The 129,009-nt window shown below is 45.7% G+C and overlaps 1 protein-coding gene across 1 annotated transcript; it reads right to left on the reverse strand.

The window, feature by feature from the left end:
- Window positions 1-24,848: 24,848 nt before the first annotated feature.
- LOC111158624 (inter-alpha-trypsin inhibitor heavy chain family member 5) lies at window positions 24,849-96,885 on the reverse strand. Its single transcript, XM_022520770.1, has 14 exons — window positions 96,796-96,885; window positions 87,866-87,910; window positions 75,618-75,781; window positions 74,547-74,648; window positions 71,167-71,417; window positions 56,698-56,867; window positions 55,954-56,070; window positions 37,684-37,852; window positions 34,715-35,024; window positions 31,724-32,232; window positions 30,116-30,169; window positions 28,148-28,264; window positions 26,692-27,069; window positions 24,849-25,696 (listed from the first exon to the last, which is right to left on the reverse strand). The coding sequence occupies exons 1-14, from the start codon at window positions 96,883-96,885 to the stop codon at window positions 25,416-25,418; spliced, it is 2,757 nt and encodes a 918-aa protein (XP_022376478.1). The 3' UTR covers window positions 24,849-25,415.
- Between the last annotated feature and the right edge of the window lie 32,124 nt (window positions 96,886-129,009).

Raw genomic sequence — 129,009 nt, forward strand, 5'->3', positions numbered from 1 at the left:
GGATCCCAGGCCCTGGCATCATGACCTGAACCTCAGGCAGACCCTTAAGCAGCTGAGCCACCCAGGTGTCCCAATTCACCCGTATTTTTAAAGCAAAGACTGAAGTTCAAGGACACTTGATTTCATTTAAGTTCAATTTATTTCATCTTCTGCACTTTTGAGCTTAAACTCCTTGGGGACGGAGACCGTTTCTCAGGAGAACACCCCGGGATGCATCAAACAACACCATGAGAATAGCAAGCGTGTGGGTGCCTTGGGGTAAGAGCTCAAAAACATCATGTACCCAGAACAGGAGGAAGGTTTGCCATGACATGAGCTCTCCTCCCCATGTAAGGACAAACCTATATATTATGTTCCGGTGAAGTCTGAACTGAAAGAAACCAGAGCTCTTTCTCTTTTCTTTGTTTCCCATGACTCCATCTATAGGTATGGCCCTCGGGATCTGCAGTCATTGGCTGTGCAAAGGAAGTGAAGGCAGAATTCCTCTCCAAATCAGGTTGATTTTGAACGCGCCGGTCCTTTGCTGCCCTGTGGCAGACACACACCCTGTCCCAGGCGTGGGCAAGAGGGGCGGGGGTGGGACTCCCAGTGCTGTTGCCATGGCGCCCTGCAGTGTTTCCACAACACAGCCTTCCCACACTCTGGGCAAGCCCACTTGGACGGTTTGCTCTGCGTGATGCTAGTTGAGCTGGGAAATGATCAAGGACCCTTTGGGATTAATACTCTGGTTTTGCGTGTCCAAGTTTGACTCTGGCTGGAATGGGACAAGTACAGGAGCGCAGGCTCCGGATGGAAAGGGGATGGTCCCCCAGAGGTGCTCCCGGGAGCATTGCACGCACTCCCCCTCCTTTCCTTTCCGCTGGGGCTTGCTTGGTGGGCTTGTGTGTGGCTGAGAGTGTGCGTGGCAGGAAGTCTGTGAGACACAGGCAGCTGTACGGGGAGGGACCAGAGTGAGAGAAAGGGGAGGAGGCAGCAGAGCTAATGGCAGTGGCAGACTTTTGTGGGCTCAAGGTTTTAGCTTTTTCTACAAAAAGGGCCACGACAGGGGCACCTGGGTGGCTCAGTGGGTTAAGACTCTGCCTTCAGCTCAGGTCATGGTCCCAGGGTCCTGGGATCGAGCCCCGCATCGGGCTCCCTGCTTAGTGGGGAGCCTGCTTTCCCCCTCTCTCTGCCTGTCTCTCTGCCTAGTTATGATCTCTCTCTGTCAAATAAATAAATAAAATTAAAAAAAAAGGGGGGGCCATAACAGCTTCTCTCCTCCCTAAGCCCAACCATCTCAGGATTCCTCCCTCAGTCCCACTCACCCCATTGCCCACCTAATGATCAAAACGGACAGAGTATCTGAATATTTTCTCCAAGCTTTCCCAGCTGGTAAAGCATGAAATCATTATATATTTGCTTTTCTTCTCTTCCCTATTAAACAGCACCTTCACCGAGAACAGACATCATTCTTGCCCATGTTTGCATCCCCTAACGAACGGACCTGTCCTGTGTGTACATAATAAGCAAATATCTGTTTAGATAGCATATGTCAAACACCGTGATGTGTTTAGGAGTGGACATCTCCCCAAAATTATCAAGCACAAGACAATGGTGTGATTTTAGAGCCCCTTAATCCAGCAGGAAATTTTTGGTGACCATACAGATGATCCCCCCCTAACACCCCATTCTTCCCATAGAATATGTAAAACAATAATTTTGGAAATCCGTAAGCAATGTTCACTCCTTTCTTTCTAGACCCATCTTTACACGTGCACGGACATAGGGTACTCCCTGCACTGCTGTGTGGCAAATGCATTCTTTCACCGAAACAACCCAGTCTTGATTCACAACTTAGAAACATCTTTATTTTTTTTTTGAAAAGCCTACGACATGGGATCTACTCTTGACAGATTTTTTAATTGTACAATGCAGTTTTGTGAGCTATAGATACAATGTTGCACAGAAGATCGCTAGAACTTATGCACCTGGCAGAAGCGAAACTTTGTACCCATTGATTCCCAACTCCCCGCCTCCATTCTTCTCTCTGCTTCCCTGAGTGTGACCATTTGAGATTCCCCATATAAGCGAGTCGTGCAGTATTTGTCTCTCTGTGCCTGGCCTGTTTTAGTCAGCGCGATGTGAGAAGTTTCATCAATGTGGTCCGACAACACAGGATTTCTTTTCTTTTTGAAGGGTGAATAATACGCCATCCTATGGACGTGTGTGCCAAGTTTTCTTTATCCACGGCTCCATTCTTGCTTCCATGTCCAGGCTCTCGGGAATAATGCTGCAGTGAACACGGGAATGGGGGGGCTCTCTCCGAGATCCTGAATTCAGTTCCCTGGGATGTACCCCCAGAACTGGGATGGCTGGATCACATGATGGTTCCAGGTTTAATGTTTTTGAGGCAGCTCAGTACTGTTTTCCACGGATCCTGTACCATTCTGTGTTCGCACAACCAGGGATCAGATTTGCTTTTAAAGTTAGTTGATTGGGTTAGTAGTTTGACTCTAAAAGTTTATTTGCTCTGAGATCCCCTAAAACGCCCGACCTGTGGTCGGGGTTCAGTAAATTCTGGTGCCTGCCTCTCCTCTCCCTACTACCAAGAACCTAACAGTACACACAGGCAGAGATTAGACCCGGGAGTCCCCTGCGGGCTCCAGATTCTTCCACCTTGCTTCTGTGACCAGCAGGAAGTCATGTCAGTTTCTTCCGTCTGCCGAGAGGGAGCCGTGGCCGTTCTTGCATAGGAATAAGACACTACATTTAAAGCACTTGGTGCTTAAAGAAAAGAATGCTCAAGACCCCAGGTCCTTTCTCTACTGCTTTTCACAAGGGTCACGCGTGTCTGGTAACCAGTAAAATACTTGAGTGAAGGAAGAGGCAAAGCCTGGACTATCGGTGGAGTGATGTGTCAGTTTTTGGCCATCTCCTCCTCCGGGCACACGTCCAACTTCTGGGGAACTCCTCTGCTTTGAGCCCTGCCTCCCATGTGGGAGCCTTCAGAGGGCTTTCTATCGTGGGGCCAAGTTTCAAGTTGTACAGGAAAGCTCTGCACTCCACCCTCGTGCTCCTCTTTTCCCCAGGGGCTCGCTCCTAGCAGGAGCCTGCTGGGGGAGAGACGTTCTTAGCAGAGGAGTCCAGCTTTGATCTTTCTGGGTCTTTATGGGTCTAAAAAAGCTCAAATTCTGCAGTCCTGATTTTCAGAGGGAAGTAGAAGCTCGAGGGAGGGGGGGAAGAGGTGGAGACATCCACCAGCACGACTCCGTGCATAGTCCTAGGACAGCAGCCTGGGCCGCCCCTGGGAGCTGGCTGGGAACGGAGAATCTCGGGTCCATCCTCCCCTCTCCCAAAATCAGAATCTACCCCGTTCTGCAAATTCTCTGGGGTCACTCGTGAGCACTTTCAGGCTTGGGGGGACTGGTTTAGAGAAAAGCCCGAGCAGTGGTGTTCAGAACTGCAAAAGGGAATGTGTCCTCGACCGAGTCACAAACAGCCGGTGTCAGGACTGAGAAAGATGGAAAGTTCTAGAAGGATACAGAAAGAAGGGTGTAGTACTGAAGCAGACATTCCGTTGCAGAAGCTTCTGGGCTCCTTCAGCTGTGGATCACAGGCAGATTAAGGGTCTGAGCAGGCGCGGGTCGGGGAGGCTGCATGTGGCAGGAAGGCGGTGGTGGGCGGGAGAGAGAGGAGAGAGACCACATTATGCGTTTTAAAGAGATACACGCATGCGTACATCTTATTTGTTTTAAAGAGATACATGCCCATCATAAAAATTTTGAACACTACGTAAGAGCATCACGTAAAACTGGACATTAGAATTGTCTTCCTGGGCACGGGCTCTGGGACCAAGCTGCTAGAGCTTGAAACCCGACCCTGGCCCTTGTCATCTGTGTGATTTTGGGCAAATTATGAACTTCTCTGTGCCTTGGTTTCCTCTGGCGTAAAATGGTGACACCAGCAGATACTGTTCGCTGTGTAACATCCTTCAAAGCGTGCCTGCACGTAAGTCTTGGCCATTACGATTCTAATACTTCAAAGATATTTGGAACTTGATCCCTTGGAGGGGCACCTGGATGGCTCATTCAGTTAAGCAGCTGACTCTTGGTTTTGGCTCAGGTCATGATCTCCTGTGGGATCGAATCCCACGTCCAGCTCAGTGCTCAGTGAGGAGTCGGCCTCAGAGTCTCTCTACCTCTTCCTCTCACTCATGCTCTCTCTCTCAAATAAATAGATAAAACCTTTAAAAAAATTAAAAAATAAAACTTTGATCCTTTGGGGAAAAATAAGAAATAAAAAAATAAAACTTTGATCCCTTTGGTAAAAGGAATTCATTCGTCTCCCAAATGGTTAGCTCATTATCCACGCATCATTTACTGACTAATCTCTCTTCTCAGGTGTCTTCTGGGTGGAATTGTGTCCCCACAGCAGATGTGTTGATGTCCTAACCTCCAACACCTCAGAATGGGGCCTTATTTGGAAACAGGGTCACTGAAGATGTAATTAAGATGAGGTCTTGCTGGAGTGGGGAGTGGGGGTGGGGAAGCTTCATCCAATATGACTGTTGTCCTTATAAAAAGATGAAAAGGTCAGGCAGCAGCAGACAGAAGCAGGGACAGGAGTGACGGGGGCCCCGAGCCCTAACCCGGGGCTGCCAGAGCCTGGAAGATGTGAGGAGAGACACTCTGTTAGGGGCTTCAGAAAGAGCATGGCCCTGCCAGCACCCCGATTTCAGACCTCTTGCCTCCAGGACCATGGGACCTTAACTTTCTGCCATTTGAGCCACCTGGCGTGTGGTATTTGTTTCTGGCTGTCCCGGGAACTAAAACAATATATTTTTGTTCTCTTGGCCTTGTGGCTTTTCCCCATGCCTTAGTGATACGTTTTAATGAACGGTAAATCCAGTTTGGAAGAAAGAGATATTTAACATTCCCATTTTTTTTTTTTCCAATTCACAGTTTTTGAGGTAAAATTTAGTATCTTGATACGGAAAGGCCCAAATCAGCAACGAGTACGGACAGTTGTAAAAATTCTCCTAGTTTTCTGAGAGTCTGAGCTCCCATCGGTCCCACTGCCCAATGCAGGGCTCCTGGCACTCTGACCTCACCAATAAAGAATTTAAAGTCTCAGCCGCCATGCCTCCTCCTATTAATTGTGGAGAGTTCATGAAACCTAGTGGGGTGCCCTTGATGATTAGTAAACTCTATCCATGGAGGGCGCTGAAGACCGTACTGGTGTAAAATACATCTTCATTCCTCAGCTTATGACAACGTTAATTGTGTTAAGGACTCCCGGTGGAGCTGGAGAAAGAGAACGTCAAGGCCAAGTTCGATTTTGCTTGAGTCAAGAAAATCAGATTAAAATAATGAATGACATTCCGGGAATGCTGAGGTTTCCTGGGGGAGCTAATGAGTGTCCGTGGTCTTAGCATGAGACCCTCCTGTGGCATGAATAGGGATGCATTTCATAACAGCTAAGCGTTAGGAAATATGCTTTTAATTATCACTTAAGATGTAACCTGTCAGAGGTATTAGTCTCACTCGTATTTAAGGGGAATTGATTTTCAGATTGCATTACCTAGAAAACCGAGGATAATGGAAACCCTGGTACCTTCCTGAGACCTCAATCGCCCTGTGTATCTAAGCCCATGTTGTCCCTTATAGGCAGCTGCCAGATACACTATCTGTCCACAAGCAGCCCAGATGGAGACCTACTCATTAGCCTTGAAGCGATTCCCAATGAATGAGACCCCGCAAAGCTGAGCCTGGCTCACGAGCTTCACTGCAAAGTCGGGGAGCCCCAGGGAAGGTTCATTAGGGGCTGAACTGCTGGCCACGGTCACCGATGGGTCTGGCCCCCGCAAGGATACGGCGCAGAAACAAGGGCTCAAGGGAGAAGCACCCATGTGACCAGTGCCCACCTCTGGCTTAACCTTCCCTTGTTTTCCTTTCCTCATTCAAGCACGTCCTAGAGAGGCTGGCCAGGTGTTTTTCTGCCAGCAGGCAGCGAGAAGGAAGAAAAGATGTCTGGTTTTGCAAGTGTTTCCCCAATTTAACCCGTTCATGTATCATAGTCACCTTCTTGATTTTCTTGCTATAAACTTCTTCTGCTGTTGCAGCGACGTATCTCATATTGTGTAAGTTTGAGCTGTGCCCCTTGCTGGTTTGATACGTTTCAATGTTGCCCGTCATGTTAGTTAGCACCTGGATTGGGCCACATAAATACCATCTCTTTTTGTGGCGGTAGGAATAATGACGCTTATCCATTGTAGATGGATATTGTGATGGTCTGATGGTCTTGCCTGGGTTTCCTTCATTCAAATGCATGTTCAAGGGATGTTCTAGGCATAGCCACATTAGCTAGGACCTTCGATTCTTCCTTGGCAGAATCAGAAGGGTTGAATGAGAATTAGACAGGGAGTGAATTTTTCACTATGAGATCCCGCAGTGGTGATTTTTATGTCTGCGTAAAACCTAACAGAATGGTAATGTGTGTCCCTGTACTCGGGAAAGTGATAGGATCCGTGCATAATCCTGTGGGGCTGGTGGAGGGAGGTCAGAGGAAGGTGGAGGGAAGGAGACAAAGACAGATGACGGAAAAACTGCCTGCCCTAGTCCACGATCAAAGGACTGCTTTTCTCCAGTATGGAAGAAATAGAGCTCTGAAAAGAAAAACAGTCTGACCTGAAATCACCCCCACCTCAGCCTCTTGGTCCCTCCAAGCTACTCTTCCACTCTGTGAATATTAACGGCCTCCCTTGTATCCACACCATGAGACATCCTGGAGCCATGAGGACAAAGATAGCTTGTCTGGTTGATAGAGACAGAGAGGTTTGAGGACAGCTGGGGTGTCTACAAGGAAGTTCTCTGACTCAGATTCTGGGAGACGAGCAGCAGCAGAGGGGAGACCGTGGTTACTGGGGTATTACCCTAATGGAGTATTCTAACCTGGGGGGTGGAAAATCATCCCAATCAAACCAGCCCATTTTGGACAATATCACACACCACCCCGGCTGGTTCGGCCCCCTGACTTCTGGGCGAAGGGCAAGTGTTGTTCCCTACTTCACTGTTTGGCTGACTACAGAAGGAGAATACCAGTGCTCAACACCGGATGATGCTAATTAATAAAATTCTGAAGCCTGGAACCCTCACCATGTTGAAATTGAAAGTTGGCTCTGAACTCCTGAACAGTGTGGCTAAATGGTCTGATGTGACTCCTTTGGGTGTCCCCAGTGTGGGTATGACTCATTAGCTCCCACTGGGCTCATTCTGTCCTCGAAGGTGACCTTTCCCAGCCAGGCAGTGGATGGGGCAGTGTCTTCCAGAACTTGCTCACCTTAGTGCCTGAGAAGGTGGCCACTGGCTTTTTTTGGCTCAGCCTAGGCCAGACGGCGTTTAGAATCTGGGTGACGTCTCTGGTAGTTCTGTGGGTTGATGATCAAGAAAGTGGTGAGGTTCGAAGCCAGAGGACGATTGGATCTAGCCAACTCTTGCCTACTCAAGCACTGATGATAGGGATTCAGTCACTCATATTTGAACCATTTCTCTTATCCTCCGAGGGACCATAAACCACCCCATTTTACTCATCTTGAAACAGTTTTGGCAAAACACCTATCAGGGCAGAAAATGAAAATGAAACCTTTGTGGAGTTCCCCTGGGGCTGGGAGCATTTCTTAGTTCTGGACTTCTCTCTCTGCTTCCATTACCACAAATAACGGAGGGTTGCTTCTGCGTGATTTCAACTCACTGGCCCCAAGCATCACTGCCTCATTTGCTGTGTAATTGTGAGCTATATGCTTAATATCCATTTTCCTTCACATGACCTGATGATGAGGAGAAGTACAGGGGATTTTAGCTCTCCAGTGGGAGGTTGCCATGGTGTCCATGACTATGTCCCCAAGATGGACTCTTCTAGTGGTGTTACTATCCCGTCTAGGTCTAGAAGATTTTACTGCACAAATCCTAGACCCTCTGTGGGAGCTGGTCTTCATGATGCTTATTGTGCCTTTCGTTGTCATCATAAGTGGGTCCAGAAGGTTCTAGAATAGCTCAGCCAGGCTTGTGGGTCAGTACAGGAAACTGGCCTCTGAACCCCCTCTGCTCATCATGGAGCAGAAGCCAACAGAACCCCCACGTGTCTTCCTTGGCAGAGGACATTCTCTCAAGGATTGGGAAAATCCCCCCTGCGAAAAACCCATAAAGCAATTAAGCAATCTGTCCTTTGAGTGGACAGGAGCATCACATGTGTTCAGAGTATGCATTGCATGAGAGGCACATCTTGTAGGTTCCACACCAGGGTTTTGTTTTGTTTTCAAGTATTCTTCTTGGGACATCAATCTATCTTGGTTTTCTATGAACAGCCTGGAAACTCTAGTGATTTGAATTCTGTCCTGATGCTTCCTGTCCTTGAGATTGAGCCTCCAAATGAGGGAGGCATGATGGCAAGTTTAAACAAACATGATGGGTGGCTCTCATTGCCTCGGTTCAGTTGAAGGACAGGAAGTGGAAAATAATCTGTCTTTATTTCAACCCCAAGTGCATCTGTTATAAGAAGCAGAATGACCCCTTAGCTCCTTAGAGCTCCCAGGTATTTCTGGTTTATTCAGATCATTGTGGTTCTACACCATCACCCCCCTTCTCCCCAAGCATTTTTAATCATAAACATTCCTCCCACATTCTTTTCTTTCACTTCCTTAGCTTCTAGAATCTTCCTTCACCCAAGACACATCAGATGTCCAGGAACACTATTGTTGGGATGGCTGGAAGTGAGCGGAGTGTGAAGATTGAACTGGACACACACAGACAACAAATGGTAAATGCTTTCTGTCCTCATTCCCTCCCCTTCCTCCTAAGACCTTTATCATCTTCACAATCAACCATCAGGACTTTATTCGAATTCATTTCCCACCAACCGTAATAATTATTAAAATTCACCTATCTTATTTTCTTTTTGAGGACACATTTCCTGGGCATTGGACAACATGATCATGAGGAAGTACAAAAAAGAAGACAAATGGTGGAGACGATCTTTCATGCAGACGGGAAGTGGGCAGCCTACCAGTCACAAAGCAGGAGAGTATCAGGTTCAGAGTAATCCGTGCCACTTTAAACATGATCCTGTGGCTGAGTCAGGAGGCTTTAAGTCAGGCATCTGGGTGTAGAAAGGGTGCAATTATATTTGCAATGTTTGTTACGAAAGTTGGAGACACACACTCATGTAAATTCACTCAGAAAATTTACCTTTATTGTAGAAACTTTGGATACCTCCAAGTAAAAAAAAAAGGGAAATAATAATCATGTATAACCTTGCCACCCAAAGATAATCACTATTATTATTTTGGCATATTTCTTCCCGTTTTCTTTTCTATGACTTGTGTATGGCTTTCTTTTCCATGAATCTGGATGAACATTTTCCCATGTCAGGAACCACCCTTTGCCTCATGAGACTCTCTCACATTTGAACACTGTCACCAACCCTCTCTTGTTAGACATCTGAACTGCTTCTAGTTGGGCTATCTCATCGTCCATAGATCTCTGTCTTACATCGTGATGATGTTCATCGATGGCATGCCTGGAAGCAGGACCCTGAGTTGAGGAGTATGCATGTGCTTAAGATTACACTTGCTGCCAACTTGTCCCTAGACAGTTGGCACCGATCTTTCCTCCCACCCTCAGTGTACGAGGGGCTTGTTTTGCTGGGAATCATCCTGTCTCATGGACACTCATGCAGGGCTTCAATAGGGAATCCAGAGTGAGTAAGAGAAAACTCGATAATGAAGAGGCAGGCATGGTTGCTCATAAAAGATGAATTAGATTCTCCAAAATTAAATGAGGTTTGGAGTCCTGAGTTTGAGTGTGACCGTGACAAGCTGGGTGACCAGCTTGCACGATTTTCCTTCTCGGGGTCTCAGTTTCCTTTCCTAAAAAGTGAAGTGGTGATGGAAGCAATCAGCAATCAGCAAAAGGGGGGAAAAAAGGTCAGGACATTAGGCTTCTTGCTTCCAACTGGGCCCCGAGTGTGGGGCAGTTACCAGAGATGCATCCGTGGGTCTGCGGGATCAACCTGTCACGGTGACAGTCATTCCCCATGAGAAGGAAGCTCTGTTCTTGGCCAAGGCATGCACAGAGCCTTCTTCTCCTCGTAACTAGTGGGGTCAGAGGTCAGTTGAGATAGCCGACTTGAAGGCCTCTTAAAACATTTATGGCTGCTCCAGTAATCTCCTTCCAGAGTTGAAGGAACCAAGTGGACCCTGTGCTTGGGACCTATCTGAAGGTTTTCTAGCTTTGGCGGACAAGACAGGAGTTCAAACCTCCTCATTCCTCCCTGAATGCTTTCGTCCCAGGGGTGGCTGCCTTACCTGCCATCAGCTCACCCGTTCTGTGAATGACATGGATTTAGGAAGGTACAGATGAAGTTATCACCACACACTATGGACCGAATGTTGGATCTCTCACCCCCAATGTCATGGCAGTTGGAGTAAAGGGAGAATGAAGGATAAATGAGGTGATGAGGGTAGAGCTGTGATCCAGTAGGATTTGTGGCCTCACAAGGAGAGACACAGGAGCTCTAGCGCTATCTCTCTACCCTTCATAGGAGGACACAACAAGATGGCGGCCATCCACAAGCCAGGAAGTTCTCACCCAATGGGCTAGCATCTTGCTGGAGGGCTGGCAGCCTCCAGAACTGTGGGAGGTGAATGTGGTTTAGCCCCTCAGGCCACTATTTTGGTCTGACAGCCCCAGCAGCAGACGAAGACACCACACAACAGAATCTGGAAGAATCTATGAGAAACAAGCATGGCTTTCACCACGGCGTGACTCTTGCCAGACGAACACAACTGAGCCTTCATGGAGCCTTCAGCGTCTCCATGGAGGCCCCAGAGAAGGTGAGAGTGGGGGGGGGGGGCCCAGGCCAGGCACCAGTCTAGGGGATCCTTGTGGCCACCCCACTCTGGGCAGTTACTGTGTTGGCCTGGGCACTGTCCGGCAAACAAGGGGTGGCTCCAGCACGGCAGTGGGTCCCCTCTGCTCCTGCTGGCCTGCCCACACTTCTGGAACACCACAGGGTAGGGGATCAAGTGTCTCCCGTAGACCTCAGGCTCCATCCCCAGCACAGACGCTGTCTCTGGCCTGTGGTCCGGGGAGTCACACCACTTCTCACTTGCAGCAAAGCCGGAAGACAGAAACACGATGAGGCTATCCCCCACCCAGCCTGGCGCCCGCTCCCCAATCCCGAGAATCTGATAGCACCCCGCAGGCTCAGGACATCACAAGCCAAGTCCAAAAAAAAAGACCACTCCTTGGAGACACACACGTCTGTTGTCTTATTCAGCAAGGCTTCCTGCCTGGAGATACTCATGGTGACTCAAGGCATGTTGTCTTGTAGAGAAATCCAAAGTCTGGGCTAGTTACAGGCTCGTCAGCTACCCCCTTCTTTTTGGATACTGAGTGCATGCCCTGCACGGCACCAGGCTCTGGACATTAGCTCACCAGCCCCTGTCAACAACCGGGAGGGCATCACCGAAATTTCCAGATTGCAGGTGGGGAAAGAGTCGGGTCACCATGTGCTCACTTGCTGCCCAGGGGGGCACTGGGACCCTTTCCCGTTCACGAGGTGCCCTTCTCCGCGGGCCCAGTGACTTTCTCGAGGGTCAGGCAGACATTCACTGGCAAGGGACAGGAAATCTAATTATACAAAACTACCAGGACCCGATCTATTTCTCAGTGTTAGCTAAATACTCTGAATCTCTCTTCTGAAAACACATTTCTTGCTGTTCCCTGACCTGGCATACTCAGACTGTCGGAATAGGGGTTTTAGTCCTCCCAGATCATCTCCTGGAAGTAGGTCTCTCTTGAAAACAGTCTTTCCCCCAAACAGGACCAAAGAAGATACAACAATCAAGTTAAAATGGAATTGGTTCATTGGGATCTCCTGTACTTTGCAAGGTTTTATTATTTAGATGGTGCTTATGCATTGTTTGGAACCAGATAACAATTGTCCTTTGTCCACGAATGCAAATGGAAGGCCATCAGCCCAATGGAAGGCCATCGGCCCAGCGGGAAGTGGGAGCACAGAGCACCATTTTGCAACGTATGTCCCCCCTTCACCCCCACACTGATGTGGGGTTTTGGCTTCATGGAATGTTCTTTCCACTGCTCTCCTAGTGAGGGAGGCTAACGCGACATCTTCCAATCCTGGAACAAACCACTTACACACACAGTATCCCTTGTCAGACACTCATGAGTGAAGCAAATTCTTTTTTTCAACAGTTGATACTTTATATACGAGACTAGAAAACTGAATATATTTTGCAATCATTTCAGAAGAAATTTTGGAAGTAGGGGCATCTACTACTCATCTCACAGACCCTCGTCAATGTAGTATCTCCCTCTTTCTTTAAAAAAAAAGATGTAAAATTGCTGAAACTGTGCTCTGATTGAATGATGGTCCATTTGGAATTAATTTTGAATTATGACACTGCTACTCATTTAAAAGGTTTTTTTCTTCAAGGTTTAGCTTCTTGCCATGAGAGGTTGGTCACGGTGTTCTGGGTGTGCAGATGGGAAAAGGGGGTGTCAGGGACTCCATGTTTGCTCAGCTCAGCATGGCCAAGTGGGGACATTCAACATCAGCGCGTTGTGATCTAAGCACATGGCTTCAGGTCACATCAGAAAAGTGGGTTATGTGTAAGGGTGACTTATTAAGAAATGTAAGAGCAGATGTAAGGATGTGATATGGAGAATGGAGAGGAGGAAGAGGGAGAGGAGGAGGAAGAGGAAGAAGGATGAGGACGAGAGGAAGAGGAAAGAAAGAAGGAAGGAAAGGAGGGGGAGGGGAAGAGAGGTGGAGAAGGGGGGAGGGAAGCCCAGGGAGGAGGGGGGAGGAAAAGGAGGAGTTACTCCATCTCATCCTACAGAGAAGCTAGATATTTTCCTTTTAGATTTTTAAAAAAATTTTAAATTTAAATCCAATTAATTAACATATAGTGTATTATTAGTTTCAGGGGTAGAATTCAGTGATGCATCAGTTGCAGAGAACACCCCATGCTCATTCCATCACGCACCCTCCTTCATGCCCATCACCCAGTTACCACATCCCTCTGTCCACCACCCCTCCAGCAACCCTCAGTTTTTTTTTCCTAGGATTAAGAGTTTCTTATGGTTTGTCTCCCTCTCTGATTTCAACTTTCATCTTATTTTATTTTTTTCCTTTAAGAATTTAAAAACTATTTCTTGATCTATCATCTACTTGTGCTTTTTTCTGCTTCCTCCCTCTCAAGGAAACTTGTCTTTAAAAAAAAAAAAAAGATTTAATGAAGCAAGATGGGATTGGGAGGGAGACAAACCATAAGTGACTCTTAATCTCACAAAAGAAACTTAGGGTTGCTGGGGGGAGGGGGGTTGGGAGAATGGGGGTGGGGTTATGGACATTGGGGAGGGTATGTGCTATGGTGAGTGCTGTGAAGTGTGTAAACCTGGCGATTCACAGACCTGTACCCCTGGGGATAAAAATATGTTATATGTTTATAAAAAATAAAATAAAATTTAAAAAAAAAGATTTTATTTATTTACTTGACAGAGAGATAGAGAGAGAGGGGTGGGGGAGGGAACACAAGCACCGGGAGTGGGAGAGGGAGAAGCAGGCTTCCTGCTTGATCACAGCACCCTGGGATCATGACCTGAGCCCAAGGCAGATGCCCAACTACTGAGCCACCCAGGCGCCCCTAAAGTCTAATTTTTGAAAATAACATAAAACATACCATTGGAACCACTATTAAGCATACAATTCTGCAGCCTTAAGTTGTAAATCAGATCTCCTGAACTTTTTTCACCTTGCAGATCTGGAGCTCTGAATACATCCAGCCACTCCCCTCATCCCCTGTCCTCCAGCCGCCTGGAACCACCATTGTATTTTCTCCATGACACTATTTTCAGTATCTCATAGAAGTGGAATCTACGGAGATTGTTTTGTTTTTGTGGCTGGTTTGTTTCCCTTAGCACGACGGCCTCAAGGCACACCCATGTTGCCGCGTGGGACAGGATTTCTTCCTCTTTGATGCTGCGTTTGATTCCACTGTGTGGAGACACGGCATTTTGCTCACCCATTTACCCGTCGATGGACCCTTGGGTTGCTTCTGGATCTTGGATTTTGTAAATAATTTAGCTGCTATCAACACCAGTGTGCCAATAGATCTTCAAAACCCTGTTTGGGCCATTTTTTGTAAGACTGAAGTTTCACTCTCTGCGCACATTTCTAGTCTATGATCCAGTATTACCCTCTGTAGTTGCCGCGTTATACGTGAGACCCTTGGATCTTCTTCATCCTAGAACCGGAAGTTTGTGCCCTTTGACTAACACGGCCGCCCCCCCAGCCCCTAGAAACCACTGCTCTGCTCCCTGTTCCCATGAGCTCAACTGTTGTGTTGTTGTTTGTTTTCTGGTTGTTTTTTTTTTTTCTTTTTTTACGATTCCACAGACAAGTGATGCCATGAAGTGTTTGTCTTTTTCTGTCCGGCTTATTTCACTTAGGAGAATTCCCTCCAGATTCCAGATTCAGCCATGTTGTTGCAAATTGTTTTTCTTTTCTTTTCTTTTCTTTTTTTTAAGATTTTATTTATTTATTTGAGAGAGAGCATGAAAGGGGAGAAGGTCAGAGGGAGAAGCAGACTCCCCATGGAACTGGGAGCCCGAAGTGGGTCTCGATCCCGGGACTCCGGGATCATGACCCGAGATGAAGGCAGTTGCTTAACCAACTGAGCCACCCAAGTGCCCTGCAAATTGTTTTTCAAGGCTGAGTAATATTCCATTTTCTTTTTTTATTTAAGATTTTTATTCATTTATTTGAGAGAGAGAGGCAGAGCACAAGATTTGGGAGGGTCAGAGGGAGAAGCAGACTCCCCGCCGAGCAGGGAGCCCAAGGTGGGACTCAATCCCAGGATTCCAGGATCATGACCTGAGCCCAAGGCAGTCGCCCAACCAACGGAGCCACCCAGGCTCCCAATATTCCATTTTCTTTATCCATTTGTCCATTGAAAGATGCCTTGCTTCTTCTGTCTGTACCTTGGCTATTGTGAATAACACAAGCTAGCGGACACGGGTATCTCAGAGACCATTTCATCTCCTGCAGGAGCATTGCCACGGCAAGGTCCCGGGATCCCATGGCAGATCTATCTTTGACCCTTTTATGAGGCTGATTTTGAGAGTAGGCATACAAATTCAGATCCCCCAAGAGAAGTCACCCCAATCTCCAGGCTGGAAAGGGAAATGTGGGGTGTTGCTCTCCCGAAGGGGAAGCCTTCTCACCAGCTTGTCTAGAGGCTGTGGCAAGGGACCCTTTGCCAGGAGGAGCCCCCATCCCCGGCTTGGCTCACCACCAGAGTCTGATCCAAGCGTGGGGTCCTTCTTGCTGCCCACTCCCTCCCTCCTCCTCCTCGCACCCCTGCCCAGGCCCCAGGCAGGGCCCCCTCCCAGCTGTGCCCCTGCTCCCGCTGCAGACCCAATATGTCACCAGACCAGTAGCTGAATGGCCCGACCTGAACAAATCCCTGCCTGCCCCTCTGGAAATGCAGAAAGCCCCCTCCCTGGCCTTCCCAGCCCATCTCCCCACACCCCTCCCAGCCACCCCTGCTCCCCTCTGTGGGCGGCTAGAGTTTCCAGGCGGGTGTGGGGAAAGTGCCTCGGGTTTATCAGAGTTCATCGGACTGTCTAACAGCAGGCGCCGTGCTGCCAGCATCCCTGCGACTAGAATTTCAACCATTTTCACTGCTTAACACCTCGCTGTCCCCTCCCCACCCCCAACCCCACATAATAAGCTCCATTCTTTTCCAGCAGCAGTTGGCCAGCAGCAGGGGCAGCCCGGGACCTCCCGCGTGGGGACACAGGCTTCCCTGAGCCTGCCGGAGAGTCTCCCCTTTCGGCCAACACATTCGGCTGTAACCCTAGCAGGCCGGGGGAGAGGGGCGCCAGGGCCGAGCCATGGTGGATGTGCGCTTATCCGGGGGTCGCTGGCACTCAGCTTCCACCGTGACCCTGGGAACCAGCAAGAATAGGCTTGGCCCTCCCTGACCTTGCAGGGAGGTCTGGGAGCTGCTTTGGTCTCCCTGTGGGGACAGGAGAGGGATTTTAGGGAGCGAGACAGACCAGAAACAGGGTCAGGTATCATCTGGAGAATTAGGCTCCGTTCCCTCCAAGAGATGGGCCCCTGGGTGACTCGGGGCTGGTGAGGGTCATTCGAGGACCCGGACCAGATGAATTCGGCTCAGATCGTCGCCCAGGCCCTTAGCTGGGACCGTGGGCGATGGCCGCCTGAATATGGCAGGGAGATGCGCTTGGATGGCTTTTAGTAGGAGTCAGTTGTGCTTAGCTTTCATTTTGGGGTTTTTTTGAGAGAGAGAGAGAGAGAGAGATTTCATATTTTAGCTTTTGTGTTTTGGCCTGTGCTCACAAGTGTCTGTGACCGAAGTGATGTCGAGCCCCAGGACGTCAGGATCTGGTAGGTTTGTCCTACATGCAGACGCCGTGATCTGTGCTTCACGGGTGTCCACTTTCTACAGCAACAGGAGCAGCTCCACCAGCCCCGGACTGGTGTTCCCCCGGTGACCGGACGCTGCCACCTTCTGGGGGCCAACTACACCATTTCTCAGTCTCTGTGCACTTGTTTTTAATATGGTTAAAAATCAGCCAGGAATATCCTTGGCCCGTAACTTTGCAACTTTACATGAGCTTCTGAAGTAAATGCATAAAAGTCAACTGAAAAAAATGAGGCTGTGTGATGGGTCAAGGCCCTTGGGTCCCTGATGTGGGCAAAGATGCTCATCTCTCCCTGTCCCCCCCTCTTTGCTGCAAGCAGCTGGGGGAGGGCCCCACAGCAGGGACGGGGCCCACAGTGCCTTGCGGGTCTCAGGTGGGGGTGAGGTGCCCCAGATGGAGGGAGGCAGAGGATGCGGGAGCAGGGGACACACAGGGGGCCGTCCCGCATGGGCCAAGGCAGCAAGGGCCATCACAGCAGAACCCGGCATAACCACAGGAATCCGTCGTCGGTTCCAGACCCCACAGGTTGTCCCCCCGTTTGCTTCCCCCATCGCCATGCGACGATGGAGGGTGTGCCAGCAAGGTTTGGGGACACAGGAGACCTCCAGGTGCTGTACCTCCGGGCACCTTCCTGCCCTCCTGCCATCCTTACCCGTGGCCCCAGAGCCAAGTCCATGCGGGCTCCTTCCTTGCTCCCTACCTGCGTAGAGCTCTGTGGGGGCTCGCCTGTCCCCTCCGCAGAGACTAGGACACATCACCTGCACACTGCAGCGGCCATGTGACAGCAGGAAGGGGAAACAGCCTGAGCACCAGCCCCTCAGCTGGAGCCCCTGCCCACGGGGCCCACGACTCATTAATCACATCCACAGCCGCTTGGTCTGCGTCTCCCCAAGGAGGGCGAGTGACATTTAAAAGCCACTGAGTGTGCACGGGAGTCCCGTGGCTCTCCGCCTCTGCCGTGTGACGGTTGTGGGCTGGGACCCCCTGCCCCAGCCGCTTGCCGTACCGGAGCTCCCAGGCCTGCTTCTGTGTCCCTCCGGCCCACAGCGCTGTGCCTCAGAGAGCGGGAAAGTGGAGAGAGACGTGCCTGGTGCGATCCTGTGGCCTCCAGCCCAGCACAGCCCCTAGCCCTTGGCGCCTGCACAGAGTTAGAAAGCAGCCCAGCCTTCCTGCCGCGGACCCCTGCTCTCAGAGGCTGTTGCTGGGGTCACCGCTCAGGCTGCCCTGCGGCCTCCCTTCTTCTGTCCTTGCCCTGTGACACACAGCTGACCCGCTAAGGCAGGTCCTGGACGCGGGCTCCAGAGATCCACCCAGAGTCGCAGCAGACGCCGCCTTCGTGCAATCCAGAGTGTCCCGGGTCACCAGACAAGCAAAGGCACTGTGGCCAGACTGGCCTGTGCTCCAACAGCAGCTATGTCACGAGGGCGAGGCATTCGATGTCCCTGGAATTTTAGTTTTTTGGCACAACTTATTTTCCTTCCTTTTAGTGTTTTTATGAAGAATAAATAAGTTCCCGGAGTGGGGTGGCGGGGGAGCCCAGGGGGCACTGTCGGTTGAGCGTCCGATCCTTGGTTTCAGCAGGTCATGATCTCAGAGCCGTGAAATCTAGCCCCGCATTGCGTCAGGCTCTGTGCGCAGCGTGGAGTCTGCTTGAGAGTCTCTCCCTCTCCCTCAGTCTCTCCCCAGCTCATGCGTGCGCGCGCTCTCTCTCTCCAACAAATAAACAATCTATTAAAAAAAAGAATAGCGAGTTCTGGGGGGGCACCTGGGTGGTACAGTCTGTTAAGCATCCAACACTGGGTTTCAGCTCAGGTCGTGATCCGGGGTCCTGGGATAGAGCCCCAAGTTGCATCACTGGGCTCGCTGCTCAGCAGGGAGTCGGCTCCTCCCTCTCCCTCCGCTCCTCCCCCTATTCACGCTCTCATTTTCTAAAATAGATGGGTAAATCTTTTTCAGAAAGATACCTAAGTTCTCACATAAAATACTCCTACTTTTCCCCTCCAAGCTTCCCCAGTTCCGTAAGGCTAGACCCTGTGCCTGTGCCCCTTCCCCCAGCAGACAGAAAACAGGCCCTTCCTCTTCAAACCTGCATACATTTTATCTGGACCTTTGTGTGGGCACACAGCTGTCTTTTACAACTAATTGCATGAAATGTTATCTCCAGGGATGCCCTCCACATAGTTAGTGCCCACTAAATATTGGGTAAATGAAAGAAGAGGTGAACGTGTTAGTCTTGAAACATTTTGGCTTCTGGGAAGGTTGCATGAACAGTTAAAAAATGTTATGGCCCATCAGTAGTACACAAAATTTTATATTATGTTTTCATCACAAGTTCTCAGAAGGCTCAGTTTTAGTCTTCCAGGCAGGCTCAAAAGGCTGAAGAGGTTGAAAAAAATAAAGAGTTGCCCCCGGATTGCCAAGGAGAACTTTCAGTTTCTAGAATATTCCTGGGCTCCAGCCTTCTTCAAAAGCAAATACACTTGGCTTCTGAGCTGAGCCATCAGACTTTGAACTGGTTCCGCCTTCCCCGTGGAAAGGTCTGTTTTTTCCATAGCATCCATGTGAACGCGTGGGCTAGAAGCTGGCTTTCAGCATCCTATGGCATTTACAGAGCTGGAAAATTCCAGCAATGTCAGGCGGACTTCTAGTTGGAAATTTAACAGGATATGCATGTGTACTACACAAACATTCGTTCCACTCAAATACTGGGACTACTGTCTTTTCTACATTGCCCTCATACGTTCCAAATAGTATTTATTTTTAAAGAGCATACGAAAATGTATTTATAAATAATTTGGTACTGATTGCGCAATGAAATTATTGAAGCGACATATCAATAAGCTTTGCACGTGTTTCATCTTATATAACCAGAAATTCCCCATGAGCAATCAGGACATTGGGCTTTCTCTTACACAAACACAGCTGTTGTTTTGAGAAAATAATATCATTAACAGAGAATTTTTAGAAAGAATGCTGTGTCAATAAAAATTGATTTTAAATTGGACTCCTATGAAATGTATCCAACACACACACACGCACACACACACACACACACACACACACACACTTTAACCTTTATTAGCAACGATTCAAATAGAAAGGACTGTTGCTAGAACTTCTCTTCTTCCCAGGTCCCAAATACTTATAACAAAAACAGACACTTTGAAGGTAGAAAGTCCACTTCTATTCCTGAGTTTGAGCCGATGCCAAAATAACAGAAGGGAAGTGTCCCCAGACGAGCAGTCAAGGCTGTAAATCTCTTTTCGGGCACCCTCTATGCAGAGCCAGAGGCTGAAGCAAGGAATGAACTAGATCCCTAGGGATGAGCCTGGAGAGGACCGACGGGGAGCCTGAGGGCAAGTCCATGGGTTGGTAGGAGGAGAGAAATCCAGCAAAAGAGACTAAAAAAAAAATTGTTTTAATCACACAAAAGAAGCAAAGTGATCCAGAATTCCAGAGAGAGGACGAGGCTGACATAGTCACGCGGTAGAGGTTTGAAGACCCTAACGGCTGGGAGTGGGCTGACATCAGGAAAGGGAGCATGACGTCTGACATAGGCTCCGGTCAACGTAGTGGGGGCAGAAGCTGAACGAGTCAAGCACTTACGAGGTAAAAAGAAAAAAAAAAGACGTTTGAACACCTCTCTCTGTAGCACGCCTGAGGCAGACACGAAAGAAAGCTAGCAGCTCAAGGCAAGCAGATCAGGGACAAGTTTCAGACCAGAGGACACTTCCAGAGTGACATTTGGAACCTAGAGGACAGAATCTGGTGGGAACCAAGAATCTGGAGATTCGAGAAAGAAAGAAAATCCCCAAAGCCCCCACCCAGGGGACGTGAGAGTGGAGGTGGGCAGTGACGGCTGGCAGGGGGGCGTGAAGACGAGCGAGCCGCTTTGCTACGAGCCCAAGCCGAGGGGGGAGCCCCTCCTACAGTATTCTCCCGCAACGGGGGGCCAGTGAGGGGGCAGCTGGGGGGTCAGGGGGCCCAGAAGGTGGAGCGGAACATGGCGTGTTGTGGAAAACACAATGCCAGCAGAAGCCCCGGGGACGGGATGGGGCACGGGGAGCGGTGGCTTTCCCTGGGTGTCCTCGGCAGCCCAGAGCGCAGGGCTGGGGACGGAACCGGCCCCTGAGTCCGGCGGAAGGCGGGTAGAGTAAGAAGGCTGCTGCCTCTCGGAAGATGCTCCCGGCCTCCTGACTTAGAGGAGGACGTTCTGTGGCTGCCTCTGCACACGCTCTGCCTGCTCGTGGGCAGCTCTGTCCGTCTCTCTGTCCGTCTGTCCCCACTGCCTTCCTGCCCTCACAGCGTGCTTCCTCTGCACACGGGGCGCAGCCCACGGCCACGTTCGCGGACGGCATTTCCGGCGCTGTTCCCATCCTTGCATTCGTTCTACCTCCCACTCCAAACTGCCACCTCCCTGGAGGCAGGGGCTCTGTTTTCCTCTGGATCCCTGGGTCTGGAACACTGGATCGCCAAACCCACTGGGCCACCCAGTGAATCAGGTTGCACTGAGTACTTGGAAGTCCGGGAAGTATCTTCATCGGCCAGCAGCAGATAAAGATCCTGGGGTCTTAGTGCAGCCCCTTCGTGTTACAGATGAAGAAGCCAAAGTCCGGAGGGGCTGACTTGACGCCCCGGCTCTCGGGTGTCTGCTGGTATTCTCTTTCACGTGGCTTTCCAGTGCCGTCATTCACGTTCTGTGGCTGTGCTGGCTCTGACCCGGGGGTGCTCCATTCGGAATTTAACGGAGCTCAGTAGGGATCGGCAGGGCCCCTCAGCCCCAGAGGGGCAAGGTCTCGACCACGGGCTAGAAAGGCTCCTGGAGGAGGGAAGGCGCCCTGGGGGCAAATGGAAGCAGCAGCAGCAAACAGTGGGGGTCAGGGTGTGGGAATGAGGGACCAGAAAAAGAGGTGACAGAAGTTCTGGGAAGTCGGAATCTCAGGAGATAAGGGACAGAGAGGTTTCAGGCGCGCCTCTCTGCGTTTGACAGGCATGTAAGGCCGGTCCGGAATGGCCGCCGTGCATCTCCTTTTCTGCACCTTGTGCTGTTTTAACGTCCTTCTTCCCATGTCACTCACTCCTCCATTTACATATATTTACATGTTGTTCAGAAATGTCTATAAGCAAACAGCACAGTTGGAATCACCGGGCTCTACTTCTGCAGCCCTAACTCAAACAGAAACGGACCGATATGCTGTCTGTCTTTAGACAATTTCTTTGTTTAAAAAAAAAGAAATAAGGCTCTTAAATGTGAAGTATCTCCTACCCTCCTTATTAAACGGCCTAAAATAAATATTTAATGTTACATTTCTAAGTCTTGGCTTAGCTAGGTTGCTTTATTTGCTGTTTATTTTAGCTGGACCGTGTTCTCGGGGTCCAGGAGCCCCTCCGACAGAGGAGCAGTACTGTGTACATTCTGGGGAGTTAACCCAGGGGACAGAATTCATATTTTGGCCTCAGCAGCTTAGTCAGCTCAGGCTGCTGTTCCAAGAATACCACAGATCGGGTGACTTGGTGCACCTTTCTTGCTCACAGCTCTGGAGGCTGGAGGTCCGGGATCGGGGAGCCCGAAGATGGGGTGTCTGGTGAGAGCCTTCTTCCTCGCTCACAGACAGCTGACTTCTTGCTGTCCTCGCACGACGGAGAGCAGAAAGATCCACTCTCCAGTGTCTCCTCCCAGGAGGGCACTAATCCCACCAGGGGCCCCACCCTCTGGACTGCGTCTCCTTCCAGAGGACCTGCCTCCAAACACCATGACACTTGGGGTTTAGGCTGCAGCCCGTGAATTCTGGGAGGACACAGACATTCATTCCATTCGCTGTAGCCAAGAGGTACATGTAAAGACGTGAATCCCGTCCCTCATCTATTTATGAGGGTACACGATTCAGTGGAAGACTTTGTGTCATGCCCGACAAAGTCAAGGAGGAGATCTTGCTGGCTCCCAGCACCCAAGCCTCACCCTGTGGCTTATCCTCCAGGTCCCACTCCCTCTGGCTGGAAGTGGCAAATCCTGGAAAAGTCGGAATGAAGAAGAGAAACACCCAGCATGGGAACATCCCATCCATTTTATTTGGGAATGTGACGCTTTAAATTTGAAAACCCTTAGAGGGACCCCACTCAGATGTTTCTCTTCTTCAGATGAGGGGGGGGATAGGGACCCAGGAAGACACCTGCTAAGACCCCACTCAGTTAACTTTTTGGACGTGCTAACACCGGCTGTGGTGAGAACACGAGATTTACCCTTCAATCTCTCACTTAGCACCCTGCCCCCGTTTACAGGTGCTCAAGGGAGAGAAATGACGGACCACAAGGTGAAATAGAAGCAAAGCTAACAAAACGAATTCTGGGCGTTCATCGTGGCCCTGTTCTACTGTCACGTAACGTGGGAAAAGGCACTCAACTGGACTCTGCCTCAGTTTCCCCACCGGAAAAAGGAATTCTTCCTTTCCTCTGCGTTTGATTTTAAGTTTTTAATTTATTCCTTAATTTTTTTTTTTTTAAGCAGAGGATGAGAGAGAATGTGTGCCCAAGTTGGGGGAAGGGCAGAAGGAGAGGGAGAGAATCTCAAGCAGACTCCATCCCGAGTGGGGAGCCCGACATGGGGCTCGATCCTATGACCCTGAGACCACGACCCGAGCTGAAATCAGAAGTCGTATGCTCAACTGACTGAGTCACTCAGGAGCCCCTGCGTTTACTTTTTAAAAAGCTTGCTACCCACAACACACATGACCAGCGGAAAATACTCTGTTTTCCACTCAAATTACAAGGTCCTAAGTGTAACACGGCTGCGGAGTTTTTTGGAGATATCGCCATCTCAGGCCGAAACAGATCATTTGATGGTAAATAAGTTTTGCAGTAAAAAGAGACGACGAAGAGGAGGAAAAAGAAAAGTGGGATTTGTCTGAAGTAAAAACATTAGAACAAAAGCTCAACCGTGATACTCAAAAACCATTTCTTCCCCTAGAGGAGGAGGGGGAGGGGTACCTCACAGGAATATCCTCTGCTCTCAGGAAGCAGCGGTAACTGGTGCTGTGTAGTAAGCGTCCTCCCTACAGTCTTTTCTTCTTTCTTCTTTTTCGAGGAAACTCCATGCCCAGCATGGGGCTTGAACTCACAACCTTGAGATCAAGTGCGGCAGGCTCTCTCCTGGCAGCCCTGGGGCCCAGGCTGGACTGTGGGTCCCCCCTGAGGCCACCGGACGGGCTGGGCCATCTGGGCTGGTGCCTTCGCCGCGCTGGCACGAGGACAGGCCGCTGAGTCTGGGGAGACGGGAGCCCCAGGACCCAGAGCGGGCTGGGTCGGACCCGTTGGGGGCCCGAAGCGGGGCGAGAGCAGGTCTCTGAGACAGAACCGAAAAGCTGCCCCCGCCCCCACGACCTCCCGAAGCCGCCTGGTCCGCCAGGAACATGTGGATGTCATTTTGCTGCTCAAATGCTCCCCTTGGGAGGGCGAACATGATAAACCACTTTCCTAGCTCCGAGTTCTCTCCCAGGGCTAAGGAGGCGGCCACATCGCGTGAGAAGCGCGCTCTGGAGTCGCCCGCGACGGGAAGAAACCCCTGCGAAGCCGGCACGACAGCTTTGATTCAAACCAGCCTCGCGTTCCCATAGTCGTTTCTCTGACCCCAATCTTTCTCGCAGTGTGCGTCCCGACTGTGCGCCTCACCCAGCAAGGACCAGGCTCTGCTGAACCTTGGGGGCCCGAAACAACCCAACAGCAAGAGCAAGAACTGGCGAGGAGGACAGGGCAGTGGGGGCCCCCAACGCCACCCTCAGCCCCGCTTCCCCTGGGTAGGGTGACAGGCTGGGCATAGGGCCCCGCTGGAAGAAGGGTGTTGCTCCCTGACCTCTGCAGTCCTGGCCACGGATTTTAACCTTTGCCTGGTGGCAGCAGATGGCCCATCCGAGTTCTGGAACCAAAGTGCCCCCTCTCGCATGGTCCACGGGCTTTCCTCTGGGCCATGAGTCCACCCCGCCTTCTGGAAGCCCGTTCCTGGGAGGAGGCTGACGCCACACTCCGTACTGCCTCCACCTCCCATTCCCAGCCTGTGAGAGCCCATCTGTCACCTCCCCGAGGACCGCTAGCAAGCAAGACCAGAACTATGACAACGAGGGGAGGGCGCCAAGTCGGACGCGGGCTAGCTCTCCAACCCAGACAGGCCAGTGAAAAACAGCCACGCGGGTAGTCCTGTTTATTAGCTTTACTGGAATAAATAGAAGCATGCCCATCCGCACCGCCCGGTGGTTTACAAAGCCCGTCAGACATCGGTATCTCGGATGCAGATCTTCTATCTCCAACCAATTTTTCTTTTTAAATGAAAACTCACTTTCAAGGGCAAGATATCACAGCAGGAGAAAATCCTCTCCAAAGAAAAGGCTTAATTGTTTACAGTGATCAAATCTATGAGCTATTTGCCTGCCCATGGCCGGGGCCCCATGAGCGGTCCCCCTGAGGCTACACATCTGGAGAAGACAGTGATTCTAAGAGGAGGGATTCCTAAGCACCGGCACACAGCGAGAAGCAGAGTGCCCAGCCCTGGCCAGCTCCACGGGGAAAGGGAGCTTTGTGGCAGATGTGCCGTCATCAGTTACGAGAGGCGACGAGACAGACAAGCCGGCTGGTATGAGACGCAGTGTGACCTTTTCCCCTTGGGGCCACCATCTTTCTCTGTGGGATGGAGGGAAGGTGGAGGCAGGAGGAGGAAGTAGGAGGAAATGACGGTTCCGCTTCCAAGGCCTGACTCTACCCTTCTCTCAAGCAGACCGCAGGCCTCAAGCCACTCGCGGAAGGTCACGGGTGGCAGCTAACTGCCAAGACACGAGGATGCGCAAGCGACAGGAAGCGCGCCGCGGGTCCCCGAAGACCACTTCCCTGTCACGCACTCATGCATCCTGGCCGCTGGCGTCAGAGTCCGCTGGAGGGTCTCGGGCCAAAGGACGTCTGTGCGTCAAAAGGATGGCTTGCCAGGTAGTCTCGGTACTCCCCGTCGATCAGTTTGGCCGCGTTACTCCTGGCAAACCAGCAGTCCACCTGCTCCTCCCCGTTGTAGATTTTCCGCTGTTTCCAGACCACCGGGACTTGGTGTCCTTTCACCTTCAGGATGGTCTCCGCCGGCTCGCCTGCCTTCGGGAACGGAGGGTGGGAGGGCTCCTCCGTGAGTCTGGCGTCCTGGTTCAGGAACTGACCTGGGAGGACACAAAAGACCATCGGGTCTAAGTCAAGCGCGGGCAGCCCTGCGGCGAAAGAGCTCACGTCAGTTTCGGGCCCTGGTGACCAGCCAGTGCACGGGGCGACCTGCGGGCGGGGGACGGATGCGCTCAGAGGCGGGTGTACCTGACTGCCCCTAACAGGCTGCGCTCTCCCAGCAGACTCACACCTGTCCGCCTGTTTGCGGGGTGCGGACGGGGGAGTCCTAGGTTGGGTTCACCGTGGCCTCCCCTTCTGGAAGCCGGCTGCTGACGCTGGAAAGCTGCCTAATGACTCATCCGGACAGATAACCACTGTCTCCGCGTGAGCTGGGAACGAGCACGGGCCGGACAGGGAAGGAGGCTGGGGTCTTCCCTCTCCTCCAGGCCACAGCCCCGCTCCCAGACTGTGTCTCCGGTGGGTGTGGAAAGCGTCAGTTAGGCCGTTCCTGATCCGCACCCCCAGAATTCTGTGCGTCAAGTGAGGGCACGGCTAAGGCTGCAGGAATCCCGGCCCACGTCTGGGCGAGGCGGCTCCTGCTTGGCAGTCCAGTGGGACAGAAACACGTCCCGCTCTAGTGCCAGGAAATCCTGCTTTCTAAACTGGGCCCTGGCGGCAGCTCACCCTTTACTTTTGGGCAAGGGCCCACATGGGCCCGCACGTCAAAAACAGCCAGAGAGGACTGCCCGCTGCTCAGGGCGGGGTGGGGGACTCGCGCCCGGGGCCGGGCTGGGGACTGCCCTTGATGGCATCTCCTTCCCAGAGTCAGGAGCCAGACCTCAAGAGGATGACCCCCGAAGTCTTTGCTCACGTTTCCAGAAGGCCAGTGAGAATCAGCGGATGCAGCCCCTTCCCATTCTAGAAAGTCACCAGGGAGCGAGGTCTGGAATTTCATGACCGCACTACTCAGGCAAGCTAACCGTGCTGGCAGCAGCAGCCTCACGCTGGGAAGCTGACTTCTGGGCTCTGAGCCAGCGTGAGAGCAGCCGCCTACCTAACAGTCCGTGGCAGTTGCCAGAGAGGCCTTTGCTGTTGGCGATGTAGAAACCCAGGTGGTTTCGCTGGTAGGGAGCCGGCTTTTTGTACAGGTGAATGAGGATGACGAAGGCAATGGTGCTCTGGATGGTGACGGTGACGTTGGCGTTAGCGGACACAGACACCTCCAGCCCCCGGCTCCCCGCCACCGCGCTCTGGTTGCAGGGGAGGAGCAGCCTCTCCCCGCTGTCCAAGATGACCCTGCTGGGTGTGATCTCCAGGTAAGACCTCTCCGGCTTGTTGACCAGGATGGTGATGGTGCGGAAGTAGGTGCGCTGCTTCTTGTGGCCGCTTGGGGGCGCCGGGGCCCCAATCAGCTCTCCGTTCACTGTCACACCTGGAAGGCAGAGGGGACACGGCAGTGGTTAGGGCACCGTCTGACCCGTGGGAAGGGGCCACTTGGTCCTGCTGGATGAGTGAAGGCACGCACGCGTGAAGGTGTGAGAGACGCCGTCCCCTTGTTATCAATACGTTGTACCCGGGGAAGCAAGGTGTAGGCTTGTCCTCCCTGGGGCAAGGGGAACGGGGCAGGGAGGAGAAATCCTAGCCTGAGCAGAAGCCAGGTACAGCAGCCTCAGGACTCCAGGATTCTCTGGCTGTTTCCATCCTGATCACAGAGACGCCAGGAACAGCCCCTAGGAAGGTGGGTGGCTCCGGCGGTGGGGGGAGGGGTACAGTCAGGCCCCCATCTCCCTGCTGAGCCTGAGTTAGGACAAGTTGAGATTTAGGTCGAAAGCTAGGAGGAAGCCTTGCAAGAGAACAAGGTAGGACAGGAGCCCCAGGACCACACCTTCTATAACTGCGTCACATGTCACCTGGCCTTCAAGAAAGGCCTCCTCCTGGAACCGAGAACAGCCACACGGCCTTCCCTCAGGCACTGCTACCTGCGTGTGGCTTGAGGGCTGTGCGCATACTGACCCCTTTCAGCCAGCCCCTCCCCAGAATGCAGGGGATCAGAGCCCTGTTCACCTCCGAGTTCCGTGCACACAGAGCTGGGGGCTTCACGTCTGCACTACAGAGGAAGCACGAGGGCTGGTTTTAGGGCTCCAGCCGTCCCACTGTGACGGTTTTGGAATGGAGAGATGTGGTAACAATAACAGATCCTGAATCTCTACAGCCCCTGTGCATTTACAAAATGACTTCGCATCTGTTACGGAATTTAGCCTTGGCAATAGCCTGGTGAGACTGGCAGAGCAAATACCACGGCCTCTGGGTTACAAAGCTCAAGTCAGAGCAGGGCTTCCCATGTTTGTCTTCCTGACTCCAAGCCCCACAGTCGACTTCCTTTAATGAAGCACTCACAGTCCTCAGTGAGTGTCTGTGATGTACCCCCTTATCTCCGTGGCCGTCCGTCTCAAGAACAGAGGGGGGCAGTCCTACCTACATTACCCTTGCCCAGAGGTCACAGAACGTACCAGAGTCTGCGTGATCAGAGACGAGCCTCAGGATGTCCCCCGGCTGCCCATCGATGTTGAAGCAGACAGTGAGCTTGCTCAGGGGGAAATCCACGACAAAATGGGGATCTCCATCCACTGCCAGACCACCAGGCAAAACCAGGAGAGAGCGAGAGAGACAAGACATTTATGTGGTGCCTTCTGTGTGTACACACTCCCTTCTCCTGGCTCATACACTGTTTATTTCACCCGTCACTGATCCTCGACGTCCAAGTGAGGAAGGTGCCCGGGGGTGAAGCGACACACCAGCGTTACATGGTGTGCGAGGTGCGTCCATGAACTCAGGTCCCCTACACCCAGACGTGATGATCCTGTCACCACACTTCAGCCACCAAAAATCATTTCCTGTCTCCTCCGGCCACCCCAGGCGGGAGACGTGGATGCGAACCCTCCCTCTCCTGTCACCGGAGCGCCATGGGGTCAGACATCCACAGTCCCTGTGTGACAGCGGCCACCAGCAAACCCGACCAAGGGCGGTGACCACGAGGGGTTCAGAGACACTGGGAGTTAGGGAGGATGGTCGGCGATGGCCGTGAATGTCTCGCCTCTGGGGCACTTGGACCTCAACGCTCTCAGAGTTTTGTCCACAGAGGAGACCACAGCCCGTGGCCTGTCTCTGGTGCTTGTGTGTTCCCTTCATTTTCACCTCTAGTCAGCACGAACAGCCTTGCCTCTTACTGCACGGACAAAATAGTTCCCGACCGTCTACATCAACTCTCTCCCCTCCCAAGACTGGAGAGTTAGCTTCTTTCTAATTTTTATGCCAAACACGGCATGTTTCTGAATTCCTTTCTGTGTTCCGCGCACACGCACGTACCCAAGCCTGGATAGGGTCAGTCTTTTCAAGTCACAAGCAAATTAATGTCCTCAGTGCAACTGCTAAAAAAACAAAACCCCTTCCTGTTCCTAGCATGACTCAGAAAGGCCCAGGAAAGAAGCCGGCTGATCTCTCTGGGACGCGCCTCCAGCACCCCATGATAGACAAATACAAGATACCAGTCTTTTGTAGATGAGGGAAAAGCAAAAAAAGACACCCATAGGAGACCAAAGTCCTGGTCCATGATTTTGGTACCCTGTAGGTATGACTGTAACCACGTGACAGTTCTCTCAGAGTTTCTTGTGGTCACACCACATCATTTCTACTCAAATCATCCAAACCCTTCCACCAGGAAGGGTGCTGCTTGCTTCAAACAGGGGAGGAGATGTCTGGAGCTCCTTACTCCACGCGGCATCCAAAAGGAAAGTTTCCTCGAATTCCACAAAGCATGTGCGTGTTCAAAAGAGCTGTGCTTGCCCCGTCAGAGACCGCGTGTGTCCTCCCCGCCTGGCTGTCTCCAGAACGCTCCTGGCACGTCGAGCACATCAGCAGCTAGGCAGTGAGAGACTTACAGAGGAAGATGTATGCATTTCAAGACTAAAACCCCACCTTTGTGTTGCTGTTCCATCTGGATGCTTATTATAATCCCAGGAAGCTGGCCAAAGGAAATTTTATGGTGTTTCTATTTGTCTTTCCCTTCTAAAGCCAATGCTCAACATAATAATAATAATAATAACAACCTCACATCACAGAAACTCGTTCCACTGTGAGCTGAAGCACGTATACGTCACGTCTCTGAAAAAAGTAACTTCTAAACTCAGTCAAGATGCAAATGGGCCTCTGCTGCCCGTCTGTCCTGCTGTCAGCCCTGCCAGGCTCCTTGGGGAGGCAGCCACGGTGTTTACGGTTTCCTGACCGCCCTGGTTCTCAGAACAGCCTCTCGCCACTGCCTTTTGCTGAACGACCGTGGGTCCTGTATTTTAATGCCAGTTAAATATTTGTCTGTACAGTAAGAGGCAAGGCTGGGCATTTTAATGCCAGGGAACTCTGGGCCCTCCATCTGGAAAACACCTCAGCCCTCAAGTGACACACAACCACATTCTTTTCTTTACCTGAGGTTTTGGAGACTTTAATTCTTGGGCTGTATGGTTTTTGGAGAGCAGGTCCTAGAAAGAGAAGAACCCCCACTGTTATCATTAAGGAGGATGAGATGAGAGGCACAGGCAAGAGGTTTGGGGGTCAGTAAAATACAACTTTCAAATGCAGTTGTGCTCATTTAAAAACATCTCCTGTTTAAAGAAGGAGCTTGGCCTCACAATACACAAGCGAAGGGGTACCATGTGAAGACTTGGTTATTTTACTCTTCTATAAATCAGATTGTATTCTTCTGGTCTAGGGTTTCTGCTTGTACAGGAAGGGAAGGCGCCTGTCATACATAACGAACAGTTATGGAATCTAGGGTCAGGGCAGAGTTGTTTAATGGGTACGGAGTCTCATGTTTGCAAGATGAAAAAAGTTCTGAAAGATCTGTGAATATACTTCATAATACTGAACTGTACACTCAAAAATGGTTAAGATCGTAAATTTTATGTTATTTTTCACAGTTTAAAAAATATAAAAATATTTTTTAAAAGACAGCTATAATCCAGATATAGTTATAATCTGAACCTAAATGTCTAGTTCTACATCCCTCGCGGCAGAGGGATCTAACATTTCCAAACCTCTAGTTTTGTACCAAAGACTTTAACATACTGAACCCTTGTAATGGCCCTTCAGAGAAATCGTTAGTATCCACGTTTTATACACCAGGAAACAGAAGCCCAGAGACATTCCGATACCTGCCCCGAGCCACACAGCGGAAACAGCGGAAACAGCTATGCCTACATCCTACCCTTATGCTCGCTCTACCACCCCCAGGGACTGCTCAGAGTTTAGAGTGGGAGGGATAAAAGAGACAGCGTTTGTAGGCTCTGGGTTCATGTCCTTTCCCTTTCTTTAGAAGATATGACCTTGGCAGGAATTTAATAAAAATGTCAAAATGTAAAAAACACGCTGTTTCCCACAAGCAGTTATTACTGAGGTTATAAGGCTCTGCTTGGGCGGACGCCTTGTGCTCTCCTTTTCCTCTGCTTGTGGCTACTGATTCCCCCCGACAAAACAGCACGAGACTGGAAAGGACGGTTTCTGCCTAGATTCTGCGTAATAAGCATGAAAAGGATGAAGTCTGTCGAGAATCTGCCACTTCAATGTTCATATACGTGTTCATATACAGGTCAGCATCGGAGAGGAAGACCTTCTCCTCTTCCAGGAGGCAGGGGTGCATGGGAAGAAGGCAGGACCCCCTTGGGGGCTGTGTGTTTGCCAGGGGCGCGGCTCATCTCTAGATGCCCCCCACACCCCGCCCCCCACCGCCCCAGCTGTGGGAGCCTGCGCCCAGCTGGTACAAGGCAGAGCTCTGAGGGACTCACCGAGGCCGGAGGACACTGAAACGCTGGGCTTTGTTCTTGCCCGGAGCCTCCAGTACTGCCTCCCATGGGGTAGGCCCCCGACCCTGGCGATTTACCCATAAACTGACCTCCCCGAGGACATTTCTAGGAGGAATGTCCTGTTTCCGACTTTCTTCAGAGCTCTGACCCTTGCAGCCCCACAAACACAGCAGTGTCGCCCTCCCTCAGGGGACAGCGGCTGGGGCTGGCGGGGGGGCCCCCACCCCTGCTCACCTGGCTCCGGGGGGGCGCCCCGCAGGCTCTGCATCACGGTCTCGGGGCCCACGGCGGCCTCCGGCGCCTCGGCGGGCAGCGCCGACCTCCGCAAGTTCAAGGTGGTGAGCGGGGTGAGGAAGCGGTAGGCCAGGGCCAGGGCCTGCACCTGCTGCCTCAGGCGCTCCTTCTCCCTCGCGTCGCGGCTGTGGCGCCAGGAGCTCAGCAGCTCCTTCACCGTCAGGTAGCTCCAGAGCCGCTCCACGTGGTTGGGGTCCCCCGCGCCGCCCTCCACCCTCCGAGGCTCCACGGGCACGTCCGACTTCAGGATGACGAACTTCTTGCTGTTGCTGGCCGTGACCTCCACGTGCAGCTGACCCGCCTTGCTGTCGGCCAGCTTCCCCGCGATGACGATCTCCGAGCCGTTGAAGTAGTTGGGGAACAGGGTCCTGGTGGCCCGCTCCACCATGGCCGGCGGATAATCCACGCGGATGTCAGAGAGGAGAGGCGTCCTGATCTCATCGTAGAACCTGTGGCGGAAGGACAGAGGGACAGAGTCAGGGCCCGTGGTGGCTGCGGCAGGACGGGTCCCATCTGCCAGGGACCAAGTTCTTAGAGGCCCCTCATGTCAACACTGCCCAGCAGAACACTTCTGCCGTGAGACGGCACAGCAGAGGCTTGAACACCACTGGTGACAGAGAACTCACTACCACACAGGCTTCCCTCCTCCTTTCAGCAGCTCCCACGAGAAGGGGGAGCCCCCGGGAGTAGATCACACCTTCCTTCCTCCAGTTTCCATGCACTGAACTCTTCTGCTTCTGGAGCAACGCTGCGTGAGGAGTCTAATCTACCCTCAATGTTCAGATGCTTGAAAAACACCGGCATTTAAATGTCTCGGACACTGCTGTGTGCTCCTGAAATCTGTGTGCTGCCCGGCTGACCCCGCCCACTCCGCTTCCTGAACTATTCTTCATATGACACGGACTCAAGCATCCCCAGCTGAGCGGTCTCTAGGTCACTTTCCTATGTACATAACCACGTTTCTCAAAGGGCCTCATAAAACACGTTCCTTCGAACCAAACACAAGTTCCAGGTACGCTTAAGCCCATTACCCTTGAGGAATCTCATCTTAACCCACTGAGCCACCCAGGCGCCCCGAGGAATCTCATCTTGACGCTGAGGTTAGGCTTGTGTGTAATGCCTCATTTGCTCACTTTAGCTTTTCTCCTGGTTGTTCCAAGGTTGCTTTTTGCTGAGTAAGGGGACCATCAAAATCCCCCTTCCAAAGATGTAGACAGCACAGGCTGTGGAAAACAGCTTAGCCCCTTCCTGGCTGTGTCTTGGGCCGTGTAACGTAGCCTCTCTGAACTTCGGGTTCCTCCTCTCTAAAGTTGGAATGTTGAAGCAACTACTCATTCTTCCCTTCTTTCCTGAGTTCTACCCACTCAGCTGTCAACTACATCTCTTAGCCTCTACTCTGGCCAAATATGGCCACATTCTCACCAACGGAGTATGAGTAGAAGTGCGATGGACAACTTCTGCAATGCTTGCTTGAAAAAAAAAATGGCTTCTTAATCTGTTTCTTCTTTCCCCCTCTTTGGGGCTAGAATTTACAAATGATAGGGACCTAATTTCAACCCTGCAGCTAAAGATGACACCTGAGGGGCACAGAGCCATCAAAGGGAAGGAACAGGACTCTCTGAGCGACTTCCTGGAGCAGAATCCAGTGTGTCCAGATAATACGGGAGAGGGTCATCTGGTGGCAACTTTGCTTGGACGCTAGGCTGTGAGGCTTGCCTGAGATAACAGATGTAGGAAAGCCTGATGCATCGTGAGTTCTCGCTGGCTGTTGGGTGTCGATGATGGTTTTGGAAATATGACGGGGCAGCTGGTATGTTTCACGGTCATTGCTTCTGTTTTTGAGAGCATTATTAAATCTTAATATACAATGCACTATGTTCTCCCTCTTTATATATAGTTTTGAGTAATTTTGAAAATGTGGGAAGCAAATCTTTTTATTTAGATCTCTGACCGTGGGGCGCCTGGGTGGCTCAGTCAGCTAGCATCTGCCTTTAGCTCAGGTCATGATCCCAGGGTCCTGGGATGGAGTCCCACATCGGGCTCCCTGCTCAGTGGGGAGTCTGCTTTTCCCTCTCCCTTTCCCCCTGTTCATGCTGTCTCTCTCTCTCTTTCAAATAAATAAATAAAACCTTAAAAAAAAAAAAAGAAATCTTTGACCAAAATGCTGCGGGAGGGGGGAGAATGGTGACGAGCCTCATACCAAGGACCCACCTTTACTGCCCACTTCGGAGGCCTCTAATTAGGTTTATCGTTAATGAATATTCCTTGAATATGGCTACCGGACAGCTGCGAATCTACCCAAACCTCACTTTTCCTTTTAAATATCTACCGTATCTGCTGTAAAGAAGACCCAAGCTCATCACGTGGAACAGACAGTCAGCACGTGCTCGAATCAGCAGCGAGGTCATACTTGTTTTTGGCAAATGACAGCTGCGGGAAGGCTCCAAATGGAGACAGAAAACCTAAGAACTAGTTTCTTCTCCACCTCAAAACAGTAAGAGAATCAGCGGCCAGTGTTACCCAGACACAAAATGGAGACAGCGCCTCTTCTCCTACGTACGCCTCAGGGGGAATTAGAGCAAACACTAGACAACATGCCAGTAAATACACTAGATGTGTCGAGAAGACAGTTACGACCATAGGAGCTAGTGGACCCTACCATGCAGCAGCCGTCCTGCCAATACTTCACACCAGTTTTCTCATTCAGTTCTGTGGACCAACCACAATCCTCGCTTTACAGAAGACGATACCAAGCAAGACTGGCTTCCACCTTGCCTAAAGTCACAGAGCAGGGCCCAGAATCTGAGCCCAATGAACCTAGGTTAAGCATCCCTTAGGACATCTCCCAGTGTAGTGAGTTATGACCCCACAACCGTCCTCCCCCTCCTGAGAGCCCGAGTCCCCCTGCATGGAGAAGACGGACGTACGGACCCGATGAGCTGTGAGCCCGCGTCGTCCTCCTCAAGGACACGCCGTGTGAGGCCACAGTTCTCCAGCGACAGTTTCTCCAGCAGCATGAAGTCCACGTCATTCCCGATGCCGATGGTGAAGATGCAGACTTGGCCTCGGGCCGCCTCCTTGGTGTTGTTGAGAATCTTGAGGGTGTGGGTCTCCCCGACGGTGGGTTTCCCATCGGTCAGGAAGACAATGAGGGACACGCTGCGGTCTTCGATGTCATTGTGGGCCACATAGTCGTTGAGCAGCTTGATGCCCCTCTGCAGGGCCCCATTGATGTCTGTGCCTGGGGGACACCACAAGGTGCCCGCTCAAGCCCGTGTGCCCATATTCTTCACCTGGGCGCATGCGCTTGGCCGTGTGTCACCCGCCACCATTCGAGCAGGAGGACGTGAGTGGGGAAGGAAGCCGCCTGCACCTACGGGGTGACACCAGCCTAGCAGACACTTCCAAGGGTTTGCTAAATGAATGGGAATGGCCCGGAATTATCCCAAGATACGCCCCTTCTCCTGAACAAACCCCTTCACTTAGACGTCTTCGATACCTTTTGCAACAGTGGTTCCTACGCCTTTTCTGGGAATAGCTTTGCAAAGGGCAGGAAGGTACAGGTACAGGAATCTGGAGGGAGTGCAAGTCCCAGAGGGAAAGAAAAGGCACTCACTTTAGGTACACGCTTACTTTTAGTAAGTTTATAAAGCTGTATACCCATCACCACCATCCATCACCCTGTCCGGAGTGATTTTTAACTAGCCGCGAAATGTACCGTGTCTGAGTGAACCAGGTAATTTCTCCCCATTGTTTCACATTCTCCAGAATTTCTGGCTAAAAAACTAAAAATACATGGCTAGGTCTGTGCGAACACACTGATAATTCTGAGATGCACTGAGTTTGAACGTCAGGAAAAGTTACAGCTGAAACAGTATTTAACGTTTCTTTGGGCTCATTAACTTGCCTTTCTGAATGTCCAGCCTAGAAGCACACGACCTCTGGATGTGTGAGCCTGGACAAAAAGGCAGGCCTTTATTTTCCCTTTAAATGAGAACTTGGCAGTGGTGCCAAATCTTTTATTTTACTTTAAGGCCAGGGAAAGCCCAGGGGAAGGGACCGACTTAGCTTTCCTAGTTCCAGACACCGAGGCACAGCCGGGTGTGGATCACACCTATGCAAAGCCAGGACGTGTCCCAAGCTCTTAAGAACAGGAAAGTGCCCTCCACAGGGAGACGCCCCACAGAGCCGCCAGGCCACCCTGCAGAGAGTCCCCCCCTACCCCTAGTCAACATAGGACCCAAATGCACCAGCAAGAGGGACTGCTTGGGTGAAGAGGGTCACGTCTCACTCTGAAAGAGAACTGCCCATGTGCCGGCCACTGTTTTAAGCACTTCAGGTATTTTAACTGATTTTATCCTCATCACAGCCCCATTATTGTCTACAACTGAGATGTGTAAACTTGGGTACAGACACAGCCAATGGCTCATAGATGGTGGGGCTGGCTTCAGATCCAGACAGTCTGGCTTCAGAACCTATGTGCCAACCCTACCGTTCCACTTCTCTGAGAGGAATGAACAGACTGACTTTCTGTTCACCTGGAGAGCTTGGGGTGCTGAAATGCGGAGATGAAAATAAAGGAAACTAATAAGGTTTCTAAGGTGTGGATTCCAAAATGACATAATACACCTCAGCTGTTTCCTAAAGCTTTATCCCCACGCCCTCTGCCAACACACACACGCGCGCACACACACACACACGCACGCACACACACACGCACACACCCTGTTACTAATAGTGAGGAGTGCTGTTGAAATGCATTCAGTTCAACAAATACTCGTTGAGCACGAGCTATACATGTCAGGACCTGTGCTGGGAACCATGGGCCATACAAACATGAAGAGTTTCCTCCCTCAAGGACCTGTCTTATTCCTACTTCCTCCCGTATTATTACATCCAATCTTCTATCTCTCTAATCACCCAGTAAATCGGTTCCTAGACCACACCGTTGTGAAGACCGGTAGGAAATGCCATGGCAGTCAGAGTTCCATCCAAGCACGATCAAGTTCTAAATGAAGTTCATTTGGGAAATCAGAGCTTCATCGTGGGGAGAAAAGAATACACAGACGAAAGATGAAAAATGCAGGAAGAAAACCGAACTGGATTTTTCTATGTTCCCCAATAACCAAATTAGAATTGACCGAGACAGCAGCCCCAGGAGACGGCGTCTCTGTAAAGGCCCTTGCAGAAAGGGCGGAGGGAGCCTGGACGAGCTTCCATACACGCTCCAGTGCTGAACACGGGGCCACTGTACTGGAGACGGAGAGAGCAGCGAGAGGGACCCCCACGTCCGGCGCGGAAGCACGGCTGGGTAACACCCTGTTCCGGTTCTCTCCTCTCCCCGCATCCTGGAGGACCTGTTCCATCCTCCACACTCTTCCCCGGGCAACATACCCAACCCAAGTGTGCCAAGACTCAGAGCCCAGAACTCTCCCTGTGCGCTGCATCTCCCTGGCCACCTGGGATGCGTGCTCTGCTCGCTGGCACAGCCCTGCTGAGAGGCGAACAGCTCAGCAGCTCTGTCCCACCCGCTGCCTCCCAAGGTGCCAGCGCCCAAGCTCCTGAAACATCGAAACATCTCTTTGGCTTTGATTCCTCACTGAAGAGCAGCTTCCAAAAACTGCTTCATTGTTTGGATCCATGAGATAAACCAGGAAAGTCTCCAAAACCTATCAGGTGTTTTCCCCCTAACTTAACCTGACCATCATCAGTTCAGGGCCTGGAAGATGAGAATTTCCAGACTCGGTGTTCAGAGAAACATAAGCTTCTGGGAAAGCTCTCACCCTTATCTGCTTTCCTGTGATCGGCTTCAGCTTTCAAATCCTCGTCTCCTGGCAGAAAATTGGCTACTCGCTTACTATCACGTCAAAGGCAACAAGAAAACAAGGTCTCGTATTTACCTCCGGTGGGCGACATATGGTGAATGTAGATTTTGCCGTCTCTCACGTTGTCGGGAGTCACCGACACCAAATGGTCCTTCCACACTTTGATGCGGTTGGAAAATCCGATGATACTGAAGTGATCCTGGGGTCGCAGGTCGTGGAGAATCGTGAACAGGGCATCCTTGGTCTAAAGCAACACAGGAGTAAAAGGGGTCACAGCTGATCACCTCCATCTTCGCGTCCCCTGGCCTGGAAACTGCGCGCCGGGAACAAGGCCGGGGTTAAAATCCAGTGCCTGAGATGTACAGGGACTTGGATAAACGTCCAAGGAGCTCTGTCACCTTGCTGGAAGAACACTGGCATGAACATGTTATAACCACGAACGGGATTTTAATTATTTTTAAAGGTTTTATTTATTTGACAGAGAAAGAGACAGCTAGAGAGGGAACACAAGCAGGGGGAGTGGGAGAGGGAGAAACAGACTCCCCGCGGAGCAGGGAGCCTGATGCGGCGCTCGATCCCACGGTCCTGGGATCATAATCACGCTCACCGACTGAGCCCCCCAGGTGCCCCACGAATGGACATTTAACATCTGAGCTGTCACAGGCCACTGCAAGTCGTGCTGTCTCAGGCCTCTACCATCACAGCGTCAACGGAAGGTTCTTCAACTCTGCCTGACACCCGTGTGTCACCTGATAAGCTCCCAGTCACTCTTCAAAACCCAGCTGATGTGCCCTACCCTCCACGTGAAACATTTCCTAACTCCTCCAAAGAGAGCTGATCCTCTCCCTTCTAGGCTAGCACGGCCCTCAAAATACTCGTGTTATAAAGTGCATCACGACCCAGTCGTGATTATTTGCTTTTTATCTTTGTCCCTGGCCGTGCTGTGCGCTCTAGGTCGGCAGCTCCCACGCGTCCTCCTGTGGGCCCGTGCGCGCGAGAGCTCCTGACACGCGGGGTGGGGGGCACGTAGATGGAAACTCAGTGAACGATCCGGGTACCTGCTTTACGAATTGTAAGACTAAAGGCAGAAATAATAAACAGGCTAAGAATTTAAAAGAGAATGAAAACACGGGTGGGGGCTGCTGCAGCCGCAGGGAAAGACCTCACAGGGAAGCAGGAATAGGGGGTAAAAGGAACTGGATCGCTTGAAAGACTAGGAAGGGCGTTCTGGAAAGCAGCCAGGACAAGTGTGTTGAATGAGTAAATGAGAGAGAGAGACAGAGAGAGAGAGAGAGATGGAGGGAAGCAGAGGGATGGTGAGAGGTGTGTGGAATGCCAAATACTTCCTGAACACAGAGGAAGTCAGAGAGACACCTGCCCCCATCCTTGAGAACCATGGGAAGACAATACTGAGAAGGCTGCGTAGGGAGCACAGAAGTGACCGCCAGACCACGTCCGTGTGAAAGCGCATCAGATAACTGCACCAAACAGGCGTGGGCAGAGCGCGCTGAGTGCTGACACGCTGTCAGCCAGGACGCTGGCGGGACTTCCACTCCGCACCCTTCCTTCCACCCACAGGCGATACAAGCCAGGCCCCACTCCCAGCCCCACAGCCTAGACCTCTGGGAGGCCTGAAGGGCTGCAGGGCCGAGGGGACAGGACAACAGGGAGCAGCGGCCGTCCCCGAGACAGCACCGCTGGGAGCCCAGGTCTGAGGCAGGCGCCTGGAAAGGCTCGCGTGGCTCGGAGCACCGAGCTGGCAGCCACCACCGGCGGAGGGCTCGAGGGCTCAGGCAGGGGAAGCCTGGGGTTTGTTCAGCTGCTGGCATCCTTCAGGATCCTTAAATAGTGTGCTAAGGACCTGGAGAAGGGCCGCCTACTCCTCTGCGGCTATTTCCCTCCCATTGTGATGGATATCCTGCTTTAGGAAGAGTCCTTTCCCGCTTCTCCACCCTCCTCCCCTCAGCTCAGCAACACCAGGTTCCTTGTGACCTTGTAAGGCCACAGCTGCCACGTATCCTCATATGCACCGAGGGACGGCAGGCCAGCGGGCTTGCGCGGCTCCGTTTCCAGTTGCATCGGGACCTTTCGGACAGCCTCCCAGCCCTCATCCCCGGGGGCCTGGGGAGAAGCTGCTGCAGTGGCCTGCCGCCAGTGCCCTCCATGAACGGCCTGCGGGCTCTTACTCTCTCCTTAGATGGGCTGGCAGCCCTGGGTGCTCCGCATTCTTGGAAGGCGTAAAAGGCAAGCAGAAAGTGAGCGTCCAGACAGGAGAGTGAATGCCAGGGGACTTCAGCTGGTGTTTCTGCACGCTATGTTTACACACTGAAGATGAATACCGACCCTGCCAGACTTTCCAAGAGTCCAATCCAGAAAACAGGGTAAGCGCATTCCAGAAAGATCAGAGGAAGCTCAGAGAGGAAGAGAATGTGCAGTCCAAGCCTGTCTGAAGGCCTGAACGACCCTGGAGGCAAAGAGGCGGCACAGGAGAGGGGTCGGTCCAAACCCTTAAGGGCCTGAAGGATGACAACGGAGAAAACCCATGGAAGCTTCCAGTGCAAGCGCACGGACAGATGAGGATGGTTACCAGTTCTCCCCCAGGCCCTCTCCAATGAACGTCACCTAAAGGGAAAGACCCTGGATGTCCCAGCAAGCAATGTTCCTTAGCTTTCTTTATCACCCCCAAAGCTCCACTAACTGCCCTTGCACACTAGGAAGGACCTGCCCGCTTGAGACAAGTAACTCCAAGACACGCCCCCTGGGGTGAGGCTGCCCTGAAATTAACTTGTTACCAGGCGACCACTGGACACGTGCAAATGTCCTCCCTGGAGACCTTTTAAAATAGGCATCTACAACATACGATTGTATACTTGGCATAGAGTTTCTGCGCAGATGAATACCACTGGGGTCAGGGGGTGACTAGTGAGCGTGGCTGGTTGTCCAGCATCGCCAAACCACCCTCAGCCTCCAGGTCACCGGAACACCTCCAGCGTGTCACCACTGTTCATGTTTATTCTTGGGGACAAGGACGGGGCTTTATTGAGGGCTTTCTTGGGGTTTTCTTCGGGGTATGGTATCCACTATCAGGTGGTCCGCCTGCTGGGGAGGAATCAGGGAGTCTTGGGGGAAAAGGGCGATTGGGAAGAGGCAGGAAAACCATGCCCTGTGCAGAGGTAGAGAAGTAAGTAAGGAGCACAGGGGGCCGTGGCGGAGGAGGAGCGTTCTTAGAGACTGGCCAGCCCCAGAGCTACGCATCTCCTCTGCGGATGGGGAGCAGTTGCTGGAGGCGCCGGTCCACAGACACGGGCACCCATAAGCTTCCTGGTGATCAGAGAGCATAATCTGCAGATACCAGCCTGCATAGGGACAGGAACCTTCCAGATGGTGTGTGGACGGAAGATGAAAGGTACACAGATATAACTGATAACACATAAGGACATATTCCTTACAGTTCAGGTCGTGAGGAAGCCCTTGGCCTGCCCGGTCATTAAAGATGCCTTTTAGCCCTACCTATCTAGAACAGCCAAGAAAGGATCCTGTTCCCTCTTGAAACTATTTTATGGTGACGAATTCCTCTTCTCATGTGTACTCTCATGTGTACTCTCCTTAGGTTAGAAGGAGGAAGCATGTCCTTTGAAAACAATGCCTTAGAAGTTCATTCCAGCTCTGCCGTGGGGTTATTACTAAGTAAGTCTTTTCATCTCTGTCCTTAAATTGAAGTACCTTCAGGAACAAGGTAGATATAAGTAACTACAAATAAACTCTGTTTCAGATTATACATTCATTCAGTGTGGTTGGCTACAGTCCCCGTGTTGTAGTGGATCTTCATGACAGAGACGTATATGGTGTCCTCTGATGGTGTCCTCTGATGTGTCCGTTGAAAGGGCAGAACAGGGTCCCTGCAGCTAATGCATGACTCCCCCTTGGCAGTGCCACAACCAGGGAAGGGAGTGTCCAGGAGGCAGTTCTGGCCGTGCACTTTGGGTCCCTGCATTAAACTAGGGTAAGGGATGGAAACTTCCTCTCCGCCTTCCCTACAAAACGGAACCCTCTCAGCTACAGGCTCTTGGCACAGCCCTCAAGGGGGTGAGCATTCCGCTTTGCTAACCCAGGTCGTGAATGACCATTCAACACTTCACAAGCAGGGAAGCATTGCGTAAAAAGACCCTCAGAGTGAAATGTCAGTGGAACCCATGACAGACCCAGCTGCCTGGCCGTCCTGGGGACCACCTTCATCAGGGTTCCCGATGACGCAGCTTTTCCCAAACATTTCTGTGTCTGAACGAAACCACACTCACGGGAAATATCTCTGACACAAAAGGCCTTTTGTACCACAAAGTCTGGATTCTTGGGCATCATACAAGGGGAGCCATGACATCATAGATGAAATCCAAGTTCAAGGGTAGTAGATATTAGCCATTCTGTGTTCTCAGCAGAATAGCCGTGCTGTTCTCCTAAGCAGCGCTATCACTTGCCACAGTCTAAAATGTTTTCCAAGTGCACATTTTCCCTTTCATTTTCCCACATGGTCCTTTTGAATGAACCCAAGAGAAAAAGAACCCATGATAAACAGCTTTTTAAAAAATCCCACAAAGAAACTTAAGCCCTTCTCACGTCTGAGCTGGGCCACAAACAAGAATTGTGATCAACAGATACACATCATGAAAACAGCCCTAAATTTCTGAGAAGCACACCCAGAAATGGACCATGTCCACTATAAACTCTGCCTACGGGCCAGCCTTTGCCCTTCCCTAGGTGGGTACAGGTAATGGGGGAAGGGGGAAGCATATTTATACTGTCCTCCTGTTAGCCTGAAGGGAGAAGCCCTTGCTGTCTAGGGAGTATAGTCATTCTATACAAAGGGACACACACAAATAAAAGTCTGTGACTCAGGGGCACCTGTGTGGCTCAGTGGGTTAAGCATCTGACTCTTGCTTTCAGCTAAGGTCATAATCTTGGGGTCGTGGGATCGAGCCCCGTGTCAGGCTCCACGCTCAGCAGGGATTCTGTCTGGGAGTCTATACCTCTCCCTCTGCCTCCTACTCTTTTCTCTCTCTCTCTCTCTCTCTCTCTTTCTTAAAAAAAAAAAGAGAGAGAGAGAGAGAGAGAGTCTGGGACTCCATGAAAGTGGGCAGCATCAGATCCCTGCAACCTTAAGGGGCCTAAGCCCGCAGCAGGAGCCCTGATGCGCCGGCCATCCCAGCATCTGTCTGCACACCCCACAGGCTTCCACGTGTGGCGCTGTCCCAAGTCTCCCTGGAGTCAGGGTTATGGTCAAGACCACAGCTGCCACAGTTGCCAGTAGAAGCTGCGTCCCCGGGTACTGGTTATGCTTCGGGGGTGGGTATTTTAAGGCCATGGGATTTCAAGATCACAGAAAATCCCTAAGAGGCAAGAGAACCTCATATCTATATACTACAAGTCTTTCCCTGATTCGAAGGAACGGTTTCTGAAATCTTCCTGTGACTGACCCTAAATCATCAGATTTTTTTTTTAAATCCTAACTTTAGGAGCAAGGCATAAATTGAGTGAGAAGGACTATTTCTCTGTAACATATTCATGTCTATATCATTGTTACACTTAAAAAACCAAACAAACAACCTAGCTACAGACTGGTTTCAGAGAGCAAACTGAAACATTAAAAAATTATATTACTCCACTGATTACAGTATAAGGACACCTGAGGAGGTTCTGTGAAGTCACAAAGGAAATCAGTGATCACACAGTGCCTCTTGTTGCCTCTGCCACACATATTCCCTAAAACCAACCCCATTATGTAATTTACATTAAAAATAAAAATTCCAAACTACAATATAAGAAAGAAAATATAAAAAAAAGTGTCTCGGTCAGATTTGAGGCATTTTGTTGAAAGAAACCAAAACCCTTTTTCTACCGGCCAATGTGTTCTCTACAAAAAGAGTAGAGACTAGGAGGTTTCCATAAAAATGGAAAATTCGGACTAGAAGTCATCACATCTTCTAACGCTTTCCAAGTTTAGTAGTTGCTAAATAGTAACTTGAAATTTCACCAAGTAAACATAGAAAACACTACTTCTTTGGTCTCTACATCTTAATGCTCATACTATTATGAAGGGAATATTGAAATTAAGCAAAACTGTAAGGTTCCTGTATTTAAAACTGTTATGATTTCATGCTGTAATTTCCTTGACTGTTTGAATTCTAATTTCAAAAGCTTTTTCAGCACAGTACTGTGCTAGGCTATCCTATGAATCTGTTCTGATACCTAATTACTTATGTGCTTACACAATCCATGTAAAAATATAAAGTGGTGGTTATTTCATAGAGAAAAGCAACTTCTTAGCCTAAATATAGGTGTTACCTCAGGACTGGATCTGAAAGAAACTAACTGTTGAATACTAAATTCTGGCTAAATTCAGCTTTAAGAACAACAAAAACAGCAAAAAGGTCTGACTAGGTTCAGATATTAGAACGTCCTTTGCAATATAAACATAACCACATTCACAAGTCTTCAGTTTGAAAATAACATTAATCTCACTTGAGAAGCAAATTCATGTTAATGCTCTGGCTAATGTTAAGATTCATTACCTAATGTTTTGACTTTTTTTTGACAAATGTATGAAACATTTGCCTAATAATGTCATTTGTGCATTTTTCTAAAAGGCTCTCTACCAATAACATTAACATCTTTGATTCTTTAGAGATTAAGCACACCCATCTTTCATGCTTTATGTGTAAACAACTCAAGGCTCAAAACGTTATTTTTTCACTTCTCTTCTTAAGGAAGGTTGATACTCCTCGGGATTTTCTCTCAGTGTTGATCCCACACTTCTCACCCTGGCCAAAGACGCGGCCCTACCTCTTCTATGTGCAGGCTGCCGGCGGCCATCCGCAGGGGCGGCTTCCGGTTCTAACAGGAAGTGAATAAGAGGATGCTGACCAAGACATTTCACCCATGTTCACACAGCTCCTTTGTAACTGGTGTCCTTCATCCGTGTTCTGACACACCTACTGACCGACCTGACCAGGTCCTCAGTCCCCTGCGCCTGGTCTAAATTAACTTTATATTGCCCAACAGCGTGTTGGATTCTGAAGCCCTGCCTCTTTCATTCTACAGATGTGTGTGTGTGTGTGTGTGTGTGTGTGTGTGTGTGTGTGTGTGTGTCTGACTGATTCTTTGCCCTTTGACTCATTCAACTTTCCCCTACGTGCGAGTTCTCATGATTCCTGTTTCCCTGGCGTGGGTCCACCCTATGCCACTCACTATAAATCTCCGGGGATGTGCCTTGACAAACATTAAGAACATGAGAGAAAGATTGGGGAGGCTGAGAAAAAGCAACGCCCAGTACGAAACAGTGGAACAGCTAATAAATAAACACGGCATATCCGCACATGTGGACAGTATCCACAAGAAACTATGTAGAGGAAGCAGAGTCATCCCTCACCACGCAGGGAGAGCAAAGACATCCCTGTGTCTCCTTCATCGTCCCATACTCTTAAAGACGCTGTGAGACTGGAAAGTGAAATTCTGGTAGCAGGAGGGAAGAGATTCTAAAATTAGGTGAACTTCATTCTTGAGGATTGGTTACTTTTTCTTCTGAATTTTGGTAACACTCAACCCTATTTGTATTAGGGGACTGATTCTGGAGAGCTAGGTCAGGAACAGAGAAGGCAGGAGTTTTTCTCTGCCCAATGTTCCGCCGGCGGTGCTGTCCTTCAAAGGAAGCAGCTTTATGCAAGATTCTCAGGCTCAAGGGCCCACTTTCCAGCAATGGCATCTTCACTCCTGCTTCATGACTTTTTTCAGGTTTTTCCTCAACCAAGAATTCACTCCTACCTTTCCTGTCAAGAAAATTGTCCTAGGGGTGCCTGGTTGCCCAGTTGGTTAAGCACCTGCCTTTGGTTCAGGTCATGATCCTGGGGTCCTGGGATCAAGCCCTGCATGGGGCTCCCTGCTCAGCAGGAAGTCTGCTTCTCCCTCTTTCCCTCCCCCTCACCCCCACTCATGCTCTCTCTCTCTCTCTTTCAAATAAAAAAAAAAAAATTAAAAAAAGAAAAAGAAAACTGGGTCCCATCTTCAAGGACTAGTTCCTACGTCATCTCTGTCATTAATCTTTTGTTGAGTACCTCAAGCTCTTTATCGTTCCTAAAATTCTTTCTACTGTCTATGTTGGTTTGATGAACATGTGATTGTTCCATATTTCTCTTCTCCAGCAAAATTCTAATGTCCTTTTTAAAAATTTTTTTTTAGGGAGCCTGGGTGGCTCAGTGGGTTAAGCCGCTGCCCTCAGCTCAGGTCATGATCTCAGGGTCCTGGGATGGAATCCCGCTTCGGGCTCTCTGCTCAGCAGGGAGACTGCTTCCCTCTCTCTCTGACTGCCTCTCCGTCTACTTGTGATCTCTCTCTGTCAAATAAATAAATAAAATCTTTAAAAATTTTTTTTAATTTAAATTCAATTTAATTAACATATGGTGTATCATTAGTTTCAGAGTGACTCATCACTTGCACAGAACACCCAATGCTCATTCCATCTCGTGCCCTCCATAATGTCCAGCACCCCACTTACTTCCCCTCCAGCAACCCTCAGTTTGTTTCCTATAGCTAGGAGTCTCTTAATGATTTGCGTCCCTGTTTTCTTCTTATTTTTTCTAAGGCCCTTAATTAGAGTGACTTAAATAGACTTCGCTGGTACACACGTTTTCTCTTGCTTCCATGCTTTGCTCATGCTATCCGTCTCCCTCTGTTTGGCTCCTCTATCCTTTCCCACCCCACCAACTTGACTAACTTCTAAAGACCTTGAAGACTCAATTACACCCTGGCTCTGAGAAGTCCATGATCCCCTTCTCCACTCCTACAAAGAACTGATTGGCTCCCGCTCTGTGCCATGACCAGACCATACACACACCTTGACCACAAGAGCGCTCTGCAAACAACTGTCACATGACTTTGCTTCTCCTCTGGACCCCTCAAGAGAAAAGGTTCTGTCGTATTTATCTTTGTATCCCCTATATCTAGTGCCTCTCCCACTGCATATGATCAGTATTTGTCTCATTCCTTGAGAATCTGGAGTCTGGAGCCAAAGCCAAGGTGGGATCAGGAGGCAGAGTTGGGAGTCCCAAAGGAGGGAGGGAGCAGCTGTACTATGGGGCAGGGCAGCGCTGAAGAATTCCACCCAGGAGCCCGTTCCCCAGCCAGCAGGGGGCAGGCAGTCCCTGATAAGACCCCCATATTTCTTATCTCATTCAGTCCGCTTGAATTGACAGAATTGATCTCCTTGTTACTTGCAGCAAGTTTCCTCTTGGGCCCTCCCCAGCCCTTTATGGAGAAAGTCTGATGACCTGACTGGCAAGTCTTGAGTACAAAGTTAGGACACCAGAAAGGAGAAGCCAGGCTTCTAGGACACCAGGACCGTGCTGTCAGATGCTGACTAGGAGGCTGACCACCTGAGCAGATCATGCGGGAGAACTCAGACCTCTAGTGTGTTCACTTTTTCCTTGTAGGAGAGCCACGTGGTGCCTTCATTTAGGGAGCCACAGAACTTCTTAAATGTGGCCTCATCTGGGTAAATCTTCACTGCCCAACAAAACGTTTCTTAAATGGGATCCTCCGACTTATAATTATACCATCATTGTGGAGGGGAGAATCTTTTTGAAACAAAAAATCCAAGTTTTCAGCAGTGACCCGGGGGGAAAGAATACTGTGCCCTCTGTCCATCATTTGTTTCCTCATATTCTGAGTCAGAGTCAAAAACACATTTTCCCCATTGCCTTCTGTCCCCTGCCCGAAGCCCCAGATCTTTGTTTTGCAATGTATTTCTAACCCATGCAACTACTGGTGGCCATGTCTGGACAAGAGCAGCCCAGTCAGCGAGAATGAATACTACCAACTGAAACGATCGCTAGTCTGCCCATTAGTCACCCCCGCCGACCAGGGTCAGCGGAAGATGGCCTGGGGAACAAATCCAGCCTGCTGGCTGTTGTTCCATAAACACAGCTTCTGTGCAGATGGCCTGTGGCTGCCTCTGCGCCACGTGGCACACTTGACGAGTAGGACAGAGACCATCTTGTCTGTCCCCATCGATAAAGTTTCTTGACCTTTGTTCTAGAAAACCAGAAAAGGGGGAGCTAGACATTTTTTTTTTTTTTATTAACTGAAGCCATGCTTTCAGATGTTTACAACAAGGCCTGTAGCCTGAAAAGGTAAGCAGGAGTATCTCAACCTTCCATCATCCATCTTTATTCATTTGAGAGCCATATAGTGCCTATCTCTGACATCTTCCAAATTTCCAAGACGTGACCTCATTTGGCCTTCCTCCATCTTTCTTTCCTGAGTTCCTTCACTTGTTCAGGGAGCTTTCTCCTCTAACCAGGTCACTACTCCCCTGACCCCCTCGGGGTTCTCCTGGCCTTATCTGGCAGTCTTCCTGGCCATTCAGTGACCCTCAGGCTGCCCTTCCTTTGATCCCCACCACATAAAACAACCCAATGTTTTTCCAACAGCTTCCCTTTCAAAATGTGGCAGATCCACAAGTTCTTGAAGAGGACAGCTGGAATGAAGGTCACGACATCACTGGACCTCACAGTCACCAACCTTGTCCTTCTCACCCCACCTCTGTTGTCTCCATGCCAGCACTCAGGCTGTCCAACCCGACTCATAAAAGGAAAGAAGTCTGCCTCCCCGTCCATGCCCACTGTGTGTTCACAGTTAAATAAGAAATTTCTGATGGTTAATTCCATGCGTCAGAGCAGAATAGCTCCCTTCAGGAAGGACACCCGCTGGTGGCTGAAGCCTCTTACCCTCTCAGGGCAGCTGACATCGGTGTGCACTCACCCCATCATGTCACTTGAAGGTAGAGCCTGTCCTTGAGAGTGGTCTGATTGTAGGATCTACATCTATCGGTCCGACAAAGAATGGTATAGAGAAGAGCTGGGGGACACTGGGCTTGATGCTGAGTTTTTCTACTTACAGCACAAGTAAATACTTAGAGCATTTCAGCAGAGTGATGTCACTTCCCTGCCCCTCACCTTCTCATTTATAAAAAGGGGTAGCATTGTCTATTTCACTGGATTGCCGAAAGAGTCAATGAAAAAGTATGTAAAATGCTTACAGTGCTTGGTATGTACTGGCCACTCCATGGTACTTACTGTGACTCCAAAGTGTGTGCCGCATTTAATGTTTAGGTGCTGGCGTGTATTTCAGCAAGAATCATTACCTACTCTGTGTTGGGCACTATGCTGGGCACTGGGAATGTGCCCTAATGATCAAAACCAGCTGCTCCCCAAATCTGTGGAGCTTACAAATAGGCTATTTGCCTACAGGGTTGCACGTAAAATGCCCAAACGGCTGGAGGAAGCTGAATTTTGGATGTGAAGATGAAACTGATGACCTAGAGCATGAAGTAAGCCAATGAATGACACACAAGCAATGTTCATGATTCCCCTTGTTTTAATCTGGCAATGACAGATAAGAAACAGCCTGTTTGTTCTCTACTCTCCAAAACGCATGACTAAATTCAATGGAGAAAAGAAGACAGACTTCCAAAAGTTCCATGGGAATCTAGGATTGGCCCAGAATGGCACAGATGATGGGAATGAATCTGTAGAAAGTTCTACCATTAAAGACATCTGGTAAATGATTCATTAGCCTCTGCTTGGTTGCCAGAAAGAGTCCGTCAGCCAAGTTCCTTAATATGAAGGCAGAAGTAGATCTACTTACATAGATTAGGGAAAGGGAAGAGAAGAACATGTAAACCTTGGGCAAGAAAAAAATGTATTTTACAAACATAAATCTATTGTATTTTGTAATGTATTATGTATTTTGAAAATACATAAATGTATTTTCTCCTTACTGTTCCCGAGGATACGTATTTGCCAGTTCCAGGGCTTTAAGCATGAAACTAATCAAAAATCAAAGGGCTATGCTGATCACATTTTCTGTGGCTCTTCTCAGCTCCTCCTCCCACTGAGAGGTTTTCCAAACTGGAATCAGGAGGCAGAAATCTTGCCTGATCGAGCATGAGGCCTCTAGCTCAACGGAGTCACCAACAAAGGCACGTGGGATAGAAAACAGAGCCAAGTCATGTGCCAGGAACCGGCGGGAGGCTCTGTAGCTGTTCCTAAGCCGGTAGAGCCCTGGGTTCCAGGCTCTCAGTCCTGCTGGGACTAGGACCGGAACCAGAAAGTGCCCAGGCACTGACATACCCTTTCGGGAGAACACATTCTAAGGATCTCACAATTCTTTACACATCAGTTGTTCAGATTAGTCAACACCAACTTTGTGCCCCTCACTGTGATGAGCAGAGTGAAGTACTTTGGGCCCATCAATGAAGAGGGGAGCCAAGAATCCCCAGGGAGACAGTGAATGATTCTTCATAGGACCCCAGGGGACCTGTGACAAATGTCCTATGTTGCCAAGCCTGTGGACACATCGTGAAAGCTCCATGCTCCAGAGCCATCTTCCTCTTCACCAGCGGGCACGACACTGTGTACAAGGCTCCGGTGCCAACCAAGCTTTTCACTTGGTGCCCTGGCCCTGCGGCAGCTGAGAGCTGCTAAAACAGGCAGTGGTTTTCCAAACACTCCAAGGCAGCGACAGGCTTTAGAAATGGCCTAGAGGCTTCTGACAGGTCTTTGCCCGCTCCAGGGTGGTTCTCCGGGAAAGAGGCCAGGCTGTCGCTCAGAAGCCGGCAGAGTGCAAGCCCGACTTCCAATGCCCAGTAATGGCATTTTCATACCAGGAAGGAGGGAGGAGGGGAGAAGAGCAACCAGGGTGACGTCTTTCGCTACACTGCTCTTGCACCATGCGTGGAAATCCCTCCCGAAATGCAGGGGTTTAGTAAGAAGATTCCTGATGCTTCTCCCCCCGGAAGTAGAAGATCCTGGGCCCTAGAGCGGATTGGGTTTGAAGTTAAGGCCTGATGTGACTCAGGCGGGTGAAGATATGAGTCACTCGAGCTGCTGCAGCCTTTGGGTTATTTAATGACCTTTGTGTGAAGGTGCAGAACGGACCATGCATTTTACACTTTTGGGTGTTTCTTAATATTTACTGGGAAATAATTTAAATATTATAATTTTGTTGAATTCTACAAATGCATACTACAGAAGCTGTCATTATAAGTAATTTACATTATTTGAGGTTTGACAATATGAAGATATAAATAGCATTTTTTTAAAGATTTTATTTATTTATTTGACAGAGAGAGATCACAAGAAGGCAGAGAGGCAGGCAGAGAGAGAGGGGGAAGCAGGCTCCCTGCTGAGCAGAGAGCCTAATGTGGGGCTTGATCCCAGGACCCTGGCTGGGATCATGACCTGAGCCGAAGGCAGAGGCTTAAATAGTATTTTTTAATTTGCATTTTTTAGTCACTAGTACATTTGACTCTTTCATAATCTTATTGAATCTTATTTCCTTTTGTAAATTATTTCATATTGTTTGCCCATTTCTTATATAAGATTACTATTAATTGATCTGGAATAGCTCTTTATCTATTAAAGATAAATCCTTGGCTGCATAAATTTTCCAGTCTTCTGTTCACTTCTACTCTGTTTTTACTTAAAAGTTTTAATGTTTTTGTATAGCTACAGTTACTGATTTTTTTTCCCCTTTAAAATTCCTTTTCACAGCTTTTAGGCTTAAAAAGTCTTTCCCTACTTCAAAATTAATTAAATAGACATATTTTCATACTTATTTTGGGGTGTGGTTCATTGATTACATTTCACTGCTTAATCCATGTGGAATTCATACTCCGGTAACAGTTTTACATGTTAATAAATTGGTATAGCCTTCTAGAAAACGTGGTTTTAATATCTGTAAAAGGCACAAATTAGTTAGCAGTCCTTGCCCCAGTAATCCTGCTTCTAAGAATCTAACTTAAGAAAATGATTGACATGTGGTCAAAGATTTATACATGAAGACAGTTATCCCAATGCTGTTTATAATTAGTGAAAAAGGAGATAACTTCAACTCTCTCACTGGTGGCAGAGTGAGTCAGTTTTTCAGCTGCACTATCCAATACAGGAACCACTAGTCACACAGGGCTACTTAAATTTAAATGTATTAAAATTAAATAGGATTTTTAAAATGTCAGGTCCTCAGCGGCATTAGTCTCATTTGGAATGCTAATAGCCACCTGTGGCTAGTGGTTGCCACACGGGATACCATAGGTAGAGAACATCCCTATTCTCATAGGAATTTCTATGGAACAGTACTGGCTTATGGCCATTAAGCTCAGTTTTTAAAGAATATTTAATAATATTATATATACTCATAATATAAGGGTAAGTAAAAATATCAAAATACAAGACATTTGGTGGTGACACAAATTCATATTGGTTGCAGGAATTTTAATTATCGATATTTTCATCAAGTTATGTTTCCTCTCCTCACTGTAAATCCAAACCCTGGCCTCACGAAGGTCATTGCCTTAAAGAAAAGCAAAAATAAAACGAAAAAAGAAAGAAAATATGAGGATTTATAGGTGCGTAGACATTTCATGACACACACGGAGAACCTAGCATGCAGCACCTACTCAGTAACTGCTAATTGATTCAAAATCCAAATGGGAATGACCATGCTGGCTCAGATGCAAGACCTAATTAACACTATGTCTGTGGCCAACATGTCTCCAAAGAAGCCATGATTCTCCTGTCAGCTTGTTATCCAGCCAACAGAGTCACAAAAACTACTTGCAGTGCCTAAAGCAAAGAATTTTCAGAATATTCAGCAAATAGGACAAGGCTGTGATGCCTCTCAAACATCAGCAGAAAATCAACCACTACAAAAGAATGTTTCACGTGTGTGTGATTAATCACTTTGGGAAACATTGTCTATAAAGAAAACCTCCAGGTAATTTGTACCCAACCTTCCCACTGTTAATAACCTAAAGTTTTTTTTTTTTAAAGATTTTATTTATTTATTTGACAGACAGAGATCACAAGTAGTCAGAGAGGCAGGCAGAGAGAGACACTCCCTGCTGAGCAGAAAGCCCGATGTGGGGCTCAATCCCAGGACCCTGGGATCATGACCTGAGCCGAAGGCAGAGGCTTTAACCCACTGGGCCACCCAGGTGCTCCCCCACTGTGAATAACTTAAAAAGCAATATACAAAATGTATATTTTTCTTAAATCTTGAGAGTATCAAAATAGTGCGAAAAAATATCCAGGAAAAGATGAAAACTTAAAGAGGCAGGCTCAACGTTGGGATCACGTTTATCAAAGATGTTTATCAAGGCCAAGGAAGCATCTGAGAAGCTGCACATCACTTGAGTAGCTGAGGGGGTCAAAAGTTGAAGTCTGGAGCCCACCAGGGAGGGTGGTGTAGGTGAACCTCTACATCTTGTGCTCTACAGAAATAAACCAGTCTTGAAAGGACTGCAATCCAGCTTTGAGCCATCTGGGCTTCCCAGAAAAATCTCAAGCCCTGAAAATGGACTAAAATAATCCCTGATTAGGCATCTGGGTGGCTCACTTGGTTAAATGGCTGATTCTTGATTTCAGCTCAGGCAGTAATCTCAGGGTCATTGGATCAAGCCTTGCATCAGGCTCTGCACTTAGCGATGAGTCTACATCAGGATTCTCTTTCCCTCTGTCCCCCTCCCCACTTGCACACGCTCTCTCTCTTAAAATAAGTAAATAAATCTTTTAAAAAATGATCCCAGATTGTAATCTCCCAGGTACCTGACAGAAACACCCCAAACTTTCTTTAGCGGAAAAGATCATCACCATAGGTCGTCAATTATTTCTACAAACAAATGTTTGAATATAACGTTCATCATGCAATCAAAAATGACCAGTCACACAAGGAGAGAAGAAAAAAACAATAAAAACAGATCCAAAAGCTCAAGTTTGGAAAGATCAGATACATATTTTATTTATTTAAATTTTAAAATAATCCTTTTATTTTTTAATTTTATTTTTTCAGTGTTCCAAGATTCATTGTTTATGCACCACATCCAGTGCTCTGTGCAATACATGCCCTCTTTAATACCCACTTTAAAATAACTATGTTTATGATGCTTGAGAAAATAAAAAGTGTATTACAAACTGTGTTGTAACTGAAGCTTCTAAAAAGTGACAGAGCAGATTTGAAAAGAACAAAATGGAAATTTTAGAACTTAAAAATGCAATAACTGAAAGAACGCAATGGATGAGTTTGAGAGCAGACTGAACATATCTGAAAAGATAACTTGTGAACTGTCAGATAGGTTTGGAATGAAGTATGGAAAGGCAAAATTTGGAATTAATAGAAGAGAGCAAGGGAAACAGGATACAGAGGAAGTTTTCTAACACTGGAATCTCAGAAGGAAAAGTGAGCCAAAGTGATTTCAGAAATAATGGCTAAGGATTTTCCCATGAATTCATAAATTCATGAAGTCCTAGGAATCTCAGGCAGAAAAAAAAAAAAAAAAAAAAGACATCCACATCTGAGACCATCATATTAAAACTACAGAAAACTTAAGAAGAAAATCTTAAAAGCAGTCAACAATAAAAGATTACCTTTAGAGGAACAACAGTTAATATAATTACTGACTTATCAACGGCAACAATGGAAGCCCAGAGACAATGGGATCTATCTTCAAAGGAAAGAAAAAACACTATCAATGCAAATTTCTATTCCCAGTAAAAATATCCTGCAAGAATGAGAAAGAAATAAAGCATCTTTAGACAAACAGAAACTAAGAGAATTCTTTACTAGCAGATCCACATCTAAGAAGATACCGATGAGTATTCTTTAGGCAAAAGAAAAGTAATCCCAGATGGAAGGTCCGAGATGCAAGAGGAAAGGAAAGGAATCAAAGTGGAGAAGTCAGCAGGAAGAATTCTGTACAAGGACGTGCTGTGGAAGAGCTACATGGAATTGACTGACAGGGCGAAGATATCTTGCCCCAATACAAGTCAGAAAATATATCTGGCAATCTTCTGAAAGAAAATAGTTAAATCCTATTTTTGCCCAGAATATATTTTTTACTATTTGGGGGTAGAGGAAAATAAGATGCCATGAAGAAAAAAATCAACAGATTCTACATGATTTTTTAAATACAAATGGCCAAAGCTACTTAAAAAGTAGTAGCTGAGAAAATATTTACAATAGTTCATCAGCTATGATCAGGTTTAACTACATGTGGAATGTGATCTAGGGGTAGAAAGAGATAGGGTAGAGGGTTCTTTTGAGGTATGGGGTATTATTAAACCACATACTTATTATTAATTGATAAAAATAGATAATTAAGAAAGAAAAGCAAGAGAACTAAGTGTTTGATGAATACAGAGTTATAATTTGGTCTGGCAGTCAGTAGCTTTTTCTGTTATGTGAGGTGAAACTATATTAAAAAAGCAAAGTTGTGGGGCGCCTGGGTGGCTCAGTGTGTTGAATCCTCTGCCTTCGGCTCAGGTCATGATCCCAGGGTCCTGGGATCGAGCCCCACATCTGGCTCTCCGCTTGGTGGGGAGTCTGCTTCCCCCTCTCTCTCTCTGCCTGCCTCTCTGCCTACTTGTGATCTCTCTCTCTGTCAAATAAATAATAAAATCTTAAAAAAAAAAAAAAGCAAAGTTGTGATATTTATGATACCAGAGTAAGATAAGGAATAGCTCATTCCAGTGGCTTGCTAAAAAATTTTTAATAGGGGCACCTGGGTGGCTCAGTCAGTTAAGCATCTGCCTTTGGCTCAGGTCATGATCTTGGGGTCCCGGGATTGTGTCCCACGTTGGACTCTCTGTTCAGCGGCGATTTTGCTTCTCCCTCTTCCTCTTACCTCTTACCTCTTACCTCTGTGCTCTCGCTCTCTCTCTCTCACTTGCTCTCTCACTCTCTCTCTAATATATAAATAAAATCTTTTAAAAATTTTTAATACTTGTATTTTCTGTATAGTTCAATATTTCAGCATAGACTATATGTCCCCTAATGTTCCTCCTAACCCTAAAATTTTAACATTTATCCTAAATGCAGCAAGAATATCCTGAATTATTGAGATAGAAGTTCTCTGTCCTAAGGGTAGACCAACAGGGCTGCCAATGACTCTGTTGCATTGCTCTGAAAGGTCATCATTACAGAACAGAATTATTCCATCAACAGTAGTGCTGCTGACTGTTCCTCTCAGTGTATTCCTGCCTCACATTATCTACTCTGCCAGCCCCCTTTATTTCCAAGTGCTCCTACAGCATTAGCCTCTGCTCTTGTAAAACCACCATCCTGAAATGATAGCTTATGTCAATGGCTGAACTGGATTATCCACTCTGGAAGGTTCTGTGTAAGCAGAACAGCTGGGTGGTAAAGCAGACATTTGGCATCAACTGAATTTTATTCCCACGGTGCATCATGGCTCCAGACAAAAGTGAGAAAGAACAAAATTGGCAGTTGGCCTTCACTCACCTGCCGGAGCTTGGTTCCTACCATAGAGGCACTGCTGTCGAGCACAAATACCACATTCTTGGGCAAAGGGGGTAGGTCTTTGGGGGCAAAGTAGTGCACAAAGTAGCCATTTAGAACCTGGTGGAGGGAAGAGAAAGTAAAAACGGTAGTGCCTGGAATAGGCAGAAAAACTACCCAAGATGGACAGTCTGTACAACTTCCACAATTCAGAGCTCGAAGCACATGAAACAGACTTCATAAAGATAAAATCATCCCTTTAAAATTTATCGCCTATGCTGACTAATTCGATTTTAATTATCCACCCGCTATGGCCCTTGTCACTTGGAATTCCTTCTTCCTTCAATATGTGGTTTTAACAAGTTGAGATGTCAAAGCCGTCTACATTCTGGGTGCATGCTAATGCATTTTAATATTCCCACCCTGTCTCTGGAGCAATAAAACCTAAAGGGAAATGAGCCATGGACCAGGCTCTCTTAATTAAAATTGAAGATGAACTAAAACTCTAACTTCATCTAAAACACCACAGGGAAAATTACATTACAGATTTCATTTGCTCTCCAGATTACTGAAGCAGGAAATAGGAAGGGAACACCCTAGTCCCCTTGGAGACATATTTTAAGTTAAAATAAATTTCTAGGAACCAGAATGTTCTCCCTCCCTCAGATAAGAACTAGACTCCCTCATTCTGAGTCTAACTAAAAGTATCAAGCAACTGACCCAAAGTGGCAACAACAAGCCTATTACCTGAATGTCCCCAATGCTCTGCTCTCTGTTGACATCGTATCTAATGATGAAATCTCCCAAAACGCCATTTTGAGCAATCCGGGCTTGCTGGACCACACTAGGCTTAAAAGTCACTTTGGCAAAAGTGTCATTTTGGTTGATAACAGTAGAAGGAGGTGGCCCAGAATCATCTGCAAGCAAGATATAAACAGAATTCATATTGACATTTTCTGGGAAAGAAGCAGGGATGTTTTGCATGGACACAGGGCTAGATTTGACTTTATTGCAGGTTTATACGCAGATGAACTTCACAGACTTCACACTGATAGTACATCCCAGCACAAGAGATGTTACAGATTTCACCTTTATACCTTCTTTTTCACCTCTCATGTAACTTTTTTAAACACACAAAAGTAGAGAGAATAGTAAAATGAACCTCCATGTACATCTCACTCAACTGAACGATTATCAATCTCTTACAACCTTCTGTATCTGTTTTTATGAATCCCCTCACGGTATCCTGCTAGAGTGTTTGAGAGCAAATCCCAGATCTCGTATTTCATCCATAGATACTTCAGTAGGTATCTCCAACTGTAAGAACTTTTTTCCACATAAGCACAAAACCATCATCACAAGTTACAAAACCAAGGCTCGGTGCCATCTTATCCCCAAATATACTCAGTCTGCATTGAAATTCCCCCGATTCTTTAGAATGTGTCTCAATATGACTGATTCCTTCAAATCCAGATCAAAAAAGACCACACAGCACATCAGGTTTATGTTTCTTAAATCTCTTTTAATCTACAGGTGTTTCTTCTAATGTTACATAAACATGTTGTAAAACTCTGGCTATTTGTCCTATGGAATTTCTTACATGTTGCATTTTGTGACTGTTTTGTCTTATCTTTTAACTTGCTCCTCAATTCCCCTGGTTTCCAACCTTGGCTCAAACTGTAACATCTGGGGGAACTAGAAAAAAAATAGCGATATCCAGGCAAGAGCTCATTTAATTGGTCTGGGGGAGAGCCTGGGCATCAAAGCTTTAAAAATCCCCCATGTGAATCTAATGTGCAGTCGATGTTGGGAAACACATCTCCATCTTCTCTACTTCCCTGTGTTCTGGGGGGAAAGTTAGATGCTTGCTTAGACACAGGTCCATACCACTGACAAGAACACTTCACAGGTGATGAATGATGCTGACTGCTTACCACTTTTCCACGTCAGAAGCACACAGTGTCTACTTGTCTGTTTCAGCTGTAGTAAAAAAAAGATAGCGGGCTCCCATGTTGTCAATCCAATCACCCATTATAAAGCTCCTCATCGATCTTTCACTTCATTGTTTTACCAGACACCGATGATGTTTGTCTGGATCTACTAATTCATTAGAGTTGCGAAAGTGCAGTGTCTAATTCTTGTCACCCTTTCCTGTGGAAATCTTCCAGAAGAAACACCTCCCACCACCAAGCATTTGGTTGCCCTAGCATCCTGTTTGTCCAGAAAGGTTATGGCTCTTTAAATAAATAAACAAACAAACAAACAAATAAACTGCTCCCAAAGTTTCTCCCAGCATAAATCCTCAAATGCAAATTAGAATTACAGAAAGATAAATCCATAAATGGATTTTATATGATTTAAGAAAAACTAGTGGGATGAAAGATTCAGTGCAGCATAGCCCATGTTTTACTCCTGACCTTCATTTCCTGTTAGGATACACAATTACCTCACAGACTACCCACCTTTACAAATCCAAACACCACCATGTCTACATACTCAACAACAGAAATTCAAATTTTTTAGCTCTGCATGCACCAAGAAGAATATAAAAATGGAATGGAGTATACATAAATATCAGTATATGTGGAAACTTTATCCAGATACTGAATCAAAGCCAGGCTTAAAACTGCTGCAAAGCATCTGACCATTTTTTTAAATCTCTTCAAGTTGACACCATACAAAGAGTGAGCTGACCAACAATCTTCCATACCTAATTAGCAAAATAAAATAGGAAACAAGGCATAATTTGCCTGTGGTAATTTGTACGTAAGAATAAACTTTATCTCGCTAAGGGTTTATTAGACATTAAAATCAAAGGAAGTTTAAACATTTCCTTCAACAGAACAGACAATTATTTTTCAAAGACAATTTAGGTGTAACCTTAACAGGAACCACAGGGCAGAGCTGATTCTATTATTTTCACCCATGGAGGGCAGAGGTTTCAGGAGCGAAGAGAAAGCCAGCAATTAGGAAATCTTATTTTTACTGAAGACAGTTGTATGAAAGATAACATGTTTCCAACAGATCTGCCCATCTGAAGAAGGAGCTGGAAAATCTCAATGGCACGGTGACAAATGCCGCCCTCCAGCTCACCAGCATGGTCGACTGCGCCGAAGAACCACTACAGAGAGGAAGGGTGAAAGGCTGAAAATGGAAGTCTTTGAAATAGAAGGACCATGTGTGCTCTTCAGGGTCAACCTCTCCTTGGTGATTACTGGTAAACATGGCTGAGAACTTGGAATCATGAATGAACAGAAGGACCTAAGTTCAATACTGTCTCAACCACTCTTTACCTGTGAGACTTTGGGCAAGTTATCAAGCTTTGGTTATCTCATCTGCAAAATGGGCTAATGGTCTACCAAACTCGTGCTATTGAAAAGATCAAGTGATGTCATGGACCAAAGTCCCTCCTTATCCCCACACCTTTATCCCCACCCTTATCCCTAGATACACTATGCATTTTTTAATACATACACGTGTATTCAAAGCTTAAATATAAGTTAGACACAGTAAGTGATTAACAATACTAATAATAAAATACAATGATCAGAACATACTACAATAGGAGTCATATGAATGTGGTCTCTCTCTCAAACCATCTTCCTACGCCATCCTCACCCTTCTTGGGATGACGTGAGAGGATAAAATGGTTACATGCTGGATGAAGCAAGTTAAGGGAGGTAGGTGCTGTGACATAGCGTGAAGCTACAACTGCCTCCAGAGCGGGCAACATCTGCTTCCAGGACAGTGGGTGACTGGGGATAACGGTGACTGAGGGACATGAGACCATATATAGGTAAGGGGGAACGACTGTACTTAAGCCATTCTGATTCATGCCAGCGGATGTTACTATAAACCTTAAAAATATACAAAATAGTAAAAGGGCCAGGGAATTAAATATAAGACAATACAACAGATCCAAATTGGGATACTACGTACAGTGAAAAGGAAAGAATTCCTGCTATTTAGACAGCGTCTCACAGTCATTTTGAGCGGGCACACAGATACAGAAGAGAATACTCTCTATGCTTCCATTTACATACAGCTCACCAGCAAGCACGACTGGTCCACGCAGAATAATGGTGAAGAATGGTAGCCACCACTAGGGGGGTGAGTACCTACTGGGAAAGAGTATGGGAGTCCTTTGGGTTTGTGAAAATACTCTTTATCTTGGCCTGGAAGTAGTTGTCTGGGTTAACACACAGGTGAAAATTCATCAAGCTGTAAAAATGAGATTTATACACTTTATTCACATGTACCCCAATTTTTAAAAAAATCTAAACTTGCTGGGATCTGGATGGAGAACAAAACGAGCAGGCATCCCCTAGCATGTAACGGACATTACTTGCCAGAGAGAGTCTATCTTTTCTTTTCCTTAGGATATGTCTCTTAGTGTGGGCATTTATATGGGGATTAGGTGTATTCAGAGTAATTCCAGCTGGCAGAATTAGGACCAGGGTAAGGTTACTGGGAAGCACTCTTTGTTCAGCCTCAGTAAGCTCTAGGAAAGATGTGCTGTGGGCACAGGTGGCAGTCACAACCCATTTCACTGGAAGTGTTCAAGCAAACCCTGGATGCTTCGATCACCTGTGGGGGTGGAGCAGAGCACCCCTCGTGCCATGGTCTGGGACCTGTGTCCCAGATGTCCTGTGGGCACATGGAGCAGCAGCATCTGTGAACTTGCTAGAAACACAAATTCTTGGGCCCACTCACAAACTCTGGAAGGGGGGATCCAGAAAGCTATATTTTAATAAGCCTTCCATATCACTAGGTTATCTCCAACTTTCAAAGTCTACATTAGATTGACCCTCTTCATACTATCAGCATGTACCTACTCTTCCTTGTTCCAGATCTCTCTCATTGAAATGCTCTTTACGACTCCCCTGAATTAATACCATTCATGGTTGAGTGAAAGCACTGAGAATTAAAAAGTATAATTTCTCTCTTCATAATTCATTTGACTGGGCTCTTTGATATAAGCCATGAGAAAGATAGTGTATTATTATTTTGGTTTCCTGTTGACCTCTGATGTTTGCTAGTTCATGATGAAAATTCATGAGATTCCTCTAAATGGGCTTATTTTCTAAGCCCAAAGAGTGGGTTGATTCCCACTTTGGTTAAACAGCAAGAAGCCTAACTCCTGGGCTGACTTCCACCCATTAAGTATCACACTGTCAATGTGACCCAATGAATTTTCCACTGACTATCACAAAAAAAAAAAAAAAAAAAAAAAAAAAAAGTTTGCTGGGAAAAATTCCAGAGCAATAACTCTAGAAAATAAAATCCTCTTTTTACTAGAGAAGGAAAAAAATCTTTTCGTCTACGAGGTTAATCTAGGCTGCCCCAGAGTTGCTGACCAACATCCCAAACCAGAATAATACTGTTTAGTTTTTCCTTATATGAATCGTGGCTCATACAGCTGACAGCCACAAAACAGCCCATGAGCACAATGAACTCGATTCGCAGGCCCTCCACTGTCACAGCATGTGTTCTAAACATAATGAAGAGGGCAAGCGAAGAGGCTGGGAGCAGACCGAAAGAGTGAGACTCTGACCTACTTTTCTAATGAGAGCACACATGTCTCTTCCTGCTCTTGGCTTGCTCTTGTCCATGCCCGCTTGGTTAGGGAAAGGAGTGCAGTGCCGTGATTGCTCTGAATTGGAGGTGCAAATCTCATGTTATCTCCCCGTTTTGATGCAAACATCCACGCTCATGTTCAAGATAACCTTCTGTGGTCCATCAGGGCCTCAAGTGCGTCCCTCGGAAGGTTCGCTAACCTCTCCTTCTCCACCCACTCTTCCCTGCTCCTCAGGTCACCAGCATCCTCCGGATATGCTCTCTCTGTCTAGAGTCCAGTATTTTTGAACAAGAAGATATGAGTTATTTTAGAAGGTGCATAATACCAAAGAAAGTGGGCTCTAAGATTTGGCAGACTCAAAATGACCAACTTAATATCTCTAAGCCTCAGTTCCATATCTATTCGACTGGAGTAAATCCACGTCAGACAGAGAATCACTGTCTGAGCGTAGTGAGATCACGTACATAAGGCATTGAACATGGTGCGGGCACGTGGAAAGTGCTCAAGACTTATGAGCCCCCGCCTCTGTTCCTTCTGAAGGAGCTTCTTATTCTCTTTGTCTTGGGTGAAGCGCAACTCATGAGGGAAAAAAATACTCTCTGATAACATACAGTTTACATTTTTGCCGTAACAGTTTCCTCCATACAACTGAGAGCTTAGTGAAAACAAAATAATCATTATTTGGAGGAAAAAAGATAAATCATAATAAACATTCATAACAGGGAGTTCAAGAATATTTATAGCAAGAACAATCTTTAAAAAGTATCATGGAGTTGGTAGCTTTCCAAGAGGCCCCTGAAATTATATACAGAATTTTGCATAAAAGTATACATGGTGTATTTTTCCTGGACAGAAGGCCCATAGCTTTCCCTAGACTCTCCAAGGAGCCTACATAAGGTTACGAAGCATGCACACAAATGCTATTAAATATTCCTCCCACTGATTCTTCTCATAATGACAAAGCCCTTCATATATTTTAGAGAACACGTAGGTCCTTAGTTTTGTCCCAGAACATGGATGTTATTCACAAATAAACATTCTTCTCCTAGACAACTACATGGGGAAAAAAGGAAGTCAATTGCTATGTAACGTGTCTAAAGGTGAAAATATTTAGAAGCAAAGAACCACAGTCAAGGGCATCATCTGGAAGCTATGCCCTTTGGGGTCAACTGACTCCTTCCTGTCTCCTTCCTGTGGACCCTGGGTTTGCCGACTGTCAGAGGAAGGAGGCCAACACCTGGTGCTTTTACAAAAGGGTTTCCAAACAAACTCTGCCATGTCATTTCCCTTGGAAAAGGGTCTAAACTGTCCACGTTTGTTTACATAACCTGCTCGCCTGGACCCCAGTGGGGAGATTTCTTCAATATGGGACAATCAAAAGTATTGTGAATAATGGGGCAACTACCCTTTGACAGGAGCAATACAGACAAAATTCTGCTGCTCCCCCTGCTTGTGTGCTCACTCTCTCTCTCTCAAATAAATAAATAAAATCTTTAAAGAGAGAGAGAGAGAGAATAAATCTTAAAAGTTCTCATCACAACAAAAAAAAAAATCTCCATAACTGTGTGGTGATGAATGTTAACTAGATTTAGTATGGTGATCGTTGTGCAGCATATATAAATATAGAATCATCACTCTGTACAACTGAAACTAAGATAATGCTGTGCATGAATCACACGTCAATAAAAAATGTATAACTGGAGAGGTCTCAGGGGAAAACGTGGTAAAGTTGGGCAATAAAGATGAGAAGGAATTCGGTTAAATACCTTCATAAGCCCCCGAGTATCCTTTTCTTATGGGAAAGGTGTTTTGTCCCCTAGATTGATAATAGGTGTTTGGAATCTTTTTGGAAAAGAGCATCATATAGATAGGATGGCAACAACTTAGCAGAGAATACTAATGCAGATTGACAGCTGAAAGGGTTCTGATTCAACTCTGTCACTTTATAAAGTAGTACTTGTCCAAATTTCTTAGAAAGTTTGCCTTCTTCACTAGTTACTCACTGCTCTTTCTTCCTAAAATACTACCTTCCTGAGCCTCTGTTTTCCGTGTGACTGACGTTCCAGAGAAACTACACATGAACCAAGTCAACTCTCACACATTCTACACACAGTTACGCCCTAAAAGCATGTGCTATATCCCTTCCTCGTATTGTTTTGAGTCCACAGAAAACCTTAAAATACTAGCTCTTTAAGTATCTGAGACTGAACCAAAGGGAAACCTGCCAAAAATGGTGCCAGAGCAGCAGAGGAGTCTAAGATCGAGAGATTTTTGTTATATGCCTCTACACTGCCCACCTGCATGAAGTTGGAACATTGCTCAGTCACTGGGAAAATCTTCACAGCATTTCACAGATTCAACCAGACAAAGGGTTTTCTTTTATCATTCAAAACTGCCAACTCTACATACCCACCAGGATGACTACGATCAATAAGATAGAAAATAACTAGTGTTGGAGAGGATGTGGGAAAACCGGAGCTCTTGAGCCCTGTAAGTGGGATTGTAAAATGGCACAGCACTATGGAAGACAGTATGGAGGTTCCTCCACAGATTAAAAACAGAACTACCAGATGATCCAGTAATTCCACTTTGGGGTATACGCCCAATAAAATTGAAAGCAGGATCTTGAAGATCATGTACACCATGTTTATTATAAGCAGCACTATTCACAGTAGCAAAGAGCGGAAGACACCCAAGTGTCCTTCAACGAACGTGGTCTATGCATACAACGGACTATTTTTCAGCCATGGAAAAGAAGGAAATTCAGCCACAATATGGCTGACCCTGTGGGGCATTACACTAAGTGAAATAAGCCAGTCACACAAAGACAAATACTGTGGAACATGAGGAACCTAGAGTAGTCAAACTCACCGAGACAGAAAGGGAATTGGTAGTTGTGAGGGGCTGAGGGGTGGGGTGGGGTGGCGGTGAACGGTAACAAGGAGCTGTTGTTGAACGAATACAGAATCTCAGTTTAGAAAGTTGAAAAAGTTCTGGAGATTGGTTGCCCGACAGTGTAAATAAACTCAGCACTATTCAGCTGTACTTAGAACGGGTTAATTAGGGGCGCCTGGGTGGCTCAGTGGGTTAAGCCTCTGCCTTCGGCTCGGGTCATGATCTCAGGGTCCTGGGATCGAGCCCCGCATTGGGTTCTCTGCTCAGCAGGGATCCTGCTTCCCGCTCTCTCTGCCTGCCTCTCTGCCTACTTGTGATCTTTCTCTCTGTCAAATAAATAAATAAAATTAAAAAAAAAAAAAGAACTGGTTAATTAAGATGGTTAAGTTAATGTTATGTGTTTTTTACCACAATTAAAGACTTTTTTAATTCTTAAGAATTGCTGACTAGAAGTTCTCCAATGGCAGTGACAATGTCTTGGACACCTCTAGGTTCCAGGCATCTAGCACAGCTGCCAGGAATGTGGAGAGAACTCAAGACAAGCTTGTTGAATGGTTAGCATGGAGATGACTCAACACATTGGCCCATAGTTGGGCAGATGAAGGGGGGAGTCTTTCAAGAGAATCCATCTTGAAAGTGTTGGTGGCCATGGCAGGTGCTCTCAGTAACCCACGTCACATGCCATGGGCACATCTCTGGCTTCAGCCACAGCTATGGTGGACAGTGCCACATGCCCGACAAAAATCCACCTCATACACCAAACAGGCAACAGGGAAAGGGAAGAGATAGAGTGCAGTCTCCCCAAGAAGACTAGGTTGCTCACCAACGTCAAGTTCCAGAGAGAAGGCCACCCTCCTGGGTCTCTCGGAGCCATCCTGCTCACAGCTGGCCCTGACTGAACTACAACCCACGTCAGAACGAACAACAGGGTTCTCATATCAGCATTAAAAACAAAACAAAACAAAACCAACTATGGAGCCAAATGATTCATACCTGAATAATTTCTGCACTGAACAATGCTGGAAACCCTCACATAACAACCAGATTATTATTTCCTGGCAAATGCACAGAGGCCAAACGGGGCCATTCCCTTCCAACTACAGAGTGGAGACTGGATCAGGGGGAAGAATACAGAGCAGCAGGGAGCTGGGACCAGGGGTGAACCATCAGTCACAATGCAGTCCTTCAACAGAGCAGAGCTGCCAGATTCAGCAAATAAAAACACAGGATGCCCAGTTAAATCTGAATTTCAGATAAACAACAAAAGATTTTTTTAGTGTAAATACGTCCCAGAGATTGTACAGGATATAACTGTCTATCTGAAATTCAAGCTTAACTGAGCATCCTATATTTTATCTGGTAACTCAGGAAAAGGAGATCTATGTATTTGTAACCTGTCTTCTGGAAACAAATTCTGCCTCTTAATCCCCCCTTCACAACAAAATAAGAGCTGTACCCAAGATCTGGCAAAATTAACCAACTTAAACCAGGGAAGTGTTGAAAACCTAGTTGCATTCTTTTATTTTTTTCAAGTCTTTTGCCCATGTATTACTTGGACTGTTTATCTTTTCTTGGTTGAGTTGTAAGAATTGTTTATATATTCTGAACACCCGATGCTTTGACATAGGGTTTGCAAATATTTTCCCCATTCTGAAGGTTGTCTTTTTAGAATGTATTTTAAGAGCACAAAGTGATTCTCTTTAGCTGTCTTCTGTGTTCTTTAGTATGGGACCCCCTCAAAGATGAACCAGATACTGGGAGAAAATGAAGACAGTTATGATAGTCTCCTAGCCCCTGAAACTAAAATTTCCTTTTAATGTCAGATTAGGGTGATTTCACATGAGTCCATTGGTTTTGACAAAGATGAGGAGTTGAGATCATTTAGGAACTCCAGCTGGGAAACTTGGAAACAGTGAGCAGCCCAGGACTAGAGTTTTAGGGAACGAAGAGGTAGGAATGGAGTCAAGTAACACTTGAAAACAAGAAGACAATCCTCTGGTTTCCATCCCTGTGGACTCTAATTTAACTGGCATAGCTAATAGATCTCCAAAAGCTCCTGGCTGATCGTAACATGCACTGATGATCAGCACCCTCTGAGCCAAAGGAGCTGTGTGCAGCTGGCATGTCCACACATGAAGGTGGACAGTAAGCCAGGCTCCGAAAGGTAGGAGCCTCAGCTCTCACTGTGGTCTGGGGAAAAGTGGGGAAGAGCAGGAGAGGTCCAGAAAGCCATGGTGGGAATCAAGGTAAAGAGAGAAGCTCTTCTGACCCCAAAAATGTCCTGAATGATTGTATTTATCTTTTCCAAGAGAAGATGGGATACCTTATTTAAGGAGCTCAAGACTATACTAGGAAGACTGCACCAACCCCACTGGGATGGCCTCTTGGCACTTTTCCATTTCACATTCCATCTCTGTTGATGAACAGAAGAAGCTGCATATGGGAAGAGGTTATTTTCCACCAACTGTGTGAGTAATTCTATGTTGGCCTGTATCCAATTGTAAAAACATGTAGGTGGAAAAGAAGAACGATACACATTTAACAAGGATCGAAAGTATTCTGTAGGTTCAGATCTTGACATAGTTATTAATGCCCCTAAAGTCTGCTAGTAAGTTCAAAGTAAGGGTTCCCAACCTTTGTAGGGCATCAGAATCACCTGGGGTGCTTTAAAAAAATACAGCTCTCTGAAGAGACACAGCACAGGGATTAGTCACTGCCTAGGGCTGGGGTGGGAACAGGGAGTGGCTGCAGAGATACAAGGATCTTTTGGGGTGATAGAAATGTTCTAAAACTGGATTGTGGTGATGGTTGCACAACTCTGCAAATTGACTAAAAATCAACGAATTATACACTTAAAACGAACAAATTTTATCCTGTGTAAACTAAACCTCAATAAAACTGTTTTGAAAACTGAGGAATATAAAGGGGAAACTATGAAAGCCACAGAACCATACCTATTTAGTGGTAGAAAAATATGCAGCTTTATTCTTTAGTTTTACAACTACATGAACATGTCAGAAGCACTCATGTATTTTTTGGTTTCTCGTATAAATTCGTAAGAGTATCACACCCCAAAATATAGCTCCCTAGGCCTCACCTTGAGAAATTCCCATTCATGTGTTTGAGGTGGGACTCAGGCATCTGTATCTTTTTTTAAACCACTCCAGATGACTAAAGGGTATAACCAGGTTTGAGTGTCATTGATGTAAAGCAAAAGGGAAAAAAACAGGCAAGGCACCTTATTTCTTTATCTCACTCGATTTTACTCTCAGCTGTCAGGTATCTTATCATAAATAAAAATTTTCTGCCAAAAACAATTTGGAATCATGGAGAGCGTAGTGATTTAGGTGCCCTGGAACAACAAGAAGTTCAAGATTTTGACACAGAATGTGAAACAACCAGCCTTGAACCAGCCGCATGCATGGAATAGCTATCTTGGCACACACCTTCAGAAGCCCACACATCCCATGATGTTCCAGGAAAGTCTTGGTTTCAGAGACTCTGTCCCACTGAGCTCACAAATCACCAAAACATTTTAGGAAGGAGAGGAACTGAGAGTGGGCAGGCATAAGAGAGAGGAAGTCTTGTGTTTCACTAGACACCAATTTATAGTTTTTTAGATTTTGAACCATGTTTTAATAATCCAGTAAGTATAAAGCTTTGGCTTCCAAATTACATCTCACAGAAGTAGCTTGTACACTGAATAGGAGCTCATGAATTTACAGCGCGATGGCTCTGGCCCTGATCCTGATATAGCAGATAACTAAACTGTTAAAGGCACATTCTATTGCTTTGAGCATTTCTTTTCATTCTTACACAACTAGGGAGAGATGCAGAATGAGATCTCACACCCTCAGGATTTTATAATCTTCTATGTACTCAGTTCAGTGGGTGAGGGCATGAATTTGGAGTCAGACAGCTTTATGCTCAGATTCTGTTTCTAACAATAATTAAATATGAGTCCTTGTTCTTGTACTTAAACTCTGTAAACCTTAGCTTGTTCACAAATAAAATGGGGATAAAAAGTACAACCCAAGAGGGCTGTTATAAAGAATGAATGAGATATAATACAGCAAGTACTGAGTCCAGTACCAAGCACACAGTAATTCTAATCCAGATGTGCATCCCTAAGGATGCAATGGGTCCAGTGGTCAGAGATTTGCTTTGAGAAATTCCAGAAGTCTGATCGCTCAGTAGTAGCCAGATCTAGGAGAGGAATGTACTGGCATGGGTCCACATTCACACAATTACAGCTCATGTTCTGGTGCAAGCCCAATTCTAGTTTGATCTCTACCCTGGATTTCTTTTGGTAGCACGCAATACTGTCCAGACAGAAATCACAACAACCTGTGCCTCTCTGTGCTGGGGCTGCCATTTTGCAGGGACAGTTAACAGCTGAGTGCTGAAGGACAGGAAGGAGCAGCCAACAGGGAACCGGTCCACTGCACCTGGCTTGGATACATACTTGTGAGATCTCCATGCTTTGGAAGGCAGTATATCCGCTTTGGTACAAAAAGCTAGGAAAACAACTTTCTTAAAAATAAACAGATTCCCAAGAGATCAATGGTCTGGAAAAATTCTCTGAGATTCTCACAGGCGCAGGATATAAACAGTAAGCAACTTTACAGCTAACAATCGCTAATTCACAGGGCCTCCAAATATAACACATGCACATACACCACAACTCATACACATCCCTGAAGAGTTGCAGTGGTTCTGAAAATGAGGCAAAGCACACACATTTCATTACTACAGCAGGACCACCTGAGTAGTCTCCCACCACTGAGTCCTCCACACGTGGCTGAGCCCTGGGCCCTGTCCCAGACACGTCGGCCACAGCAACCCTGCCCTCTCAGAGATCCCAGGAACTCATGGAGAATCTTCTTCCTCCTAAAAACATCCCTCTTTCACATGGCTGAACATAGGAGAATTTCCCTATAGATTATGATTAGGAAGAAATGGAATTTTAAAACATCCTTCATTATTAGTTTGGGTGTTTATTTCTTTTTCTTTCCTAATTTGCAAGCATGTAATTAGCTATCTACTGTTTGGGTGAAAGGCATTGAGCTAAATACTGTAAGGAAACAAAGTAACCGGACACAGAAGTGTTTTCCCAACCATTATGCTCTAATAGGGGAGATAAAATTTGCACAGAAAAAGTCAATATAAGGTGATAATGGTAATAATAATAATAATACTTCGTTATTAAGTCCTTACTCTGGGCCGGGCACTTTACATGCACACACACTTCCTAATAACCTTGTGAAAGAGTTACTGTCCCTGCTTTACAGGGCAAACAGAGTCTTCCAAGACCTAGATAATTTTTGTCAGGGTTCTAGTTAACAGCTGAACTAAAGTCCATTAACCACACACATGGTGGCCTCGAGGACATAAGAATGGTGTATTATATTTCACACCGTTTCTCAAAGTCAGATATCGACAATATTTTTAATTTTTTAAGGTAATCTAGATTAAGAGTATCCCACTCAGTCTTGGGAATGGACACATAACAAAAGACCCGAGTCCCCCACAGAACCAGGACATTCTCCAGTCTCTGAGACAAAACTCGTTGTCCCGTGGACAGTCATGAAGGGAACTTCGTGCAGGCAAGAGTAAAGCGCATCTTCTGCACAGTTCATTCTTCCGCACACCAGCCCTGGGTCTTGACTATTTTCACATTATGTTAAATAACAACATTCTCCCCCTCCCCCTTCAAGTCATGTTCCTACTCTCCTCTCAATCTCATTCCTAAATATTCTTGACCAAGCAGCTTTCTTTCTCCTTGTGGCCACAGGGGCTGAGTTCAGATTCTGCCTATTCACTTACTGCTCAGCCATTCCCAGACCTCAATGTCACAGATACCCGTAATTGAGAGATTCTAATCCTGGTGCAACTTTCCAACACATCGGTCTCGTTATTGGATTTGACATGAAGCCTGACTGGTTTACTGAGGATAAGGCCCAACACCCACGAACATTTCATATAAACCATCAGTTGAAATTAATATAGTAATTAAGATTACATTGTACGGAATTCGTCATTATCATTTCAACAAATGGAGTACAATTTTAAAAATCAAAATTTGAGAAGAACCTAAATGGTGGTCCTGGTAATGAACCAAAACGTTCCTGCACTCAATCAAATGTAGAGTACACAGTTTTCACTATTTAATTTTAGAATGAGTCTCATACATCATTGAAATGTGTATGTTAGTGTTTTAAAAATGGATTCTTAGAAAAATAACCCTGTAATCCCTCACTCCCTAGTATAAAAGGATTATTTTATAGAACTTTCTAGACATTTGTCAACTTCACATTTAATAAACTTAACATATTTAACATTACAGAGTGTGTACAAGTGTGTCTCTTTCCCCCCATCGCATGTCGCACTGTCTCCATAACCTACTTTACCAACCGTGCTTGTCCCGCATATTTAGGATGACTGAGAACTTCTGCTAGTGCAAATGTTACCAAACCGGGCTGCGCGTATAACATTCCCACTATTTTAGATGCCTCACCTGGTTTAGATGCTCGGAAAAGAGATTACTCTGTCAGATGACTTAAACACCTTTAAATCTCCGATGGAACCAGCTTATAAAGGAATTGCCTTTGTTGTGTTGCTATCTTTCAGAGTCTCGCAAATTCTCAGAGGCTTTGTTGCAGGGGTGCCATGTGTTTTATAGATGCCTCTAAAGCCAACGCCCTGCTCTGAGTCAGCACAGGAGATCTGGCAATCGCACTCACCTTCCCCTCTCCCGCTGCCCTTCTGCCTGCTGTGCTGTAAGGGAAGCACCTCCAGTGACTCGAAGCCGGACTTCTCCAGAATGTTCACTTCCACCATCAGCCTCCCCACCAGCTGCTGGGGACGCACGCTGATGACGTGCTCGTACTTCCCCAGCCGCCGCTGCAAGAGCTCTTCGTAACTGAGGAGGAAGGCCGCTTTGTCTTTGCTGGGAATCACAACAGAGGCTCTGAACATATCAGTCCCCTTCTCCCTATAAGGAAAATAAAAAGGAACACTGGGTCGGTCACAGAAAGCCAGGTTCCCTCAAATCCCCTCAGGGTCCTGGCCACTCTCTCAAGAGGGTCCTTAGAGGAAAAACTAATGTTGGGAAGAGAACCAAAGGCCTGAACTAAAGGAAGGTTACAAAGTTTCAAGGAATACTGAAGAGTACAGAATTCAACTGTTCTTTCCTACCTCTCCTATAGTCAGGCTTGAGGGAGCCAAGGGGGAAAGGGAATATTGAAATAGGTGAACTGCTGGAAAAGAGAGTTTTGGGGTCAAGATATGAATTGCATTATTCTTTTTACAGGAATGGCCAAGTGAGCCTGACATCTGATGTCATTTTAAAATAGCTAAAATCGTAAGTTTTTATAGGTAGTAAAGTTTGGTGGATGTGGCTAGGGATAAGAATAAAGAATAAAGGATTGCAAAGCATATACAAATATAAGCCATTCCAAACGTTTTCAGTGCTTGGAACGAAGGTTCTCTGATTCAAGATGGCAGACTGACCATAAAAGGAAAGGGATAGTAAAGGATTAAACCCAGACAATGAGTGGTAGGGGCAACCATCAGTGCGTACAGCACTTCAAAACATTTTTGGAAGATGGGGAATAGAGCAAGAACTCTACAGCTCAGACTATGGATCAAGATACAAACCATCTACAGAACATCAGAGAGATGGAAAGCTCGGGCTCAGCATAAGATGTGAGTGGGAAGGGCACCAACACAGGAAGGAGACATCCAAGTCCATATATGAATGAGTGACTAAAATGACAGGCTTCCTACACTACTCCTTCCCAGTGCTAAAAAGAGACACAACTATTAAGATGGAAAAGCTTCACTGAGAGCTGAGGAGAATGACTGAAGAAAGACTGACACTTGAACCCATTATTGTAAACTCTCAAAACATCAGGTAGAGGACACATAGAAAAAGAATGGTATTAGACAACATTAGATGTACCATTAGCAACACTGGATGTTATGACACTAGGGGCAATGTCTTCAAAGTTGAGATGAAAAATTATTCTCAATCTTAAACTCCATATGCTGTCAAAATATTAGTCAAGGTCTCAGAAAGTTTGCCTCTCATACATCCATTCTGGGGAAGTTACTTCAGAATATACTCCAGCAAAGTTAAAGTGAAAAAAGAAAGAGGAAGATATGGAATATAAGGAATAATAAAAGCAACCCAGAAGAAAATGAAAAGAAATCCCAGGGTAAACATTGATGACAAGGGTGCAAAGTAACGACAGTATTCCATGGACTTGGAGACATCATTCTTCCATAACTGACAGCTCCGAAATCAGGATGTGCCTCCCGATCCATGATGCCTTCCAACTGCTGTTGGCAATAACATGGATGTCACTGCTTATAGAACTGTCATAGTAATTCATTTAGTCACCATTTCAAGAGAGTTATGTGTCTTGTTAGATGTTAATAGTGACAAATTAAGTTTTTTTTAAGATTTTATTTATTTGACAGACAGAGATCACAAGTAGGCAGAGAGGCAGGCAGAGAGAGAGGAGGAAGCAGGCTCCCCACTGAGCAGAGAGCCTGATGCGGGGCTCGATCCCAGGACCCTGGGATCATGACCTGAGCTGAAGGCAGAGACTTAACCCACTGAGCCACCCAGGCGCCCCGACAAATTAAGTTTTACCTCATTAAAAAAAAGAAAGATAACTAAAAAGTCCAGGAAAAACAAATGCATATGTTGTGATCCAACTGAACTAAACTGTGGCATAATTATGAATGACTTATGAATTGTAATGAAACATAATCCTCATAAGACTCATCTGATAAAGACCAATTGGGACCCACCTGCCATCCAACAAAGCTAGGTTTCAATAAACTGCTGCAGTAAGGGAAATTACACACCAAAGGCATCATGGAGAGAGAATCTGGCCAAACAAAGGTATATAGGATTGGGAGAAAAATGGAGTGCAGATAAAGTTAAATGAAGCAATGATTGGCGGCTTGAAACAAAGCAGGGCTGTGTGTAAAGTGGTTAGTATCACCCTGGACTGAGAAGCAAAGTCAAGGTTCTGTCCTTAGGAACTACAAAGTTAAGATAAATGTGGACTTTTGTGGCCAACGATGCCTTATCTGAAGCTGTGGACCTTGGCTGCTTTTTGTATCAAAGTAAACCCATGACTCACATCTTCCAGGCAAGAGTGAGATATTCCATTCTTGCTAATAAGATTTCCAACAGCAAAGTTTCTGATAGTCTATGTTTTTAAAGAACAAACTTTCTCAAAACTACATCCTTTTATTAACGAACAAAAACAGGTTCACATGTTCACACCAACTTATCTGGATAACAGGATCATTTTTCTTCAAAGGAAACAGATCACTTTACTTCAAATGGGCTGACAGAGAGGGAAATAGAATCTTAGTATACCAAGTGGCTCTACAGTTAACGACTTTCATGTAATCATTAAAACTCAAATACTAGTCACTGGTTTCCAATGTTTAGATTCAAGTTACAGACAAAACAAAGAAAATATACACCATTAGAGATCAAAATTTAAATGTTGGTAATTCTGATAGTGCAAAAGTAAATGATCATGTAGAAAAAGATGGGTACTGGAAATGGAAAAGGAAACGTAGGGTTTCAGTGAAGGAGTGGAAATTTAAGATAGGTCTAGTCTAAGATGGTGTAACACGGCTTACACTGACGAAAGAAGAGAAAAGAATGTGAAAATGTGGAACGCAGACAGAAGGTGGGAGTGTCCTACATATGCTAAATCCTCTTCCTTCCTGGCAGAAAATCAACAGATAATGTCTGATGTTTATCAAGAATTTTTTTTTTTTTTAAATGAGACTACCATAAGCTTTAGAGTTAGGGAAGTCGCTACAAAAAGAAATTACAGAAATATTAGAAGTGGATGTTTCTAGGAAGTGAGATCTGGGGATTCAGAGTGATAAAATGTTCCTTTTCACTATAAACCTTTTCCTGCTATATTGTTAACTGTATATATTTAATTACCGACTCTAAGGTAATAATAAAAAGCAGATAAATCCTTGAAGGAAGGGAAGAAAAGAAAAAAAAAGTTGGCAAAGGATTAAGAAATAAGGCCCTTTGCTCAAGTGGATTTTAATTCCTTAACTCAATGGTACTTACCCATTATCTTCTGATGTTTTATTCCTTTTCTCTTTCACCTTATCACCATTTTTCTTTTCTCTCCCTGTAATTTCTCCCTGATACACCTTGTCTCCTATGAGCCTGAAACACAAGAGACAGCTATGTTACCAACTTGCAGTTCCAAGACCAATTCAAACGTGGATCTCATAACCATGACAACCCTAGAAAATATTTTTATGTGACCCTTGGATGTCCAGAAAGAATGCATTCCAGACCACGGCACTACCCTTGAATCATTCATTTCATTCTAGGACAATTTTAAAACAGGTCCAAATAGTCAGGCTTGACCCGTGGTGCCTCTGGGATTCTCCAGGAGGACATCAGATCTGTTCGAATTTCCATGAAGATTCACCAGCTTGAATCTTGCCCAGACCCAAAATGAAACCCCCAAATCCACCCTACTTTGCATGTCTTTACCTCCTAGTTCAGAAGAAAAGGAGAAATAGTTTATTTTGTATCTCATATGGATCATGCTATCTCATCATTCAGACCTCAACTTAAACACTGCCCCTTCTGAGCTACCTCCCTGATTTCTCCCTGTCTAGACAAGCTCCTCTCGGTGATACTTGCCATCTTTAAGCACTTGCTACAGTCTGAAATTATCTCATCTATTGATTTGTTTACTTACTTATTATTTTTCCCCACTGCAATTTCTGTAGCCGAGCAACACTGTCTTTTTCATAGAAATATACCGATCATTTTGAAGAGCTCCTGGCTCAGAGTGGGCACTCATTTGTTGGATGGAAGAAGAGAAAGACAGAGGAAAAGAAGAGGAATGGAAGATGGGAAGAAGACAGGAGCAGAACCAAAGAAGAGACTGTGGAAAGGAAGGAAGGAGGAAGAAGGGATGAAAGGGAGAGAGAAAGGGAAGAAGGTAGGTAGAGAAGGAAGGAGAGAGGGAAGGAGGGAGTCGACCTTCTGAGCCCCATGCCATCTGCTGGGAGGAATTCTCACGCCCCAAGGCTGTGGAGCTCACGTCCTCTCAGGCTCACCCTGGCTACCCCACACCGACATCTCCATTGCAGGGTCTCTGACCAGAGTGTCGCTTACGTAGTGAAGTTGGTGATGAAAGCTGCGGCTGGGATCTGCAACTGAAACTCAATTTCCTGGTCCTCGGAAGCTCTATTCAGCATTCTACAGGACACAGTAGTGAAGGCGTAACGAGAAATAATGGTAGATTTCACTGAGAATTCCGTCATCAAGGGTTTGGTTTTCTGTTGGAATGAAAACACGCGGTACTTTCAGTGACTTGTGAAAGTGCAAATCAACCGCTCTGGGGTAGGTGTGAAGCTCTGTTTTCATCAGAGAAATCATCTTCAACTTGGCAACCTGTGGCAAATGATTCCTTTCTTCTTTGTCTTGCCCTCACTTTTCCCCTCACCACTCTCTCCACTCATACAACAACTGTGGTTAGACAACCAGCTCATGAGAGAGAAGCGTATCTTTTAAGTTAACTTAAACAAAGGGACACAGTGAAGATTTCCTATTTAACAGAGAATACACACTGTTGAAGTAGTTTAATGAAGTATTGGAATTTTAGAAGTATGTGAAGTATGTAATGCTTTTCTGTTATAAAATTTTAGATCACATTTACAGGATCATGAAATTGATGAACACATCAGGGCACACCTATTTCCAAATCAAATTCAATACCCACTTAGAGAAACTAGATTCCAGAGCTTTCCCATGGAGACCACAATCACATTACTGGAAAGTGGGAATCGATACTGAGCTCAAGACAGTATTTGAGGTATTAGAAGCCAGAAAAGGGAAAGTGTATGCTAATTAAATTTATCCCGAAGCCTCTGATAAGAGCAGTTGCTACATGGAGCAGATTTAAAAGCAGGTTAAAACTTTTCAGTGTATTTCTAGCCTTCACAACAGCGCTCCATCCGAGGGCATCTGAAAGCAGACGCTGAAGAAGGAAGGAAGCATTAATGAGTAAAGCAACCAAAGCAGTTCTCCAACTCCAAGAACTGGCTGAACAAGTTACAGGCACAGACTGAACATTTGTGTCCCTCGTCCTCCCCCCCAACACCACCAACAAATTCATGTGGTAAAGCCCTAACCGCCCCCCACCATGTGATGGTACTTGGGGATGGGCCTTTGGCGGTTGAGTAGGGTTTGATGAGGTCACGAGGGTCTTCCTGATGGGGTGAGTGTCCCACAAGAGGAGACACGAAAGAGCTTGCTCTTGTTCTCCATGAGGACACGGAGAAAAGGCCACACAAGTGAGAATGTGGGCTTCTATAAGCTAGGAAGAGTCTGCATCAGAAAATGAACACTGCCAGATACTGACCTTGGACTCTGCAGTTTCCAGAACAGTGAGAAATTAAATTTCTGCTGTTTATGTCTATGGTATTTTGTTATGGCAGCCCAAGCAGATTAAGACGAGGCATTATCTCTTTATGGACTTGGACACACATTCAGGGTACGTGTTCTTTATTCCCATTTCAAACATGAGAAGAAGTCAAGCTTGCAAGTTTACATATTGGCCCATTAACAGTAATGGAGAAGAGACTTGAACTCGATCCCACCTGTTCCAGAGTCCACACTCACCACCATGAGGCTAGCTGCCTCAGCGGATACGTCTTTCTATCTCTGGGTCCTCCAACCCCCGCACGGTCTTCAGCACACCACAGGCTCTCAATAAATGCTGGAGAGAGCCACGTTACTCCGATAGGATTCTACTTTCCTTATGGGAAGTGACCTGCCTAGTCAACGTTTCTCTTGACTTGCGTCTGCTCTCTGAATTTCTTTCCAGCCCTAAGCTAGTTTTCAAAATAAATATAAGATGATGCCCTGCTGGTATCAGGGCATATTGCTTCTGTGACACACAGAGGGAATCTAACACCCCATTTTAAGAGTTTCACAGTGTGTCGTTCTATTTAAACGTATTGAAATGTTGGAGTCAAACCATACCTTTCACAGCAAACCACTGAAAGCTGGACAGATACTTTATACAACATGTTAGAGAGGTAGGGTTGAGTCCCCTTCAGTACAAAGCACATCTGAGAACACACGTGAACAGACTCAAGATGGGAAACTGCACAGAGCAAGGCCAGAATGGGCGAGCGCTGGACACAGAAGTCATGGGATTATTTATCTTTGTGGCTGAACTTTTGGTCTTGGTGACTCGAAAGGATAAAAACAAATGGTAACAGGCTCAAGAAAAATGTTAAGAGAATGTGTATCTTTCTTGGAAAGTTGGAAAAAGATAAGCACAAAGGTTCCGTAAAGTGGTGATCAAGTAGGACAAAAAAAATCTAAACATATTTGAAAGATTTCTTCACCTGCAAGAGGAAAAGAGGTTCTCCAATTTGGACTGAGAAGGAATTACATCAAAGCAGCGGTTCTCAAGGATGGTCCCAAGACTGGCAACATGAGCATCACCTGGAAATCTGTTAAAAATGCAGAATTTCAAACTCCATCCCAGACTTGCAGAATTAGAAACTCAGGGGGTGGGGCCAGAAATCTGTATTTTAATAAGGGATCCTGATGCTCAAGTCTGAGAACCACTGTTTTAAAGTAACATAAGGAGGTGGCCCTCTTCATATTTCTTCATCTCTAAGTTAAGAGGGCTTGAATAAATCAATAAAATTATGTCCGCCTTTAGACCCAAGAATCTAAGGTAAAGCCTAAAGTAAGGAATGAAATGGGCTTTTAGGAAACTATTCTGGAATTTAGAAATTGATAGTAAATAGTCTCCACAGAAATCTAGTCTCCTTGGGACAATATCTGTCTCTCCAGAAGTGACTCAGATTAAAAAGAGATTCTAGATGTGGTTTAACCAAAGGCTTCTGTTAAATGATCTCATTAAAAATATATATACCACATTTCAGGGTGCCTGGGTGGCTCAGCTGGTTAAGCGTCTGACTCTTGATTTCAGCTCGGGTCATGACCTAAGTCCAATCTGTGGGATCAAGCCCCTCATCAGGCTCTGCGTTGAGCCTGGAGCCTATTTAAGATTCTCTCTCTCTCCCTCTGCCTCACCCCCTACTTGGGCACATGCTCAAGCTTTCTCTAATATAAATAAATAAACCTTTAATATATATAGATTTTATATATATATAGATAGATAGATATATTTGTACACACACACACACACACACACCACATTCCAGTAAAGACAATGAAGATAAGGCTGGGGAAGGTGGTAATGATAACGACCTTAAGAGCACAATAACCCACTGGGGTTTTTTTTAATTAAAATTTGTGTCTCCTCATCTTTCCAAAATGGAACCTTAGATAAATTAAAGCATAAATTGAGATGCAGTGTTTTACTTTTATTCAGGTTTCCCTGGAAGCAGGTTTTCTTCCTAAATTATCTATGTTTCAACATATTCTTTTATCTCCAATATCCTTATATTCTTAAATACGTGAATTTGTGAAGGGTTTCAATACCACAGCACACAACTCTAATTTCTATAGATGCACTGGGTAAAAAGGAGCTAATGCTAAAAAAAAAAGAAAAGAAAAGAAAAAAAATCCCTTGAACTGAGAAAATTTTAATTACCATCTACCACTTTATTTAAAACGTAAACCAATTTTTAAAAAACATCAAGTAAAATATGCACATGGTAAAAACTTCAAATTACACGAAAACAAAAGGAAACACAATGCTCTCCCTCCTGCCCTAGATCTACAGTTCTGTTCCCCAGAGGCAATACTTAAACTAACAGGTTTTGGTATTACCCTCCCATAAATACGTGCTGTGTTGATTTGCTCTAATTTCATCTAATGATACAGTGTGTCATCGTTTTGTATCTGTGCACATTCCAATCACCTCATGCTGCATAACCACTCTAAAACTTAGTGCTCTAACAACAGCAATCATGGCGTTTTCTCTTGTGGCTTCTGTGGTCAGGAATTCTAGAAAGACTTGGCTTGGGAGGGGGTGTGCAGTCAGGAGGTGGCTGAGCTGGAAGAGTGAGCTGCTGAGGCATCTCAACGCTGGCTGACATTTCTCTATCTCTTGTTGTCCCAGGACCCCTCTACATGGTCCTTCCACATGGTCACGTTCAGACTAACTCACAGCATGGACTACCTCACACATTAGTCCAACTGATGACTGGAGGCTAGAGGCTTCATGTGTGCACATTTCCCAACATCGAGGCGGAAGCTCTATCCCCTTTCATGCCCTAACCTTGAAAGTCACATAGCATCATTGCCACCATACTCTCCTGGGCAGGAGAGTCACAAAAGTACATTCAATTTCAAAGGCAGAGGGTCCAGACCCTATCTCAATGGGAGGAGTGGAATATCAAAATGCCACTATCTTTGAAAAATGCAATCTGCCACCGTACAAACAAATCCCTCTCATTCGTCTTTTAATAGATGCACAGTACTTTCTTTTTATAGATGCTCTATATTTTAATTAACCAGTCCCCTATCATCCATAAAACCTTTGTAATTATTATTATTATTATTATTATTAATTATTTATAATTATTTTGCCCCTGTCCTCTGATTCAGCTACAACAGGGGTTGACAAACTATCCACAGGATTTTGTAAATAAAGTTTTACTAGAACATAAATTCATTTATACCCATTCATCTGCATATTGTCTGTGGCGACTTCCATGCTACAAAATAGAGCAGTTGAGTAGTTTTGTAATTGTGACAGCCTATACAGCCTTGCAAAGCTTGAAGTACTTACTATCTACCCCTTTAAGTAAAAGTTTGCTAATCCCTGCACAATTTAAGCAGATAAAGCCCTGGTATCATTTACATAGCTTTACTGATTGGTGTATTTTAGGAGGAAATCTCAAATTATAGAGACCGCAGACATTTTTATTTGACTTGCACAATCTTTTAAAATTTTTCATCTAGGGGACAACATTTAAAAGTTGAAAAATTCAAATGAAAGTCCATAATGACCATTCATCTTGGAACGGATAGTGGGGGCAACCCCGGATGCCCATTCCCACATGACCATGAGCTGCTGGCACTAATTAATGATGGCTGCCACTCTAGATCAGACCCATGTCCTATGCTCCCAGCCCCTCACACCTGCCAATCCCAACTACCTCATCGACATGAGGGCTGAGAGTGAGCAGCCATTTTCACTGTTTTTACTAGATTTTTTTCCTTATTCCAATCCTATTCTGCTCATCGATGTCTTCTGTTCTACTAGATTAGAAGTGGTCTCAATCTATACACCTATGTTCAGAGCAGCATTATTCACAGTAGCCAAAATATAGAAGCAACCTGTATCCATTGACAGATGGAGGGATAAACAAAATGTGGCTTATACGTATAATGGAATATTGCTCAAAAACAGGAAGGAAATTCTGACACATGCTACAACATGGATGAATTTTTTAAAGATTTATTTATTTTAGAGAGAGCTGGCACAAGTAGGGGGAGGACAGAGAGAGAGGGAGAGAGAGAGAATCTCAAGCAGATTCTGCACTGACTGCAGAGCCCAGCGCAGGGCTTGATCCCACAACCAGTAGATCATGACCTGAGCTGAGACCGAGTCAGATGCTTAACTGACTGAGCCACTGAGGTGCCCCAACATGGATGAATTTTGAAGACATTAAGCTAAGTGAAATAAATCAGTCACCAAAGGACAAATACTATATGGCTCCGTTTTTATGAAATAGCTATTGGGTAATCAAATTCATTGAGATGGAAAGGGGAATGGTGGTTGACAGGGGCTGGGAGTAGGAGGAATGGGCGTTTAGTGTTTAATGGGTACAGAGTTTCAGTTTTGCAAAATGAAGACAGTTCTGGAGATGGATGGTGGTGATGTTTGTATCCGGTGTGAACGTACTTAATACCGCTACACAGGACACTTTACAGTGGTTTAAAAGGTAATTTTTATGTTGTGTGTATTTTAATACAATCACGAAAAAATCGAACAAAATTTTCTTGGTGACCACAAATTCTTTGCTTTTCTTGTCGCTGAGAGGTGGAGTTGAATTCATTAATCTTTGACTCTGGGCCACAGTGACCTACTGCTTTCTTCTTTACATAAGTTCTTTTTGGGAAAAGAACTTAGCAAGTCCTCAGCTCAGAGAAGCAGAGGGCACAACTCCACCTGCCTGCCACTCCAAATGAAATCTAGCTCACTCAGTAGATGATCCTTGCCCAGCCCTGTTCTGACAGCAATTTAAAATTTTCTTCACTTGGTGAAGAATCAAGAGTGGTGAAGAATCATCACTTTGTGACATCATGCTGACTTGTCCTTACTCATGACATAATTGTCAATTATCATTTCATTAAACTTAAAATTAAAACACTGTTAAGCTGAAAAGAAATTTTTAAAAAAGAAATTGAAAAAAAAATTAAAATGCGAAATGAGAAGACACCTGACAAAAGCACTAAGATGAACCACTATGGTAATTTTTTTTTTGGCCTCAAATTAAGATTATGGATATGGTTGAAATGTTCCACAGTATTACATCAAAAATAGGACACATAGTTTATGGGCCCAAGAGACAGACTGAGAAAAGTTTCAAGAAACTATTTGGGTTTTATTGCTTCTGCCCAGTTACTGTTTTCCCACAGGAGCCCCCACTGTTCCTTAAGCCTTGTAGCCCTTGCCCTACTGGATAGCGCTCTCAGCCTACAATCTACTAAAGCCACTTATGTGCACAGCTACCCCACACCCAAGATGCTCATCCCTTCCCCTGCCCCTCTGAGACCGTACACAAGAGCAGGGGCCATGAATTATACCTTTTATTTATTTATTTTTTGCCCATGGCTGTCAGCATAGAGTAAAACTCGAAACCATTTATGGAATTGAATTTTAGAATCTTGAACAATGAAAGAAAAATACACATTCCCCCAACAGAAATGGTAATTAACTCGAATTTATTAGCCACTACTCTAGATTAAATCCCATGGAGGACTGGGAATACTACATGTGGATCCTTCTCTCAAGGCACTTATGATCACCATGGGAAGAAAGGGCAAAAAGTAGAAAGCAACATGGGAAGATATAGAGAGATGTACATATTCACTCACTGCCTGGAAGACCTTCCAGAATTCAGAAGAAAGAGAAATCAGTGAGGTCTGTAAAAGTAAGAAAAGTTTCTTTTTTTTAAAGATTTTATTTATTTATTTGACAGAGATCACAAGCAGGCAGAGAAGCAGGTAGAGAGAGAGAGAGAGGGAAGCAGGCTCCCCGCTGAGCAGAGAGCCCGATGGGGGCTCGATCCCAGGACCCTGAGATCATGACCCGAGCCGAAGGCAGAGGCTCAACCCACTGAGCCACCCAGGCGCCCCCTAAGAAAAGGTTTTAAAATAGACGTAGAATTTGTTTGTGGTGAAGGAGTACAAAAAGAACATTCTAAAAACACAAAAGGCATAGAAGCAGGAATGAGCCTTACTTAGCACATTCCTGGAACAAAGAATCGAACAGTTTAATTAGAAAGACGGGTGCATTGTGAGAACACTGGACAGGTACACAAGACCGTCAGGAAAGCGACATGCCCAAGCCAGGGCAAGAACCCAGAATGGCAGAGGTTCGTGAAAATGTCATAAAAACAAGGATATAAAATAGTTGCTTCAGTTTTTCCCAATGCACAGTTCTTAAAAATCCAACATGCTTTCCATATTTATAGTTAACTCATTATTTCATTTGGGGATGTCAACTGGAAAATCGGAGGCAAAATCAAGTCTTCCTGTGACAAAACAGTTTCTTCATTATTTTTCCTACAAAGGCTCAACAGATGGAAAAGCAGTTTGAGGCAGGGAGTGTTTTAATTAGCTGCTCAAGGGACCAAAGCCTTCTGTGTGACTCATGCGAGTCACTTAAAATCAAGCCACCCAGAGGATGTCCTGAATTACCCAAGATGCCATCTGGAAATTAACTGAGCAATGTTTGGTCAGAACCAGGACTCTTCCCAGAAGATTAACCTTTTGTTGTCTTATTCTGGTCTAACGATTCTCTAGTGACCATTAGAAGAAATCACTTTGGAGATGGCAGAGACCCTTAGAAACCTCATAACTCAGCATCCCCTCACTTTATAACGGAGAAGGCTGGCACTGGGCTGTTGGTGGACCCTGGGTCCAGAGACCTTCACTGCACCTGCATGTCTCTCGTTTTTGAGAAAAGCAACCCAGCCCATGTTGATGCTACACGATGCAGAAGACTTTCAGACAAGGCACCTCCCTAGGGACTGTGTTTGCCACCTGGGTGACACAATTTCACTTCCTCGTAGACAGAGGGTGGCATTAGGTCTGAATTGCCATTTGTGCTAATACATTCTACTGAGCAACCTTTCATTATGATCAGAGGAAAGGAAACAAAATAAAATTATCACCTTTACATAGAGAAAGAAACCCTACTCTATACACCTCGTAACAAGAGAGAAACCATGATGGCTGGAGTCGCAACAAAGGCGACAGACACATACGTAGCCCCCAGTCAGGTAACAACACCCAGCACTGTGCGGGCTGACTGTATTTTCTATCTTCTTGTCGCTCTGGCGTTTGGGGCCTTGCTCTTCAAGAGACTGTTCTTCCCAGGGCAAGCTAATCCTTAAAGACAGCAAACTCCTCCTGTGTGAGCCCACCGTCGACACACAGCCCACCTGTCCAGAGCCCACACTCCCAGCTGCCTCCTTGGTCAACCTCCCACACACCAAGCCAAGGATCCCCTTTCCCCAAGTCACCCCAGAGCTAGATCCCAGACAACCAGAAACCAGCATGGTGCTGACTATTCCTAGGGACCTATGAGTATAAAGTTCCTCCTTTGTGATGATCAGTTCCAGGTCTCCATGTCTTATCAAAACTACTTAAAACATACTCCAAGTACAGATTTTAGAACACCTCCTATGAAGAAGATGCCAAGACCTGCTCCTGCCCCTGAGAGGTTAAGTGATGACAGTGAAAACCGGGTCACTCTCTGTTAAGGACCACGATACTCAGATACAAAGATACCCCCTTCTTCTTAAAATACAAATTTTCTTTGTGTCTGTGTTGCCAAAGAGTGTCATAAAAAGGGTATCCAGTTAATTCAAAAGAAAACCAAGCAATCCCTGTGGTTCATGAGTTGGCAGTGATAGGAGAGGAACAGCTGTTGCCGTCCACATTCTATTCATTAGTTAGAGAACATCTGGAGACCTTCAAGTAGTGTGGACAGCTAGAGCATAAAACATAAGGAGACTCCCAGGATAAACTGAAGCTACAGAGGCTGACCACTGTCAGATCACACAAGGCCTTACATGTCCTTGGAGTCTATCCTATATGTAACGTGGAGGCACCAAAGACATGTGCAAAAGGGAAGGAATCATCGGGTCTACTGCCGGGAAGATCATTCTTGTACCAGCTGGATGTATAAACAAGGTTCATGGTTAAAAAAGCATAATGCATGTGAAAGTAAGACTTTTAAAAATCTTAGAGATGTCTGAGAAAATCTAAGTGATTATATAAATCATGTAATTTTATACTTACATAAATATATAATTATATATAAATTACATATAAATTATACTATATGTTATATATAATATATATTAAATTATATAGAAATTATAATAAAATATATAAATTATAAAAATTATATAAATATTCTAAGGGTCAAGAAAATCTTTGGGCGCCTGGGTGGCTCAGTGGGTTAAGCCGCTGCCTTCGGCTCAGGTCATGATCTCAGGGTCCTGGGATCGAGTCCCGCGTCGGGCTCTCTGCTCGGCAGGGAGCCTGCTTCCCTCTCTCTCTCTCTCTCTCTCTCTGCCTGCCTCTCTGTCTACTTGTGATCTCTCTCTGTCAAATAAATAAATAAAATCTTAAAAAAAAAAAAAACTTTGAAACCAAAAACAAAAACTCAAAGGCTAGAAAGAGAAGATGAACTCATTTATTACTAAGGAACTTAAAACTTCTACATGAAAACATACCATAAACAAAGTTAATCAATAAATGAGACATCAGGGTTGGGGGGACTCTTCCAATTCAGAAGACAGTAGCTCTCCATACAAAGATCTCTAACATACTGACCACTGGGGGATTAAAGACACAATAGAAAGATGGGTACAGGACACACAAACACACACACACACACACACACACACATAATTCACAGAAGAACCACTGTAAATAGCCAATAAATGTATAAGAAGAAAAAGTCTAAATTCCTAAGTAGTCAGGCAAATGTCAGTTAAAGGAACAATGAGACAACACTTTCTATCTAAGAGACTGACAAGCCAAAAGGAGTGATTATATGTTTGGTGGCAGAAATGTGCATATTTATCATTGCTCATAGAAATGAAATTAATAAAGACAGTATTAAGAGCAGTGGTACTCGAAAGCAATCTGACAGCTATCGAAATGTAAAATGCCATGCACCTCTGATCCAGCAATCTTTCTACTGAAAATCTAGGTCATAGACTAAAAAGCACCCACATAACAGAATAAACAAAAAACCCTCCTGCAGCATTTTTTACAGGGGTCAGAAAATGGAAGACAAATCGAAAGCTTGTCCACAGCCGAATGCTTAACAAATTATGGTGCGTCGACTACGGAGAATGTTTTTCACCGCCTAAAAGAATGGATACAGTTAGGCCAAGTGACATATGATTGATTGAAAATAATAAGAAATGGACCAGAAGATCTGTCCTTGACAAGGCAGTGTGTGTGTTACGAGCACACACAGAAGCCGGATTCAAATCTTGGTTCTGCCACCTCTTCCCAAACGTGTAGTCTTGGGTGAGTTAGTCAATGCTCTGAGCCTCTGCCTTCTCATTTCTAACACCTCCAAGAATGGTACAGAAGTGACTGAGTATGACATGGGCGCACTTAGAACAACGCCAGGCACCCAGCAAACCCTCGGCCAGCCTCAGCTATCATTGTATGATCCCACTGGCAGCGATGATCAGAAATCTCATATATGCGAATGTCTCTGTTCCCGCCATCTTCTGGCATGTTCTTTTTCTCAGTGGCACCGTCATCTTCTCTGTTACTAAGACACTTACGATTTATTTATTCACGTTGTCTTTTTCGTCTATTTCTGCCCCACTTCAGAATTCAAGGTCTATGAAAGACAGGGTCTTTGGTCTGTCTTGATCATTACTGTCTTCCCAGTGCCTACCGTGGTGCAGGGGAGATCATAAGCATTCAAAAAATATCAGTCGGGATGAAGGCATGCATGAACAAAAGAAAACGTGTACAGGTCTTTCCGGGAGACTACTCTCCAGGAGTCCCTGGTATTTCTGCACACTTTTCTGAGCAGAGGCTCTAACTACCTTTGCTCTGAATTGTCTTTTCAAGGATGTTTGAATAGTGAACAGCTCTGGAAGAGGTGGGATCTCCCTCCAGAGCAAAGGGGAAGCTGGTTTAATATCTAGAATGATGATGAGAACGTGCCCATCAGGTCCCAGGAATGATACAAACACTGGCTCTCCCGCGCGGCTATTCTGCGAGCAGTGATCACCCTCTGCTCTGACCCAGGAGTCTCCTGTGCTCTGCTGGCATCCAGGCAATGGCAACAAACCCTGTCCTTGGCTTGCAAGTTGGGGGAAGTCCAGATTCTTCGCAATTCTTGACATGTTTATGTTTGTGTATGGCTGTCTGTGATTATGTGAACGTGGAGACAAACACCAAAGAATGATTATGAGATTAACAAACCTGGGAGGATCGGGAGAAGAAAGGAGAAGGGAGAACCAAGCAGAGAATAACAAGAATACAACTTTGCAGCCAGACAAAGACGGTAATGATCGTGACATGGGTCACGGTAAAGCTAGAACCGACTCAGACACTGCCCAGGTGTAGAGAGGCCCTGGAGGGGTGCCCAGCCCCTGAGAACTGCTGCCAAATCCACATCCCAGGCCCGAAGGCGCGTTCCCACATTCTGATCGGTCTCTGCATACACAGGGCTAAGGAAGAACGGAGACTGGGTCAAATAAGCTCTTCAACTTCCTGAACGCTCGCCCAAATTCCAATCTGATAGCCTCCAACACACACCGAGAGCCTTGCCCAACTCCATTCCTTGGAGCTGGAGACGACCAACGCGAATTCTTTGCTTACTTCAGTTGTTTACTTCACTACAAAGCCTTTATTTCTCGTGTAAGAATGCCATAAAAAGTACAGGTTATTTAAGCTTTTTCATTTTTTGGAAAGGCTCTGAAACTCCATCCTTTGTCCTTAGAGCCCTACTGAAATAATCAGGTCTCTTTCCGGAAAGAAAATCCAGTTCAAGCAAGCCTTATAAAAGCTATGCTGTTTAATGTCAGCATTCTTCTGCGAGCAGCTTTGCAAGCTTTGGAGGAGCCGCAAGCGAAGGTAGGGCCTGGTTCAAAATATACAGAGTAGTGAGGGCGCAGACGCGGAAGCTGTCCCGGGAATATACATACCAGCCTTTGCAACAGCCGGGCTTGCCTTGGCACCCTGAGTCCAACCTACAAGGAGAGAAGAGTCATGAAATAGGATTGGGAGGTCATTGTGAAATGCGTTACACGAGGGGGTTAAAATCAATTCAAATTCACAGAAGAGACAGTCCACCCTGAAAAGTAGATTGGACCTTTGACGAAGGAGCAGTGGGCCCAGCGGTGGAACCCACCCCCCTCCACCCTGGTTAACTGCTTCGACCGTGATTGCGCTACCTCGTCACCTGCGTGTTCTTCCACCTGTCAGAGGAGCACGAAATGACGAGAGCAAAGAATTCATCATAATATCTGTACTTCATTTTATTCTATTTCTGCCTTGAAGCTCTTTGCTATTGTGTCTCTTACAGTGAGGAGATGTATTCAGTTCTACTCTGAGGGGCTTGGTTATTCAACTCAAAACTTTTGGAAACTCTGCAAGCAAAACTGAACTTACCTTGAATTTTCTCACTGTGTTTTTTCTGGTTATTTAAACTGTACTTTCCCACATGGGGAGGAGGGCTATGGGAAGGTGATAAAAATCCTTATTTTAAAAAACTTGTATTAATGGATCAGCCACTCTGGACTAAAGTAAAAGTCCTAGCTGGTGGTTGAACATTATTCATAGAAAATCACTGTTCAAATATTGCTGAGTAATAAACCATCCTTTCTGGAGGCCAATTTGATAATGTTGATCAAAAACTTGAAAAATATGGTCTTTATGCGGATCTTTTCTTTTTTAACAGCTCAAGGTTGTGTAACTTACAGACAATATAATCATTCACTTAAAGTGCAGAATAATGTTTTGTAGTATAGTCAGAGTTGTGTACCCATCACCACCATCAATTTAGAACATTTTTACTAGATCAAAATGAAACCCCACACCCTTTACCTGTCACCTGTCAACCACTAATCTACTTTGTCCCTGTGGATATGCCCATTCTGGACATTTCAAGAATGGAATCACATGATATATAGTCTTTTATGACTGGCTTTTTTCACTTAACATAACCTTTTCAAGTTTGTCCCTGTTGTAGCATTTATCAGTATTTTGTTCCTTTTCATGTCTAAATAATACTTCATTGTACAGATATAACACATTGTGTTTATCCATTCGCCAGGTGATGTTCAGGTTTTTTCCAGTTTTTGGCTATTATGAATAACATGAAACTTATATAAACATTCACATGCAAGTCTCTGTGTTGGACATAGATATCCAGGAGCAGATTATCTGGGTCATATGGTAAATTTAAGTTTCACTTTCTAAGAAATTGCCAAACTGATTTCCAAAGTGGCTGCAACATTTTTCCACTCCCATCGGTATGCTTGCCTTTTAATTTAGAAATTCTACTTACAGAAGACTACTGTAAGAGGGAAAAAGTAAGAAAATTCTTTGGAACTTTTAAAACAATTGTTAATAATTAGAAATAGCCTAAAATATCTTTAAAAAGAGGTTTGGTTCAGTATATTATTCAGCATAATCAGTATATTATGATACACGGATTAATTACATGGCTATAGAAAATAATGATGTATGGGGCACCTGGGTGGCACAGTTAGTTAAGCATAAGGCTCTTGATTTTGGCTCAGGTCATTATCTCATGGTTGTAGGATCGAGCCCTGCATCAGGCTCCCCACTCAGTCTGGAGTCTGCTTGGGATTCTCTCTCCCTCTCCCTCTGCTCCTCCTGCTCGTGCTCTCTCTCTCTCCCTCAAATAAATAAATAAATCTTTAAAAAGAAAAGAAAAGAATGGTGTTCTCTGTATTTACTGGCATCAGCAAACATTCACTTTACTGGACTTCAGTGCTGTCCACCAAATATTTCTCTGGCTGTGTGCCAGAAATATTGCATTATCTGGGCCCGTTGTGGGAAGGCAGACAGCCACGCAACTAGCTCCGCCAGTAAGTTAGGAATGTAAGTGGCATTCGTCACTCCTGGATCAAGTGATGTCATTACGGATGTATGATCCTACAGAACTGTTTTCGCTCTCTGGTACAGTAATCAGCAACGTGTGACACGGCAGCTGCGCATGAAGCCCGACTTCCGAAGTGACAGCCATCAACCCAAGACGGACGGTTGTATAAGCAAGAAGTCAATGTGTGGTATTTGAGAAACTGAGGTTTTTAAGACCTTGTCACCACAGAGTCACCTAGCCTATCCTGATTAATATATCCATGACACATTTCAAGTGACTATATCTGGTAACAAAACCTTACAGTTAATATGATCTAATTTTTGTAAGCGTAAGTGTTTGTATGTGTAGAATGTACACCACAGTGCTAATGGCTGCCACCTCCGGGTGGCTTAATTATTCTTCTTTAAACTTTCCCGTATTATCTGAGTTTTTCACTAATGAACACATTTTACTTCCACAACAGAAAAGGAAACAATAAAGCTATCTCCATTTGGTAAACTAAAGTCATAACAGTAACTGTTTTAATCTCTATCCTCCCTTGATCTCTCCTGGGCAGGGGGGTGGAATACATACACACACACACACACACACACACACACACACACACACACACTATGGTATATATACTATTGTAAACTATTGTTATAAGCCATTACAGAGCCTCCTATTTTATAGAACATGGAACAGGAGAGATAGTACAAGATTTAAAACCCGCCACCTTGAGTCCGAATGAGAACCAACTAGTAGAATGATACTGGTTTCTCTCTCTCAGACGAGGTGTTCTGCCTGAGATTCTGTCCACGTAAAGCCAGAATAGGCATTCTGGGCAAGGTCTTTGCCAGCTCTGCCGGTTCACATCGGGCCTTTCCCTTCCTCAAATTGTGGAATAGGCTGGGGACCGCTTAACAGCTAAGGTCAGAAAGAAAGCCCAACCTCTCTCAGGTATTAAGATCTGCGATTGATCTCAAGTATTTTCTTTGAAGTTTCCTCCTCTGTAAAATAGCTTTTCCAAGAAAATAAACAAGCTTTAAGGAGAACAAGAGAAGTTCGTTTTTCATTTTTGAGATGACTATCTGATGTCTCAGGGGACCACTATGGCAATGCTTCAGTCCAAGTTTAAAAGAGCCTGAACCAGAATCAAAGCTTCCCAGTACAGAGAGACTCCTGGTGCCAGCTAGGACTGGAACTGGAAATGACACCGATGTTGTCATCTTTGGTTTTAGTTAGGAATTCCTGATCCTTTTTATTGTTCGAATGTTTCCCAAAGCCTCACAAGAATTTGGGAGTAGGGTTTCAGGACATATATGGAACTGACTCCCGTCCATTGTCAAGGGTGCCGTGAGTAGTAATGTCAGGAGCTCGAGGCTCCAAATCACGGACTTCAGAGAGGGCCCAAATAAAGTTCTTTTCTACTACTGAGCCGAGCTTATTTCTTCAGCATTGGAACAGAAGATGTCCAGGCCACAATTTTAACTGAGAAATGTAAGCCATGACCCTTGCTGTCGAGAACCATACTATATGACTTGAAAGAAAGAAACGTACTCATGAAAACTTAATAGAAAGGATAGTTTTCATAAGTTACAAAGGAAATGGAAAAAAGGAGAGTTCTCTATGCCCCTGAGTAACTGTGAGAGGCTCTACATTGGAGGTACGGTTAAACCAGTGGCGCAGGCATTGCTGGAGTGGGATGAAAGGGTAGGAGAGGGGTGCCTGTGTGGCTCAGTGGGTTAAAGCCTCTGCCTTTGGTTCACGTCGTGGTCCTGGGGTCCTGGGATTGAGCCCCAAGTTGGGCTCTCTGCGAGGCAAGGAGCCTGCTTCCCCCCTCTCTCTACCTGCCTCTCCGCCTACTTGTAATCTCTCTGTCAAATAAATAAAATAAATCTTTTAAAAAAGTGGGGGGGCAGGAGAAACTGACAAAGCATCAGGTTCAATACAGGAACTACGCTGAGAAATAGCTTCAGAGGTCTACCACCGCCTCTCCAACTTGTATGGACTAAGCAGCATTCACTACCAGAAGGGAGAGGGTTGGTGAAGATTTTATTTGCACAGAAAATGTAGCAATACCACTGTCGGGGATGTGGAGTCTAGAATCTCCCATCTACATTATCAGTTAGCCCAGCTCTGGGCGAAAGATGGTGTAGGCATTGCTTAAATATTCATAATTTGAATAACAGGGACTGTATTTTCCCCCCAGATTTATCACAGTGTCGGATCACGATTAGAGGAGAAGAGAAACACTCTTAGAACATTCCAAAAAGTCCATAAATGGGAAAGAGCATGGGAAGAGAGGAAAAGAGTGAAACCTAATTCTAACCCAGGTGGAAGAAACTCAGAATATGCAGAACACAGACATTCCCTCCTGGCATGGATGCGGTAATGACCCAGGCTGATTGAACAGGGATGTCTGGGTCTCGTAACAGATCCAAGGGATGCTGCGTTTGGGCCAGCCTTAGCCACACCCCCATCTAGGGACAGAAGTGAGGAGTTCCTAAAGGGCTCTGTACTGGGAACCTACCCACCAGTTGGCCCCCATTCCCCTGGGGGTGTTCTGATCTCGAAACCAAGAGCCAGGAACTCAGGAGCCAGGGTCTCCGAGATCTGCTAGAGGGCCTAACACAAAATCTAGGGCCATGGGTTGGAACATCACTGCAGTCACTGCCTGTCACCTGGGCTGAGAACAATTCATCTGGGAAGATTCCTGTTTGGTAACTCGACATACCTCGCACAAAAGTTTTATTCCTTCGGAGTAATGCTGACGCAGGATGTTTAGCTAATGACCATTTGCAATACGGGGTGCCCATAACTTCAGCCATGGAAGAAGAAACTTCACTTTTGGGCTACAATTCCCAACAATTTCCAGGCAGGTTTATAAGAAAAAAAAAAAAAAAAAAAAAAAAGGCAACTGGACTTAGGGAAGTCACTTTCTTTACCTGAGAAAAACAAGGGAATTGGACTTTACCTCTAGGAAAATAAGGAGGAGATTTAGGAACCCTGCCCCCCAAAAAAGCTTAGGTCTCCCTCTCATGATGCCATCTTCCTAAATGGAACCAGCCAACCAGTCATTAGCTACAGAGAGCCAGCTGGGGTCTCTGACAGGAACCTCACAGCAAAAAGGCAAGAATGCTTTCAACAGAGCATCCGAGGTGTGGGGGAAATTGCTGGGTAGGAAAATGAAGTCACATACAGATCACAGACCCAGTTCTCAATACGCCCTCTCCTTCCTCCTCCTTGTACTCAATGAAATAGAAGATGGCTGGTTGGGGAGTGAGTAGATCTCTGGACTGTCTCCCACAATATCCTCCTTCCCATTCATCGGATGGCTCCTTTTTAACAATCACACCCAGGCCCATCAAAGGAGACAGTCCTGAGTGGTCTGGAGCTCACAAAATCTTTTAGTGACTTTACTTTTTAAAGAGTTAAGAACAAAAACAAAAACAAAAAAATTGTTGTCTTGATTCTTGATTTGTGTTTCCAAATGCAGAGGTCTGGTTCTGAGTGGCGGATTATAAAAAAACTAAAATTCCAGAAATTCTCAATTCAGGTTATCAGAAACGTATCCCCACAATCAATGCAGTATCCCAGGCATATATTGAACACTACCCATATGCCAGGAGCCGCAAATGAAAAGCACATTGCAACAAATTCTATTATGTTATAAATACAAAAGTGGCTTGGTCTTTGGAGGAGTCTGTAAAGCCCAGCCTTGGCATTCAGCACACCTGGGTTCTAATCCAGGCTCTGCACGTGTCACTCTGGTGTCACTCCCCCTAGGAGAACTTCCCTGCTTCTCCGGGGAAGGAAGCACACTGAGACTCTCCTTGCGGTGGTCATCAGAGATTTAAGCAAGCGGTCCTTAAACAATGAAAATAGCTAATATCACTTTAGTGCTTACTGAATGCATGTATTTCATGAGAATTACCCTACTAAATCTTCATAGCAACTGTAAGAGCAATAGTGGATTTATTATTTTATTATTATTTAGAAGCTAATAAAATGTAAGCGTCAGGATTCCTCCCTTGCACAGTCCCTCAACAACGGCTGATGTCTGTGGTGTCTGTCAGCCTGTAAACAGGTGGCCTGTGTTGTGATCTCTTTATCGTCTTAAATACATGTTCACTTTAGCACCTAAATTTTGTAGTCCTAATCGGATATTCTTTTTCTTCAAATAGGCCCTACCAACGATGTAAACTTTACTTGCCTCTAAAAACCTAGATCCACCCCTGCCAATCAGAGTAATAATTCTGTCTTGTAGACAATGAAACGGAGACCCAGAGAGGTTAAGTTACTTGCCCAGGTACACACAGTCAGTGCTGGAATGCAGATTTGAACCCGGGCAGTCTGGCTCCCCCTGGCTCCCACCATATTCTCCATTGCTTCTCACTATTTTTACACAGAGCCGCTAGCGAACTCTCCGGGACATTAGGAACACTCAGTCTATTAGTGGTTATCGCTATTCTGTAAATTAAAAACTGTTTTTGTAGTAATAGGAATACAGCCCTATCCCAATTTAAGGAAACAATATCAATCTGAAATTAGGAAAGAGATAAATCTGTGACAGGCTGATTTTATACAAGAGACTTCCTTTTTAATATTAGTTTCCTGAAAGATTCTTTTAAAGCAGTATTATTCTATGTGGTCACTGGGTCATCTATTTCAGAATCACCCAGCCCCCCCCCAAACCTAATGGATCTAAACTGATGGGAGTCTGTGTATTTTTTTAAAGATTTTATTCACTTGACAGAGAGAGGGAAAGAGAACACAAGCAAGGTGGGGGAGGGGGGAGTGGCAAGGAGAGGGAGAGGGAGAAGAAAGCTCCCCACTGAGCAGCGCTCGATATGGGGCTCAATCCCAGGACCCTGGGATCATGACCTGAGCCTAAGGCAGATGCTTAACTTACTGAGCCACCCAGGGTATTTGATGAGCTCCCTGAGTATCATTTTGCATACCAAAGTTCAAAGACCACTACTGAGAGCAGTCCCTTGCTATGGGTAATAATGTCTACAAATGGGGTGAAGGGCCAGAGGGGAGAAAGGAACTTGAATTTAAGGTGTTATTAGTAATACTGCCAATTGAAGGTAAGCAACAAGTAAGTGACAATGCAAGCTAATAGGCATGTTCATGGGCATTAAAATTTATATGAAATTGACATACTCATTTACATTTATAAATTAAGTTTACATATAATTCTGAAGACCGTAATTATGGAGAGTCAGCACTAAGGCCATCGCCACATACTGTTCAAAGTTTCAATCTTCAAGATTCTTTTAATTGAGTAATTTCACCATCCCCATTCTACAGATGAGCGAACAGAAACTCGCAGACAGTAAGTAACTCTCCGGGGAGTGTAGGGCCACGGTTTGGACCCAGGAGGTCTTGTTCTGGAGCCTGTGTTCGTAAATCCTACATTATTCATTCTCTCTCTCTCTCTCTCTCTCTCTTACACACACACACACACACACACACACACACACACGTTGTTGCTTTTTGTTTCTTCTTTTAATAGAGATAAAAAGGTAAAATTTGCTAACTTTCATAGAACTTCATATCTTGGGAATTTTTGTCTGAGTCATTTTCGGGACGCATAAATAGCGCTATGGTTTGAAGGCAGCATGAAATCGCTAAAATGGGCTAAAGCCATGTTATTCCATGCAGGAAAAGTTTAGTGTGAAGCATACTCGCACTGGCAGATGTTGGAGCTTTCATCCCTCTTCCTAGCTCATAAACAGAATCCTTGTTTCGGTTCCTCCCACACTTTCCTCCCTCCACCCCCCCCAAAACTTTCAAGCTCTTTACCCCAAATTCCTTCCCTCTGTGCTTCAGCAGCCCAAGCCTCATGGCAAGAGCGAACGTAAGTGTTGCCACTGTACCAAGCGCTTTAGGACTGTTAACTCTTCAATCCTTAAAACCCTATTATTTCCCACAGTTTCTGGACCCAACGCGGGCCCTTTCCCCCCCTCTACCTTTCACCCTCCTCGAATCTGTCCTGGTTATTCCTCCTGACGACCCTATGTGAAAAGGACCCTTTCTTTCATTGTGCAGAAAGCACATCCCTGTGCAGAGTCAACGAGAGAGTAACCATCTTCCAGATGTGCTCTTCAAAGCGAGCTGCTGGAGAAAGGGGAGGAAAAGTACGCCTACTTATCTCTTGTTCCCATCATCTGAAACATGCTCTAAGCTAAACGATTCTATGATGCGTGGAAACAGTACCAGGAGATGCCTACTTTAACTGGGACACAGCCGCCCCCCCCATTGATATTTTGGTCAGTTTTATATTTTTTTAAAATATATATTTTAAAAATATATAAAATATATTAAAAAATATATTTTTATATTTTTCAAAAAGCTTTTCTGCTCCTCGGGCACGGCAGTGAGATATCACACTTGTGGGTTTATCCACCTGTGAGCTGAACCCTTCAAAACACAAACTCCGGCAGATGCACAGGCTGCTAACTCCGGTAAGTGGGCACTGGGTTTTTGGTCCTCCTGGACCATCAGGCCACCTTTGAACTGCTAACCCACTGTTAAGAGCCTGATGGGTAAGTCAAGTCCCCCTGGTTTTCAGATGGGGAAAGTGGAGGAGAGTCTGCAACTTTTGGATGGTGTTTTTCTCTGAACTGCTAGGAACAACAGCAACACCACACCACCCCATGTGTGCATCTTAAAGGAGAAACTTTGTAACTAGCTTGGGCTCGCTCTCAAAACTGAACACCATCAACAACAGGAACCAAGATTTGGTTCTGCGGGGCTTTCAAATCCCAGACACAATTCTGCGGAAAGTTCACCATCCAAACTCTGCCAAGAGTGACCAACAGATGGGGACGCTTGCGAGCAGAAGGTTGGGGAACGGAGAGAAGGGGTGACGATATGACGGGAGGTGGGGGTGATCTCTCCCTTCCCTGCGTCCAGGAGCCATTCAAGGGCAACAGCCACGCGCCCGAAGAAGGCGGCGGGAAGGGTGGCAGCCCGCGCCCGGGGCCATCTCTAGGTCCTCCCACTTCTACTTACTCGGTCCAAAGTGTCATCCCGGGTCCGCGCGTCTTCCAGAGACCCCGCGCAGAGCGGCAGCCCCAGGCACAGCCCCAGGAGCAGGAGCATGGCGGGGGCGAGAGCGCCGCGGTGCACTGGGACCAGGCGGGACGCGCGCGGGGGACAGCTCCGCGGCCCCGCGGCTGCAGACATGCTCCGCCCCGCCGCCCTCCGGGCCCCGCCCCCTGCGCGCCCCGCCCCCGGCCCGCCCCGCGTCGACCCAGGTTCCATTCCGGTCCCAGTCGGGTCCCTACTGCCCCAGAGAGAGGCTGCCCCTACTCGCCAAGGGCTCTCCTCCGCAGCCCGCCCTTCAGCTCTGCCTTGTGCAGCCACCTTCAGGGCTTGGGACACCTGCCACCGGACCCCCAAATCTTTCTCCCCTGCAAGGTGTGAAATGCTTTCTACGGGACTGGCTTAAATTCCTGCGGCAGGATACGGGAGTAGCCGGCTTGACCCTCAGTACACAGCCCACCCCCGCTCACCTGCTCTATATACCGCCCCCCAACACACCTGCTGTGTATACCACCGCATTCTCCTCACCTGCTACAAATACTACCCCTTCCCTGCTTTATATACCAATACCCCGCATCCGTTCTACATACAACCCCGACCCACTCTATATACCACCTGCCCTCACCTGCTAGCATAAAGCCAACATGAGACCCGCTTACTTCTGCCCAGAGAGCAGCACATGCCTCCTGGCATCCTGCCTTCATGCTCAGAAGCCAAATCAAGGGACGCAAATTACTAGTCTCCTGCAGAAAGTACCAGCAATGTTGTCCCCTTTTATGCAGTTCGGGCCCAAGGGGGCAGAAAAGGAGAGGCTAGAACGGCACCGTGTAGCAGTATTTCTAAGGCTTTGGTTATTAATCATGGAAATGAATATCACTGTGTATGTTAGTTACAAACTATTGGTGATATTTTGTCCAGCCATAAGAATTATTGTCTGCCAACCATCCACACGCCGCTTTTACACCCTCACTGCCTTTTTATCTGCTGGACACACAGTGTTGCTAGAGCCACTTGCTTATTTCCAGTTTCAAAAGCCAATCGCTTCAAAGACATATTCTGTCTCTCTGGAAACTGCATCTAAATCCATGAGCTGAACGAGAGTGAGAAACTGACCAAAACCAGGATGGCCAAGAACAGAAAAATGGCTAACTCAAATAATGGCACATCCGTCCTCTGGAATATTATGCAGCCATTAGATAAGAATCACAAGGTCTGTGGAAACGTGAAAAATGTCTACAGTGTAATCTAGAGCAAAAAACCAGATTCCATAACCCTCTCAACAGTATCATTACGATCAGATAAAAATACAGATGCACGGACATCAGAACTAGGGAAAGAAAACATGAAAAACAAAAAGAATTGGTGTTTATGGTGACAGCTCTTCTTAAAATATTTTGCTTACTCTTATTGAAATGCTGTTTGTTGAACAAAGACATTAGGAGAGGAGGGAGAAACAGGTTGCCATTGTAAAAGAAAGGAAAGAAAACCCTTGTCTTTAGCAGTTAATCATTTCCACCCCTAACCACTAAGTGAAACACACTCAACCAGTAGGAAGCAACAGTAGCCGGTCCAGCGAGATTTTACAACCAAATCCCTAATAAGGGAAAACTCGCAGGTTAAACAATTATTTTTAGTTCTTCGACATAAATTCACCATGAGGTTGCCAATGTACCCCACACCGAGGCTGACGCAGGAACATGGCAGCACAGGAATCATGTGCACACCCTCCCCTCTTTCTAACTAAGGAGGACAGTCCTCAGTCTTCTGGAATCAGAGCTTGCCATCTCCCCACCCCGCTGAAGGAAATACCTACTTGTGAATGGAAAGTTGAATTGGAACAAAGCCCAGTTCTTTGAAAGGGGACAACAGCAACTATGATCTCAATCCTACAAGAGAGCTGGGACCGCGTCTTTGTCTTCCCCTTCCTACTGCTTCCCTCAGTGTCTCAACTCTCTTTTTTGGCCTTCTATCTGCTCTTTTCCCAAATCTGTCACAACTGGCTTCTGCAGAGATCCAATGTCAAGGAACAGTTTTCCTTCTTCATCTTGTAGGATTCTTCAATTCTACTGTACGCCATGGGGCTGGGGCTTATGATGTTCGATTTAAGGCCAGCTTTACCAGTGGGATCAGAAATTCCTTGCAGAAAAGCATCTCCCACAAGTTCTAGTGCTGTACTAAATGTATGTTTAGCACCTAATGAACATTTGATGAAGGAAATTAGGAGACACGAGGCCTGGGGGTAGGATCCTGCGCCGGGCTGTGCCAGGGATGAGGAAGGCTGGGCTATAGTCCCAACTTGGCCACTATCTAGCTACAGGACTTGGGAGAGTTTCCGAAATTCCCAGTATTTGCAAATGATAATAGCCTAGGTTTCTTTGTGACTTGTGAACATCTGCAGGACTGAATAGGGACAGTCTTTAAAAGCTAGGTAGGTGTAATAAAATTAAGACCCAGTGAAAGTTTTCCAAAACTGTTCACAAACATAGGCCCTGATTTATATTTACCTCATAAATAAGGATAAAAAAAATTGTGTCCCCCCCAAAAAAGGGTGGAAAATTAATATAACAAAATTACTTTAAAATTTTAAAAATAAACAAATTAACTGTCCCCACAAACATTTGTCTTTTGAAATGATGTTTCTCACTTCACCTCGAGGGGAGCTGGTTTTCTACTTTGAGGCTACCAAGCTTTTAGAACCCCAGAGCTCAAAGCTCAAAGCTCAAAAGACCGCAAAAGACATCTAGCGCACTCCGGATTTTTCCACCAAGACACCTCACAGTCTTGCCCAGGACCTCACTCCGTTAGAGACAAGTCTCTGGCAAGGCCCCAGGTGTTCGCTGACAGAATCTAGCGTGGGGCTCGGCAGCAAGGGCTTCACAGAGCGGGACGAAGAAGAGCTGCCTCGCCCTGGTCAGAGAGGGCCTCTGTGCCAGCCTTTGCTAGGAAATGGCTCCCTGAGTAACTGAGGGTTGGCTGAGGGTCCCAAAATTTTAGCATCAGACTCATTAGAATTAGGAGCTTTATCCTGCTCTTCCACTTGAGACCGTCCACTGAAGGCTAAGCCTGCCCCGGCAGAGACTGAAGAGGAAAGGGTGGGTTGTTGTCCATTTGTTCGCTTTTCCTCTACCTTTAATGTGTACCCTGAAGCCCCAGGTGCCTCTGTCTAGCTGTTCGGAGATTCAAGCCCTCCCCAAGTCCTGCGCTCCCCCTTCGGTCCCTCCTTTGCCCTATGCTCCTTTTTGAGTGTTTATGAGGCCATTGTTCTAATCTGGGCCAGCTATTTCTCCCCCACCCACCCCCGCCCCGGTCTCACCTTTTTATCTACTTATATGGCCTTGTGGTTCTCTTGGACCCCTGACAACTTTGCATAGTTCCTACAGTTTCTTACAACCTTGGCTTTTTTTTTTTCCTTAATCAAAAAGCCTAGGGAGGAAATGGATTCCCTTCAACGTTGGCTCCATATTTCTCGGGATATCTTGGGAGTCTAGTTACATCCACTTTTTACCCATTTTACCAACCACTGAGTTTTACCCAAGGAGAAGATCTGGGGAAGCAGAAACAGAGAATGCAGTTTTCTAATTTCTTCTGATGATGACTTGCTGAATTTATCAACTAATCACAAAGTGTAACACATCATATTTTATTTTAATATGGTTTCCTAAACAGCCTCTAGCCCTCTCTTGACCCTTGCTATTCATGGATTCTTCTCCTTTCCAGAATGCCTCCCAGTGGCTTCCACCCAATCCTGCAAATGTCACTTCCTCCACAGTCCTGGTCAAGTAGACAGGGGCTAGTCATACCGCTGATGGAGCCCCCATCTCTGTGTTTACATGTCTTTCTCACTCAACCAAGACCCAGTAAAGGGTAAGCTCTGCATTTTATTCATCTTTATATGCTTTAATGAATAAGTAAAGAAGACTCAGTTAGAATGGTATGCTTTCCATATTGTGCATTTCACAGAGAATTTGTGTAACACCAGCCTGCGTGGCCAGTGACCAGACACAAGACCAGAGACAGAGTATTGACCTCTCTGGAGATATATATTTTCAAAGAAAACATAATATTGACTCCTCAACTTCCAAAAACATTTTAGCCCACAATTATCCCACTTTATTATTTATCTGTCTTTCTAAGAGTCATCATTACAAGAACTGGGGGGAACAAGTGAACTTTAGACCCTCAATATAATACCCTATGGGATGCTCAATGTTCCCTTAGACTATCACATTCCTGATAGACTTAAATTCTACATGGGGAAGGAAGCAAGCTCTAATGTGACAATTCACTCAGACCACTCTTACCTCTATTTTTCTATCCCAGACACCCTTGTTCCTTCAAGGATCTCCCCTCAAAAAGTCTGCTTTCAGAGACTGCTACACTCTGTCCCCAACACACGCACAGGAAGCATCTCCCTCCCTTGGAAAATTTTAAGGTTTATATGTAGGAATATAATTTTAATATTCCCTAGGTCATCAGAAGGCACAAGTAGCACTAATTTTACCTTATTTCCTCTCACCAGTTCGTCGCTGTTGGGTATTAGCTGTGGATGGCTGTCTTTATCTTCCACATCTGCATTAATGTGTGAGTCCAAGCCAGCAAATAGGTCTGGAGAAATATTCGTCAGCTGAACAATTCTTTGTCCCCATAGAAATGCTCCTTAAACAGTGAACAAGCTCAGTGCCAAGTGAAGAACACTTTTTGTTTTCTTTTGGCAGGATGCCTAGAGCAACAAGTGGTGTCCTGGTTTTCTGGGCTTTGACGTGGACCACAGAAGACGTGGACTAGCACAGAGAATCCACTGATGCTGTCGTGGAGGTGGACATTCAGTTCCGCCTGCCTCAGTGCCCAGTACTAATGCCCTATGCTGTTTCTGACTCCAGGGCATAAAGACAGAGAAGCCAGCAAAACCTGCAGTTGCTCTATAGGGTGGGTTTTCTCCCTGAAGAGTTGCCAGATCCCTTCCAGACACATGTTGGGGGATGTCCAGAGAACTTGCCCTGAAAGCCACAGGTGTGACTTTGGAAGACTCTTGACTGAAACAAAACAATGCTGGTTTTGTGGTTGATGCTGACAGATATAGTGTACTCCATGCATCAGACCTAACAACAGAGCTGTCATCAGGTTCTTTCGGTGGTGCTCATGGGCTTGTTGCCTGCCAGCAAGCCAGCAACCCTCCTGTCTATGGAACGTATGCAGCAGGTTTGGGTCTCACAGGTGCGGACTTGGTGAACAAAAATATGCAATCCTTTCTTCCCTACATCTCAAGGTTTTCCCATATGGAGCGCCCATTCTCCAGTGGAGAGGAAACTTTACTCTTGCCAATTCATGATACATCATCAATATGGGTTTGTTTTTTGTTAAATTATTGTTTTCTTAGTCAATTTAGGATTCTTTGCCTTCTTACCTATCCATTGGATTGGTTCTGAATTCCATCAAGTCATCAGGGAATGGAGTGGAGGTATGAAGGAGGGGCTTCTGGTCCTTGGTCACCATCTGTGTTATGGACTGAATGCTCGCATCCCTTCCAAATTAATCTGTGGAAGCCCTAATCCCCAGTGTGATGGTGTCCGGAAGTGGAGCCTTTAGGAGATAATTAGAACTAGATGAGCTCATGAGGATGGGGTTCCCATGATAGAATTCACGTCCTTTTAAGAAGAGCTGTGTAAGGACACAGTGAGAAAACCACCGTTAACAAGCTACGAAGAGAATTCTCACCAGGATCTGAATTGGCTAGCACCTTGATCTTAGACCTCCAGCCCTTAGAACTCTAAGAAACGCATGTTTTTTCAGCCACCCAGTCTGTGTATCTTGTAACAGCGGCCTGCCGCTGACTGAAACAACCTCTCCATGCTGGCGTGTGTGTCACCCCATCTGGTTTAGGACCGTATGTCTGCTGCTGTCCTCGACTCCACTCAGTGACTCAAGTGTCCATGTGGCCTCTGGTTGTAAGGTTCATCTCCATCCACCCCAAATCCCCTCCTTCCATTCACAAGGCCCTTCCAGGTCTGCTGACTTTAAGTATCACGTGCCTACCATCTTCAGTCACCTAGGGAAACCTGGACTCTTCCTCTCTCCATTAGCACCTCCATTGGACTTACCGAAGAGTTCCTAGACATGACCCCCATAGCAAAATCCACACAAGCAAAAATTCATTAAACTGGACTTGACCAAACTTAAAACTATTGCTTATAAAAATACCTCACGAAGAGGATAAAAAGAAAGCTACAGACTGGAAGAAAATATTTGCAAATCACTTAGCTAATAAACCACTTGTCTAACTTATCTCGTACTTAAGACTATGTAAAGAACTCTCCAAACTCACCTATAAACAAACAGTCTTATTAGAAAATGGACAACAGATATGAACTGACATTCACAAAGAGGATGTATGGATTGCAGATAAAGACATGAAAGATGTTCAGTATCTCCAGCTATCAGGGAAACGCAAATTAAAACCACAACAAAATATCACTACACACCTATTAGAAGCACTACGATAATTTTTTAAAAACCTGATAATACCAAATGCTAGCAAAGATGCAAAAAAAAAAAAAATGGATCTCTCAGAATTGAAGGTGGAAATGTAAAATGCTACAGCCACTTTGGAAAACAGTGTAGAAATGTCTTAAAAACAAAAACAAAAACAAAACCTACATTTACCACACACCATACAACCCAATCCCACTCTCACACATTTACCCCAGAGAAATAAAGGCACAAAACCTGTGCATGACTATTCATAGCAGCTTTATATGTAAAGACCAAAAATCTGGAGACAATCCAAATGTTCTTCCAAGGGTAAATGAACTAACAAGCTATGGAATATTCACCCCCTGTGGACTACTACTAGGCAATGAAAAGGAACAAAATACTGATACATCCAACATCTTGAATGGATCTCAAGGGCCTTATGCTGAGTGAAAAAATCCTGTCCCAAAAGGTTGCATATTGTAGGATTTCATTCATATGATGTTCTTGAAGTAATAAACTTACAGAGGGATACCTGGGTGGCTCAGTTGGTTAAGCATCTGCCTTCAGGTCAGTTCACCATCCCAGGGTACTTGCTCAGCACAGAGCCTGCCTCTCTCTCTGCCTGCCACTTCCCCTGCTTGTGTGCTCTCTCTCTTCCTCCCACTCTCTCTCTCACTCTGACAAATAAATAAATAAAATCTTTCAAAATAATAATAATAAACTTACAGAAGTAAAGAAGAGATTAGTGCCTGTGTGGTGTAGGGATGTGAGGAGGGAGGCATTGGGTGCGATACACAGGAGTGAGATTTTGAGGCATATCACAGGGGTGAAACAACACTTGTACCTCTTGGCTGTGGTGGTAGTTACAAGAATCTACATGGGTGACTGGCTGCAGGCAACTGAACACACACATGTGTACAAGACTGGTGAAGTCTGTGTGAGTCTGTGAGGTACCAATGACAATGTCCCTGATTCTGATGTCGCACAGTAGTCATATAAGATCTTACCAGTGAGGAAACTGAATGAAGGGTACAGGGATAGAATGTATTATTTTTACCACTTCCTGTGTACCTATAGTCATCTCAAAATAAAATAAAAGTTAGAAAATAAAGTTAACTATATTCTGTGTTCTTGTGGAAAATGGGGCTCTCGGTGGAGAACGGGGCAGGGAAAGGAAGGAAAGACCTTTTCCTGCTATTTTTCCAGGAAGTCTGCGTGTGTGTGTGTGTGTGTGTGTGTGTGTGTGTGTGGTCACCTCCTACCTTCTCTATACCATAGTCACCACTTTTATTTTGACCTGTGTAGTCAAAAATAGGAAAGAAAGTCATCGTATCTTGGTTTATTCTATCAACCAGACGTGACATACCTAGCAGAGGAAACTGCTGACCAATGAAATCCTACTGTACACATTCATTTCTCAGCTCTGCCACTGGTTATATAAAATAGAGCATCTTTTTAAAAAATCTTGCCATGGTTTCACCACCATTTAAGTGAATATAGCAGTATATGCCCCCTTCCATCAGGAGTCCTGCTAAGATAACTGTACAAACATAAGAGAGAAATCCAACTTGCTTCTCTTATTACAACCATATGCCAACATTATGTTAAGTGTTGTGTATGATGCATCTTATTTTTTCCTCAAGACAATCTCCAACACAAGTAAAAATATGGTTTCATGAAGACGAAGTTAATTCTACAGGTGTTGAAAATGGTGGAGCTGGGATTTAATAAATCCATGACTATCTGAGCTTCGAAACATCCACATGGCTGCCCAAAGGAAATGAAAACTTGAATTCAAAAAGATATAAGCACCTCTATGTTAACTGTAGTTTTATTTACAATAACCAAGATATAGAAGCAGCCCAAGTGTTTACTGAGACAAACAAAGATGTCCTACGCACACACGGGTGCACGCGCTGAAACATTACTCAGCCATTGAAAAGCATGAGCTCTTGGGGACGCCTGGGTGGCTCAGTTGGTTAAGCCGCTGCCTTCGGCTCAGGTCATGATCCCAGCGTCCTGGGATCGAGTCCCACGTCGGGCTCCTTGTTCTGTGGGGAGCCTGCTTCTCCCTCTGCCTCTGCCTGCCACTCTGTCTGCCTGTGCTTGCTCTCTCTCTCTTTCTCTCTCTCTGACAAATAAATAAATAAAATCTTAAAAAAAAAAAAAGAAAAGAAAAGGATGAGCTCTTGCCATTGGCAACGACATGGACAGACCTAGAGGGTATTATGCTAAATGAAGTCAGACAGAAAACGACAAATACCGTGTGATTTCACTTACATATGGAAACTAAAAAACAAAACATCAATAAATAAACCAAAAAAAGAAAAAGCAGAATCAGATCCATAAACACAGAGAACAAACTCACAAGTTGCTGGAGGGGAGGAGTGTGGAGAGATGGGCAAAATGGGTGAAAGGGAGTGGGTAATATGAGTTTCCAGTTATGGAATAAATATGTCACTGGGATCGAAGGTCAACATACAGGGAATATAGTTGGTGGTACTGTAACAGCACTGCCTGGTGACACATGGTATCTACACTTCGGTGAGCACAATGTAACATACAGACTTGCTGGGTCACCATGTTGTCCAACATAATATTGTGTGTCAACTATATTTAAATAAAAAATAAATAAATTCAAAACCCCAGCCAACTAGCTTATATTTCCTCATTAGGCTGCTCTATTTTATTGAAAGTTTAGTCTCTGCCATATTCTATTTTAAATTTTCAAAGTCACTAAATTCAGCATAGAAAATGCCACTGACTATGTAATTAACCTGGTAATGGAGTTTCTTTTTATTTTTATATTGCCATGGTTTTGCCACTTTTTCAAGAGAAATACCAATTGGGGCACCTGGGTGGCTCAGTCGCTAAGCGTCTGCATTTGGCCCAGGTCATGATCCCAACATCCTGGGATCGAGCCCCACATCAGGCTCTCTGCTCAGAGGGAAGCCTGCTTCTCCCCTCCCACTCCCCCTGCTTGTATTCCCTCTCTCTCTGTCTTTCTAAATAAATAAAATCTTTAAAAAAAAAAAAAAAGAGGAATACCAACAATGCTTCCCTTATCTCAAGAGTCTTGTTAAGATAATTTTGTAATCACAACAGCAAAACATCATTTTCTATACTATATTTGTATGATGCATGAATGATATATTTATTAGTGGTAGAATCCATAAGAGACCACCTGTACTAGCCTCATATAGTTGCTGTAAGAAATGGCCACAAATTTAGTGGCTTGAAGAAATACAAATATATTCCCTGAGAGTTCTGAAGGCCTGAAGTCTAAAACGGGGTTGGCAGGGTGGTGATCTTTCTAGACGCTCTAGGGAAGAATAGTTTCCTTGCCTTTTCCAGCTTCTAGAAGTCATCTACTTTGGCTCATGGTCCCACTTCACCGAAACCTCTGCTTCCATCATCATCTCTCTCTGAGCCTGCTCCTTCTGTCCATACCCTCCTTCCTTCTCTTACAGGAACTCTCATGATTACATTGCCTCCCGCCCTCCCCCCACCGCCGTCCCAATAATCCAGGATGATTTCTTCACCCAGGATCTTCAGATTTAGTCATACCTGCAAAATCCCTTCTGCGCTGTAAGGTAACCCATTCACAGGACCTGGAGGTAAGGGCATGTAGATCTTTGGTATTCAACCTACGCCATCTTCTGAGAATTTACTTGGTATCCTGTCCTAAGCCTGCATGTTGCAATCCTGAGGAGACAAGAAAGAGAAGTATCTTCCACAAGAACTCTTTTTGGTGAATTCCCAAAGATCAAGAACAAAATGATAGGTCCTACCACATTGCAAAATGAGTGTTACTCTCAGTGAGTGTCCCAAACCAGTTTTGTGCCTCCTCACCCATCACCCGCCTCAAGGGTGGATAAGGAAAGGCTGAGGTAAGGAATCCCTCTGGAGAAGGTTGTTTGGTGGCCCTGGTGTCTCCTCCCCCTGTGAGGCTGGCTGAAGCCATCATGAGAGGAGAGGGCAACCTAAGAAGTGAACAGCACATTGCCCAGGATGTCCGTGTGTGCATTCAGCAGCTGGCTTGGGGTCACCTGGTTTTCACAGAAGAGGACTCCACGGGGATGCTCAACATGACCGCAACAGAGGGGGGTAGAGAGAAAAGCCAGGGGCTGAGGGAGGTACTCTCAGCAGCTACAGGGCAGATGGCAACTGCCAAGAGATTTGCGGCTAGAGACTTCCCCACTGGAGAAAGTGTCTTGAGAGGCTGTAGTAGTCAGAGTTCTCCAGAAAAGCAGAACTCACAGGATGTGTACATACAGGAAACAGGTTTACTGTAAGGAATTGGCTCACACAACTGTGGAGGCTTGGCGAGTCCAAAATCCGCAGGGTGAGAATCAGTCGAGTTGGAGTCCAAAGCCAGTCTACTGGAGAATTCCCTCTTACTTGGGAGAGGTCAGTCTGTGTTCTAAGGCCCTCCACTGACTGAATGAGGTCCACCCACAATATTACCTACAGTAATAAGAGCAGTCAGCTTTATCCAAAGTCCACCTATTTAAACGTTAATCTCATCCAAAAAACATCCTCACAGAAACATCCAGAATAATGTTTGACCAAGTATCTGGGCACCATGGCCCAGCCAAGCCTGCACATAAGGTTAACCATCACAGCACCTATGCTGGGTCATAACCCTGTCTTTCCTGGCCCTTACCTCTCATCTCCCTCCCTGTATATCCCAGAGGACGTGCCTGATGAGAAGACAAGGACCAGTTTAGGGAAAGAGAGGACAGCCATCCACCCGCATGGACGGCTTCAAGCCCAACTGCAAGACCAAGAAATAACCCAGAGACTTTGGGAGCTCCCAGAACTTACTTATGAATTCCGTGTTCAACTTCTCCACCCTCACTAGAAGTGGTTGCTGTACTGTGTTGTAAATGTACAAAATACCACCAAATCATTCACTTTAAAATGCTTAATTTTATTTTATGTGAATTTCACCTGAATTTAAAACAAGTCACATTTATAAAACCAAAAACAAAGTCCAGATTTCCCATACTCCAATAGCATTAACATGGTGAATTGACATTTGGGGGAACTCGGAATTAAAAATTTGCAACACGTATAAGTATGTTGGGGAGAAAATGTAAAGAAAATAAGGAAATAAAGGAAATGTGTCTTTTCTGCGAAAAGTGGTCATCGTGTGCAGTCATGCTAATCTTTTACTTATGTTTTGAAACTTTCCATAAGAATTTTTTGTATCCATAATTGTGTATTTTATCTTTTTATATTTATTAAGTTTTTATTTTAATTTTGGTATAGTTAGCATGCAGTGTTAATATTAGTTACAGGTGTACAATATAGTGATTCAGCAACTCTTTACAGTACTCAGTGCTCATTATGAGTAAGAGTCCTCTTGATAAGTGTATGCTAAGTGCCCTCTTTTTTTTTTTTAAAGATTTTATTTATTTATTTGACAGAGATCACAAGTAGGCAGAGAGGCAGGAAGAGAGAGGAGGAAGCAGGCTCCCGCCGAGCAGAGAGCCCGATGCGGGGCTCGATCCCAGGACCCTGGGATTATGACCCGAGCCGAAGGCAGAGGCTTTAACCCACTGAGCCACCCAGGCGCCCCCTAAGTGCCTTCTTGATCCCTGTCACTTCTTTCACCCATCCCCCTCCACCTTCCCTCTGGTAACTATAAGTTTGTTCTCAATAGTTGAGTCTGTTTCCTGAAATAGAGCTACCCTATGACCCAGCAATTGCACTACCAGGTATTTACCCCAAAGATACAAATGTAGTGATCTTAAGGGGCACATGCACCCCAATATTTACAGCAGCAATGTCTACAACAGCCAAACTATGGAAAGAGCCCAGATGTCCATCAGCGGATGAATGGATAAAGAAGATGTGGTATGGGGACGCCTGGGTGGCTCAGTTGGTTAAGCATCTGCCTTCAGCTCAGGTCATGATCCCAGGGTCCTGAGATGGAGTGCCTCATCAGGCTCCTTGCTCAGTGGGGAGTCTGCTTCTCCCTCTGCCTGCTGCTCCCCCTGCTTGTGAGCCCTCTCGCTCTCTCTCTCTGACAAATAAATAAAAATATTTTAAAATATAATTTAAAAAGGTGTAATACATATATGTATACACACACACCCACACACACACACACACACACACACACACACACAATGGAATGACGCAGCCACCAAGAAATGAAATCTTGCCATTTGCAACAACATGGATGGAGCTAGAGATACTATACTAAGCAAAATTAGTCAATCAGAGAAAGACAATTATCATATGATCTCTCTGATATGTGGAATTTAAGAAACAGAACAGAGGATCATAGGGGATGAGAGGAAAAATTAAAACAAGACGAAACCAGAGAAGGAGATTAACCATAAGAAGGAGATTAACCATTCCTCTTAATCATAGGAAACAAACTGAGTGTTGCTGGAAGGGAGGGAGGGAGGGGATGGGGTAACTAGGTGATAGACATTAAGGAGAGCATGTGATGTAAAGAGCACTGGGTGTTATAAAAGACTGATGAATCACTGATCTCTACCTCTGAAACCAATAATACATGATATGTTAATTAATTGAATTTAAATTAACAAAATAAAATTTTTTAAAGATTTTATTTATTTATTTGACAGACAGAGATCACAAGTAGGCAGAGAGGCAGGCAGAAAGAGATGGGGGAAGCAGGCTCCCGGCTGAGCAGAGAGCCCGATGCGGGGCTCGATCCCAGGACCCTGAGATCATGACCTGAGCCGAAGGCAGAGGCTTTAACCCACTGAGCCACCCAGGCGCCCCAACAAAATAAATTTTTAAAGACTCTGTGTCCTAGTTTGTCTCTCTCTCTCTCCCTTTTTTTTCCTTTGTTCTTGTTTTGTTTCTTAAACTCCACATATGACTGAAATAATATGGTATTTGTCTTTCTCTGACTGACTTACTTTGCTTAGTATAGTATCTCAGCTCAATCCATGTTGTTGCAAATGGCAAGATTTCATTATTTTTATGGCTGAATAATATTCCATTACACACACACACACACACACACACACACACGGCACGTCTTCTTTATCCATTCATCAGTCGATGGACACTTGGGCTGCTTCCATAATTTGGCTAATGTAAATAATGCTGCAAAATAAACACAGGGGAGCTTGTATCCCTTCAAATCAGTATTTTCACATTCTTTGAGTAAATACACAGTAGTGTGATTACTGGATCACAGGGTAGTTCTATTTTTAACTTTTTGAGGCATCTCCATACTGTCTTCCACAGCGGCTGCACCAGTTTGCATTCCCACCAACAGTCCACAAGGATTCACTTTTCTCCACATTCTCACCAAAATCTGTTGTTTCTTGTGTTTTTTATGTTAGTCATTCTGACAGGTGTGAGACGGTATCTCATGGTATTTTGATTTGCATTTCCCTCATGATGAGTGATGTTGAGTATCTTCTCATCTATGTGTTGGCCACCTGGATGTCTTCTTTGGAGAAATGTCTGTTCATGTCTTCTGCCCACTTTTAACTTAGATTATTTGGTTTTTATGGTGTTGAGCTGCGTAAGTTTTTTATATATTTTGGATACTAACCCTTTATTAGATATGTCATTTGTAAATATCTTTTCCCTTCATTGGGTTGTCTTTTAATTGTGTTGTTTCTTTTGCTTTGCAGAAGCTTTTTTATTTTGATGTAGTCCCAACAGTTTATTTTTTGCTTTTGTTTCCCATGCCTCAGGAGACGTATCTAGAAAGATGTTGCTATGGCCAATGTCAGAGAAATGACTGCCTGTGCTCTTTTCCAGGATTGTTACGATTTCAGGCCTCGCATTTATGTCTTTCATCCATTTTGAGTTTATTTTTGTGTATGGTGGTCCAGTTTCATTTTTTTGCATGTAGCTGTTCAGTTTTCCACAGTGAGAATTTTTTAAAAAGAAAACCTTGATTCCACCAGACAGGATGTATTCGGCTACATGTAACAGAATACTAATGAACAGTGGCCAACTTCACAATGATACTTATTTTTCCCTTCATAGGAATTCCAAACAAAAGTTTGCCACCATTGATTCAACTCTCCCATCCAGTACCCATATTCCTTTTTTGGCGGGGAGCGGGGAGAGAAAGAGCATTTGCAAGTGGCGGGAGGGGGACAGAGAGAGAGGGAAAGAGAATTCCAAGCAGAATCCCCGCTGAGTGTGGAGCCTGGTATGGGGCTCTATCTCACAACCCTGAGATCATGACCTGAGCCAAAAATCAAGATCCAGGTGCTTAAGCAACAGAAACACCCAGGCACCCCCAGTACCCACATTCCTTTTATCTTCCTGCTTTGTGTTGACTTTTCGTCCTCTTCCTTGTCACCTCAGGGTCTCAAGAAGACTGCTGTAACTGAAGGTCCTATAACATGTTTAAGACAGGAAAGAGAGAAGAGATAATCTCCAACTATGTTGGTCCTTTTTGTTGGGAAAGCAAACACTTTCTCAGAAGCCAGCCAATCAACTTCCCCCTTATGTCCAATCTGTTAGAACTGGATCACAAGGCCATTCCCAACTGTAAAGGGGATGGGAAGTCCAATAGACAGTAAAGCAGCATCCAATGGTCATAATACATATTGACCAATCATGACTCATCGCCTTCTTGGCCAGGTCCTTTTGGCCAGGAAGAAGGAGAAATGACTGTTGAGTAAGGAACCAAGTAGGTCTCTCCAGCGGCCTATTGCCTACTGAATAACCCAGCAGGGCATCCACGGGCCTGCAGGATCTTCTAGGTGCATCCTCTCTTCCCAGGCGTGCTTTACTGCACTTTCCCTGCTTCGTTCACTGCAGCCTTCTCTAGATCCCACGGACATGTCCCTGAGGCCCTGTTTTTGAGTCTTTGTTCAGGCTGATAGTTGGCTGAGAATGTTTCCTCCACGTTCCCACCCACTGAACCCCTTACCATTTGGGGAAGCTCTACTTAAAAGCTACTTTCCCCTTCCAGATTGTCACAGTCCCTCGCATCATTCTCTGTTTCTTCACGGGTTAGTTATTTGTGTGATCTCAGATTTTCTATGAAATTCCTAGATTCTGCAAGGCAGACACCATGCCTTCCACATTCTCACAGTCTTCTGACTCACCCACAGTGACCAGCACTGCGTCTTATACATAATAAGTACCGAATACTGTTTTGCTCAGTTGAACCCTACATTGAGTTCCTCTGTAAACTGAAGAATCCAGTTATAATAATTATAACGAGGACCAGCACTTGTAGGGCGCTATATTCCAGGCAATATTTGAAATCCTTTACAAAGACTGACCTTCACCGTAACTCTGTAAGGTAGATGTCAGTATTCCCATTTTACAGATAAGGAAACCAAGGCAAAGAGAGGTTAAGTAATCTTCCCAAGGTTATAGCTAATAAGTGGTAGAAACTAAGAGTACAAATTTGGGCTGTCTGGCCCTAAAGTCTACGCTCTTAACCATTCTTCTATACTGCCATAAAAAGTTTAACAACATGACTGTATATAGAAAGTATTTGGTGAATACCGGTTGGTTGACTGGCTGATTAGTTTAGTATAAATAATTATCCACATCCTTTGTTTTTTAGGCAAAGTTTCTGAATAATACCTGTGAGTCACTATTGTGTTTTCATTATGCACATGTATTGTATCTCAGATCAACAGTTCTACTATACGACTACTTAAATATGTTTCTGGAGAGGAACACTACATAATTGGCTCCAGCGGGATTAGGGGTATGCTTAGTTAATGATACTACAATACAGCACCGTATTATATTATTCTAGAATGGCATAGTATTCATATGCACTGGCTGCCTAGTCAATATTTATGTTCGAGTTCGTCCCCTACTTTATACAAGGGCCTTTGGATCAGCTCAAAATAGGTGAGCACTTTACGCCATCTAGTGGGGACATATTTTGAAAGACATTTCCAGTGAGTTACTGAGCTATGAGAATTGTATATTGATAACATCCCAAAGCCACAGATACACTCACAGTGAAAAGAGAAACTTCGAATAAAACTGGAATACTGGCTCCAATTAGCAGCAGCTGGAAAAGTATTCTCCCAGACTCTTCCAGACTGTCACCCCCCAATTTTCCCAACTCTTCATAGCAGCCACCTACAAACAACACTCCAATGTTTCCTAGAAGGGACCATTCTCCCTATTCGTTGACCCCAAAGATACAATGTCTTCACAGTATGATGGAAGTGCTACACGGAAGTCACTATTGTGTCTGGTGCCTAGAGGAGAGGGGTGCAGGCTCTGGTGGAAGGTGCAAATTTGTGATCTCAGTAACTCTTCATCAGCTGGTCACCTTTGCTATCTAGGCAAATGTCATTTGAATGTGCTATTCCCTGTTTGATAGAGATTCAAGCCCTTCCCACCCCACCAAGATTTCTAAAAATTCTGGAGCTAATTCCTATGGTAACATCTACTTTTATTCCCACTGAGCTCCTAACCTTTGGTAGCAGACATTACTCTACATGAAAACCTAGCTTCCTTCTACTTCCAGTCATAGTGAAAGATCCCTATTTCTGCCCCCTTGAAGTTAAGCATGGCCATGTATGTGCCTTGCTCTGGTCGGTGAATTATGAATAGAAATGACGTGTCACCTCCAAGTAGAAACATACAAACAATGACCTCCTCCTCATTTTTCCACCCTCCCTCCCATGGCTTTCTCAGCCTGAGCCTCTGAGTGAGGGCGACAGAGGGCCGCTTACAATGGACGGATTGTAAATATGTCCAAACCCTGTTGTCTTAAGCCACTGAGATTTGGAGATTATTTGTTACCTAAAAGTAGCCTTGTCGATACTAATATACTTCCCAAAGTAATTCTCTTGCTCTCGCTCACATGCCCTCTTTCTCTCTGCCCCCTCACCCTCCTTCTTTCTCTTATGCCCTAATCTATTCATGGAACATCCCTCATCTTTTAAAAAATTCTCCAAAATACCACTTTCAAAACTTCCCACGAAGACAGGAAGCATTTTTAAATTAAGCATTATACATTCCTGAGCGTAAAGATTCCTTGTCTACATTCTCATCACGCTCCTTTCTCTCTTCTCTTCCCAACTCCTGGCACATACGAAGTATGTTACCAACTCCTTTGTCTTGTCTCCTTCTAAACCCTTGTTCTCAACTCTGTCAGATCCAATATCCTGTTTCTCATGATAAACATATAACTCCCTTTATACCTTGAAATAAAATTCATATAATTAGCCTACCCACCCACATAATTTTTAAAGGAGAAAGTAATCTATAATAAAATCTCATTTTCAATAGGTACTCGCTCAGGTGTAACTCCATGAGATGTTAGGAAGGAGTCAGATGCTTGCCCAGGGACAGATCAGTGCGACTTGGACATCACAAATTCAGACTGATGAAGATAAGGGATGCAGACTCCCTAAGCGGCATTGCCATTGACATTTTTTTCCAAAAGGGTGAAACCTTCTTGGTTCCAAGTACAATTATACCTTAATTTACACAGTAGTTGCACTTCCACGGATTTGAGGTGTATTAAAACATTTCAAAAATATTATGGGAAGTAGAATTACATTGTAGGACCAAATAATTTCAAACATAAATGTTCACTTACCAAATATCTGGCAGGGCATTCAAATGTCTTGTGGTCCTCAAGACAATGCTTTCTTATTAGGTTCCATCCTGTGCGTGGCAGGACAGCCAGCCTTCCTGACCTCATCCAGCAAATTCTACTAGCAGCACCCTTCAATTACTGGGACATCCCCAAAACGTCCCCATATTCCCGAAATGACCTAGTGGAGGTTCACTTCACGGTTCTAAAACATTACAAAAGGGATTTCATTTTTACCATAGGGTAAGATATTGTGTGCGCATGTTTTTACTTGTTTTTTACTTCCATACTTACACACACACACACACACACACACACACAGATAGTTCTGACTTTCTATTGTGAGGCCGTAAACATGATCGCAGAGACTGATACACTGCAAACCAATTTTCATAATCAGGAGCAAAAATTATGATTTTTCCTTGACCTTTAAATGTTTTCATCAAGACGTTAAAAAGTCTATCTAGGAATTACGCTGTGCGGTTACATATGCCTACGAAATTTAACAATACTAGAACTTGTATTTATTTAACACACCATAAGTTCAAACGTGGGAAATACTACGAATCACCGTGTTCCATTTTTTGGTAAAAACTTACCGGCGGTTTGGATGGCGCTGGCCTCCTCCTGCCCGTTGCACGACTTAGGAGACGAAGTGAGCATCTTCTCTGCACCTCGGGAATCGTCCACCCGTTCTGAGTCTGGATCCTTTCGAACCCTTCGTCTGTGCTTTCCCTGTCTGGCAGGGCTCCAAGCATGCCTTTGATCACGTTTCCTGGCAGCGTTGCTTTCTCTGAGATACTCTTTTTTCATCGCAACTGCTTCCCTCAGGGATGCCAATAAATTAGCCTTCACAGATTTTTCTGGCTGCCCCGCAGGGGTCTTGAGGAGCAACAGAGGCAACAGTCCCTGGGCCCCTTCTTCCCTGACACCACCCGCACTCACATTCCAATTCCCTTCCTCGCAGGCACCCTGCAGGCCCACAGGCTCTTTCAGTCAGCCATTTTGTAAGACGTCACGTGGGCCGATCACGTGGAGCCGAAGAGGTGGCACAAGCACCGGCTCTGCTGTCTGTGCAAATAGCCACAGGGGCCAATCCGGAAAGAGCGCGTGACGTCATTGGTTGTCCATCCTGACATTGAGGCGCCCATTGGTGGATGGAGGGGCTGGCCGAGAAGGTGTTGACACAACTAGCCCCGGGGATGTACTACGAGGCACTGATATGGGAAGTGTGTTCGCTGAGGACCGATGTTATTTAATTAAACCACAGTAACTGAAATCCAGGCATGTGAGGACCAGGCAAAGCTAGGGCTACTTGTGGTATAATATTGCTATGTGTGTAATTGCATTTTCTGGAGAGAAAGGACACCACTCCCTTAGGGACAGAAGCGACAGTCAGCTGTGATTTTAGTTTCTTCTCTTGCTATCTGTACCAACACAGGAATATTCAAGGAGCTGACTGCGTAGACAGATGAATTGACAGTCTCCACCTAAAAGACCTCAAACTATAGTAAATTGCTTTATACAGATCAGAGCCTATGGAAAAAGTAAGGCCGTGCAAGTAAATTCATGTCTTACAAGGGATTTTTGCTTTTGTTTGCTGTATCTTGAAGAGTGCCATAGAACCACATTGACCCCAAATACTTCTTTTTCGGGGCACCTGGGTGGCACAGTCGGTTAAAGCCTCCGACTCTTGGTTTCAGCTAAGGTCTGATCTCAGGGTTGTGAGATGGAGCCCCTCTCCGGGCTCCACACTCAGCATGAGTCTGCTTCAGTTTCTCTCTCCCTCTCCCTCTGCCCCACTTCCCCCTAGCTTGCTCTCTGTCAAATCAATCTTTGCAAAAAACAAAAGAAAAAACTCTTCTTTTTTGGTCTTTATTTTTATACTGCCTTATTTTCAAAACCTGCCTCGAATGCTCTGTTCTCTAGATGAGGCAAGAAGGAAGCTGCATGGGAGAAGGAGAGGTGCTCTGAGACAAGCGAGAAATGCAAGGAAATCTTTTTTTTTTTTTAAGCTTTCCATTGAATAATGGAAACTTGTAGTCCTGTTGGAGTACATCTTTCTACAGTATTCCCTCCCAATGCAGGAATCCCTTCTATTTCTTCCTAAAATCTGATCTTGCAGCCTGTCTTGACACAGTTGTGACAGACACAGCATTAATAATAGTAATAATAATGATAATTTATAATTATTATTATTATTCTAGCAGTTACTATTTAATAAGAACTTGCTATGTACCAGTTATTATAAAGATCTCTTACATGTGCCATTTCAACTAATCTTCATGATAACCTCCCTTAGGCAATCATTTGCTTGTTATTTGGAAGTCTCTAAACTTCCTTCTCTTATATCATCTCTTATCTCCCATTATTCCTTGTAGTGGATCAAAGATGAATCCAGATGCTTCACCACTCTTTTATTTATTTTTTTATTTTTTAAAAGATTTTCTTTATTTATTTGACACAGAGAGAGATGACAAGTAAGCAGAGAGGCAGGTAGAGAGAGGGGGAAGCAGGATCCCCACTGAGCAGAGAGCTGGATGCAGGGCTTGATCCCAGGACCTTGAGATCATGACCTGAGCCGAAGGCAGAGGCCCAACCCACCGAGCCACCCAGGCACCCCTCTTAACCACTCTTTTAATCAGAGACAGAATGTATTTGCCCTCCCTTTGAATCTGGAGAGACTGGAGAGTTGATTTACCTGGTGGAATGTAATGGAGTGTCACTGTGGAACTTCCAAGGATGGTCCCTCTGAGAGCCACAGCTTCATTTTGGCACACTTGGAATGCTCCTCTGGGAACCCAGCTGCTAGACAGGGAGAAGCCCAACTCATATGGGGAGGCCACCTGGGGGGAACTGAGATGTTCTAGTCAACAGCATAGGCTGAACCCCCAGCCAACACCAACACCAACACCAGCTGTGTAATGAGCTGTACTGGATGTCATAACCCGGCTAAGCCTCCAGCTGACTGTGGGCACAGCCAACACCACACAGAGCAGAAGAACCACCATCTGAACTCAGTCAACCCACAGATGCAGGAAAAATATTAAACTTCTGTTTAAAAACATTCCATGGGGCACCTGGAGGGCTCAGTTGGTTAAGTGTCCAGCTCTTGGTTTCAGCTCAGGTCATGATGTCAGGTCATGAAATCGAGCCCCATGTTGGGCTCTGTGCTCTGCTTGGAGTCAACTTGAGAATCTCTCTCTCCTCTCTCTTGGCCCCTCCCCTTACTCATCCTCTCTCTCTCTCTCTCTTAAGATTTAAATAATTCTTATTCATTCAAAAAATTTTAAAAAAATAAAAATTTATTTAAAAATAAATCTTTATTAAGAAAAAAAAAAAAAAAGGATGGAACATTCCAGATGCTGTTCTCTGGAAATATGGTGATTCCGCCCATCTCCACAAGACAGTCTGGCCCCGTTTACCACCAATGGAACCTCATCCTGGCCTAATGAATCCTGCCAAGTTGCACCTCAGAGGAATGTGCTGGCAGGCTCTCGGCATTTGTGGTGTTAGTTCTAGAATGGCCTGATTTTACCCAGCTGAACCTCCCCCTGCTCACAGCCTGCTCATACAGTGTGCATCTTGCTCATCCTGCCCAGCTTCTTCCAGCTTATGATTTCCTGGATTCTAACTTCTTTTGTCCGTACTGGCATGAAGTGTCCACAGAACAGTCACCTAATAACGGACCTCCTCTTTAGCCAAGAGGTCTCACACTTGGAAAGTTGCCATATCCACCCCATGTTCTCTTTGTTGAACAGTCTTTTTCTTGAGCTGTGTCTTTACATTATGTCCTCATATGGTTGTTTTCAAATCCCGAACTCACCTGACTACCCTCCATGGTTTACCTCCAGTTTATTAAAATCGTTCATGATCCTTTGTTTAGAATTGGATGCAGAATTCCAGGTGTAGTGTACATTGGAGAATGCAGTCAGGAAATAAGGACTGCTTTTAGAATTCATTTTTGCTTATAAAGATGCCTCTGAATTCTCAGTCTGTCTTCCAGAACATTAGGCATCCTTCCCAACTACCTGTCGTCTGCCATTTTGTTCAGCATTTTGTTCAAGTTTATTCTGAGTATATTTTATTTTGAACAGGTTCCGTGAATTTTAAGACCCTGTTTCTCACCATTAAATTCATTCCCTCAAGTCAACATCAATCTGTTCATCAAAGCTTTTGTGCTTGGATTTGTTCAAACAACTGGTTCTATAATTAACCAGTTGAAAAATCATTCTATTTTCATTTTCCACTTCACCCATGATAAACACGTTAAAATCCATCTGCGCTTGTAACAAATCTGGGTCTCCAGTTTGGAAACACCATGGTAAAAAGAAGCAAAATGCATTCAACTTGACATTAATCAAGCGCTATATAATCACTGATCCTTTAGGCAGGGCTCTTTGCCATTCACAAGCTCAAAAATCCAGGGGGAGAACTTGGCTATGACGTCTGGGCAGAGCTCATGGATTATGTGGGTTACCAGTTCCCGACTCTGCTAACAAACTAGTTTGCCTTTCAATGCCTGACCTTGGATGGAAGGCAACATCAGCATGCACTTGAAGATGCTTTCATTTCTCCTGCTTCCTGACTCTTCAGCATGTCTTTACACTATTCTCTCAGCTTACCTTGGATTTCAAATGTCTCTCCTGCCTCCTGTGAACTCACACCCTAAGATGTCAGTGCCCAGGCTCTCCCCTGGCCTCTGTGGTCCGTTGACCCTCCAATTCCACACCGATGCCTCATTGCTCAAAGAACCTTCTTCTATATTCGTATCCCACATCTAGTGAGCCTTAGTTGCCAAAGCCCTTCCACATACGCATTTTTTTTCCCAAGTAAAGTCAACTTCAAGCTCCCCATATGCTCATTTCTAGAATCTAAATTTTTTCCTTTTTGGAAGAAAACTGAAGCAACCTAATAGTACTAATTTACAACCTCTATTAACCTAGAACTTTTTTTTAGTTGCCTGGAGTGTCATCAGTCTGGGCCTAAAAACGACTCATTTGAATTACTCTAGTGCAGTCTTATCGTCCACATTTCTCTTGGGTTTATTATCCCCCTAGCCTTTGCTTATGCTACTCTCTCTGGGTTGGTGGTCATGGAAAAACCAAGCTCAGTAAACTACTCCGTCACATGACCACCTCTCTTCCTGGACAAAGACCTTCTGCTTTTCTTAATTTTTCTCACTTGTTCCAAATGTAGTTTGGAAAGTGAGTTTAGGTGTGCGTATCTCTCACGAGCCTCAACTTCTTCCCGCTTTCAGACTTCCCAGCACTGCTCTTACAAGGGAGTTCCCCTCTTGATTACGATTTCTTTACTCCACTTCTTATCCCATGTCCTTTTCAACCTTCATCTCAGTAGAAGGAGAGAGAAGAATGGGAGTGAGGGGGAGGATGAAGGTGGACAGCCCTGGATGAAAAGCTAACAAGGACAGCCCTTTTCCCTACCTATGTTCATTCTATTAAAATACCCTTAAGACTAAGACTAAGGCTAATAATAATAATAATAATAATAATAACTGAGCACTTAATGTGTTCCAGGCACTGTTCTAAGTCCTTTCCATGTGCTCGTACGTGAGCGCTATTATCCCCCCTTTTCCAGATGAGGACAGCAAGGCCCACTGAGATTTGCCCAAAGTCACGAAGCCAGCTAGTGAGCAAGAGAGACTGGTTAGGGCTGTGGTTTGTAGCGAGGCTCTGGAACCAGATGGCTAAACTCTGAGCCTGTTGCCACTATGAGCCTGTCCCCTTATCCCTGCCCAATACCCCTTCTCTATCCATTACCAGCTTGGACAACTCTGAGCCTCTCTTCTATCATCTCTTAAATTAAGGGATGAGGCTAGATGAGCTCCAACATCCCTGTGTGGTTCAGAGATCCGAAGACACCCTTCACCCGATTTACACCTGAAAGGCAGCCACAATAACTCATATGAAGGTACTTCCCGGCCTGGACATCAACACCAGATCACAGTGTTATGGTGAAAGCAGCTTCCGGTGACATCCTTTCCCACCAGAAATAGCCAGATGCCCTGGGAAGAATTCTGGAAGCTGCTACACTGGAATTGACTTGCAACGGTGGCCACTGGGCACCCCTCGGCCCCACTGTCTCTACTCGGGCAGTGGATTTGACTGGGAGCTTCTGAAGGAACACAAAAATTGAAATGACTCAGCAGCAAGGCCAGGTTCCCTGGCCCAAGAACAAGGACAGAATCAGGCTCACAATCTCTAATTTCATATTTTTGGCTTGCGGTACCTCTATCCGATTTGTAACATGTTTCTTCCAAAAATTCTTTACATTCTGGACCCAAATTACACTAAGCCACACCTTTACTGGGTGTGTTTGGTGGGGGGGGGATGTGACCAAATAACAGAATATCATCTAGAGAAATTAAAATAAATAATCCTTGAAGAACCTAAAACAGAACAACTTAAATTCATTATGAGAAGGAAGGCATCAGAGATCAAATATGTGTAAAAAGCAGACTTTTTCCATTTTATGTCTCGTCTGAACCAAAGAACAAGCAAGTAAGTGTCAGAGCTATTTGTAAGTTAGCTACTTTCAACTTTGAACTTTTAAAAATATACTCTTTCACGATGGTGCAAGTCGAACTCAGTTTTACAAATGTGTACTAGCTTTTGCCACAGTTAGCTAAGCTACGATGACTTACACTCAGAGTCACGAATCTCAAGTTTATTGATATGCCCAAGAATTCTCATTGAGTACTACGTGAGTTATTATGTGATTTCAACATCACAGTATAGTGACATTTTCTTCTTTATACTTCCTGTTGGTTTTCACAAATAAGCAAGTGAATAATCTTGTGGCATCTCAAGCAGTGATTTCCACCCTACAAATCGGGAAAATTTAAGGAACGGTAGATATGTTCAATTCACCAACCACACTGGCCAGGCCCGAGGCTGGCTGGGAAAGCCCCAACTTCAGGACCCAGTGACCTGAATACACATTTCCTTGACAGGGAGCCATGGGGCCTCTGAACATCAAGAGAGATCAAACATGGTGTTTTTTTCCCAAGACCTTGGGATTAGGACAGAGGCCATCAGCATGAAGAGAGAAGAGTGACCCAGGTTGCCCGTAGTGTGGTTTGTGCTGAGGTCATTCTGAATATCTGATTACAATCAGGAGATGAAATGATCAGTGGAAGGGGCCATAATGTTGGAAATCATAATTATTTCTGAAAAACCTGCCATAGGCTCTCAGTTACTCAGAGGCGCTATCTCAGCAGAGAAGGCAAACCTGGGAAGGCATTTTCCTGTGAGGACTGGGCTGAGACACCCACACAGCTGAGAGCTGAGCCAGCCTGTCCTACACAAGGAAGGGGAGGGTTTGTTTTCTCTCCTCCGTTATTCCAGGAAGTACATTTTCCCAGAAGATACACCGCTGTGCCATTCCTAAGGCCGAGGGGAAAGCTAGGCAGAAAAGTAGAGACCACTCTCCGTTCTGGGCCCTGTGCTTACCTTCACATTCCCAGCAGGGTTTCTTTCGCCGTCTAGAAGGATGACAATGATACAGGCCACTCACTTTGTGCCAGGTTTAACCCCCTCCTCCGCTCTTTGTCACAGCCCCTGCACCGTCCCATAGACGTCATAGCCCCATTCTCCGGATGAGAAAACGGATTGACGGAGATACAGTAACCTGCGAGAGTCACAAACCTAGTAAGTGGCAGGCTCTTGGGAGCCAAATAGCATCATGGCAAAATGTGAAAGCATTTGGAAAAGTACAAGGCATGAGAGGGAAACATTATTGCTTTTATTACCTTCCAATGGCGATTCAAGCCAGTGCCCTTCTTAAGCGCCAGCCACGTTCAAAGACACTGAGGTGCCCGCTGTCCGCAGCGCCAGCGCAATGAATGGAGGTGGAATGAAGGAGGGGCTGGGGTCTGCACTTGGGAAAGCTTCGAAAGGCCCATGACGTACCTCATTGTCGAAGCCCCCAAATGACACGAGGGACGAATGTCAGCCGGGAAACCCGCAGAACGCTGGAGACCGAAGTAGCCATTAAGCGGGCTTCAGGAGATGGATGAGATTGTGATGGGTAGACACTGGAGAGCGGGGTGGGGGGGCCCTCTCTGGGGAAAGGGAACCGTGTGAGGGAAAGCACGTGGTAAAATGCTTGGGGATGAGCACAGAGTCTGGGGCTGCAGGGGAGAGAGCGTTTCCAGGACTTCAGAAGATTGGCCTGAGAAGGCATGAGGGCCAAGAGCCTTGAACAGGAGAATCAGTGGGCCGGATCGTCTGTAGGAAAGAGAGTAGGGATTTCCGAGCAGAGCTGGCAGCTTCAGAGCTGCTCTCAGACAACAACAGTAAGAAGGTGAGGTGAGGTGTTCGGTTCACAAAAAAGCAGCCGAATCCTCTAGAAAACACTGCCAACGATCCAGAAACAGTAATAGTAATGACGGGGGGCTGGAGAGAAGGTGCCCTTGGCCTCAGTGGGCATGTTCCCAGAAATGCTCACCACGGGGACTGCCGGCTGAGCCCAGGCGTTTGAGAAGGTAAATTCACTACCAAAATCATGCAGAGCACGCTAACCAAAACCGCGACGACGCAGACAAGCCTGCCCAGGTCACCTTCATTCCCTGCAAAGGCCACTCTAACCTCTAACTCATAGACACACCTGTTCAGCTTAGAATTCTGTTTTCTTTAAACAAAATTAGGCAGCGTACCAAACGAGTGATTTTATTTATTCTGCCACAATGACCCTTATCAGTTGCTTAAAATATTGTTAACTGACTTGAAGCTGATATATTACTTTGTAAAAATTACTTTTCAAGTCCTTATTTATAAAATATTTCACAGAGTTAAAACATAGATGTTTAGTGGAAGCGACCGAAGTGTCCATAGGAAGGTGAACAGATAAAGAGAAAGTAAATGCATACAAGAGACTTTAATTCAGCCTTTAAAAAAGAAAGAAATCCTGTCACACGCTCCAGTATGGATGAACTTGGAGGACATCAGCTCCCTGAGAGAAGCCAGTCAGAAAGGACACATACGACATGTGCCACTTAGATGAGGTGTCTAGAATAGTCAAATTTTTAAAAAGATTTTATTTATTTATTTGACAGACAGAGATCACAAGTAGGCAGAGAGGCAGGCAGAGAGAGAGGGAAGCAGGCTCCCTGCTGAGCAGAGAGCCTGATGCGGGGCTCGATTCCAGGACCCTGAGATCATGACCTGAGCCAAAGGCAGAGCTTAACCCACTGAACCACCCAGGTGCCCCTAGAATAGTCATACTTTTAGAAGCAGGAGGTGGGATGTTGGGGAGGGGAGTGGGGAGTCATTGTACAGTTTTAGTTTTCCAAGATGGCAAGGTTCTAGAGAGCTGTTGCGCAATAAGCTGCTTTCAGTTAATGGTACTTAAAATAGTCAAGGGAGGGGCGTCTGGGGGGCTCAGTCTGTTAACTGTCTGCCTTCGACTCCAGTTATGATCCCAGGTCCTGGGATCAAGTCCCGCATCCGGCTCCCTGCTTCTCCCTCTCCCTCTGCCTGCCACTCCCCCTGCTTGAGCTCTATTTCTCTCTCTCTCTGACAAATAAATAAATAACAACTAAAAAAAAAAAAAAACGGTTAAGGGTGTAATTTATGCTTTGTATTTTTATCACAATTTAAAAATATGCATACAGAAGCATATATATATATATAATGAAACAATAAACATTTCCAAATATTTTTCACCTGTGTTTCAAGTTCTTTTTTCTAAGAAATAAAGCCGCCTACTACCAACGTCTCCTTCCCTTTCTCCCTCCCTCTGCTGGGAAACCATCACTGAAAATGCATACGTATTATTCTAATGCATATTTTCCTAGTTTTCCTGCATGGGTATACATTTCCAAACACTATTGTTTTGTGTGTTTAAAAATTATACTTTGAATTTCTGTGGTACCTCTCCCTCCAAGGCCCTTAAAAAAGTCAGTGACAGGATGCTATGAACAATGGCTGAGAAGCCCCCTTCTCAGAGATGGCCCTTCCGGTAGATACGTGGCAGCCACGAAGCGTGGCTTAGTGACTCCCCTGTGATGTTCCTTAAGGGGCTTCCCAGCCCCCACTTAACCCAGATGTCCACATGTCACCTGCATCTGTCCTCCCTGGGCATTTGAATAAATGTCCCCCAGATATCCATGTTCAAGCCAGGGGATTAATTCCGTGGGTTCCCACGGAAAGAACCAGAATTATGAACACAGACAGACTCCAAAGCCTGATGCTCTTAACCACTACCCTAAAGAAGAAACAATAAATTGTCCATAAACCCTCCACCCAGACATGATGTTTTAGTTGCCAAGATTTCTTGGCTGTTTGCGAACTTACACATTTTTTATAGCTGTAAATATAAGCCCTCACTAATCTGCATGCTGTTAAACGTTAATCAGCAATAATAGCACATACTTTTTTTTTTTTTTTTTTTGAGAGAAAGAGAGGCAGAAGAAGAGAGAGAACCTTCAGCAGGCTCCACACCCAGCGCAGAGTCTGACATGGGTCTCCATCCCATGACCCTGAGATCACAACCAGAGCTGAGGTTAAGAGCCGGATGCTAAACTGACTAAGCCCCCCAGGCGCTCCCAGCACTTACACTCTTACATATCAAAAGCTCGTACTTGCCAACCGACATAAATATACAGCGTGGGGAGCGCCTGGGTGGCTCAGTGGGTTAAGGCCTCTGCCTTCAGCTCAGGTCATGATCCCAGGGTCCTGGGATCGAGCCCGCATCGGGCTCTCTGCTGAGCGAGGAGCCTGCTTCCCCCTCTCTGCCTACTTGTGATCTGTCTGTCAAATAAATAAATTAAAAATTATATATATATAGCGTGGTACGGAAGCATCTTCCGATCGGCCCCCACTGCTGCTGCCTTCGGTTAGACCCTCCTGCCCCTCCACTGTGTGAGCATGGCCAGCCTCCTCTGGAGCTCCCTGGGCCCTGTCTTCCATTTCCATCATTCCGGGTGCACCCAAAATATCTTTATAAAATGCGGATTTCGTCATGCTTCTGTCCTTCTCTAAATCCTCCACCAGACCCCACTGCCGCAGTGCCCAGTCCAGAGTCCCTTGACACAGTGTATCAGGCTGTCCTGCCCATGTCCCCGTGGCCATCTCCCACCAGACCGAGGTGGCCCCATGCCTTGAATGCCGCAGTTGTCTCTGCACACCCGAGGCTCACTTTGCAAGGGGCACTGTCCTGCCGTCAACCTGGACAGACCCGGGCCTTCCTTCTAGTACGGTGGAAGCACCGTCTTTCCCCTCCGCGCAGTGTGCATCCGCGTCTCCAACGCAGTCGGCCGCACTTGCTTCTGTGCGCCTTCACGCCACATCCTTTCGGTGTCCAGGACCCAGTACAACTGCGAGTCTCCGCCGGTGTTGACGGAACACGAACGAATTCATCACCAACGAACCCCTCTCTTCGCCATCCCCCCATCATCTGCCAATATCCTTCTCGTCCCTATTTCAGGGGCATGAAGTTTTCCTTTCGATTTTTTCCCCTTTGTATTATTTCCTGGGAATTTCTTCCAGGAGCAGAGGTAGCGGGGCAACGATTTCGGGGTCTGTAGTCCCCACTTTCCCCCGGTGCTCCCCGGAGAGAGGCAGCAGCGCACGGCGCCGCCCAGCGTGTGGGGCCGTTGGTTTCCCCGCGGCTTCCGCACCGTGTGTCGGACCCTTCATTGCTTCTTGGCGGAATTCACTCGTCCCCCTCTCGTCCCGAGGTCCAGGTTCCGGGGTGGCTTCCCCACGGTCCCCGCCGCGATCTAGGAGAGGACGGTCTTCCGGCCACGTGGCAAGGTCGGGCCGCCCCTCGCTGCGCCACGACGCACGGGTCCCCTCTCCGTCTCTTCCCCGAGGCACGTTGTCATCCCCGTCCTTGCAAGGAAGGTCGGTACTGGGGTCTAAGGTATTCGGAGAGAGCGAACAGAGAGGACACGTTTAGAGAACCTTTCTTACTATATTGTTATAATCGCGCTATTTTTTATTAATTATTTTTATTTACATATAATGCATTGTTTGCCCCAGGGGTACAGGTGTAATCGCTCTATTCTGTTATTAGCTGTTTTTCGTCTCCTACCGGGCCTAATTTACACATGAAACTTTATCGTAGGTTCGCGTATGTAGGACCAAACGGTGGGTGGAGGGGTCAGGACTGTCGGCGGTTTCAGGCATCCGCTGGGGGTCCTGGAACTCGTCCCCGCCGAGCTGGGAGGATCAAGGCACGTGTTTGATAGTAAATTAAAGCCACGTTCATGCCGTGTGAGCATTTTTAACCTGCGTACTAGAATTCTGCATTTCCTTGTGCATCATCTCTCCGCTGGTCTGCGTGCCCGGGTGTGGGCAGAAGCCAGAACTCCCTCTTTTTTTTTTTTTTTTTTTCCTTTAAGATTTATTTATTTATTTGAGAGAAAGAGAGCTCTTGTGCGTGCACAAGCCAGGGGGAAGGGAAGACAGAGGGAGAGAAACAGACCCCACTGAGCATGGAACCTTCCTCAGGGCTTGATCCCATGACACCCCTCAACTCCCCCAGCCCCCCACCTCCAGATCAGGAGCCCAGCGGGAATCAAGAGTCTGAGGCTCAACTGCCTGAGCCACCCAGGCACCCTCAGGCCATCATCTTGGCTGGGGACAGGGCAGGGTGCAGGCTTGCCAGCCTCAGGTCTCTGGTTCCCATCATGCCTCCAGCCACTGAATCAGTTACTTGACTTCCCTGAGCCTCCCTGCTTTCCTCTGTAAAGGAGGAGTAAGGAGGCTGCAGCTTCACCAGTCCTAGTAAATCTTTTTTTTTTTAAAGATTTTATTTATTTATTCTTGAGAGACAAAGGGAAAGAGGGAGGCAGAGGCAGAGGGAGAAGTAGGCTCCCATAAGAGCAGGGAGCCCTATCCGAGGACTTGAGCTGGGGGCAGATGCTTAACCGACTGAGTTAGCCCGTCTTAGTTATCTTAACTAGTTTTGCTAATCATGTATATTTTACTCATTCTATCGTTTTCTTTTCTAAGTGCCTAAAAGAAGAGCCAGCACATAGCAGCCTACCCAGTTTTCATTATGCTTGTGATGTGACATTCTTCAAACCATTTAAATTTGTTATGTATCGTAGGAGGTATGGATTAAGTTAACTCCTTTTCATACCATTATCTAATTGTTCCAGGAGCATGTATTAAGGACTGAATTCATTCCCTATTGTTTTGTTGTTATAGGTTTCTATATAGCATATTCTATATGACATGCATTTCTGGACTCACTATTTTATTCCACTGATTAGTATCAATATTTTATTTTTTCATTAGTAAATTTTTTATTTTTTTATTAACATATAACGTATTATTAGCCCCATGGGTACAGGTCTGTGAATCGCCAGGATAGTATCAATATTTTAAAGCACCAAACCATATTTTTTATTTTTATTTTTTTTATTTTTCTAAACCATATTTTTTAAAAAACTTGTGCTTTTTAATGTATTTTAAAACCTAAAACTGGGCATAATTCTTACTGTTTAAAAACCATGTTTCTTTGGTTTTTGTCTTTTCATCCTATAGAGTTTTCCAAGTTCCATAAACTCTTCTATGGGACACTAACATCAATATTTTATAAAGTTATATATATAAATTGGGTTGCCTGGGTGGCTCAGTCTGTTAAGCATCTGCCTTTGGCTCAGGTCATGATCCCAGGGTCCCAGGATCAAGCCCCACATCAGGTTCCCTGTTCAGTGAAGTGTCTGCTTCTCCTTCTACCTCTGCCCTTCCCCCTGCTCCTGCTCTCTCTCTTTTTCTCTCTGTCTCTTAAATAAATAAAATCTTTTTTAAAAAGTATATATATTGGGGCGCCTGGGTAGCTCAGTGGGTTAAGCCTCTGCCTTCGGCTCAGGTCATGATCTCAGGGTCCTGGGATCGAGCCCTGCAACAGGCTCTCTGCTCAGCGGGGAGCCTACTTCCCCCTATCTCTCTCTCTCTGCCTGCCTCTCTGCTTACTTGTGATCTCTGTTTGTCAAATAAATAAATAAAATCATTTTAAAAAGATTTTAAAAATTAAAAAGATTTAAAAGATTTAAAAAAATAAATTTAAAAGTATATATCAATTTAGCTGATGATTTAGTTATTAGCCCCTTTAACTATCAGCATTAACAATTAGTATTTTAAGAATACAGTTCTCCATTTATGCATAGCTTCCTTCTTTTTACCAGAGTT

The sequence above is a fragment of the Enhydra lutris genome, unplaced genomic scaffold, assembly GCF_002288905.1.
Source record: "Enhydra lutris kenyoni isolate GAN:26980312 unplaced genomic scaffold, ASM228890v2 scaffoldscaffold61, whole genome shotgun sequence".
NCBI classification, from domain to species: domain Eukaryota; kingdom Metazoa; phylum Chordata; class Mammalia; order Carnivora; family Mustelidae; genus Enhydra; species Enhydra lutris.

Excerpts from the sequence above, each read along its gene's own strand:
- LOC111158624 (XM_022520770.1), bottom strand. The coding sequence starts at position 96,885 with ATGCTCCTGCTCCTGGGGCTGTGCCTGGGGCTGCCGCTCTGCGCGGGG. Across the intron at positions 75,782-87,865 it reads CCCGGCTGTTGCAAAGGCTG|AAAACCAAACCCTTGATGAC; the intron begins GTATGTATATTC and ends TCATTCCAACAG. Across the intron at positions 71,418-74,546 it reads AAAACATCAGAAGATAATGG|GGAGAAGGGGACTGATATGT; the intron begins GTAAGTACCATT and ends TTTTCCTTATAG.